Here is a 144,179-nt window from a genome sequence, read left to right as displayed (position 1 = left end):
CTGGAAACTTACAGAGTATCTTATTTTGTTGATTACAATCTGGGAAAAATCGGATTGGGTCAGAAAATGATTTTTAGATATTTATTTGGAAATAAATCTTTCATTAACATATTTCAAAGCTTTTAACAACAAACATTGATCATCAAGCATCTAAGCTTGAACAGCATCACATGCATGTTGTTTTGAAGACTATTTATTAGTTTGAAATGTTTAAAATTCGTTTTTGAAAGAAAACTTTGGATGCTTGTGGTGATTTTCCACCAAAACATGTAGAAAAGTGCATTTCCTTCATTTTGACTTAGGTTTAGGTCCTTGGATTTCACCATTTACAACATGCATGTTGTTTTTGGGTGAAATTCTACCACCATCATCATCAAAACCATGAGTAGGTGCAAATGTTCATGATTTTACAATAGAATGGGGTAGAAGATGGAGAAAATCCATGAAAAACAGGTAAAACTTGAAGGAAAAGAGAAGGAAAATGAATGATTTTCGGGTTTACCTTTAAGAACACCTCAAGATGATTAAGATTTAGAGTTCATGGTGTGTTCATTGATCCATTTTCTGGAGAATTTCGTGGTTGAGGGAGAGAGGAAGAGAGAATAGAGAGAAAATGAAGTGAGGGAGTGTGAGAGAGAAAGAGATGGAGTGGGTGAGTGAAATTGATTAATGAGTTGGGAAAATGGTGTATTGGGAAGAGGAGGAGGGTCTTGGGAGAGGGGAGGCCGAGATTTTCATGAGAGAGGCTCCCTCTCTCTTGTTTCTTTTATAAAAATTTAAATCTTTTATAAAAATATCAAACTTTTTGTAAAATATACACTAAAATCAAGTTTTTATTCATAAAACCTTTATTTTGCTTTATAAATTTAGGGTAATTGTTATTGACTTAAATTTTATTTCCCTTAAATGAATTTTCATAATTTTAATTATTATAAGATCATATTATAATTTTCATAATTATTTTTATAGAATTTTTAAGGTTAAAGTTCATAAATGTGAGTTTTTAGGGCATTTAGGGTTTTTGAGAGTTCGTAAATCTTTGGATATCAAAATAAATAGAATATTAGAGAGTTTAAATTATCTTATGGTATCATAACTCTTTTATAGTTATAATTAATGTTTGTAATTTATTTTTATCAGTTTATTGGCATTCTATGTAGTGATTCCGAGATTCAATCGAAATTGAGGAATAAAGTATACTAGTCTTAGTCTTCAACTTTGACTTAAGTTTCTATGAGACTTTGACCTAATTTCTACTTCTAGGTCTAGTGCATGATGTGTGTATATGATTCATGAAATGTTGTTCGAGTCAAAGAGTGACCCAAATGTGGATAGTCACTACAGCTTAGTAGATGTAGAATTCACATATCAATGTGAAATCTAAGTACACTATCCATTGATTCTAATTGTTTCCAAGTTTCTAGTAGGTTATAAGTTAGCTTCTAGTTACTAAATCAAGTATGTGTAGTGCCTATATGTGCAACTAAGTCTACTCAAATCCAGAACCGACTCGAATTTTGGTGGTTGTCACAGTCTCCCCCGGTTGAAAGAATTTCGTCCCGAAATTCAATTCGTGACACATTCTATTAGAACTCAGCCGATTACAGTTGTATAATTAGAGAGGTGGTGACTTGAAGAGCTCTTTGATTATTTTGGCTTTATATCCTCAAAGAAGAGCCCAACTCTTTATCTATAGTCAAATTAGTGTTTCCTTAATTCGAGTTCTTTCGTCTAGATTATGGATAATTTGGGTCATGGAAGCATGATCCAACCATAGCGACATATTCGAAAAAATCATCTAGTTAGATATTATCAGAATTAAGAGAGCGATGTAAGTTTTACTGAAGCACCAACGGCACTGAGCGTTAAAAACACATTGATGCTTAAGTCGCATTCTAAATTAGCACTAAGTGTAAATTCGCCATCTAATAAAGAAAGGATTAGGAACAATTGGGTCACTTTCGGGTTGGCTACTATATCTGGAAAGGATATATTCTAAAATAAGAAGGGGTATCACGAATGAAAGAGAAGCGATCGAGGTTAAGTTCCTAAAAAGACGTTCTAAGGGTAGGCAACGAAGTTGTGGTACATCTCCAATGGAAAGGCTATTTAAGTGTCGTCTACAAAATAAGTTACGAAATGATTGAGGATCTCCGAGGCTATAATTACTATCACGGTTACTCCTACAATAATACAACTATATTCCAAGAATATATATATATATATATATATATATATATATATATATATATATATATATTTAGAGAGTCAATGTTGCAAATGGAGGTGATTAAATCACATTGTGCAAATAACATTTTAAGTGATTTAGAGGTGATAAAAAAAAATCTCACTGTTATCAAAATATGTAATAATTGCAAGATAATGAAAATACATGTTTGGCAATCCAACGAAGTAGTAAAATAGTATAATCATTAAGTAAGGTTAAAGGCTTAAGTCGTCAATAAAGGAATTTGTATAGAAATATATGTATTAATTATTTGAGAAATTGTCTAATTGTTTAAGTTGGGACAAATTCATGCTTACGAGGAGTCAGAATACTTATGAAAACAAGTTTAGGAGCTTAGGAACTTACTGAAAATTGCAAAGTAAAATACTATTTTAAGAAATGTGTAAAAATATCGATCATTAAAAATAGTGGATTCTTAATTTAGTGTTTCTACAAAAACAATCATTTAGAACATAGATAATCGTAAGATTTAAAACTTTTTATGATTTTAGAGAAAAGATTAAACATAAGAAATGTATTCTTGACATATACTTTCCGGATATAGAAAAATTATAAGCATAAGGGTCTTCATCTTGTGTATTAATATTAAGGAAAAATATAATGAAACTTGCATTTTAAAACACGTTTCCGAATTTAGAACGAAAGAGCAAATGTAAATAAGGATTACTTGTTTATAGTAGATTTCAAAATAAAAACAAGATGTATATGATAAAAGGCGTAATTGAATATATCAAAGCTGACTAACTCAAAGTATGCCTCAAGACTATACATGTTAATCGCTCAAGACGAAAGGGTAGAATTCTAGTCTTTGTGTATACGGACATGATACTAGGAGAAGAAAAATAGACAGAAACAAGGTTAGACAATGTATTATGTTACTATCATGGGCGTGTGAGATCTAAATTCAGAAGGAGAGCGAGAAATCAAGTTCAGAGGAAAGAAAAAAAAAGGAAGATAGCGGAGATAATGATTGTTATTGTTAAAATTATAAGAACAATACATATATATGTAGATTTAAAACCAGGTTGAGATATATTTCAAACTTAAATATTTGATGGATATTAATGGTTAAATAGAAATGCAGAAGTTCTAAAGTGTTTTCTAAATTTTGCTAAAAATTCACAAGTTATCTATTAAGTTAAACGTCATTTGTGAAAAAGAAAAAACACTAAAACTTGCAATTGAAATATGACAGTTTTGACCTTTTTGACTGGTGTTCAACAATGGTTAAAACGCATAAGGTAAATACTTAACGTATTTAGATGAATAACTGTGCATTGTCAAAAGTACATCGCTGGATGTTTAATAGTGAACACTAACTTTTGGAATGCTGTAAGTTTTATAAACACTGATTATAAAACTAATATGAAATAAAATAAACAAATGATGTGTGTTGGAAATTTACTAATTAGAGATATCTTAGAAACATGTGTGAAGTAGAAATTTGTGAAAAGATCATGTTGGGGTTCAAGAAAACACATTTAAGTAAGTACAATGCTTAAATGAGAAAGTAGTCAAAAGACTTAAAACAAATTGGTTTGAAGATCCGATGAAGCTTTTACACATAATATGAAATTTAACGTCATATGTTTAAGTTTTATAGCATGAAGTTTAAACACTTTTATAAAAGAAAATGTTTCTAAGTTTTTCGAAAATGTGCCAGAATGGTAAGCAAGGTTTAAAATGGTTTATATGCCATTAAAAGCATATCTATCCATTGAAATGGATTTGAATTGAAATTGAAATAGCAATGTTAAAAACCAATATCGGTTAAATTGAGTTTTGAAGAAAAGCATTAAGTTAAAGCAAGTTGTCAAAAGAGTTTTAGCGAGAATATGGCTTAAATTGTTAGGAAATGTCTACTAAGTTGAATGAAGTGGTTATAAAGTATTTTATCAATGATAAATAAAACCGATAAAGCGAAATAATGTAGAAGCAAAATTGTAAAAGTCAAATATAGTGTTTTGTATTGTTTCGCATTTTATGTTATTTTACTAAGTCATATTTGAGCGAAGTGTAATGTTTAGACTTAGTATATTTTTTGTACACTCATGTTTCCTATAAATAGGGACTGAGGTTAGAAGTAGAGGATAACTTTTGTTAACTCAAATATCCTTTCTGCTTACTATGTAATCAGTCTTCATCAATATGAGATCTGATTAATATTTACTCTTCGTGTTCTAACTGTTAGATTACTAAAATCATACTTTGTTTTCTGAAGTCTCGATAACAATTCTCTTCAATTGGTATCAGAGCAGGATTCAAACTGCATCGATCTGATTTTCGTGTTAGAATCATTTGCTTTTTGAGTTGCAACTTTACTCAAAATTTTCCCCGCATTTTTGTTTTGAAAATCTCATTTGATCTTCAAATTTGAATTGATTATGTCTTTGAATTGTTTAGTCGAGTAATCGATCAGTGATTTGTGATCAATTTAATAGATCAAATTCTCAATTTCATCAAGTTTTTCAAGCTTTCTAAAATTTTGTGTGTTCATCAATGGCGAACTTCAACATGGGTACAATGACTTCTTTCTCTCACTTGCTTGGTTCTTCAACCAAAATTCCGATGTTAATTCTAGAATACTATGATCAGTGGGCTGATAGAATGGAAGATTACTTAAATAGAATTGATGAAGAACTTTGGAATTGTATCGATGGAACAGTGCAAGCTCCTCTTAACGTTCAACCAATTGGTCCATCTGCTACATCTACTGAAGTTGATGATCAATAAAAATGGTTGAAGAATAATGAAAAGAGGTGCATGAGGGAACTAAGAGGTGCTCTTCCTCCGGTGGTTTATAATTACATTCGTAGTTGTAAAACAGCAAAGGAAATCTGGAACACTTTAAAAGAGAAGTATCAAGGTAGTGAAAAGACGAAGATCAATTCTGTGAAGCAATGTCTAGTTCAACTGAAAGGATTAAAAAAAAAGGATGATGAAACCCTTGAAAATTACTATGATTGTCTGAATAAGCTTATATTTCGATGCAATACGTATGGAATCACTAGGTCTCTCGTGGAGTTCAATTGAACATTCATTATGGGTCTTCGCAAAGAATGGCGAAGTGTGAGCATGATGATTAAGAATCAACAGAGTTTTGATTCAACTCGTTTGAATGATCTCTACAATCAGCTGAAAACACATGAATGTGAAGTTTCATAAATGTATGAAGAATCAAAACAAAGTATTGGAGGTCCTTTAGCTCTTCTTTCAAAGGTATCAGAAGCTGATGTTAATGAAAAAGATGGTTCAGATGATGAAGGATTTTTGATGAACTCTGATGATGAGGCTGTGGCATTCTATTCGAACAACAGAATTAAGAAGTTTTTCAAAAAGCCTTTTAATCCAAAAGGAAATGCTAGTGATGCGAAGAGTGCAGTCACAAAAACTGGATGAGAGGAGAGGAAGAAATTGGAGAAAGCTGATGAGAAACAAAAAGATGCGAAAGAAGTGAAAAAGCTGAAAGGTGACTCATGGATTTACTATCACTACTACAATGGTGCGAATCATTTTGCAGCTGATTGTATGTTGCGAAAGAAAGAAGAGAAGAAGGAAAAAGTTAAAGATGAAGCATACTACTCTGAAAATCTTGAAGAGATACGTGCTAAGACCAGAGGAGTGTCTTTGGTTGCGAAAGGTGAAACTGATAATGAAGAAAGTGGTACGTATCAGATCTGGTCTTTAGGATCTGATGACGAGGAAATGAGGCATCCTACTCATGGAGCAATGTTCGCAAGTTTTGAAGATTGCGAAGAGGAAATTTCAGGAAGGTGCTTCGTATCCACAACCACAAAGAAATCACCCATGACCACCAAGGTACGTGCAATACTTGAATCGTTTAATATTCCTTTATCTGCTTATGATGCTGAAATTATTTCATTTGATGAAACTGTGGCTTATTTTGATTTTGTGATTGTGTCTGCTAGTACTGAAGCTCAAAAATTAAATATGCAACTAGGTGAGACACAGAGAGAATTAGAAATAAAGAGGAGCAGAGTAGAAAAAATTGAAATGCAGATCAAAAATGTAGATTGTGATAGGAATAATCTTACAAATGATGTTAGGTTGTTGCTAGTACAAAGGAACATATATTGTAATTCTGCCAAACGGTTATATGCAAAATTAACTGCTTTACATCATTCTTCTGACATTAGCAAAGAACAACATAGGAAACTTTTACCTTTTCTTGAATTTGAACGTGAAAAAGTTGATGTTGTTTCTTATGATTGCGAAAGTACAATTGCTCAATTTGACAAAATACCTGATGATAGATATACATATGGTATTGTTAAAATTGATGAATTTCTGAATGCTGATGAGTTGGTTAACATTGTAGATGAAAGATTGACAAAGAATGAACAAGTGAAAATATTAAAGAAAACAGAAACTTCAACTCTTGCATCTCAATTCAATTATGCTGATATTGATGAAAATTCAAATAATGTGAGTGAAATCAGTGAGATAGAAGAGGAAGAAGAGATTGATTGTTCTCAATTGTCAATCATTAATATCACATCTAAGATTAAAGGTATAAATATATTATTGTTGATTCGATAGTAGAGGATGAAATTGATAAACCTTTAACTTCGCAACATTGTGAGTTTGATAATGTGGAAGTTGAAAGCTGGAAATCTGATGAGAATGAAGAAAACATAGAAGAAATGAAAGATTCACTTGAAATGCCTCAATGAGTTGTGGTTGATCAAGTGTTTGAAAATACAAAAGAGTTTGACAAAATTTTAAATGACAAAGGCGCACATTATTTGGAAACTAACACTGTGGTATATCCAAATTTTGTATGTACTGATAAAACCATTTTTCCAAATCAAGTTTTTGTCACTACTGGAAATGTTGAGAAAGTTCATCCTAAATTCAACAAAATGATTGAAAAAGATAATCTAAAATCAACCACAGAAGGTTTTTTTGCAAATCAAAACACAGAAGAAAACAATTTAACTCAAAATTCTTATGTGTTTCAAAAACAAAAATCATTACAAAAATGCGTGGTTAAAGGTGAAAAACCAAACAAAATTTTTGAAAAAGATGAAAAATCAAAGGCTGGACTGAAATTAAATTCTCATGAATTCAAATTGATGGTTGGAAATTATTCAACAGAAAATAATGTTTCAAAAAGAAAAGCAAGAAAAGCAATTTTCTGGCAAGTTGTGTCAAATGACAAACCAAGAGATGAAAAAGAACACATTTCAAAAACAAAATCATCAGAATTTCAAAGCAAAAATAAACAAACAGATTCAAGTTTTAATAAACAAATAAATTGTGTTGATAAAATTCAATATGTTCGCAAATATGACAACAATCGAAAATTTGAGAATTCGCAAAAATTTGCAATTAATCAAAAGCTTCAAAATGTTGGCAAATTCATGAATACTTCAACAAGTTTGATAGATTCAACTCAAGCAAAAGTAAAATTTTCACCAAAACAACCAAATTTTACAAATCCTTTAGTTTCAAAACAAACCAAAGTTTCATATACAAAAGGGAAATCTAATGTAAGTACAATCAATCGTTGGTTTGAAGGGAAAGGAAGAAAATATCAAAGTGGGAAATATAGAGAACATCAAATCAAGAATGCATTTGACAAGTTTGCAAATAATTCTTCCACTGCTTGTTCATCATCTCATCATTCGCAAGTTCCAGTTCAAAAATGGAAACCAGTTATCAAAAATGCGAATGTTGTGAAGGATAAGATTTCAATCAATGGAAAACCAAAACTATTGAATGACTATATTTGAATATCTAGATCTGATGATGTTGATATAATGGATTCTATCACAAACAAAGTGAGAACATGGTTTTTAAATTCAAAGAATTTGTTTTATTCTACTAATGATGGACCCAACAAGTCTTGGGTTCCTAAATTTTTTTAATAAATGCAGGTGATGTGTGACGAGCAATATGAGACGAAATGGTATATTGATAGTGGTTGCTCTCGTCGTATGATTGGAAGAAAGGAAAACTTGTGAGATTATAGAAGATTGGAAAATGCAGGAGTAGTCAAATTTGGGAATAATCACAAGTGTCAAGAGAAAGGCTATGGGAAAGTCACAAATGGACAATTCAGTGTGAACAAAGTTGCTTATGTTGAAGGACTTCAACATAATTTGATAAGTGTGTCACAACTTGTTGTTGGTACAGGAAATCAAGATGTATTTAATGAAGAAGGAAGTATCATATCAAATGCGAAGTCAAATGAAATACTTCTCAAATCCAAAAGATATGGTGATATGTTTACACTGGACATCAAACCAATTGTGGGAAAACCTGCTGTGTGTTTACTATCAAAAGCATCCAATGATGTTAGCTGGCTTTGGCATAGAAGATTATCACACTTGAACTTTTGAAATATTAACAAACTTATCACTGAAGATTTAGTTCGAGGGTTACATGCACTAAAATTTGATAATGATTCTCTGTGTGCAGCTTGCGAACCAGGAAAACAACATAGAAAAGGTCATCCGATTGTGATAGATTCAAAAATCGTAGAACCATTGGAACTTTTTCACATTGACTTGTGTGGACCATCGACTGTTGCTACAATCAATAAAAAGCGGTACATTTTAGTTGTTGTAGATGATTTTTCTCGATTCACATGGGTGTTTTTTCTCAGGTTAAAATCTGAAGTTGCTCAGACGATGATTGATTTATCAAAAAGATTGAGCTTAGTCTGAAAAAGAATGTTCGCAAGATTAAAAGTGATAATGGTTCTGAGTTTAAAAATCATATTCTTGATTCTATTCTCACAAACAAAGGCATTTCACATAATTTCTCATCACCATATACTCCGCAACAAAATGGTGTTGTTGAAAGAAGAACAATCTCTATGCGAAGCAGCCAGAACCATGTTAACATATGCGAATCTACCTTAATATCTTTGGGCAGAAGCAGTTTCCACTGCATGTTTTACTCAAAATAGATCATTCATTCATCGAAGATTCAATGTTACTCCATATGAAATAATCAATAATAGGAAACCTAATGTAAAATTCTTTCATGTTTTTGGTTGCAGGTGTTTTATCATGAATCTCAAAGATAATTTGTCCAAGTTCCAAGCTAAAGCTGATGAAGGCATATTCTTAGGATATTCACAGAATTCAGTTGCATACAAAGTACTTAATAAAATAATTAGAAAAGTTGAAGAAACTTTCAATTTAACGTTTGATGATTACTATTTTAAACAAATGGATACTAAATTTGAAAATAAATCAATACTTGTGGATTCAAATACTCAAATTGATAATTCTGAAATAAATGATTTTGATTATGACTTAATTTTAGGAATTCCTGACATGGCAATTGAAGCGGAAAATAATGCTCCTGATAATCAAACATCAGAATCCTCAAAACATACTGATGATTCAACAATACCAACAAGGTCAATAACTTGCGAAAGTTTTCCTGATGCTCGTATGGAGGAGGAGCATACGAGTATTCATGAATATTGTCAGCCAACTTTCGAGGGGGAGAATGAAAACATGAATGATCAAGTTGAGGAGGAGCATTCGCAGAATCAACAGGAACGTCATTTTGAGGGGGAGCATCAAGATGAAGATCATGTTGAGGGGGAGCATGATGAAACAGAGACAATTAATCTTGATGAAAATGATGTGTTTCGTGAACTAAATGATAATTTTTCTGTTGCAGGATCTGAAAATGAAGATATGTATGAAGATGCACCATTAGAATTTGATCCTAATTTTCCACCACTTGCGAAATGGACAAGAAATCATCCAAAAGAATAGGTAATTGGTAATACACAAGATGGTGTGTTGACAAGAGCTCAAATTCGTGCGAAAAATGAGGTACAGAATGCGAACCAAGAACTATGTATGTTTAATGTCTTTATTTCGAAGATAGAGCCAAAGACAGTAAAGGATGTTATGGAACACTCAGATTGGGTTGTTGCTATGCCATCTGAACTGGCTGAATTTGAACGAATCAAGGTCTGGAGATTAATTTCTAAACCTTCTGATGTTTCAATTGTCAGATTAAAATGGATTTTTAAAAATAAAACCGACAAAGATGGCAATATTATTCGAAATAAAGCTAGACTAGTGGTTAAAGGTTATTCGCAACAAGAAGGAATAGACTATGAAGAAACATTTGCACCTGTTGCAAGACTTGAAATAATTCGCATATTTTTAGCTTATGCAGCTCACAAAGACTTTGATGTTTATCAAATGGATGTTAAGTGTGCATTTTTAAATAGAGAACTTGAAGAAACAGTGTATGTTGAACAACCACCAGGATTTATAAACAATGAACATCCTGATCATGTTTACATCCTGGATAAGGTTGTGTATGGATTAAAACAAGCACCAAGAGCCTGGTACGCAACACTTACAAATTTCTTGAAACAATCTAAATTTAAACAAGGACCAGTTGACCCCACATTATTTTTCAAGAAAGTTGGAAGTCATCTAATGCTTTTTCAAATTTATGTTGATGATATTATCTTTGGCTCAACTGATCCAGCAGTGTCAATTGAATTTGAAAATCTAATGAAAAGTCAGTTTGAAATGAGCATGATGGGAAAAATTAATAATTTTCTTGGTTTACATATAAGACAGAACAGGGATGGAATCTTAATCAATCAAGAAAAGTATACGAAGAACTTGCTTGAAAAGTTTGGAATGACTAATAGCACAAAACTAAGAGTACCAATGGCAGTAGGAACAAGAATAACTCCTTCGTTAGATACTCCAGCTATTGATTTAACACTTTATCGAAGCATGATAGGGTCTTTATTGTACTTCACTGCAAGTAGACCTGATATTATGTTGTTGGTTTGCAATTGTGCTAAATATCAAGCTAATCCCAGAGAACCTCATTTGACTGCAGTGAAAAATATTTTCGCTATCTTAAGGGAACAGTTTCGTTAGGACTTCGGTATCCTTCAAAAACGGGGTTTTTCATTCAAGCTTTTTTAGATTCTGATCTAGGAGGATGTACTTTGGATAGGAAAAGTACGAGTGGTGGATGTCAACTATTGGATGGGAAGTTGGTGAGTTGGCAATCAAAGAAACAAACTTGTGTGGCTATATCAACTGCTGAGGCTGAATACATTGCTGCTGCTGCTTGCACTTCGCAAATTATTTGGATTCAGAGTCAACTTCGTGACTATGCAATAAACATGAAAAAGATTCCTTTGTATTGTGATTCGCAAAGTGCAATTCGCATTTGTCATAATCCAATACAACATTCAAAGACAAAACACATTGCTCTTAGATATCATTTTATCCAAGATCATGTGGAAGATGGGAATATTGAAATTCATTTTGTTAAAACAACTGAACAACTTGCTGATATTTTTACAAAACCTCTTGATGAAAAATCATTTGTTAGAATTTTAGCAGGTTTGGGGATGATTGATGCGAATTCAATTTCAAAAACTCAAGAATGAAAGTCTGGTTCCGTAGTTATGAGTCAAACTTGTTCAGATGTTACTGTTCATCCATAGGCTTCGCATGGCTTCACATCCACATCTTTTCGCATTTGCAATCATAACAACTAAGGTTAGGTTTTTGATTCATTTTGTAGTTTTTAACTTTTGAAAAATCAAAAATCCAAAAAGATTTTATGTTTATTCATTTTTGTTTTTAAAAAATTAAAAATCCAAAAAGATTTTCTTTGGTTATGTTTTTATTTTGAAAAATTCAAAAATGACAAAAATATTTTTTTGTTTTCTTTGTTCTTTAAACATTGTGTGCTGAGAATTTTGTATAGGGCTTAATGCGAAGAAGTCATACTTAGGTGTTTCTACGGGAAGGTATTAAAATGTTTTTTTAAACCTAGTTAGGATGTCCCTAGAAGCATGTTGATATATGTAGACCAAAAGCCTCAACAATACTCTATGTGTGCAAATAAAGCCTTAATGAAATTATCACATGAAAATTTCTTCCCAAAAAGGCTTATATTCGCATAAGTCAAAAGAGCTACCTTACTCTTCTCAAATGAGTTAAGAGTTTTCTGTTTTGTCCATTATAACAGAGGTACACTTCGACTCTTATCCAATCTTTTTAAACCAAACAATTCTTTCAATCCAAATTTCTGAAGAGATTTGTCCTTGAGGTCTTTGATATAACCAATCAAAACCTAGACAAATCACAAGTCTGTGTTTATGATCTAACATCATGAGTCCGTGATGAAAGTGAAACCCAAACATCATAACCTTTAAGGAATTGACGGGGAACTTTGTTCTAGATTTTTACGAAACCTTTGTTTCAAGTATCAAATATTTTGAAACTCCAAATCATATTCAATTCGCATGCGTGGTCTTGATCAAATATTCGCAACCAACAATGTTTGTTACCCAACAAGATCCATAACAAATTTTTCTTTTGAATATGATTTCAGTGTGAGTTTTATTTGCAAATCCTTGTCGTGATAAATATTTTCAAAAGCCAACTTGTCACTGACTACACTGGTCAAACAAGTAATTTCATTTACAATTTCTCACCTTATGTTAAGGCTGATATGTAATGAAATTTAAATCCAATCCCAAATATCTTTTAAAAGAAGCCCTTCGATACTTCTCTATAAGTATTCGATTGTAATTCACGGGAAACTACACAAGCTGTTGATTATCTCTCTTGATGATTAACGAAGCAACCTTTTCCTGGGGTTTAACTTCATTTATGTCAAATTCAATTTTTGACATCACAGAATTCCAAATTTTTTTATTTTTTATTGTTTCTCATCTTATTCTGTTGACACAATGCACACACAAAATCCTTGAGGTTCTGAGTAAAACCAACTCAGACTGATGATTTTGCAAATCTGGCATATGACTTCACTTTATATCCCAAAAGTGAAAGAGCCTTGACTCCATGCGAAGGGTTTTAACGGTTCAAATTGAATAATGGGAAACTTGACAGGCTGTGTACTCAAGATGGTTGGTATTCTATCCGGTTTTCAAGGAGAAGTGACAGTTACTTTTTGAAGCGTGGTTATCTTTTGTCGTCATGATCCGGTTTTCAAGGTGCCACGTCGGATAACATTAAATGCATCCCGCTTTAATTTAAAATTAATTTGGGTAACCTATAAAAGGGGGATCAAGAACACTATATACGGTTACACAAACAGAACTCTCAGAAACCTCCAAAGTCTCAAACTTGATCAAACCTTCTCTCTTTCAAACCCTAACAATGGCAGCCACTCAATCCAACACTGATGAAGTTCTTTCTCAATCCCTGATGAAAATCCAAAGCACCAATTATCAAGTTGATCCAAATGTATCTTCTTATCCTGAAGGTTTGAAGTTGCTTATCGTTGCTCTGAAACGATCACCTCTATCAAGTGCCATGTTTAGTTCCTTCTATGTTCCGATGACATGGTTATCCTTGGCAGTTTTAACGGCATCATACAATAATAGAACTGATGTGATAACATTCAACTTGATCAATAACAAACGAGTAAAACTTTCCAAGAAGATGTTTGTTGAATTCTTGCAGATTCCAAACAATCCTCCATTTTTCAAACCTGTTAACTCTCAAGTCATTCACATATTCAATGAGATGGGTCATCAACCAGAGCTTGAGAAGATCAGTGACTTTCGAAAGTCTGGGTTTCCGTGCATGTGGAATTTCTTATTTGGAATTTTTCTCAGATGCCTAACAGGAAGAACAGTTGGACTGGATAGAGGACGAATGGAAGTATATGTTGGGTTTTGATCATTCTAACACTTCCTAAGTGTACATGCAACCCTAATAAACTTGGATCTATGTTTGTCTAATTATCATGCAAAGTTGAATTCCAAGGCTATATTCCTATCTAGCATACATGGGGAATAATTTTAACTTGAATGATAGATAGAATAATTTACCTTGTTGTTGCTTATGTTCCTTGAAACCTAATGAGCCTAGCACCCCAAGTGTGATGCCTCAAATGGTTCACACAACACCAAATGCTCTTGGAAAGACTTTTGAGAGAATGCACACTACTTGAAATCAGCCTAGCCCTCTTGTTTCACATGTGTAGCCCATTTTGGTGGAGAATATGATTCTTATATAGTGTTGACACATCTAGGGTTACACCATGTAAACCCTAATGTGTCATGACTCTTCATTTCCATGACCCATGGGTTTGTAACTCCCATGGAGCATCCATGGAGCATCCTATGGGTGGAACCCAACTTGATAATCCATGGAGCCTCTTAGCCCACTATACAAGATATGGATGATTTACATAATCAACCCATATATTTAATTAGTTATGTTTTGATAACTTAATTAATTCTAAATTAATTCTTGATCAAACTAATCAAATAATATTATTAATATATTAGAACTTATAATATATTAATAATCTCCAAGTGTTATTTCTCTCATTTAGTCTATCCAATTGCATGGTGCCATGAAACCCAAATGGTTAATGTCGGGTCGGGTCAAGTACATACCAGAAATAGTTATCGACTTAAACACCTTATCCAATAGTCTCCCACTTGGATAAGTCTAATAACTATTACTTCAAGTATGACTTCGGGAACCGATCAGCAATCGTAGCTCTTTTCAAGGTTTCTAGGAACTGAGAAGATGATGGTACGCCATTTAAGATAAGTGATCATATAATCCTCTGTTCTAGATATCAGTCGGACAAATACATGGAACAATGTCTTACTTTTTGTCCAACAGTTTGTTTCCCGATTTCCGATTTGTTTGACAAAGAACTTAATTGAACACATCAACTTAGTTCTGACCGGGCCCGTTACATAGGTCAAAACAAAATCATCGAGGGGCCCAGATATCAGCTTCTAATCTAAGAAGGAACAGATAAACATTAACTCATATGTTTGTTCTACCACTCATTGAATTACACACAAAAGCACGATTTATAACATCGAGTTACCAATGAGTTTTCGTACAATCAATGTATAACCCACTTGTAAGTAACAAATCATATCTCTAGGTTTGAAGGCTTATATGATATTACCGTCTCACGATCACTCGAGATAGAATTCCATGAAGTGATTCCAGTGAGCGTGGGTTGAGTCCAATGCTCAGAACTTATGAGCACTCATGATTGTTGTAGCCTTGTCTAACACCTTAGACCTCTGCAACCAATCATGACAGTCTTCATTCATACCTACTTCCGACATATGACCGACTATGGAGGTTTGAATAATATGTTATACCAAACAAAATTATTCTGGAAGTCAAAACATGCAAAAGAAATATAGTAAACGATTGACAAGAGATAGCAACACTTTACTCATAAATAAAACACCTTTTATTCATCATCTAATGTCAATTACACTATACAAATTTCGAGGTTATCTAACTACCAAATCTGATATCATCCTTCAGTCCTATGCCCCGAGCATGCTGGAGATGCTTAACCCGAGTTAGTCCCTTCGTGAGGGGATCTGCTGGGTTCTCATCCAATGATACCCTCTTTGCCACGAAGAGTCCTTCTTCTATTCGATGTCTAATAAAATGGTATTTTCTGTCGATGTGTTTGGATTTCCTGTGATCCCTTGGTTCCTTGGCTAAGGCAACAGCGCTTTCACTATCACAGAAAATTTCCATTGGCTCTTTAATAGCTGGTACAACTCCAAGGTCTCCGATGAAGTTCTTTAGCCATATAGCCTCCTTTTTCGCCTCGCACACTGCAATATACTCTGATTCGCAAGTTGAATCAGCCACTATCTCTTGCTTGGAACTCTTCCAAGAAATTGCTCCTTCGTTTAGGGTAAAGACCCAACCCGACTGACAGCGGAAATTATCCATATCATTCTAGAAGCTAGCATCACTATACCCTACAACTCTCAAGTCGTCACTCCCACCTAGGGTAAGGACCCAGTCCCTAGTCCTTCGTAGGTACTTGAGAATATTCTTTATCGCAGTCCAGTGTGCCTTGCCAGGGTTCCCCTGAAACCTGCTAACCATGCTCAAGGCAAAGGCTACATCAGGTCGAGTACACGTCATAGCATACATGATCAATCCTACAGCCAAAGCGTAAGGTATTCGACTCATTTCTACTATCTCAGCCTCAGTGCTAGGGCTTTGTGTCTTACTCAATTTGGCGTTACTTTGGATGGGTAACTCTCCTTTCTTGGAGTCCTGCATGCTGAATCTTTACAACACCTTATCCAAGTAGGTACTCTGACTAAGTCCAATTAGTCTTTTACTTCGATCTCTCAAGATCCTTATCCTTAAAATATAGGCAGCTTCACCAAGGTCCTTAATAGTGAAACACTTCCCAATCCAGGACTTTACTTCCTGCAGGGTTGGAACATCGTTTCCTGTGAGTAGTATGTCATCCACATACAATACCAAAAAGCTAACTATACTCCCACTAGCCTTGACATACACAAAAGATTCATCTTCACTCCTAGAAAAGCCAAATTCCTTGACCTTTTCATCAAAGCAAAGATTTCATCTACGAGGTGCTTGCTTTAATCCATAGATGGATTTCTCAACTTACACACTCTATTACGGTACTCGCTGCTGACAAACCTTCTGGATGACTCATGTAAACATCTTTAGCCAAGTTTCCATTAAGGAAAGCGGTTTTGACATCCATTTGCCAAATTTCAGAGTCATGAAATGCGGCTATGGCTAACATAACCCTAATAGACTTAATCTTGGCTACTGGAGAAAAGGTCTCATCATAATCCACTCCAGGAATTTAAGAGAAGCCCTTTGCGACCAGTCGAGCCTTATAAGTGTGTACATTACCATCCATTTCGGTCTTCTTCTTGAAGATCCATTTGCACCCTACTGTCTTACGACCTGGTACATTCTCAACCAAGTTCCAAACATGATTGTATTACATGGATTGTATCTTTTTATCCATAGCCTCTTTCCATTTAGCACACTCGGGGCCTGCCATGGCTTCCTCGTAGCTGTTAGGGTCATCTTGACTTACTAGTGTCCCATCACTAATAAGGGTCTCACCTTCTGCAGTAATATGGAATCCATAGTAATGCTCAGGTGCACTCCTAACTCTCGTGGAACGCCTCAGAGGTATAGATTCATCAATTGGCTCAACAGGAGTTTCGTCCTCAAGTTGAGGGCTAGAGTTTGAAGTTCCTTCACCGCTTGGCTCTTGAATTTCTTCAAGATCAATTTGCCTCCCACTATCTCCTTGGCTTATAAACTCTCTTTCTCCAAAGACTCCTCTTCTTGCTACAAAGACCACATTATCACTAGGTCTGTAGAAGAGGTAACCAAAGGATTGTTGTGGGTAGCCGATGAAAATACACCTCTCGCTTCGAGGTTCGAGCTTATCATGAGTCTCGCGTCTCACGAAAGCCTCCCAACCCCAAATCTTGATGTGATCTAGTTTGGGTACTTTACCAGTCCACATCTCGTGAGGAGTTTTGGCAACTTTCTTTGTAGGAACTAGATTAAGGATATGGGCAGCAGTCTCTAAGGCATACCCAAAATGAGATTGGTAGCGAAGCTCGACTTATCATGGAATGAACCATGTCTAACAAGGTTCGATTACGCCTCTCAGCCACACCACTCAGTTGCGGTGTCCTGGGAGGTGTCAATTGTGAGACAATCCCACATTCCCTTAGATAGTCGAGGAACTCTGAACTAAGATACTCACCACCTCGATCGGATCGAAGCATCTTAATGTACCTGCCTAATTGATTCTCAACTTCCTATTTAAATTCCTTAAACCTTTCCAAAGTCTCTAACTTATGCTTGATAAGTAGACATATCCATATCTACTGTAATCATCAGTAAAAGTCAAATAATAACGATTAGCATCCCTTGTGGTATGTTTCAATGGTCCACACACATCCGTGTGTATAAGGTCCAACAAACCTTCAACCCTCTCACACGAGCCTGTGAAGGGTGACTTCGTCATTTTTCCAAGTAAGCATGATTCGCAACTATCATTTGACTTTAGGTCAAACGACTCTAAGACTCCATCCTTTTGGAGTTGGCCTATGCGTTTCTTGCTTCTATGTCCAAGACGATAATGCCATAATGATGCTTTATCCAAGTTATTATTGTTAAAAGAATCAATACACAAAACAATATTTCCTAAGTTATCACAACAGATACAACTTCATACACACCATCCCAAGGTAATGCTTTAAAATAAAGAACATTATTAAAGAAAGCATTAATCGAACCAACTTCATTATCAAATGAAAAGGTGAAACCTTGTTTATACAATGCATGAAAGGAAATAATATTTCTTGCCATTTCTGGAGAATAACAACATTTATTCAAATCTAAATTTAACCCACTACTTAGCGATAAAGTATAAACTCCAATCTTGGTGACAGGTGTAACTTTCCTATTCCCCATGATTAAGTTTATTCTTCCTTGCTCCACATTCTCACTTCTTCTTAGTCCCTGCAAGTCACAACAAATGTGAATACCACAACCGGTATCAAGGACCCAAGATTTAGAATGGGGTGAGTTATTAGAAATGATAGTGTAAATACCTGCATGGTTGGGTTCAACTTTCCCATCCTTCACATCTTGCTGGTATTTTGGGCAGTTCCGCTTCCAATGTGATTTTTCATGGAAATAGAAGCATTCAGCCACTTTTGGGTCGGAAGAAGGAGTGATGAAACCTTTCTTGATTCCACTTGAAGAAGAGCCATCAAGGGTCCTAACCTTGGTACCCTTCGAAGAACTCTTTCTCTTCTTCCCTCGACTTTTCCCGATTGCCAAAACCGGATTGGAGTTTGGAGTTGGAGTGTTAACAACCGACTTCCCCTTAAGACCTAATTCTGCGGTCTTGAGAAGTCCCTGAAGTTTGCTGAGTGTGACATGTTCCTTATTCATGTGATATGTCATGCGGAATTGATCATAGCACGATGGTAAGGAGCGCAAAATTATATCTATTGAAAGCTCCTCAGTGAAGTTCACATTAAGCTTCAGCAATCGATCTACATACCTTTGCATTTTCTACATGTGGCTCATGACGGAATCCCCGTCCTTCATCATGGTTGTTATCATGGAGCAAATGATTTTGTACCTCTCTTGTCGTGCACTTTAATGGTATCTTTCCATCAAATCTTGGTGCATTTCATAAGGGTAGAAATCCTCATAGGACTTTTGGATTTCCGCTGTCATCGTGGCCATCATGATGCATGCTACTTTCGTAGCATCCCTTTTATGTGCCTGAAAGTCAGCGATCTCCTGAGGAGTTACAGTGGTCTCATCAATCTCCTTAAGCTCCTTGTCAAGGACATATTCTTTGTCCTCGTAGCGGGTAATCATCTTGATGTTTCTGATCCACTCATTGAAGTTGCATCCATCAAAAGTGATTTTCCCACACAAGTTCATAAGGGTAAAGGAGCCATTAGGATTAGAGCCAGAAGCAGCATTGTTTGAAGACATCTGAAGGAAGAGGACAAGATTAGTTTAGATATTAAGAGAGTCCTTAATAAAACACCCAAATGTAATATTAAGGCTAGGATCCAATCACAATATATTATAACGTAAAAGAGGTATGCCGTAATCCAAGCTATAACATATTTGAAAGGTAGGTGAATGACGATTCACCAATTTCCACCACGAAAACCGAAATATTAGATATTAGGTTTTTGATTGGTTCTTAGAAATTCCTAGATTCTTTGAGATTGAATGAACTTTTCAAAGGCATGTTTCAATCTCGAGTGTGCCCTCCAAGTTTTGTGACTGGGATACCGAGGATCACAAAACGAGGTGTGAAGTAACCATGCAAATCACTTGGTACCCTTAAAGTTTATCACTCAATCGATGTGCCGGTAAACCACACACGCTCCACCGATACTATAATAAACCTTAAGTCACCCTTTACCTACCTCGTTAAGTCCAAGTTAGTGTGCCGGTTAACCACACATGCTCCACCAACGGCTTAGACAAAGTGTAAAGTGTAATCTCATGGATTAGCACCTTATTCACATTTTCCTAAAGTAACTAAGATTGGGAATTTAATAAAACATATACTTACTTTATAATATTTATCATACTTTTAATGAGAATTTATAAGTCTTTGTCCTACCCGTTCGGCGAACGACCCTCCACCAGTCAAGCGAGCGGTGGGTGAGAATGGACACCCATTAAGTTGCCATTTTATAGGCAACAACCTTATAGCCACCTTATAGACAGGCTTCGTGAATGAGGCGTACTAGCGGTAAGACGACTTTGTTCTTATACATATATATATATATATATATATATATATATATATATATATATATATATATATATAATTATTAAATTATAATAATATAAGTATAAGGTTTGAATTTTAACTTTTAAAATTCTAAGGGTTGGAACTAAATTTTTAATAAGACTTTACTTGTTCCAAAACTTGAGGGAATGTTTTGTAACTTTCAAAACTTTTCATTTCTTGTAACTTCTGAGTTTAATAGAGTAATAAAAGGAAGACTCTTCATTTTTCTAACTTTTGTGTTCTTTTAATGGTTTTAATTCAAGTGTGACTCTTGGTTTTCCGTAACTTGAGGACAAGTTATGGACTCCATTAAAACACATTATGATCAAGAATTAATCTACCACATAGGTTACAAATAATTCCTATGATCATCTAAAACATCATAAGAACAAGAACATGAATATGAACACATTCATAAATCAAAATTACACTTAAACATTGTAATTTTGATAACTAGTTGTTGTAAATGAATTAGCAAAGACATTACACCATCTAAAATAAGTTTTCAAGTACCAAAACAGTTTAGGGTAATGTTTCTAATCCATTTCCAGCAACTAAAGTCGAAAATCAGCACTCTGTCGACCCTACTCGCCGAGTGCATTAACCTACTCGACGAGTAGGTTGAAGACACAAGTGAACTCGACGAGTCCCCCCATGGACTCGATGAGTCCAACAATCAAACAGAAAGTTTTTCGACTTTCTTCAACTTTTTAGCACAAATAACAAACAAACAAGCCTAGGCTCTGATACCACTGTTGGGTTTTGAGCATTCTAACACTTCCTAAGTGTACATGCAACCCTAATAACCTTGGATCTATGTTTGTCTAATTATCATGCAAAGTTGAATTCCAAGGCTATATTCCTATCTAGCATAAATGGGGAACAATTTTAACTTGAATGATAGATAGAATAACTTACCTTGTTGTTGCTTATGTTCCTTGAAACCTTATGAGCCTAGCACCCCAAGTTTGATGCCTCAAATGGTTCACACAACACCAAATGCTCTTGGAAAGACTTTTGAGAGAATGCACACTACTTGAAATCGGCCTAGCCCTCTTGTTTCACATGTGTAGCCCATTTTGGTGGAGAATATGATTCTTATATAGTGCTAACACATCTAGGGTTACACCATGTAAACCCTAATGTGTCATGACTCTTCATTTCCATGACCCATGGGTTTGTAACTCCCATGGAGCATCCATGGAGCATCCTATGGGTGGAACCCAACTTGATAATCCATGGAGCCTCTTAGCCCACTATACAAGATATGGATGATTTACATAATCAACCCATATATTTAATTAATTATCTTTTGATCACTTAATTAACTCTAAATGAATTCTTGATCAAACTAATCAAATAATATTATTAATATATTAGAACTGATAATATATTAATAATCTCCAAGTGTTATTTCTCTCATTTAGTCTATCCAATTGCATGGTGCCATGCAACCCAAATGGACCATGCCGGGTCGGGTCAAGTACATACCAGAAATAGTTATGGACTTAGACACCTTATCCAACAGTATATGCCATGGTTATGGGCATATACTATGACATAAATGTTGATTATGCAACTCAGTTGTGGAAGGAATTTGTTCAGAGTCTCAAAAACACAAATTCTGAAAAAGGGATTTCGTGTGCAAGATATTGGAGCTTAATTCTGTAGAAAGTCTATGAAAAGAATGGATTCAAGTAACAGAGGATGTTGAAGCTGCTGAATTTTCATTATATCAGTTTCCAAAGGTTGTAGAAGATGATGAGGTTATTTTTACTCACGTGGCTCGCATTCCAGATGTGATGCTTCGCAAAGTATCTCAAACTCACAAGGTCTTGGTGAGATATTTGCGAACAGTTGATCAATCTGTGCAGACTGGAGTATTATTAGAAGTTGCTACTCCATCAAAGAAGAAGAAGTCCACAAAGAAGAATGTGAAAGGTTCATCTTCACAACAAGCTCAAAATGAAGATGTTCAGATTGAAGAAACCTCCTCTAAATCAAAGCAAGAAATAATACCTTCCAAGTCTGGGGTATTGAATAAAATTCGCAAGGCTGAGGTGAGTAGTAAAGGAGTTACTATTCACAGTATTCCAGCACTGGTTTCTCCAGGAAAGAAAAGGCATAGAGCTGAACATGTTGCGAAAAACATGCAACATACTCTCACAAAAAGACAGAAATTGGTGATTCGAAATGAATCATCTGATGAAGAAATAGTTCCAGAAACTCCACTAGTGTCGTCTACGGTAAATGTTTCATTACCCATTATCCCAATTTCGCAAATTTCTACCACAATACCACTCACTGAATCACTCGAAATAGTCACTACCAAATCAGTTTCTGAGGAGGTACCTATTTCTGATATGGTTGTCAACGTATCTGATACGGGGGCACCTATCTCGAGTGTTGAAACCACAATTCCAATCATCTTACCCATTTCTTTACCAATTGTTTCAATTCCATCCACAATTCTTTCCACTACCTCATCAATTTTTGAACATCCTCTTCAAAATCCATTTACAACACTTTTTCCATCACAATCACCAGAAAATCCTCAACCTTCGCAACGTTTATCTGATAATGAAGCTGAAGGAGGAGCCTTTGGAGGGGTTTTTGAAGATATTCATTTTGATTCAGAGGAGGAGGATATTCCTGATCATATGCTTATGACAGGAAAACAATTTAAAATCCTGAATCAGAAGTTGAATGCTATTATTCAGTCGCAAGCTGATTCTGGCACGATGTCTTCTATCTCAGCCATGGAAGTTGATGTAATGATCAAGGGTGCTGAGAAATGTATAATGGAGAAAGTTGATCAAACAGATAAGAAGAGTGAGCTTTGCATTCTAGCTCAAGGGAATAGCTTTTCTTCAGTGGTCTAGGATTTTAAAACAGTTACAAAAGAACGTCATGTTCTTTTTGTACAAGATGTGAAGAAAGTTCGGGAGGATTTTAACTATCAAATTCTAGATTTGAAATCTGAACTTGCGAAGGAGCTCCAGGATATTTATACTCAAAAAGTTGATGTTCAAAAGCAGATTGAGGAGCTTAAGAAAAACAAACAAACAACGGAGCGGTTTGATCAGCTAATCCAGTTGGTGACAGAGCTTAAAACGGTGGTTTCGCAATCTTCGTCAACACAAATTCTTACTCCTCAGTTCTTGCCTCTAAATATTAATACTTTAGAACAAGCAATTCAGAAAGCTCTTGCTCCACTTGCCAAATTTACCTCTTTGCTTCCAAGGGGTGCCTCACCTGCTTTCACAGAGGTGTAAGGGGGAGAGAAAAGTTCATGTAAAGAGGAGGATGCAAAGACAGTGGGAAAAGTTATATCTACCCAGCTGAAAACTACTCTACCCATGCTTACGAAGCTAATTTTCTCAACTACAATAACCACAAGACCTATTGCCAAAGGAATTGTTATTGGAGAAAAAGCAGGAGGTTCGAGTTCAAAATCTCAAATAGATATGGAGGGAAAAGGAAAGGGAATATTATATGAAAAATCAAAGGAGGAGAAGAAAGCTGAGGCTGAAGCAGAAATGGAAAGAATGAGGCAGATACAAAGCATCATGAGACAAAGGGCAAGTGATCCTCCCACAATGAACAAAGGAGATCCAACGAAGCTTTACTCTTACGAAACTATAGAGTCAAAAGTTGTGGGGAGGGAAATGTATGAATTCGAGAAGAAGCCAAAGAAAAGCTATGATATTGCGAATTCAGACAATTGCCAGCTAGATTTTCCAATCAATGAAATGCTCTTCATCAATGCTCAGTACAAAATCAGTGAGAAATTTGATAATCCTAATGATTTTACAAATATGAAAAATCAGATTTCATGCTGTTTTGGGGAAGAATCTAGATGCAATTTGGTCTTTATTAAAGATCAAAAAGGTTCTAACAATCAAGAAAGATGTATTGTTTGAAGACATGCATCAAAATTTTCGTTATTTTGTTATCAGAGCAGACAACAAGCAGTATGACTTCACTGTAGCAGATTTTCCTCTGATGAACTACAATGATTTGATTCAAGTGGCTCTGATTTTGAAGCATATGGAAGAGAATAAGCTTAAAGGCTCTGAGACTGAAGTATTCAAGACAGGCTTCACACATGTTAAGAAATTCATCGACAACTATTTCTATTGTTTGGCTCTTACAGATGATGAATTGGCGAATGTTTTGGGAAGAGGAGTGGAAGTTCCTTGGGAAGATACTTTATCCCAGTCAGCATTGTCGAAATATGTTGTTGGTGAAATATGTCTGAAACCTTTTGGTATGGTGTTTTCAGGGAGAGATACAAAAGGGAATCCTAAGAAATTTTTGTTTAAAGTCTCAGAGATAGAAAGATATAATTCTTCGCAATATACGCACTTTATGGTTTGTATGAACATTGCAAGAAGAACAATGAAGGAGACAAGAAGGATCTCATGAAGGTGATCTCCTGGTATGGAGAAGTGCGAAATACAATTCACTCAGTTCTTCAAAAGCTTATAAACTGAATAGCTTCGACTGTTTACAAAGGGGAAGATTATAGAAGCAAAATTGTAAAAGTCGAATATAGTGTTTTGTATTGTTTCGCATTTTATGTTATTTTACTAAGTCATATTTGTGCGAAGTGTAATGTTTAGACTTAGTATATTTTTTGTACACTTATGTTCCCTATAAATAGGGACTGAGGTTAGAAGTAGAGGATAACTTTTGTTAACTCAAATATCCTTTCTGCTTACTCTGTAATCAGTCTTCATCAATATGAGATCTGATTAATATTTACTCTTCGTGTTCTAACTCTTAGATTACTAAAATCATACTTTGTTTTCTTAAATCTCGATAACAATTCTCTTCAAATAAGTTTTCGATGGAAGATTAAGAAGTAAGGAATAAGTATGTTAGTGTAGCTGATTGTACCTAAATACTAATGTGAGTCTTAGGCGAGTGCCGATATCTTTTCCCCGAGATAAAGGACAAGAAAAATTGTTAGTAAAATGTTTTATGGTGTCAATGCAGTTTATGACCTTTTATAGAGGTCAAAGGGATATCCTTTGTTAAGTTTTAAGCTCAAGGTGGAAACAACGTAAAGTTAAATCGTAGCATAGTAATAAGGTCTCACGTATGAGTTAAACCTCTGTGTCTCCTCGTGGGTCGAATCTTGAATGCCCGCCATTGGTATCCAAGTGATTACATAGTGGCGACTCATCTACCTCCTTACGCGATGCTCTAATTATCATTTGTGTCGATATCGAAATGCTTTTTCCTAGTTGTAACTCTAGTACGAAGACGATGAAGAGGTATTGAGGAATAATTGGTATACGTTTTGACTTATGATTATTACTAGTGTATATCTACCTACTAACCTTACATCTAAAGTCAATAGCTACCAAGGAATACCCATTCTCAACACTAAGTGCATTGCTCCTAGAGTGGCTAGTGATATAACCTAAGTGGTTAACCTAGCACTTGATAAGGGATAGGAATATTTGAAAATAAAGGCATTATGGTAAATGTGCACTTAGTTTCTAAGTGTATCCAGATGAATGCCTATAATATGCAATGCCCGTACGCACACCGAATTTTTTTATTTTCAAAGTTCAAGCTGAAAATCATTTTGAACATAATTCTGTTGGGTTTTGAGCAATCTAACACTTCCTAAGTGTGCATGCAACCCTAATAAACCTTGGATCTATGTTTGTCTAAATACATGCAAAATAATAATTTTTCCAAGGTTCATAACCTATCTAACATGGCATGGGATACTTTTAAACATAAAAGAATTAGATGAGATTACATACCTTTTGATGATGAGTTTAATTCCGAAGGAGTTTGAGGGTCAAGCACCTAATAGTGTGAATACGTCAAATGGAATCACAAATCATCACAAACTCTTGGAAAACTTTGAGAGAGTGTATACACACTATAAAATCGGTCACACACAAACACACATACTAGTTACACTAGTTTCACTAGTTGCTATTTCATGCAACATAAGCATGCTTATATAGTGTACATGATTAGGGTGAAACCCTAATAACCCATGACCTTTCCTTTTCCAAGGATCCATGGGTTAAAAGCTCCATGGATCATCCATGGACTTCCATACAAGCCTAACCCATTAACAAATGAGTGTTAGCCCACACTATACAAAACCAATAGCCCACAATCTAATTAGTCTTCCTTTTAATCTCTAAAATAATTCATAATTAATTTAAGACTAAGACTAATTAAATAACATGACTTCATATTAATATATTATAACTTATAATATATTAATAATCATATGTGTACAACTCTCATAAAATTATCCATAAACAGTTTGGATGAAATGCAACCCAAATGGAAAATGCCGGGTCGGGTCAAGTATGTACCAAATAAGTTATGGACTTAGACACCTTATCCAACAAACTCCTACTTGGATAAGTCTAATAACTATATTTGCGTATGTTTCTTCAAGAACCAACCAGCAATCGTAGCTCTCGAAAACTCTGTTGAACTATGAAGTGCCATTTTAGATAAGTGATCATATAATCCTCTGTTCTCATGATATCAGCCAGACAAATACATGGAACAACGTTGTACTTATTGCCCAACATTTTGTTTCCAGATTTTGGATTTGTTTGACAAAGAACTTAATCGAACACATCAATTTAGTTCTGACCGGCCGGTACATAGGTCATAACAAAATCATCGAGGGGCCCAGATATCGCTTCTATTTCTAGAAGGAACAGATAAACTTCGACCCATATACTTGTTCTACTACTTGTTGAATTGTACACAAAGGCACGTTTTATAACATCAAGTTACTGATGCGTTTACGTGCAATCAATGCACAACCAACTCACAGGTAACAACTCATATCTCTAGGTTTGAAGATTTATATGATATTACCGTCTCACGATCACTGGAGATAAATTCCATGAAGTGATACAAGTAAGCGTGGGTTTATTCCAATACTCATAACTTATAAGCACTCATGAATGTGGTAGCAACCATTGCTATGACTAAACCCATTTAGCCATCTACAAACTCGATTCATGACAGTCTTGATTCATACCTACTTCCAACATATGAACGACTGTGGAGTGTTTAAATAACTTAGTCATTCGGAAAGAATAACCAAGCTATTTTGGAAGTCAAAACATGCAAAGTGAAACACAATAATAATCGAATCCAATATGGTCTCAGAACCCTTTTGAATATAAATAGAACCACCTTTTATTTATCACCATATTGATTACACATTATTCATTGTATAATGTTTCAAACAATCAACTTAAGACTTGAATAAAAACAACAGTCGTCCCATGCTCCTAGCATGTACACTTTGTTTTCTAAACAATAGTTATGCCATACTCCAAGTATGCACACTAAGTTTGTGTATGATCCTTACATTGTGATGTAGATCAATTGAACATGATTCCAATGATACTCATTTCACAATCCCAAATCCATATTGTAAATGTGAGAATCCCCGATTCCTATCATTTACCAAAAATCTATTAGATTTTAAACTTTTATGCAATGTTCCTCTTGTAATGATTATTCACAAAGTCACCAAAATCTTGTCACCAGTCATTACAGAGTATTCCAAAGAAGGTAAACTTCTATGGAACGGAAGGCTCATATTCAAAGTACATTTCTTTGAACATCCTTCTTGCATTAAGGTTTTCTAATCTTACATAGATTGAATAACTTCCACCTATGGAGACATTTCCATAGTCCCATTTTGACTATCACTTCCGAACAAGAGTTACTTCTTTTCAGAACATGTCAATACGGTCCTTTCCAAAATTAACACTATACTTCCAAATGTCCTTGAGCAACCAATCTTTGGCAAACCTCAGCTTGTCCTCGACAATTGCTTAATCACTTTAGTCATATCGAGTTCTAGACTTTTCCCTTCTCAATGCCTTAAGCATTTGGAAAATTTAGAAAAGATGAATATTATAGCACATGAAATCGATCGTATATCCGAACCATATGGAACACGATTCATGATGTCTCACATAAAGACATGATACTAGATCAGTCTTTTGCTACAATATTTTTTATTTGCCATGTTTTCAAAATTTAACTATGTAGAGGGATGCCGTAGTCGTAATTGAATTTTGAGAATGCAATATATATAGAATTTCCTTAAGTCGAACCATTCAGACATAAAACTCATATATATGTCCTTGACTAAAGATGATTAAAATCTCAATCTAAGCTTCTAGAATTAAAATGAAGTTTTCAACCCCTGCAACTTCACGAATTGAAACTTTGTTTTCTATAATTAACATTGCTAACTTGCAACACTAAACATAATTATCATGCTCCCACTAACATGATGATTATTAGCATAACACTTATGCTCCCACTAACTCTGACATATTTCCATAAATCTGTTGGACTTCTGAAATTTAGATTCATACACCCTTTCTTAGATAGCTCACATATGTGTCTAAACAATTTTCAGAACTATGAAAAGGGATGCCGTAATCATAGTCTTAATTTCTTAGACCTTTTCCATTTCTCAAAAGTCCATGTTAGTGTGCCGGTTAACCACACGCGCTCCACTAAAGACTTTTGAAAATGCAAATAACACAATTGATATCTACGTAAAATCTACTTAGTGAAAGCGTTTCCTCACCATCATTTTCATGAATAGGAGAGAAACCTTATGACACTTAGATTTTATAGTGTATGAGTTCCTATCCATGTGAATTCGTCAAAACCATAATCACAAGATAAGGTTAGTGACAAATTCAGACTTACATGGATTAAACTTGGTCAATCTTAGTTTCTTGCCACCTTGGTAGCACAAGGCCCACCAATGCTTCCAAGTTGAACTCTGATAACTCACATGCAAATTCAACTTATTTGAAGTAGATACAGAAATAAGAATTATGTCAACACGATAGGTTGCAAACCTTAAGTTGTGTGCTAGTGATAAATTACAGGTTTTACTCTTGATTAAATCTTGAAACTCTTTCAGGATCTTTGAGGCTCCCACTGTCCCCTTGACATATAAGTTTCCCCAGTCAAGAACCATTCCTTGACAAAACAAATATTCAAAGGATAGTGCGGATTCTTATCAAGACTAACACTTCACACAATTGGTCTTAGTTGGTCTTTGTCTCATCCAAGACATCACAACTTACCAATCTCAAATGTACAAGAGTAGAAACATTTTACTCTTACATTTGACTAGTGTTAATAAATCTTCCTTTATGTCACTCAAGGTTACAATCTTGGAGTATGACTCTAAGAATTGTTTTGAAACGAAGTATGATTCGTCTTCTTGATTTTAACCAATCCAACAATTCATGACCTCACTTCTTAGCCATAACAATGCATTGAGACATCCTTAGAGTATGAATTTGTGATATGGTTTCATAATCATTAAGATGATCATGAAATATGATACTAATGTACTCTGCCATGCTTTCAGATTTGAGAAACTTTTATCTTTCTGCCTGATTTGATTATTCTCATTTGTTTTGTCATACATTGTAACCTTTCCAATGTTACAGAATTATACTTAACCTTATAAGTATAATCATATTTACTAATCTTTAGTAAATGATGACAAATCAATCTTTGTGGTGGACCTTGACCAGCGCACACCCAGTGTACCTAATTCCTTAGTCCTTCAATTGACTCACATATACATGTGATCAAAGAATTAGTCTTAATTTTCAAAGATGAAAATTCTCATTCATCATACAATACAACTTGTATGATTCCAAGTTTCTGTCCAATTGAGACTTGGGTGATGAAAAATTTTCTTCATTTGGTAAATTCAGACACTACCACAAATGAAAGAATCAAATCCACTTTACAATATTGCTATTACTGGAAACATATAAGCAACAATTTTCCATAGATGCCATTGTAAGGATATTTTTAAAATAAATAAAATTAAAACCCTTTTTTTTCTTTTATTTTAAAACTTTGCGGAAAAACTTATCCTTACAATCCACATGAAAACTTTGTTGTTATCTATACCTAAGCAATATATTATAACTCTTAAGCAACAACTCAGAATTCTGATTACCGAACCATGCGATTGAAACCCACCTTCGCAATCAGAATCAACATATGCTTACTTTAAGCTTCCTATCTTTTCTTTGATTCTTAAAACATCAGCATGTGACCCATTCACATTATGTAATAAGAATCTCCAAATAGGAACTTAATAGAGTTAGTCAGTGGACTTTAACTGAAGTAGAGTCAAACTTTTTGACTTGATCAATCTTATGATCTTTCAGGTAAATATTGCAGCTTCGCAACCAATGTCCCTCCCTTTGGCAATAAAACATATAGACCCTTTGGTAATGGAACATGAGACTATCTCAGACTTAGCCTTTCTCTTTACCATTTGGTCAATCGAGTTGACTATGTCCGATCCCTTTCCATTGGGAAGAGAAATCTTTTTCTAGATATCCAATGCTACCATTGTCAATGTCCATTTAAGGTTTGGGAAGTTGATCTTCTAATCAAATTTGCTTTACTGGTGTTCCAGATCATTGTTGATTCCACAACACCAAGCAAATAGATAAGATCATTAAGGCTCGTGTCATAGTCTGTCTCATAGTAGTCCCAAAGAGACTCACTATGTTACTAAGAAAGTGATTGAACATCCAACTTTCACGAGACTTTGACACCCAACTCTCCCGGCTTGTCAATATGTGACTTTATCTCCAAGATGTGAGCACACATAGACTATGCTGTCCAATAGGGATTGAGTGACTTTAAATTTTCAAGAACTTGTGGGTGAGGGAGAATAATTGGAGGAGGTGGAGGAAGTGAAGCATGATATTGAGGGACACCATCTTCAAGAGATTTGGGAAGATCATAGTTGTCTGAACCAGACATCTATAATGGGAGAAAATCAAGTTAGTTGATTCAAAGTCCTTAATATAACACCCAATATGAAATATTAAGGCTAGGACCCAACACAATATTTTATAACTTGGAAGAGGGATGCCGTAATCCAAGCTATAAAATATTTGAAGGTAGGCGAATGACGATTCACCAATTTCCACCATGAAAAACGAAATAATTTATTAGGTTTTAATTGGATTTGGAATTCCTAGATCTTTTGAGATTCATTGAACTTTTCAATGGCATGTTTCAATCTCGAGTGTGCCCTCTCAAATTTTGTGACTGGGATGCCGAGGATCACAAAACATGGTGTGAATAACCATACCAATTCACTTGGTACCCTTAATATTATCACCTAATCAATGTGCCGGTTAACCACACACGCTCCATTGATCTATGACAAACATTAAGTCACCCTTCGTGGTCCTTACTAGTCCAGGTTAGTGTGCCGGTTAACCACACACGCTCCACCAACGACTTGGTAAGGTACAAAGTGTGAATTCCATGGGCTAGCACCAAATTCACATTTTTCCTAAAGTAACTAAGATTGGGAATTAAATAAAAATATTTAGTTGCTTTATAATAATCATTATACTTTTAATGAGAATTTAAAGTCATTGTCCTACCCGTTCGGCTAAAGACCCTCCACCGATCAAGCAAGCGGTGGGTGAGAGTGGACAATCATTAAGTTGCCATTTTATAGGCAACAACCTTATACCCACCTTATAGACCGGCTTCGTGAATGAGGCCTACTAACGGTAAAACGACTTGTTCTTATACATATATATATATATATATATATATATATATATATATATAATTAACCATTAATTTTATAAATAGTATAAGTGTTGAATTTTAACTTTGAAAATTCTAAGTGTTGGTATTAAAGTTTATTAAAGTGTGTGAAACTTTTCCAAATTCCAAAACTTGAGGGCAAGTTTTGAACAATTCATAAACTTTTGGATATTCATAACTTATGAGTTTTAATTAAGTGTTTAATACTTTTAATGAAGAGTCTCTTGGAAATCCATAACTTGAGGACAAGTTATGAAGTCCATAAAAGCATTTATTAGAAAAACTCTTCAAATGTGTAACTTATGATTTCTTAAAAAAAACATTTAAAAGAAAAGCTTTTGGAATTCCATAACTTGAGGACAAATTATGAATTCCATTAAAACACATTAAGATCAAGAGTTAACTAACAAACAATTTGCAAATAATTCCTTTGATCTAACAAAACTCATAAGAACATGAACATCCACATCAACAGTTTCAAGAATCATATGAACACATATAAACTTGAAATTTTGATTATAACTTTGAAATTGGTCCACCATCATCATTACCACATCAAAAACAGGTTTTATATGATCAAAAAACTTTAAGGTAATGATTCTAGACCAATTCCAGCACCAAAACTCGAAGATATGGTGTCTGGGGGTCCAACTCGCCGAGTGCATGAACCAACTCGCCGAGTTGGATGAAAGTTGTCTTGGACTCGTCGAGTCCCTTCATGGACTCGGTGAGTCTGCTGTGCAGACAGCACATAAACTTCGATTTTCAACAATTTCCATCAAGTATTCAAGAAAACAAGCCTAGGCTCTGATACCACTGTTGGGTTTTGAGCAATCTAACACTTCCTAAGTGTGCATGCAACCCTAATAAACCTTGGATCTATGTTTGTCTAAATACATGCAAAATAATAATTTTTCCAAGGTTCATAACCTATCTAACATGGCATGGGGTACTTTTAAACATAAAAGAATTAGATGAGATTACATACCTTTTGATAATGAGTTTAATTCCTAAGGAGTTTGAGGGCCAAGCATCAATAGTGTGAATGCCTCAAATGGAATCATAAATCATCACAAAGTCTTGGAAAAATTAGAGAGAGTGTATACACACTATAAAATCGGTCACACACAAACACACATACTAGTTACACTAGTTTCCCTAGTGGCTCTTTCATGCAACATAAGCATGCTTATATAGTGTACATGATTAGGGTGAAACCCTAATAACCCATGACCTTTCCTTTTCCAAGGATCCATGGGTTAAAAGCTCCATGGATCATCCATGGACTTCCATACAAGCCTAACCCATTAACAAATGAGTGTTAGCCCACACTATATAAAACTAATAGCCCACAATCTAATTAGTCTTCCTTTTAATCTCTAAATTAATTCATAATTAATTTAAGACTAAGACTAATTAAATAACATGACTTCATATTAATATATTATAACTTATAATATATTAATAATTATATGTGTACAACTCTCATAAAATTATCCATAAACAGTTTGGATGAAATGCAACCCAAATGGACCATGCCGGGTCGGGTCAAGTATGTACCAAATAAGTTATGGACTTAGACACCTTATCCAACAAATTCTACTATAACCGTTTCAAGCCTCGCATTAAGTTTCCTTAATTAAGCATAGTTGGCCAGGCTATACTTAATTAAAGTCCAATAATGCGTACTTGAATTAGCTATACTAGTAGTATGTTCAGTATTTTAAAAACGTTTCAAAATTTTTTGGCTGTAGTTGTGGTTCTCCAAAGGAAAACTGGTATTCTCTATAACCTTCGGCTCTGATACCATTTCCTATCACACCCTGCTAAAGTGGAAACACAGGGAGTGGCAGTACAAAGGGTTTCATAGAAAAAGTTAAAAGACAACACCAACCATAGTATTAAAAATCATTACAATTTTACAATGGGTTTGAATAAATTTTAAAAGAAATTACAATGTAAATTGAAATACAACACATGCGAATGCTCCTAAAAGTGAAGTGTCCCTGAGTGTCACTTACTCGATGATTCCTGAAAAAGCATGTAGAACGAGCGTCAACTATAAAATAGTTGGTGAGTACTCACAAGTTTAACAAAATAATATTGGTTCAAGAATCGAAATCAATGTTTTGATAAAAGTTTCCAATAATAAAAGTATATTGTTAAAAGGAGTAAAAAAGTTTGTAAGAAAACAAAGTTCTTTGTCATCATGAGAGATAAAGTATGTTGCCCAAATGAGATGCAATGTTCATATTCTCATGGAAGATAAAGTTCGCTACTCAAACGAGTAAACAAGTTTCATTGCTAAAATGAGCTGTCAATTTCGTTGCTACATGGAGCAAAAAATTTCATTGCTAAAACATGTATATAAGTCTCCAGTAGTAAAAGTTCATTGTTGTAATGAGAAATAGAGTTCATTGATATAATGAGAAATAAATTTGATTGCTATATTTGATAAACGAGTTTATTGCCATAATAAATAACAAGTTTATTACTATAATGGGTAACAAGTTTCGTTGCTAAAATAAGTATTCATGTTTCATTGCTAAAATAAGTATACAAGTGTCGTTACTAACATGGGAATACAAGTTTCGTATGTGCATAAAGAATAGTATGTGCATCAAGTTTCCATTCATGAGTTCACAACCCAAGACTAATGACCGAATCGTGCCTATATGTGCAACTAAGTCTAGTCAAATCTAGAACCGACTCGAATTTTGACGGTTGTCACACCATACCGAGTAGCACCGGCAGAAATGCTGGAGTTATCCAGTCAGCTCAATGAGCTGCTCAGCAAAGGATTCATCAGACCGCATTCCTCACCCTGTGGAGCCCCAATCCTATTTGTGAAAAAGAAGGATCGATCCTTTCAGATGTGCATTGATTATCGCGAATTGAACAAGCTGACTGTCAAAAACCGTTACCCTCTTCCTCGAATCTACGACCTCTTTGATCAACTTCAGGGAGCTAGTTACTTCTCCAAAATAGACCTCAGATCAGGGTACCATCAGCTGCGAGTCCATGAGAGTGATGTTCCTAAGACAACATTTCTGACTCGGTATGGTCACTACGAATTTGTAGTGATGCCCTTCGGTCTAACCAACGCACCGGGGGTATTCATGGACCTGATGAATCGGGTGTGCCGTTCCTTCCTAGACAAGTTCATAGTTTCATTCATCGACGATATACTTGTCTATTCCAGAAGTGAATAAGATCATCGACAGCACCTGAGATCGGTGTTGGAAACCTTAAGGACGGAGAAGATGTACGCGAAATTCTCCGAGTGCGAATTATGGATTCGAAAAGTAACCTTCCTAGGTCATGTGGTAAGCGAGGAAGGCATACATGTAGAACCCTCCAAAATCAAAGCGATTGAGAACTGACCAGCACCGAAGACGCCCACATAAATCTGTCAATTCTTGGGTCTTACTAGCTACTATCGCAGATTTATCCAGAATTTCTCGAGAATTACCAAACCCGTAACCACTCTTAATCAGAAAGGTGTACTTTTCTGTTGGAGTGAAAAGCAAGACACTGAGTTCCGAACGTTGAAGCGGGCCCTATGTAGCGCACCTATCTTGTCTCTACCGAAGGGGCGAAAGACTTCGTTGTCTACTGTGATGCATCCAATCAGGGCCTAGGCTGTGTGCTCATGCAACGGGGAAAATTTATTGCTTATGCCTCGAGACTGTTGATAGGACACGAGGTTAACTACACAATGCACGACTTGGAATTAGGAGCAGTGCTCTTCGTATTGAAGATATGGAGACATTATCTCTACGGAACCAAGTGCACTATCTTCACTAATCATAAAAGTTTGCAGCATATCTTCGACCCGAAGGAGCTGAACATGAGACAACGGCGATGGGTTGAGCTACTCAGCGATTACGAGTGCGAAATCTGGTACCCTCCCAGCAAGGCCAATGTGGTGGTAGATGTTGTGACAACTGTCAATTCAGGTCATTCTCGGACTCATGCATCCTTATAAAAACCATTCATGCACAACATGCCATGGCCTAGTAGTATAGATTAGGTCAGAATCTTGCATAAACTAGGATCCAACTAAGATCTAGGACTAATATACTTGACACTTACGATTCTAGTAAGTTGCTTAACTACAATAGGAAATGCCAATACTATAATTAGAATGAAACTTCAAACTTTGTTACAATTGAAAAAGGGTGTAAAACCCTAAAAATAAATTAAAATATTATAATCACATTTCAATATGATGGTGAGTATCAAACAATGTTCCAAAAACCCTAAAGAGCCAAAAATCCAAATTTATAAATCTTAAAGCTTAAAAACTTTATAAAATTTGGCTATAAACTTCCTAATATCAAATTTTTATTAATCAAATTATGGATTATATCAATGAAATAGAAATTTAAATTATTATACATTCATCATAATTTATTAGATAAAAACAAGATCTTTAAATAAATAGAGAATAACATAAAGAATCATTTTTATAAAAATTATGGTTTTATAAAAATTGAAGAGGGAAATTACTTAATTTGAATTAGGAGAGAGAGTGCACTTTAGTACCCTCAAAAATCCAGCACCCCCTCACCCCCATGCTTTCATCTTCCCAAAAATTCAATCATTAAACTCAAACCCTCACTGTTCCACTTCTCTCTTCACTTTCTCTCACACTCCACCCATCTAACACTCAAGCTATCTTCCTCTCTCTCTAACTCATGAAAATCCTCCATTCTCTGCCATAATTTCGAAATTGAGAAGTCCTTGAAGTGTTCTTGCTTCTCTCAAGATCAAAACCAAGGTAAACAACAGAATCCTCCCTCATAGTTTCATGATTTTACTTCCTCTTCTTCATGGTTCTTCTCTACTCTTCGGATTCTATGCTCTTCTATGGCTAGAAATCATTACTTTTTCCCGTGTGGTTTGTAGATTTTCACCATAACACGATGCATGTGTTTGAGATGGTGAAAATCCGGGATCAAATCCATACAAGGAGTGAAAAAGATGCACATGTGTTCATGTGACTTCAAAACCGAGTATTACATCTTCTTCTCCATTTCTTTTGTGTTCTTGCATGACCAAAAGCATTTAAACCATTTCTTGTACATCTGGGATGCTCATTCACTCCATGCATGTGCTAGAAATCGGACCTTAACAGAAGCATGTTGGGTTTTGAGAATTCTAACACTCCTAAGTGTACATGCAACCCTAAATACCTTGGATCTATGTTTTCTCTATTATACATGCAAATAAGAACATCCAAGGTATTATCCTAATCTAGCATACAAAACAATGAGTGTAACAAGATAGAATACATACCTCTTTGATGTAGAAAGTCTTCATGAAACTTGAGTGCCTAGCCCTAATAGTGTGGAAGCCTCAAACGGAATCACAATCATCAAAACACTTAGAATAACTTGAGAGAGTTCTACACTTCATGAAATCGGCTAGCCCTCTTCTTCACTTTCTAGTGTGATTCAAGTGGCCGATTTTTGTCAAGAATAAGATCTTAATATAGTGTTACAATTAGGGTAAATCCTTAATTGTCATGGCTTTCCATTTTCTTGGATCCATGGGTTCAAATACACCATGGAGCATCCATGGACCATCCTATGGGTTTTAGCCCAACTTGATTATCCATGGAGCATTAGCCCACTATATAAGTATGGATGATTTACACAATCAACCCATATATTTAATTAGTCTTCTTTTGATCACTTAATTAATCCTAGATTAATTCTTCATCAATACTAATTAAATAATCTTATTATTCTTATTATTAATATACTAGAACTTATAATATATTAGTAACCATAAGTGTCTTATTTCTCTCATTATTGTCTATCCAAGTGCATGATGGTATGCAACCCAAATGGACCATGCCGGGTCGGGTCAAGTCTTACCAATTATAGTTATGGACTTAGACATTAATCCAACAAAGCATGCATGTTGTTCTTATCAAAATGCCCTAAGAATGCACTCAATGCAAACTGGGAAGACATGTAATCTGCCAGACTACTTTGTTCAGCTTTGAACGCCCATAACTCGGTCATTACTTAACCAAATCCTGATATTCTTTTTGTATTTGGTAGTTCCACGAGTTAAATTTCAAACGCAACTGGTCTCACTATAAAATATTAAATATCGGATTTTTGGCAATTTTTACAAAATGGTTGCGCAAACAACTCTTTTTCTGTGATCACCATTTTTGCCTTGCGTGATCAGTGGCCTTAAACCCAACCATAAATCTGGGGAAAAATAATTTAGAAACTTAACATATCCAGTGAATGATGGCTGAAATTTCGTGGCTTAAAACCCCACAGAATGTGATACTCAAATTCAGGAACTTCAGCCACATTTACATCTCATGCACTATAATGTGCAACATTTCTTAACTTGTTTGGGTTCAATACCCCTATTTTCCCTCCTGAATAAATTTTGAACATTTTTCCTTGTGAAAGCCCTCACATGCATATGATAATCCGTAAAATACCAAGAGCTTTTATCATTTCTTTGATTTATTAAAATTATTGCAAGAAAACAAGGGCATAAATCACATAAAATACTTCCAGAGGTCTATAAATTCAGAATAAATTCGTGGATGACCCGTATGGTTAATAATGACCCCTCATTAAATTTCTTCGATTTTTATTGCTGTTTGGTATGATTTCCGATTTTCTTTTTGTTTGGGTATAATAAATCACAAAACCACTTTAGAGAGTGTGATAATTTTATTTAACAATTTTTGCAGCCCTTACCTGTGGTGGGTGACTCAGAAAATAATTTCAAAATGTTTCATCATGCCTTACTATTTTTCCCAATTTTTGGTAATTTTAATGGCCTAAAAATAGGAAAAATAGTTCTGATTATCCAAAATTCATGAAAATTACCAGAACATCATGTTGTACAGTAGGAGGTTACATACACCTAAATACACATAAATACACATAAATACACTTAAATACACCTAAATACACAAATTTTTGATGATTTTTCTCTACTATAAACTATTTTTTTCTCCTATTTTCTAAAGTTAAATACACTTAAATACACCTAAATACACATAAATACCCAAAACCGGATTATACAATATGAAAACCACTTTTGGTATTTTTTTCCAGACTAATTACACTGTAAATGATTTTACAAAAATTTTTGGTAATTTATTTTAACTGTTTAATATTTATTCTTCAATTAATGATTATTTAAAGGAATAAAACAAGGAAAAATATAAATACCCACTGAAAAAGATCTTTTATATTTTTCCCAGCCTATTTATGTATAATAACAGTTAAATAAAAAGTTTGGGTAATTTTGGAAACTGTTTTCTATTTATTTCAATTTTTATTGGAATAAATGCTCAAAAATCATAAAATATAATTAAACAGCTTGGAAATCCATTTTTATATTTTTCCCGGCTTAGTATTGTGTAATAACAGTTAAATAAAAAGTTTGAGAATTTTTATCCTTTGAATGCCATTTTTCGTGAATTTATGTTGTTATAAAGACTTAAAAGTTTGAAAAAGTGTAACCAATTAATATAAAATCCAATACTAAAACATAAATTGGCATTTCACTATATGTAGAGTTTAGTATATTAGCATTAGATTTCGACATGGAAACTCACTAGTGTGTGTTTGATGTCGTAGGATCCCGGTAGTAAGACGTTGGTACATCCCGAGGCACTACTTGTACCTATTTTCAGTTTTTATGTTTTGGGGTGGAAAAGCATGTCCAAAAAAACTATTATTTGCATGTTGTATTTAAATTGATTTGTATCAAATATGATTACTATTGTATTGTGTCACACCCCGAAAATCAAAGGCGGAAACATTTTCGGGGTGGACTTCCACGTTGTGTATCAAATCCAATGTACATACTAATCATAGTAAACAACCATTACATTACATATATATGAAAGTTTTCATTTGTTTCAAAAGTAAAGTTATACAAAATATACATATGCATCATATTAACAAAAGTTGAGACGAGTCTTCTGAGCACTCCGTCTTCACCAAAAGATATCACCGGGTACCTGTCTAACTTGGACCTGAGAATACAAGCGGTTTGAAAATCAGCATAAAGCTGGTGAGTTCATAAGCAGTTTTGTTTTGTGAAAATGTATCAGTTTCCTTTAGTTTTCCTAAAAGGTTTGTTATCCAAGAAAATCCCATATTTTCTTATGTAAAGTTAGTTTACTTATCATTTGTTACCAATTCGATTACGTGTTGTATTTTACCCCAGGAAAATCCCATATTTTCCTAATTGTAAGACCAGTTGTATTTCACAAAGTATAACTTAATACACAAAACTATATATTGAAAATCTTGGGATCACTATCCCGAAAGAGATATAAGATAGTTTGACACATATGAAAATACAGATTAAAGATCATGGGACTACCTTCCTGGACTAGACACAAGATAATTTGATATATATGAAAATATAGATTGGGAAGCATGGGATTACTATCCCGGACAATATATAGATTTAGACCATGGGATTATCATCCCATACTTGATATAGATTGAAATCATGGGATTACTATCCCCTAATAGATATAGATTAAAAACCATGGGATCACTATCCCGGACAAAATATAGGTGTAAACCATGGGATCACTATCCCGTAATAATTATAGATTCAAAACCATGGGATTACTATCCCGTATAAGATATAGTTAAAAACCATGGGGCAAACATCCCGTACAAGTTATAGATACAAAACCATGGGATTACTATCTCGTATAAGATATAAGATATATACATACTGAAAACCATGGGTATAACATCCCGTACCAGATGCAAGTTCAATAGACTGAAAACCATGGGACTACTATCCCGGACTAGATACAAAATAGTTTGACAAAACCACGGGATCACAATCCCGAACAAGATATAAGATTTTAAAACCCAAGCATGTGAATAAACTTATATTAATACATGTTGTGAGTCGGGTAACCATGCTAATACGACAACGAGACCTCCTTGACGTTTGTCAGACGTTGAAACGATATCCAGAAATTTGTCACCCCAGGCGTGCCCGCCTAACTATAGCTAGCATTTAAGGTGTGGGATTGTCAGTCCCGAATAGATCTATTCACAAATTCCACGCTCTCCCTCCAGGAGACTCTGGTTACACTTCCGGGGAGGATTTACTGATCATCCATAAAGGGTAGTGACTATCTCACAAACTAGTACTAAACTATTCACAGGGTTCTCATACGATATCAACATACAGAAGATTATGAAACGCAATACAGCGAATATAGATACATACAATGAAACTGTCTGACAATACATTCAAATGATACAGAGATAAACTGAATCAAACATAGTTTATCTAATAACTTTATATAGATATCAGTACATGATAAAACGAACAGTAAAGAACCCCAAATTATTCCCATAATGATTTGATTAGTTTGGTTATTTTCTTAACTAAAATACATTTAGTTGTAATTGATAAATCGTTCCTTATGCTCAATATAATACATAAGGAGTAAAAGAGTTTATAAGTTTGTCAGATATATTTGAAACATATCAATATTATGATTTGAAAACAGTTATAGTTTGCTTGTATCCCCCCCCCCCCCCCCCCGAAAACATTGAAAAACACGGAAAAGGGCGTAGGGGTATGAACTCACCGGACGAGGAATGTGATGATTTCGGATGCTAAACGTTTGTACGGGGCTTGCAAACGCACGAGTTTCCTAAGTATAATGTAAAGATACACATTTGTATCTGATTAGGACTTATATTGATTATTTGATAAGGACAATTACTTCTAGTCGCGAAAACACTCCGATACAAGTGTTTGGAGGGACCCGGGTGGCGTTTAAGGACATGTAATGATGCGAGGGACTTAGGAAATGAGTTTACTCCCCAAGAGTAAACTTCTAAATGGTGTTTACGGACTAAACACCCATTCCCCATGAGTTTACGGCCGTAAACTCATGGTGGGTGGTTTGTGGTGCAATTTGGACTTCAAACACTTAGGGGACAATTTCTAGTTTTGGTTTAAGGGTTTGGAATAAATTTTAAACGTTAAAATGACACATTTTAGGGAGTTTACGGCCTAGCATGGTCTCATGGCCGTAAAATCCTATAAATCCATGAAAAATTGTGTTTTTGGATTCCAAACTAATCACATGTGAATGCTAAAATTGTTTCAAGGCCTTACATCCATTTGCTTGATGTTTTGAAGGGGTTTTTGGAGTTTACGGCCATGGGGCACCTTCTATGGTCGTAAACTCTTAAAATGAAGGGTTTTGATGTGTTTAAGGGCCTTAAACTATTTTTGGTTGGTCCTATAATTTATTCCAAGGCTTTTGGTGGTGTTGGATGGCTTTCTAACACCTTAGAAATGAATTTGCACCATGTTTCATGGAGTTTACGGCCCAAGCACAAGCCTTGGCCGTAAACTCATATAAGTCCCCCAAAAATCATGTTTAAAGTGTTTCCAAGGCTAAAACCAATATTCTAAAATTCATATCTAAGCCTCATTAGTGTTTTGGAAAGGTTTAAGGTCATAAAAACCCCATATATATGAGTTTACGGCCCAAGCATGTGCCTTGGCCGTAAAATCCTTCAAATGTCTCAAAATCCATGTTTTAAATGTTATAAGTCCATTCCATGAAGTCATTAAGCCATATCTAAGTCCCAAAATTGTTTAGGAGGGGTTTAAAGGCATAAAAACCCACTTATTATGAGTTTACGGCCTAATCTCCTTCCAGGGCCGTAAAATCATATACAAGGTCTTAAATCATGATTAAATCTCGAATTTGAAGGTCAAAGATGCTATACATTAAGGTTAGGAAGGTACCTTAGGGGTTTGAGGCCTTAAAATTGAGTTTTGGACCCTTAAACATTGGATTTAGGAGAGAGGTTAGAGAGAGAGTAGATAGAGGAAGAAAAAGCTTCAAATGGGTGCTTAAACACGTTTATATAGGTCCTAAAACTTGGACACAGTGGAATTCTACCTGATATTGGCATTAAACGAGGCTTTAAGTCGCACCCGATTAAGTTTCCGTCACCCGGCGGGGACGTTTCTAAAACTTATGAAATAAATATTTTGGGCTAATTACATGAGTTCCTAAGTGGTTTAGACACTCATTAAATTATAATAGACATATAAGTTTAAATAATTTAACCCAAAGTGAAAACGGAACGAATTTGATAACGGCGAATTTTTTCGGGTAGAACGGGTTTTGGCGATGAACAACTTCGGGTTGTTACATTATCCCCCCGTTAGAGGGAATTTTGTCCCGAAATTCAAAGAATAAGATATAGATCATGAGTTTGAAATGAGACACGAATGGATTTGTTGCCTCAGATCTTCACTTTCTCAAGTGGAATCGGGCCTCTGCTAGGCGTTCTAGCGAATTCTCATTATTGGAACGTGTCTTTGTCTCGTACCTTGACTCTCTCTCAATCTATGATATCAATCAGTTTTCTCATGGAAGTTCCAACTCTGGACGACTTCGGTTACCTCAAGAAATCACTAGGGTTTCGTTGGGTAGATGGTTCTAAGGATTCGAGACATGATGTACTTGATAGATGTTACTGGTTCTGAAAGCATCCAAAATCTGAAGATTGCAGAATCGATTTCTACAAAGATCTCGAAAGGTATGAGGTGGGACTAAAATTTAGATGTTCGAATAAAATTCTCGGGAATCCTTCGGGATAGATATTTAGAAGTAAGAGCTGCTACCTTCCCGTTTCTCAATGATCACGGAAACAAGGGATGTGTGGTAATTCGTATCAGGAAAACTTTTGAGTTTTAAAGCATGAAACAATACGACTCAAAGCCTCACGAGATAGAAAAAAGAGCTACGCCCGTAAACGACGAAAACCCTTGGAGTTCCAGGTTGGAGAGGATGTCCTACTAAAAGTCTCACCCTTGAAAGGCATGATACACTTCAGAAAGCGTGGAAAGCTAAATCCAAGATACATAGGACCCTTCAAGATCCTCGCTAGGATCGGTCCAATAGCCTACAAACTTCGTTTACCGCAAGAACTTAGCAACATTCATCCTATCTTCCATGTTTCGAATCTTAAGAAATGCGTATCCGAAGAAACCCATACAATTCGTCTCGATGAGATTGAAATCAACGAGAACCTGAGATTCGTGGAAGAACCAGTCGAAATCATGGATAGAGAGATCAAACAAACGAAACAATGTCACATCCCGATAGTGAAGGTTCATTGGAATGCCCAGCGTGGACCTGAATTCACTTGGGAGCGCGAAGACCAGATGAAACAGAAGTATCCACATCTCTTTCCTAATCCATGATTTGTATTCTATGTTCGAAGTTCGGGACGAAATTCCCTCTAACGGGGGAATGATGTGACAACCCGAAACTTTTTCTGTTATCCTTACCTAGTTTTCGTTTATAAAATTTGGATTTTTAGTTAATTCCGTCAAATTTCTTAGTTTGGGAAGGACCTTACGTTTTAAATAAATCCGAATTGATTTTCTCTCTCAACAAGAACACCAAGAACACACACTAGTTTGGATTTTTAGTTAATTCCGTCAAATTTCTTAGTTTGTTACAAATCCATTTCTAGTGATGAATCCATGTCTCATCTCCAAAATCTCATCTTTTTCTAGATTTTCTCTCTCAACAAGAACACCAAGAACACACACTAGTGTTTTTTGGATTCTAACCACCCTTTCAAGCTTCCACTACGTAAGTACACTACCCTTAGCTTGTTGGATACAAGAATCACTTGTTAAACATCTAGAAATCGTGACCAGAAGGGTGTTTATGGTCAAGGCAATCTCCCTTGACCGTAAACTCTATTTAAGTGCTGCAAAGTTGCCACAATACCCTCCTAAGCCTAGAAATGAGGTTTAGAACACTTCTAGAAGGCTAGAAAGGACCTTGAAACACCGAAAATCACATCTTTCACCAAGTGTTTACGACCGAAAACACATGGGCCGTAATCCCATGGACCGTAAACACATGGTCCATAAACCCATGGTCCGTAAACCCATGGACCGTAAGCGCATGGACCGTAAATTCCTTTTACGACCCCAAACTCCCATTTTCAAATCACATGCGATTCTAACAGTTAGTTGTAAGTGTTTCCTAGTCCCTAAGGTGGTTTCCTTCTATAACGAATAGAGTTATGCCCTCACCTAATGTATATATGTACTTTTACATGCTAAATAGGATCCGTTTGTGTCCGAGGCTTTATTTGACACTCATCAATTCCTAGCAACTTACACTCGAATCCCACGTCAAATAGTGAGTTCATACCCCTACGCTTTTTACTATTTTTTCATGTTTTCAAGGGGGGGGGGGGGAATGCAAGACAAAGTACAAGGAAACTTGTGCTCAAAGTATATTATTTTGTTTAAAATAATTATAGTTTCAGTATGCTTTTAACACAGAAAACAGTTTTACCAAACGATTAAGAAATCAACTCGTAGAAACATTTTTCAAAACTAAAGCAAGGAACTTGTGAATCTTGTCATAAAATGTGATATTATAGAAAGGATTCATACAAAACATAAACAGGATATTCGGTATTATTACATGCAAATTGGTAGTCTAAAGTTGGAGACACGTCCTTGGTAACACTCCACCGAATACGAGAGTGTAGGACTAACCCTTGTAACCAGAACCTGTTGGAGGGAGAGCGTGACTACTGTGTATAGATCTATACGGGACTGACTATCCCACACCTTCGTTGCTAGCTACAGCGGGACTGTTAGGTTCAGAGGTGACAAATTCATAAAAAGATACTGGCCTCGTTACGTGCCATATCAAGTCTAAGTACGGTTATGACACTCGCAACCTAGATAATGAAATTTACTGTTGTAATAATGAATCAAGTGAAATAACTTCAAAGTAATAACCTATTTGATTACTAGAGGGCATTAGTATTGCCCTTAGGATCTAGCTCACTACTTATTTATTAGTTTTATTTATGTAATAAGGCTAATACACCTCATAGAGAGCAAACAGTGTTTTTCAAGGAAACTACATCTAACGATACAAGTGTGGTAGATACTTGTACACCTCATTCAAAACAGTTAATGAACTATCAACTTTTAAGGAAAATATAGGATTTGCCTGGGATAAGTCAACCTTACAAAAACAGGTTTTTAAACGAATAATGATTGGATAATCAAACATCTTTTATAAGAAAATATAGGATTTTCTTGGGAAACACTTTTCAAAGGATCAAAGAAACATTTCTTTCACCAGAACTAAAAGCTTATGAACTCACCAGCTTTATGCTGATATTTTAAAACTACTTGTATTCTTAGGGCAACAATAGATAGGTACTCTTGCTAACTTTTGGAGAAGACGGAGCATTTTGGAGTCACGTGTTTTACTTTTGTTATATACGGTTATGTATAAACCATGTTTTCAAAAAATGTAAATATTCTTATTATAATGTAATAGTTGTTTTTACTTCGCTTACTATGATACAACTTTTATGATACTACGCATGACATTCTCTGCCATCGGTTTCGGGGTATGACAACATGTGTATTGGATTATGGTGGGAGTTGGTATACGTACCTTCTGTTAGTGGAATTTTCATATAACAACAGTTATCATGCTAGCATAGATTGACCTCCCTTCGAGATGCTCTTTAGGAGGAAGTGCAGGACCCTGATATGTTGGGGTGAGGTTAGTCAGAGGGTTATGGGGAGTACCAAAGTGGTATTCAAGATGACAAAGATGATCCAGGAGTCCCAGAGTAGGCTCCAGATGGCTCAGAGTCGGCAGAAGAGCTACGCTGACAAGCACCAATCAGACTTAGAGTTTTACATAGGAGAAATGGTTCTCCTAAATGTGTCACCTTGGAAAGGTGTCATCCGGCTCAGGAAGCGGGGCAAGCTGGGCCCCAGGTACATTGGTCCATTCAGGGTTTTGGCTTGGGTGGACCGGGTTGCGAATCGATTGGATCTGCTAGCCGAGCTTAGTTAGATCCACAGTACTTTTCATGTTTCCCAGCTACGGAAGTGCTTAGTGGATGATTCCGCAGTTGTGCCTTTAGAGGATATTCAGGTGGATGACCGCCTGAACTACTCGTAGAGGCTAGTGGCGATTTTGTATCGAAAGATGAAAACCTTGAGGAACAAGGTTGTGTATTTAGTGAAAGTGCAGTGGCTGCACCGCAAGGGGCCAGAGTGGACTTGGGAGCCTGAAGAGGAGATGATGGAGCATTATCCAGGATTATTTGAGACAACGGACTTTAAGGATGAAGTCTGAGACAAGTCGGGGAGAATTGTAACGCATGGTTCCTGGTATGTATTTAATTTATAAATTTCTCATTTTTATAGAGCAAATCGACGAGTTGGAAGCCCCAAACTCGTCGAGTAGAGATGTTTTGGACAGTGCGTTTTGGTGACCAAATCGACGAGTTGGGATGTCTCAACTCGATGAGTTGGCTAGCTAAAATGAAACCCTAATTCCAGGGTTTTGCACCCTATTTAAACACCTTAACCCGAAGGTGTTGGCCTCATTTCCAGCCTCCACTATCCTAACCCTAAATCTCAAAACCCTAAAGCTACTTTGAGTGATTGTGAGCCATTTTGGGTGTTTTTGGTGTGTATTGAATCCATTGGAAGAAGGAAAATCTTGAAGACACAAGAAGGAGCTTATAAATCTACAATCCTTGCCTCATCCACGTCACTCTTTTGGTATAAAGCTTGAACCTTTCCTTGTAGTTGATTAGATATTCTTTTAGGGTTATTTTGCTTGGTTCTTGTCCAAATGATATGAATCTTGGGATTTGGACGTCCCAACTGGAGAATACTTAAGATCTAGGGTCTTAAGGGGTTTTCATGGCATAACAGTGCCAACTTTATGGCAATGGAAGTCCCATGCAACCATTGGACCATCATTTCGTGTCTTTCGGAGCTTCTAAGGGCCATGCATGTAGAAAAAGTTGGGACTTTACATGATCTTTTAGTCCCTAGAGTCCAGATCTATGACCTCATGGTCTATCTCGTAGTTTTGGTGGCTTTTGGATTAAGACTTTGGCCTTCTGGGTTAGGGTTTGAGCTTAATCTCTTTTGGAAGGATATTAGTGGGTAAAGTTGAAAACTTTACCCTTCTAGAGGCATTTCTAGTTTAGATCTGAAGTACAGGTTTTAGATCTGAAGTATAGGGTTTAGATCTAAAGAATAATGGATTAATGAGTAAGAAGGGGTTAATAGACTAAGGAACTCGACGAGTTGAAGTAAAGTGTCCCGATTCTATTGATAAGGAAGAAATCGATCAGTTGGATCGGGAAATCATGATTTTGTGATTTATGGAAACTCGGCGAGTTGGAGGGTAACTTGACGAGTTGAGTCAAATCGGAGCGTTGACTTTGACTTCGACTTTGGCTTCGACCAAAGTTGACCCTTAAAGGGTTATTAGTATGAAGGGGCACTTAAGGAAATCTTTTATGTTTAGGGGATTGAGTTGGGTTGATATTCGGAGTCGGGGACTGTTCAGCTACCTTCCATTATTCGAGGTGAGTTACCTTCCCGGTATCAGTGGGTCAAAGGCACCAATGTCAGCCCACTTATTATTGTTTTACAGTGAGATGATTGTCTTTGTGATAATTATATGGTATTTCCAACCTCCACTGTCCTAACCCTAAATCTCGAAACCCTAAAGCTACTTTGAGTGATTATGAGCCATTTTGGGTGTTTTTAGTGTGTGTTGAAGCCTTTGGAAGAAGGAAAAGCTTGAAGACACAAGAAGGAGCTTATAGATCCAGAATCCTTGCCTCATCTACGACATGTTTCTGGTATAAAGCTTGAACCTTGCCTTTTAGTTGATTAGATCTTCTTTTAAGGTTATTTTGCTTGGTGCTTGTCCAAATGATATGATTCTTGGGATCTGGACGTCCCAACTAGAGAATACTTCAGATCTAGGGTCTTGAGGGGTTTTCACGGCATAAAGGTGTCAAATTTATCGCCATCAAAGTCCCATGCAACCTTTAGACCATCATTTTGTCGTTTTGGAGCTTCTAAGGGCCATGCATGTAGAAAAAGTTGGGGCTTTACGTGATCTTTTAGTCCCTAGAGTCCAGATATATGACCTCATGGTCTATCTTGTAGTTTTGGTGGCTTTTGGATTAAGACTTTGGCCTTTTGTGGTTAGGGTTTGAGCTTAATCTCCTTAGGAAGGATATTTGTGGGTGAAGTTCAAAACTCTATCCTTCTAGAGCCATTTGAAGTTTAGATCTAAAGTATAGGGTTTAGATCTAAAGAATAAACGCTTAATGAGTAAGAAGGGGTTAATAGACTAAGCAACTCGATGAGTTCATGGAGGAACTTGACTAGTTGAAGTAAAGTGTCCCGATTATGTTGATAAGGAAGAACTCGACAAGTTCATGGAGTAACTCAACGAGTTGGATCGCGAAATCACGATTTTGGGATTTATGGAAACTCGGTGAGTTGGAGGGTAACTTGACGAGCTGAGTCAACTCGGAGCATTGACTTTGACTTTAACTTTGACTTTGACTTCGACCAAGGTTGACCCTTATGGGGTTATGAGTATGAAGGGTACTTAAGGAAATATTTTATGTTTAGGGGATTGAGTCGGGTTGATATTTGGAGTCAGGGACTGTTCAGCTACTTCCAGTATTCGAGGTGAGTTACCTTCCCGGTATTAGTGAGTCGAAGGCATCAATGTCGGCCCACTTATTGTTGTTTATAGGGAGATGAATGTATTTGTGATAATTATCTAGTAAGCCACTATATGTTGCGGCTTATATGCTTGCATGCTATGATATTATGTCGTAGTGGTAGGGACGGGTGAAATAGACCCTGTAATCGGTGAAAAGAGACTGAAGGGGTAGGCAAGCACCCAAATATGCTAGGTAGTATGTGATTTATGTGCTAGGCTAATATGTGGTAGTAGTAGGGGTGAAATAGACCACGTAACAAGTTGAAAGAGACCGAAGGGGTAGGCCAGCACCCAGATATGCTCGGTAGTATCGGTTGAAAGAGACCGAAGGGGTTCAGACATACCCAATACCGATTGAAAGAGATTGAAGGGTTTGAAACATAACCAGTACCTGTTGAAAGAGACTGGAGGGGTTGAAACATACCAAGTACCAGTTGAAAGAGATCGATGGGATTGAAATATACCTACACCGGTTAAAAGAGACCGAAGGGGTTGCAAGCACCCATATTTGCTTGATGGTTATGTATGTATGGTGTGTGTTATGATGTGGGAACTCACTAAGCCTCGTGCTTATGGTTTTTAGTTTTGGTTTCAGGTACTTCTTCTTCGAAAGGAAAGGAGCTGGCATGATCGTAGCGCATCACACTATGGTTTTCCGCATTATGGGATCTTTGGGAGTTGTACTCTGATATTGTTTTCTAATGACATGTTTTGGTTATTGACGTATTGGTTTTGATTATGATATGGGATGACACTATCGATGTTTTCAGACTACTGGTTGTTATAATTACTTATTTAAAAACGAAATTTTCAGTTCTAAACTTTGGGATGTTCCAGAATTTTTAATATGTTTAATTACTTTTCCTTTATTTAATTCCTCAAATAACCAAAAATTCATGAAAAATAGTAAACAATTAATAAAATTCTCTGAACTTTTTGTATCAATGATTTGCAAGGTATATAAGTTGGGAAAAATATCAAAATTTGTTGTCATATAGTAGAGTCTGGTTTTAATGATTTATGTGTATCAAATGTAAGAAAAATAGCATAAATATGACATCGATAAACACAATCATCAACTTGTCCAAGTAAGGATTGAAGACACGGTACATAAGGGCCATAAAGACTGGTGGGGCATTAATTAACCTAAAAGGCATAAGCCGGAACTCGTAACGTCCTTAGTGTGTCCTAAATGCTTTTTTTTGGAACATCTTCTTCCAGTAATTGAAGTTGATGGTATCATGACCTTAGTTTAATCTCCGAGTAGAATCTGGAACCTTGTAATTGGTTAAATAGTTCGCCAACTCTAAGAAGCGGGTATTTATTCTTTATCGTTAGTTTTTTCATTCAATGATAGTTGATGCACATCCGAAAGGATCTGTCCTTATTCTTGACAAATATCACTAGGGATCCTCATGGTGACAAACTTGGTCTAATGAAGCCTTTGTCAAGAAGCTCTTGCAGATGTCCTGATAACTCTTGCATTTCCGAGGAAGCTAATCTGTAAGGAGATTTTGCCACCAGGGCTGCCTCTAGGACTAGATCGAATCGGAATTTGACTTCTCAAACTAGTGGCAATGTTGATAAATCCTCCGGAAATAGGTCAAGGAAATCATATACCTGAGGTATGTCTTTGATTTGTTTCTTCTCGATCCTCTTATCTACGACATGGGCTAAGAAAGAATAGTACTTCTGGTGAAGGTACTTTGGTGATTTCATACAAGAGATGACTTGAAGGTTTTTTCTAGGTTTATCCCCATAGATAATTAGGGATTCTCCATTGGGTAAGGAAAGTCATTCAACTTTTTCGTAGCACAATATTTCAGCTTGGTGAATGGATAATGAATCCATGCCAATTATAACTACGCAGCTTTTCATAGTCATGGGAATGAGATTGACATGAAAAGTATGATTATTTAGAGTTAGAAGATAGTTTTCTAAGGTTTATTGGATATTTTCGGATTCCCCGTACGTATTTCTACCATGTAAGTCCATCTAGTTTTCTAGATGTATAGCTTAATATTGTCCAAACTTAGGTGTAATAAAACTTTTCTCAGCTCCCGAATCGAAAAGTATAGTTGCATATAAACTGTTAACAAGAAACATACCAATAACCACAGATGGGATAGAATCTCTCGTGCCAATCACGAATACCCTACCCCTAGCATTCCTTCTTGGATTCTTCAACTTCCGAAAATCCCTCTTAAAATTCCCAGTCTCCCCACACTCGTAGCTTGATCGGTTTCTAGTAGTAGCAAACCATGTTTTTGACTTGGCTGCTGCCGCAGCTGCCAGTTATCTGCAGTATCTGGAAATGTGACCTACCATGCCACACCCGCTGTAGGCCATGTAATTTCCATTATGATGGAAATTACACTGATTTCACTTTCGGAGCTTTCCCACATACTGTCCTTGGGTGGTGGTGGTCGCTACCGTGGTTGGATCGTGGGTTGTAACTGCATAGGCCCTAACCGTCTCCTGCTTCTTCCCTATGGTTCATCTCGAATGTCCCTTGTACCCATTCCCAAACTTGTGCTTACTTTCTCCAAAATTTTGGAAGGTTGTCCTTCTAGACCATTGTGCCCCTTTGGATGTCTTGATTGGTTAGATCGAAGGCTAAACACTTAGCACTACCATAGGTCGATGGTCGAGAGGCGGTAACCATTCCTCTAATGGGTTGAACCAAATCCCAAATGTATCTTTCTAGTGTCTTATACTTTGGAGATATAAAGTTGGGACATAGGGTTGCAAGATCGTTGAATCAATTTGTATAATTCGCGATGTTTGTGTCTTTCATGGTTAGGTTCCATAACTCCTACTCAATATTCTGCATTTCTACCAAGGGTAGTATTCTTCGATCAGGGTTTGCTTCAGCTCTTCCCAAGACAAGGTATTCTCATTAGTGATACCCAATGTTTTGGTGTGACTGTTCCACCAAGACAGAGCAATATCTGCAAAGGTGCATGCATCGATCCTCACTTTGCTATCCTCGGTGCAAAATTTGTTCTCGAAAATGACTCTATTTTCTTGATCCACGATGTAAATACTACAACTCCCACATTACTGTAAAATGTCTTGGGTTTGCAATTCATGAAACCCTTGTATGCACAGACCATGGGAGGGCCTCTGTGTCGCACCCCGCTAAAGCGGAAACACGAGGCATGACAACGATAACGGTTTCATAGAAAAAGTTAAAGATATATAACCATAATAAAAACATTTATAGTTTACAATACATGTTTAAAACACATAAATACAAGTCTCAATTAAACATCATTGTTCAAAAGATAAAAACACAATAACATTTTCCACTAGATGCAACATACTTATGATGATGAATCATTTGACCACTTACTAATTATTCCATAAAAAATAAAGTAAAATGAGCGTCAACTATAGGAAATAGTTGGTGAGTTCACAAGTTTACAAAAAAATGTGGTTTCATGTGTCATAATCAAAATTTTGATAAAAGCTTCCATAGCTGAAAAAGCAAAGCTAACATGAAAAATAAAGTTTGTTGCTAAAACGAGATACAAAGTTTGTATGTGCATAATGATTAAACCATGAGTTCATAAACCAAGTTAAACGACCATGAGGCTAGAGATCTACGTGTATTGCTCACATAGATAGAAATGGTAAAATGCACTCCACGAACTAGGCGAGTGAGGAGTTGTATACCTCCTAATAGTGTTATCCATAATGAATATGGGCTTAAAAGACTTAATGGGTTGTGTGGAATGATTCCAGGGACTTGAACGCGATAAGGCCTCATTAATTAGCATTAGTATACACGTACATAGGAAATCATATTCGATACAATTTAAAAATACGTACAATGAACATAATTGAATAACCGACATGCTTTTCCACCCCAAAATATTAAAAACTGAAAATAGGGCCGTGAATACTCATAATGCTTCAAAAGTTACAAGTGATGCCTCAAGATACACCAACACGTCTTACTACCTAGATCATATGATAACAACACACCTTAATGAGTTTATATGTCAAAAATCTAACACTAGTATACTAAATTCTACATATAGAGAAATGTGGTTTATAACTCATTTTTTCTAAAATTACTTGGTAACAACTGTTTCTAAAATTTTAGAATTTTATAACTCATGTGGTTCAGAGACAATTTTAGGTGGTATTTTCCCAATTATTGTATTATTAATTGTAGAACATTTTAATATTTTCAAATGTGTTTTAACTAAGTAAAATCCAAAATATTATCAAACAGTTTCCAAAAATCTTTAAACTTTATATTTTCATTTCAACTACAGTGCAGGTGTTCCAAAAAAATATTCTTGAATTTTTGATATGTTTAATTATTTTCCTTTCTTTAATTGCTCAAATCAACACAAATTCATGAAAATAGTAAAAAGTTAAGAAAATGATCTAAACTTTTTTCAATCACTGATTTACAATGTATATAAAGTGGGTAAAATATCAAAAGTAGTTTTCATATAATAGAGTCCGGTTTTAATGATTTATGTGTATTAAATTTAAGAAAAATAGCATAAATAGTAAATAGGTTAGATAATTCTTCAAAAAACAATTTACAATTGTTATTTTATGTGTACAAACTCAGAAAAATATTGAAATTGGTTTTTAAATAGTTTAACCTGATTTTATGATTTTTGTGTATTTATTCTAGCGAAAATAAAAATAACTATTAAACAGTTTTGAAAATTTTAAAAACTTTTTATTTGTGGTTAAACTGTATTACACGATGTTATGATAATTTATTGTGATTTTTAGAACAATCTAACTATTTTTACTTGATTTATTCTCATAAATAAGCATTAATTCATGAAAATTTACTAAATACTAAAGAAAATTAACTAAGCTTTTTATTTATGATTAAAATGTAATATACGAAATTATGATGAACTTTTATAAGTTTCAGATAAGTGTGGCTTTTTTTTTTGTTCAATTTAACCTCTTAAACATTCATTAAATATGGGAAAAATTAGAAATGGTCATGGAAAAATCTGTAGATTTTTAGTGAAGTTTTTATGATGTTCAGAAGGTGTGAAAGTTATCAAATATGGTTTTGACATTCATAACTATATATTACTTGTTATTTTTCTTCAACAAAAGTAAAATCAAAGTAAATAAAAACCAGCCATAAAAATGCATGCAACTTCATAAAATGTCTTTAATCCATATACGGATTGTCCCAAAATTTTCTCAGAATTTATTGGAATTTAAAAGTCTTTTATGTGAGTTATTTCTCTATTTTCTTGCAATAATTATAATAATTCGAAAAAAGTAAGTTATTCTCTTACAATTTCCAGAACTTCTCATTGTGTTGGTGGGCTTCTAGGAAAATCAAATTCGGGTTAAAATAGGTTTTAGATAGTTTGGTGGATTTAAATTACTTCATGAATGAGTTTGAACCTTTTAACAACATACTTTTATCATCAAGCATCTTAGGCTTGATGATCAACACATGCATGTTGGTTTAAGTCCATTCATGAGTTTGAAAAGTTTAAAAATAGTTTTTGAAAGAAAACCTTGGTTCATGTTAGGATTCTTCCATCAAACTAGTGTAAAAAAGATTTACTTTGACTTTGAAATAGGTTTAGATCATGTGATCTCACAATTTGGAACATGCATGTTGTTTTTAGGTGAAATCCTACCACCATCATCATCAAAATAGTGGTTATGGACATCTGATTCATAATCTATTCATAGAATGAAGTAGAAGTAGAAAGATATGCATACAATGGTGTATGTTTGAAAGATAAAAATGGGTTTTCGATTTTAACCTTAAGAATACACTTGAGGTAGTTGATTTTTAGTGTTGAAAGAGTGTTCTTGGCTGAAATATTATGATGGTGGCTGGTGAATCTGAAAATGAGAGGTTTAGAGAGAGTTTGAGTGGAGAGAAAAATAAGAAAGAGAGAGAAAGATGAAGAGGGAAGAGTATGGAGGAGGGTAATATGATTAGGTGTTTTTGGGAATTTGAAAGAGTATCTTCGGAGAGGGGGCCAAGATTTAGGGGTATGATACCCTCTCTCTCGCTTTTATTTTTATTAATGTTTTTTATTTTTATCGATTTTGCTTCCACATTTTTATAAAATCTCTCCATTTGAATTTTAATGGGTTAAAATTTTCCTACAATTTAAGGATTATGCCAGGGTTTTTAAAATTTTAAAATATTCCTTATTTGTAACCTACTTTTAATCAACTTGAATAGATTTTATAAGTTCATAATAAATTTTATGGAGTTTTAAATAATAAAGTTTATAAATTTTTGGTTTTAGGGTTTTTTAAGGTTTTGTGACTGTGTATCATATTTAACAACATATTGAAGTGAAATTAAAAGATTTTAAATTTATTATAGGGTTTCATACCCTTTTTTTCAATTATAACAATGTTTGGAGTTGGTTATATTTCAGGTATTGGCATTTCCTATAGTAGTTGAACAATTTACTTGAATTGTAAGAGTCAAGTATATTAGCCTAAGATTTATATTAGATCCACGTTTCTACAAGATTTTGACCTAATTTCTACTGCTAGGTCAAATGTATGAGGTATGTATATGGTTTTCCGCATTATGGGATCTTTGGGAGTTGTACTCTGATATTTTTTCTAATGACATGTTTTGGTTATTGACGTATTGGTTTTGATTATGATATGGGATGACACTATCGATGTTTTCAGACTACTAGTTGTTATAATTACTTATTTAAAAACAAAATTTTCAGTTCTAAATTTTGGGATGTTCCAGAATTTTTAATATGTTTAATTACTTTTCCTTTATTTAATTCCTCAAATAACCAAAAATTCATGAAAAATAGTAAACAATTAATAAATTTCTCCGAACTTTTTGTATCAATGATTTGAAAGGTATATAAGTTGGGAAAAATATCAAAATTTGTTGTCATATAGTAGAGTCTGGTTTTAATGATTCATATACATGACATACATCACCGACTCGGCTGCCATGATCATGTGCTCCATCATCTCAACATGGCTCACCATATCCTCCATCACTATCTGCTGAACCTGAACCAGCATAATCCTCATCACAGTAACATCCCGCTCCTCGTCCAGATACTAAAATCACTCAGATGGATGCCTAATCTCCCTCATCATTATAAGCTCTAACTCCACATAGCCCATCATGTTTGAGTGTCGTGTTGTACGAGGAAATGATACGAATATGGCTTGCTCGATAAGATTCTTAGAGATTGGGGCTGGTGATGGGGCTCTAGAAGACTCTCCTACCTCGTAATGGAGCCCAATGTTGGCTTCCTCTTTCCAGAGATAATCACGAAATAACTTCTTGGATGATAGGGGTGACGCGGGCCTCTTCCTCGAAGGGATAGGATTCGATTTCCTTGGGGTGTTTTTAGTTCGAAGTCATGTGATGTGTAGCCTGTACGACATGTGGGAGGGTGGTGGTAGTGGTGGAAATGATGGGTTTTGAGCATAACAAACAATCTTTATGTGTGCATGCGACCCTAATGTTCCCGATCTATGTTTTGGTTAATTGAACATGAAATATTTGATCAACTATTAGGAAATCCTAGAAAGCGTATGCTAATTAGAAAATCACATACAAGATAGTAAACTAAACTTTGAATGTTATATAGCAATAACAAACAATTCCTTGTAGGTGTAGAAGCTTGAGAACAAGTGTCACAAGTGTAACACCTCTAATGGCTCAGAAACACACTTAGCAAGAGGATGATATATGATATAGGAGGAGGAAGCTTCAAATTTCGGCTATTCTTTTTAGGGTTGGAGTGGCCGAAATCAATAGGGGGATAGCCCTTTATATAGGTGTGTTAGGTTAGAGCCAAAGCAATGGTTTTAAGGAGGAAATCCTAATTCCTTATCTAAAGGCTTAAGAAACCTAAGAACTCCATCCAAGAGGCCCTTGGACGAAATTTCTAGGGTATTCCTAGAAGATTTCTTCCAACCCATCTAGGAGGATTCTAAAGCACAATTCCATAACTATCAATAAATTGCCAAATAGCCCTACACTTTTAATTAATTCCTTTAATCCCAAAATCAATTCCAAATTAATTTCTGATTAAATATTAATTAAACAATATGATTTCTAATTAATATATTATTTTCATAATACAGTAATAAATCATTGATTTCAATTTAATAATAAAATAATAAATTCTTCCTCTTTCTCAATTTGATTTCTAGTTGCTAGTATGAAGGTAACCCAAAAGGGTTGTGCTACTATCAATTGAAGTACATACCCAATATATTTATAGGCTTAGCCACCCAATCCAACAGTCTCCCACTTGGATAAGTCTAATAACTATAATTTCCAGTATGATTTAAAAAATTGATCAACAAATTGTAGCTCTCAAAGCCGCTGTCGAACTCTGACCTAGTCAGTTACGTGTCCAAAGATAAGTGATCATATAAACCTCTATTCTGCAAGATATCACGTGGACAAATGACATGGAAAATAGTCAATCTCATTGTCCAATAGTTTGTTTCCCGATTTCCTCTTTGTAATGGCAAAGAACTACTAATGGAACACATCAATTTAGTCTTGGCATGGCACGACACTATAAGTTAACACCAAATCATCGAGGGGACCAAGATATCGCTTTACCCATTGGTGAAAAACGAACATATAAACTTTGACTTATATGCTTACACTATTTGCTCAACAAATCAAACACAACAATATGTTTTATAATATCAAGTTAATGACGCGTTTACGTATTATCAATGCACAACTGATTTGTAAAGAACAACTCATATATCTCCGTTTAAAGATTCTAAGATATTATTGTCTCAGAATTACTCGTGATTAATTCCATGAAGTAATTCACTGAGCGTGGGTAAATCCAATACTTTAAATCCCTATTTTCAAGTACTCATGAATTTTGCAGCAAACAATTGATATGTCTAAACCCTTAGACAATCTACAACCCAATTCATGACAGCCTTAATTCACTACTTATTTCCAAAAGTATGAACGACTGTGGATGTTTGAATAATCTAATTATTTGGGAAGTAAAACGTGCAAAATGACACACAATAATAAACAATTGACAATTGATAGTAAACAATACTCATAAATAATTCTCTATTATTTAATCATCAAAAGTCAATTACATTTACTTTGTTACAAGTTTCTAAATGTCTATCTAACTACTAAAACTAATATCATCCTTCAGACCAATGCTTCTTGCATGCTGAACGTGCTTGATCCTACTCAGACCCTTTGTGAAGGGATCTGCAAGATTCTCTTCTGATGATACCCTCTTCATGACGAGGTGTCCTTCTTCTACTCTATGTGTGAGAAAATGATATTTTATGTCGATATGTCTAGATCTGCCACGCTCTCTTGGTTCCTTAGTTAAGGTAACTGCTCTTTCATTTTCGCAGAAAATTTCCATTGGATCTTTTATAGCTGACACAACTCCAAGGTCTCCAATGAAGTTCTTCAACCATATCACCTCCTTCGATGCTTCACTTGCTGCAATGTACTCTAATTCACAAGTTGAATCATCCATTGTTTCCTATTTGGAACTTTTCCAAGTTATGGCTCCTCCATTAAGGGTAAACACCCAGCCAGACTGAGAACGGAAGTTTTCTCTATCTGTCTGAAAGTTGGCATCACTGTACCCAATTACTCTGCCACCAAGCACAATGACTCAGTCCTTATTTCTTCGCAGATACTTAAGTATATTCATGACCACTATCCAATTAGCTCTACCCGGATTTCCCTGATATCGACTAACCATGCTCAAAGCAAAAGCCACATATGGGTGGGTACATGTCATAATATACATGATTGATCCAACATCGGAAGCATAAGGAACTCAAATCATTTCTGATATCTCTACATTAGTACTCGGACTGTAGTCTTACTCAGCTTGGTATTACTCTGGATAGGTAAGTATCCTTTATTGGAATTCTCCATGCTAAAATGTTTTAGCACTTTATCCAAATACGTACTTTGACTAAGTCCAATTAGTCTTTTAATCCTGTTTCTCAAAATCCTTATTCCCAAAATATAAGCAGCCTCTCCTAGATCCTTCATAGCAAAAAACTTTCCAAGCCAAGACTTAACTTCCTGCATGGTTGGAATGTCGTTTCCTATCTGTATTTTATCATCGACATAAAAAACTAGGAAGGTCACTATACTCCCACTTACTTTGACATATAGACAAGATTCATCTTCACTTCTAGAGAAGCCAAACTTTTTAACTTTCTATTCAAACAAAAGATTCCATCTGCGACAAGCTTGTTTCAATCCATATGTTGATATCTCAAGCTTACACACTCTATTGGATACTTAGCATCCATAAAACCTTCTGGCTGACTCATGTAAACATATTCAGCCAACTTCCCATTAAGGAACGTGGTTTTGACATCCATCTGCTAAATTTCAAAGTCATGAAACGCAGCTATGGCTAGCATAACCCTAATAGATTTAATCTTAGCCACTGGTGAGATGGTCTCATCATAGTTAATCCCTGGAGTTTGAGTAAATACCTTCCAACCAGTCGAGCCTTGAAGGTGTACACCTTTCCATCCATGTCGGTCTTCTTCTTGAAGATCCATTTGCACCCAACATTCTTACGACCTAGTACATTTTCAACCAAATTCCAAACTTGGTTGTCATATACGGACTTGATCTCGCTGTCCATTGCCTCTTTCCACTTGGCAGACTCAGGGCCCACCATATCTTTCTTATAGTTAGAAGGCTCATCCAAATTTATCAGCGTATTATCACTGATAAACGTATCACCATCCGAAGTAATATGGAAACCATAAAACTCTGGTGCTATTCTAGCTCTGTTGGAACGTCTAAGAGGTAACGACTCGTCAATAGGTTTAACCAGAATTTCTTCCTCAGGTTGAGTGCCACTGTTAGAGGTTCCTTTATTGGATGACCCTTGAATTTATTTAAGATCAACTGTACCCCCTATCCTCTTTGCATATGAGCTCTCTCTCACGAAAGACTTCCCTTCATGCTATGAAGACCACGTTTTCACTAGATCTTTAGAACAAATATCCAAAAGACTTTAGTGGGTAGCCGATGAAAATACATGTCTCAGTTCGAGGTTCAAGCTTGTTGTGAGTCTCTAGTGTAACGAAAGCTTCACAACCCCAAACCTTGATATGTGCCAATGAGGGAACCTTCCTTGTCCACATCTCATGAGGTGTTTTAGAAACCCTTTTTTTGGGACAAGACTAAGAATGTGGGTGGCAGTCTAAGGCATACCCCCAAAATGAGATTGGTAGTGAAGCTCGACTCATCATGGAACGAACCATGTCCAACAAGGTTCGATTATGCCTCTCAACGACACCATTAAGTTGTGGTGTCCTAGGAGGTGTTAATTTTGAAACAATTCCACATTCCTTGAGGTAGTTAAGGAACTCGACATTAAGATACTCACCACCTCTATCAGATCTGAGCATCTTGATCTTCCTGCCCAATTGATTCTTGACTTCATGCTTGAAATCTTTGAACTTTTTAAAGGTTTCTGACTTATGCATGATTAAGTAGATATAGCAATATCTCCTATAATCATCAGTAAAAGTTCATAGAATCAATTTGTATCCCTTGTGGTGGATCTGAAGGGCTCACACAAATCTATGTATGAGATCCAACAATCCTTCACCTCTCTCACAAGAACGTGTCAAAGGTGATTTCGTCATCTTTCCAAGTAAACAAGACTCACATGTATCATCTGATCTTATGTCAATGATTCCAACACTCCATCCTTTTGGAGTTGGGCAATGTGTTGCTTGTTGAAATCTCTAAGACGACAATGCCACAAGCATGCTTTATCCAAACCATTAGACGAATCAATTTACAAACCACTATTACCTAAATTGTCTACAACCATCACAGTTCCATACACCCCATCGCAAGGTAATGCTTCAAAATAAAATACACCATTTTATAAGCATAGATAGAACCATTCTCATTATTAAAAGAATATCAAACCTTGTCTATATAAACCATGAAATGAAATGATGTTTCTCGTCATTTCTGACGAGTAGCAACAATTTTTCAAATCCAAATATAACCCACAAGTAAGCACTAAATTATAAACACCGATCTTGGTAACAGATGAGGATCCCCTATTACCCATGATCAAGTTCATTCTCCCATGCTCCACATCCTCACTTCTTCTTAGCCCCTGCAAGTCAGAAAAATTGTGAAAACCACATCTTGTATCAAGGACCCAAGAATGAGAATATGTTGAGTTTTTGGATAAGATAGTGTAAATACCTGTCGAGGTTGGCTTCAACTTTCCATCCTTTATGTCTAGGAAGTATTTGGGATAGCTTCGTTTGCAATGCCCATTATCATGGGAGTAGAAGCAAGTAGCCTCCTTAGGATCAGAGGCAGGAGGAGCATCAAAACTGGCCTTTCCTTTAGGTCCATTGCTTGAGGATCCTGCTGGGGACTTTCCATTCCAATTCTGTTTATGAGGAGCTTTCCTCTTCTTCCCCTTTCCTTGCCCAATAGCCAAGATAGGAGAAGCACCAGTAGGAGTGGATGCAACACTTTTTCCCTTCATTCTACTTTCAGCAGTTCTCAGCAAGCTCTGAAGTTAAGCCAATTCGGTGTCTTGGTTGTTCAAATGATAAATCATGATAAGCTGATCATAACAACTGGGAAATGAGTGCAACAGTAGGTCAATAGCTAATTCCTCGTTGAAGTTCACATTAAGCTTTAGCAAGCATTCCACATATCGTTGCATAAGTTAGAAGTTGCTCGTAATAGACTCTCCATCCTTCATCTTGCTGGTAATGAGGGACTTTACTACCTCGTATTTCTCTTGAAGAGCTCGTTGATGGTACTTTTCCATCAATTCTTTGTTCATCACATACGACCAGTAATCCTTAGATAACCTTTGCAACTTAGGAGTCATAGTAGCCACCATGATGCATGCCACTTTGGTAACATCATTGCAATGTCTCATATACTCAACTGGTTGTTCACGAGTAGCCTTTGTTTCATCAATCTCGACGAGTTTTTTTCGAGCACATACTCTTTGTCCTTGAAGCGTAGATCCATCTTGATGTTTCTCATCCAATCATTATAATTGGTGCCATAAAAGGTGACTTTTGAGCAGATGCTCAAGAGCGAGAAGTTGTTGGAGGAGTTGTTGTTGGAGGAGGAACCAAAAGCATTGTTGGAAGTTGACATCTAAAAAAAAGAAGAACAAGTTTTGATTAGATAAGAATAATCCTTAATATAACACCCAAATAAAATATTAAGGCTAGGATCCAACTAAATAGTTCATAATACAGAAAAGGGATGTCGTAATCTAATGGTAAATTATTTAAAGGTAGGTAAATGACGATTGACCAATTTCACTACAAAAAATGAAATTTAAACGAATTAGGTTTTAAATAAAATTTCTAGATCTTTTAAGATTCATTGAACTATTCAATGACATGTTTAATCTCAATTATGCTCTTCTATTTGTTACTCGGATACCAAGGATCACAAACAAGATGTGAATAACCACACAAATTAGCTTGGTACTCCCGATGAAATTTATCATCTAATCAATGTGTCAGTAAACCACACACACTCCATTAATAGATGATAAGTTACAAGACACCCATTGCCACCATTTATTAGTCCATATTAGTGTGCCAGTTAACCAGACACACTCTACTAACGAGTTATATAAAGTGCAATGTGTAAATTCATGGATTAGCATCAAATTCAGATTTTTCCTAAAGTAAGTAAGATTAGGAGTTTAATAAAAGCATTTAGTGACTTTATAATTTTATGATACTTATTAATGATAATTATTTTTTCCTATCAAACCCGTTCGGCTAACGACCCTCCACCAATCAAGGAAGCGGTGGGTGAGAGTGGACACGCATTCAACTACCATTTTATAGGCGATTTCCTTATACCCCTTTATAGATTGGCTTCGTGAATGTGGTGTACTACTGGTTCAACTGACTTGTCTTATACATATAGTAAATATTAAGCTTTTAATTTTACATATACTATAAGGTGTATTTTAAACATTTCAAAATACTAGGGTTATTATTTATTTAAATTCCGAAATTAAAATAATTTAATTTAATTTCAAAAATTTAACCCCTACAAATATTTGACATTAACTATTAATTACAATTAACATTCAAATCAATAATTTTAAAATTTTAAAAATTAATTATTAATCAAAAAATAATTAATTTAGTCAAATATTCATGTCCTAGTTTTTAGGCATTCTATATATCACCAGATATTTATCAAAATCAGATTTGGAAAATAAACATAAAAAAAAATTATCTCTTTTGACAAATTTAGGCAGATTTGATACAAAATTTTGGATCTGTAACGAGCTCATGTCGTGAGCCATACTGCTCACGTCGTGTGGAGCATATTTTTGAAAAACAAAATTTCGCTTGATCAAATAACCAATTTGCAATCAATTCAATTAGAAAACAAAACCTAAGGCTCTGATACCACAGATGAGTTTGACCATAACAAACAATCTATATGTGTGCATGAAACCCTTATATTCTCAATCTATATTTTTCTAATTGAACATGAAATACTTGATCAACTATTGGAAACCCTAGAAACCCTATGCTAATTTGAAAATCACATACAAGATAGTAAACTAACCTTTGAATGTTATATAGCAATAATAAACAATTCCTTGTAGTTATAGAAGCTTTAGATTTCGGCTATTCGTCTTAGGGTTGGAGTGGCTAAAATCAAGAGGGGTATAGCCCTTTATATAGTTGTGTTAGCTTAGAGCCAAAGCTAGGGTTTTAAGGAGGAAAACCTAATTCCTTAGCTTAAGGCCTAAGCAGCCCAAGAAATCCATCCAAGAGGCCCTTGTACGAAATTTTTAGGGTATTCCTAGAAGATTTCTTCCAACCCATCTAGGAGGGTTCTAGAGCCCAATTCCACAACTATCAATAATTTGCCAAACGGCCCCTACACATTTAACTAATTCCTTTAATCCCAAAATTAATTCCAAATTAATTTTTGATTAAATATTAATTAAACAATATGATTTCTAATTAAGATATTATTTTCATAATTAATTAATAAGTCATTAATTTCAATTTATTAATCAAATAATAAATTCTTCCTCTTTCTCAATAGGTCATCCTATCTAGCTGCCGGTATCAATGCAATCCAAAAGGACTGTGCAACTATCAATTCAGGTACATACCAATTATGGTTATGGGCTTACACACCTAATCCAACAGGAAATACCTCTAAGGAAGATGTATAAATGTACCCAACCTCCTCTAGCTATGAATCAGAACTCACATGCTTATAATCCTTGATGTTAGTATCGTCTTTAGAGGGCTCCAAGCTATCTTAATATGCGGCTTTGTCGACATCCTCATCCTCCTCTATTGTCTCCTCCCCCGAAACCAAGGGTGCGATTAGTGCTAGGAGTGTTGGATAGGGCACTACCTAATCCTCCTCCGGAGGGGGAGCCATCATCCAAATCCCCATATCAGCCATGGTGCTCTGACAAACCTTCATAAGACATCAAACATGGTAGATGTTTATGAAAGATAGCGTGAGAATGAAAAATATACAAATAATTTCCAATTAAATGTATGTAATAGATAATACGAGTATTTTATGCGACTCCCTACTAGACTGCCATTCCTGAACCCCAAGCAACCCAATGCTAAGTCCTTAATCTATAAAATCCTCGAGTATGACATTCTCTACGATAGAAGTCCTCAAGTATAGCAACCTCTAAGCCATTAATCCTCAAGTATAGCATTCTCCAAGCCAGAAGTCCTCAAGGATAGAAATAATTAAAACCCAGAAGTCCTCAAGTATAGTAATCCTTATAATTAAGTATAAAATATAGAAGTCCTCAAGTATTCAATTTGCTAACTACTGTATTTGAGTTCAGTCGTGCATCGATCAGAACATTATAAAACTTAGTTGCAAATTCTAGATATAGTTGTGGTACGGACATTGTACTATAGTAACTCTAGATACCGTTTTTGAAATAAAACCTTGAGTTTATGATTTTCTGGAACCTTGTTGTAATAAGTAGGTATGTTTATAAGATTATATATAAAATTCTATATCTGAAATTTTGTTTTGTTGAGTGTATTTTATTAATTCTTGTTTTGTACGTCAATACTATCAAGTAAGGATTAGCCAGGTTTGAAGTATTGGAGGGCAGGACCATTTTAGCATATAGCCATTGTGAAATCTAGCAACCCAAGCGACAAGTTCGATATATTCACCTCTCTTGTAAGTAGTCAATGAGTAGGGTAATTAATAATAATACTTTTATTTATTAGGCTTAAGAGTTAAACCTAATTAGAGTGTAAGTCATAGGGTATAATTGTAGTTTCTAAGGAATTACTAGTTCGCTATAACTTGTAGCTCTAATTCAAATCTGTCACACCCCGACCGATGACAGAAACAACAGGCTATGTGACGTTAAAATGTTGGATCACAGACAACAGATAAATACAACAATACACTGAAGTTATCACATAAACATTACCTTTTAATTGTTATATAATTAGGGTTTCATCCAGACTAGTAGACTCACCAAATCGGGAATCGACTCGTCGAATCGCCCCACTAAGTCCACGTGCATTCCCGCTTCTACTCGACGAGTCAGGGCTACTGACTCACCGAGTAACCCTAAGAAAGGAAATTCAAAATTTATATTACATACTGTGACAACCCGATATTTCAACTCTTTGTAATGGCCTAATAGGTCAAGTATTGTAAACATTTTTGAGTTAATAAAATTAACTTCGATAATAAAATGTCCAAAAAGTTTCTATTTAAATTCTTCTATGTTTAAATCTCATTAAACTATGATCGTACGTAAAAAGAACGCCCAAATCCGACTTCGTATATTGAAGTTATGATTTTTCCAAGTTCAGCTTAGCAACAGACAGCTAAAAACTCGAAACGGATATCGAGCGACATTTGGCCGGAATGACCTAAACAAGAATCGAAGGTCTCGATAATGGTATTTCAACGGTAAAAAGTCAGGCAAAAACCGACGTCAGATAAAGAAGTTATGAATTTTTAAAGAGATTCCTTAATCACGTCATTTTAATAAATAAATAATAAAAATAATTTCGGAATTTGCCAACGGAATCTAAACGAAAATTTTAGATCGTAGTCTCACCTTCGCGGGGATATAAAGAACGTCGAAAACGGAGTTCGTATGAAGGAGATATGAATTTTTGAAGTTTGATAAATAATTTATATATAATTTTTATTAAAAATTCGGTATTATCCGAAGAAGAGTCAGCCTAGGGCCGAGGTACGCGCCGCATACCCTCGTACGCCCCGCGTACTCAAGGGCACGACCTCGGATCGTCCACGTCGCCCTATGCGAAGCTACCCGACCCGCCGTCCCATCCTACCCGCTCCATCCGAAATACGTAAGCGATGACGTACGGGTACGCGCTGCGTACGCCCCGCGTTCGGAGGCGGTTCAGCACCCCTATAAAAGGGATGCGAGCCTTTCCGAAAAATTTGTTCATTTTCTCTCTTTCTCTCACGATCTTGCCTCGATTTCCGTGACCGTTCAAACCCGAAGCTCTGTTCTTTTTGCTCAAGTCCCGAGGGTCGATTTTACTCCCGATATTCCTGAGAATCCCGAGAAAAATCCGTTTCCCGAGACGAAACTCTGCCCGGTTTTCGATCTCGCTATCTTCAAACTTCCAAGTGAGTTCATACCCCTTTATTCAACCTTTGAAATGCTTTTAAATGTTTAAATACATTATGGGGGGGGGGAATACACGTTAAACACTTATAGTTATTGCTTCGATCACATGTGATTGCATTAATCACATGTGATTAATAACTAGGAAACCAACGATTTTATCACTGTTCAAACTGTTTTACTTCAAAATGTTTTACAAACTCTTTTACTTATCAAATGCTTTATTGTAAACTTTGTTTTACTACCTATAAATTTGCATGCCCATCTATGTATAGCTGTATAAATAATGTTTAAAGGGCTTAGGAAAGCCACCTGTCCTATTTCCTTTTCCTCGATTTGGATGTGGTCTGGTGGAATTTCGGGTGACCATCCGAGGGTCGTTTAAATATTAGTTATATATCACATATACATTTATTGACATAAAAGTACTTCCATATTCATACTTATCAACACCTCGTTAGTAAGTTACCATCGGGGTAACACGGGATCATACTACTACAATTTCTAGATCAACGAGTCAGTTCATTTAGGAGTCAATACTTATTACTAAGACAACATATACAATGATACTAGAACAAGTAACATTATATTGCATATACACGAATACGTTAACAATTATGATCCACTGTATGGGTGCATGTCTTAATTGACATGACCCGAGTTGTACCAGAGTCTCTTGGAGGGAGAGCGTGAGTTTGCGTATAGATCTGTTGGGTTTTGAGCATTCTGACACTCCTAAGTGTACATGCAACCCTAAATACCTTGGATCTATGTTTTCTCTATTATACATGCAAATAAGAATATCCAAGGTATTATCCTAATCTAGCATACAAAACAATGAGTGTAACAAGATAGAATACATACCTCTTTGATGTAGAAAGTCTTCATGAAGCTTGAGTGCCTAGCCCCAATAGTGTGGAAGCCTCAAATGGAATCACAATCATCAAAACACTTAGAATAACTTGAGAGAGTTCTACACTTCATGAAATCGGCTAGCCCTTTTGTTACTCTCACTAGTGGCCGATTTTTGTCAAGAATAAGATCTTTATATAGTGTTACAATTAGGGTAAATCCTTAATTGTCATGGCTTTCCATTTCCTTGGATCCATGGGTTCAAATACACCATGGAGCATCCATGAACCATCCTATGGGTTTTAGCCCAACTTGATTATCCATGGAGCATTAGCCCACTATATAAGTATGGATGAATTACACAATCAACCCATATATTTAATTAGTCTTCTTTTGATCACTTAATTAATTCTAGATTAATTCTTGATCAATACTAATTAAATAATCTAATTATTCTTATTATTAATATACTAGAACTTATAATATATTAATAACCATAAGTGTCTTATTTCTCTCATTATAGTCTATCCAAGTGCATGATGGTATGCAACCCAAAAGGACCATGCCGGGTCGGGTCAAGTCTTACCAATTATAGTTATGGACTTAGACATTAATCCAACAGTCTCCCACTTGGATAAGTCTAAAACTATTATTGCGTATGACTTCAGGAACCAACTGGCAATCGTAGCTCTCAAAAGCTTATGTCGAACTCTGACCTTGTAGATGAACTCTGATCTTGTCAATGACTTGTCCATTAGATAAGGGATCATATAATCCTCTGTTCTCATGATATCAGCCAGACAAATACATGGAACAACGTTGTACTTATTGTCCAGCAGTTTGTTTCCCAATTTTCAATTTGTTTGACAAAGAACTTAATCGAACACATCAATTCAGTTCTGACCGGCCGGTACATAGGTCACAACAAAATCATCGAGGGGCCCAGATATTGCTTCTATTTCTAGAAGGAACAGATAAACTTCGACTCATATGCTTGATCTACTACTTGTTGAATTGTATACAAAGGCGTGTTTTATAACATCAAGTTACTGATGCGTTTACGTGCAATCAATGCACAACCAACTCATAGGTAACAACTCATATCTCTAGGTTTGAAGATTTATATGATATTACCGTCTCACGATCACTCGAGATAAATTCCATGAAGTGATACAAGTGAGCGTGGGTTTATTCCAATACTCATAACTTATGAGCACTCATGAATGTTGTAGCAACCATTGCCATGACTAAACCCATTTAGCCATCTACAAACCCGATTCATGATAGTCTTGATTCATACCTACTTCCAACATATGAACGACTGTGGAGTGTTTAAAGAACTTAGCCATTCGAAAAGAATAACCTAGCTATTTTGGAAGTCAAAACATGCAAAGTGAAACACAATAATAATCGAATCTAATATGGTCTCAGAACCCTTTTGAATATAAATAAAACCACCTTTTATTTATCACCATATTGATTACACATTATTCAATGTTTCAAATAATCAACTTAAGACTTGAATAAAAACAACAGTCGTCCCATGCTCCTAGCATGTACACTTTGTTTTTCTAAACAATAGTTATGCCATACCTCAAGTATGCACACTATGTTTGTCTATGATCCTTACATTGTGATGTAGATCAATTGAACATAATTCCAATGATACTCATTTCACAATCCCAAATCCTTATTGTAAATGCAAGAATTCCAAATTCATGTCATTTACTGAAATCTGTTAGATTCTAAACTTATATGCATTGATCCTCTTGTAATGATTATGCACGAAGTCAGAAAGACTTGACAACAACCATTACAGAGCATTCCAAAGGAGATCAGCTCCTTGGGAACATCCTTCTTGTATTAAGTTTCCTAATCTTACATAGATTGAATAATTTCTAACTTTGAAACATTTCCAGATCCCATTTTGACTATCACTTCTGAACAAGAGTTGCCTCCTTACAAATTACGTCAATATGGTCCTTCCAGAATTATCACTATACTTCCAATTGTCCTTGAGAAACCAATCTTTGGTAAACCTTAGATTGTCCTCGACAATTGTTTAATCACTTTAGTCATATCCAGTTCTAGACTTTTCCCTTCTAAATGCCTTAAGCATTTGGAAAATTTAGAAAGGATGAATATTATAGCACGTGAAATCGATCCTATATCTAAAGCATATGGGACATGATTCATGATGTCTCACATAAAGACATGATACTAGAACAGTCTTTTCCTACAATATTTTTTATTTGCCATGTTTTCAAAATTTAACTATGAAGAGGGATGCCGTAATCATAATCGAATTCCGAAAACGCAATATATATAGAATTTCCTTAAGTCGAACCATTCAGACATAAAATTCATATATATATATTCTTGACTAAAGATGATTAAAATCTCAATCTAAGCTTTAGAATTGAAATGAAGTATAATTTCCTCTCCCTTAATTATAGCAAAACAACCTTTCAACCCCTGCAACTTCACGAATTGAAACTTTGTTTTCTATAATTAACGTTGCTAACTTGCAACACTAAATGTAATAATCATGCTCCCACTAACATGATGATTATCAGCATAACACTTATGCTCCCACTAGCTCTGACATATTTCCAGAAATCTGTTGGACTTCTGAAATTTAGATTCATACACCCTTTCTTAGATAGCTCACATGTGTGTCTAAACAATTTTCAGAACTATGAAAAGGGATGTCGTAATCGTAGTCTCAATTGCTTAGGCATTTGCCATTTCTCACAAGTCCATGTTAGTGTGCCGGTTAACCACACGCGCTCCACTAATGACTTTTGAAAATGCAAATGACACAATTGATATCTACTTAAAATCTATTTAGTGAAAGCGTTTCCTCACCATCATTTTCATGAATCGGAGAGAAACCTTATGACACTTAGATTTTATAGTGTATGAGTTCCTATCCATGCGAATTTGTCAAAACCATAATCACAAGATAAGGTTAGTGACAAATTCAGCCCTACATGGATTAAACTTATTCAATCTTAGTTTCTTGTCACCTTGGTAACACAAGGCCCACCAATGCTTCCAAGTTGAACTCTAATAACTCACATGTAAATTCAACTTATTTGAAGTAGGTACAGAAATAAGAATTATGTCAACACGATAGGTTGCAAACCTTAAGTCGTGTGCTAGTGATAAATTACAGGTTTCACTCTTGATTAAATCTTAAAACTCTTTCAGGATCTTTAAGGCTCCCACTGTCCCCTTGACATATAAGTTTTTCCTAGTCAAGAACCATTCCTTGACAAAACAAATATTCAAGGGATAGTGCGGATTCTTATCAAGACTAACACTTCACACAATTGGTCTTAGTTGGTCTTTGTCTCATCCAAGACATCACAACTTACCAATCTCAAATGTACAAGAGTAGAAAACATTTTACACTACATTTGATAAGTGTTTTAAACCTTACTTTATGTCACTCAATGTTACAATCTTGGAGTATGACTCTAAGAATTGTTTTTGAACGAAGTATGACTCATCTTCTTGATTTTAACCAATCCAACAATTCATGACCTCTCTTCTTAGCCATAACAATGCACTAAGACGTCCTTAGAGTATGAATTTGTGATATGGTTTCTAAATCATTAAGATGATCATAAAAATGATACTAAAGTACTCTCCCATCTTTTCAGATTTGAGAAACTTTTATCTTTCTACCTAATTTAATTCTTCTCATTTGTTTTGTCATACATTGGAACCTTTTCAATGTTACAGAATTATACTTAACCTTATAAGTGTAATCATATTTACTAATCTTTAGTAAATCACGACAAATCAATCTTTGTGGTGGACCTTGACCAGTGCACACCCAGTGTACCTAATTCCTTAGTCCTTCAATTGACTCACATATACATGTGATCAAAGAATTAGTCTTAATTTTTCAAAGATGAAAATTCTCATTCATCATACAATACAACTTGTATGATTCCAAGTTTATGTCCAATTGAAACTTGGGTGATGAAAAACTTTCTTCATTTGGTAAATTCAGACACTACCACAAATGAAGAATCAAATCCACTTTCCAATATTGCTATTACTGGAAACATATAAGCAGCAATTTTCCACAGATGCCATTGTAAGGATATTTTAAAAATAAATAAAATTAAAACCCTTTTTTTTCTTTTATTTTAAAACTTTGCGGAAAAACTTATCCTTACAATCCACATGAAAAACTTGTTGTTATCTATTCACAAGCAATATATTATAACTCCTAAGAAGTAGCTCAAGAATCCGATCTTCAAACTACGCGATAGAAATCCATCTACGCGATCAAATTCAGCATATTCTTTCTTTAAGTTTCTTTACCTTTTATTTGATTCTTAAAACATCACCATGTGACCCAGTCACATCATGTATCAAGGATCTCAGAATAGAAACTTAATAGAGTTAGATAGAGGACTTTACCTGAAGTAGAGTCAAACTTATCGACTTTAACATCCTTAGGTAAATTGTGGCAGCTTTGCAACCAATGCCCCTTTCTTTGGCAATATAAACATATGGACCCTTTGATAATGGTACACGGGACTATCACAGACTTAGTTTTTCTCTTTACCATTTGGTCAACCGAGTTGACTATGGCCGATCCCTTTCCATTGGGAAGAGAATGCTTTTCTGGATTTCCTGTGTCACTATTGTCAATGTCCATCAAGTTTTGAGGAAGTTGATCTTAACAAATAGATAAAATCATTAAGGGTCTTGTCATAGTCTTTTTCATAGGTGTTCCAAAAGAACTCACTATGTGAGTTAGAAAGTGATTGAACCACCAACTTTCTCAAGACTTTGACACCCAACTCTCCCGGCTTGTCAATATGTGACTACATCTCCATGATGTGACCACACCAAGACCTTTACTTGCCAATAGGGCTCGAGTGACCTTAAACTTTTTCAAGAACTTGTGGGGTAGGGAGAATAATTGGAGGAGATAGAGGAAGTGAAGCATGATGTCGAGGAACATCATCTTCAAGAGATTTGGGAAGATCATAAATGTCTAAACCAGACATGTTTTGGGAGATATTCAAGATAGTTGATTTAAAGTCGTTAATATTACACCCAATATGAAATATTAAGGCTAGGACCCAACACAATATTTTATAATTTGGAAGAGGGATGCCGTAATCCAAGCTATAAAATATTTGAAGGTAGGCGAATGACGATTCACCAATTTCCACCATGAAAAACGAAATAATTTATTAGGTTTTAATTGGATTTGAAATTCCTAGATCTTTTGAGATTCATTGAACTTTTCAATGGCATGTTTCAATCTCGAGTGTGCACTCTCAAATTTTGTGACTGGGATGCCGAGGATCACAAAACAAGGTCTGAATAACCATACCAATTCACTTGGTACCCTTAATATTATCACCTAATCAATGTGTCGGTTAACCACACACGCTCCATTGATCTATGAAAAACATTAAGTCACCCTTCGTGGTCCTTACTAGTCCAAGTTAGTGTGCCGGTTAACCACACACGCTCCATCAACGACTTGGTAAGGTACAAAGTGTGAATTCCATGGGCTAGTACCAAATTCACATTTTTCCTAAAGTAACTAAGATTGGGAATTATTAAGATTTTAGTTACTTTAGTATTTATCATTAATACTTTTAATGAAGGGAGAATTTAAAGTCATTGTCCTACCCGTTCGGCTAACGACCCTCCACCGATCAAGCAAGCGGTGGGTGAGAGTGGACACCCATTAAGTCACCATTTTATAGGCAACCACCTTATACCCACCTTATAGACCGGTTTCGTGAATGAGGCCTACTAACGGTAAAACGACTTGTTCTTATACATATATATATAATAATTAACCATTAATGTTATAAATAGTATAAGTGTTGAATTTTAACTCTTTTAAAATTCTAAGGGCTAACTTGGAATTAAAGTATTCATAAGAGAAAACTTTTCAAATTCCAAAACTTGAGGGCAAGTTTTGAAACTATTCAAAACTAATTAATTCCATAACTTATGTGTTTAAAGTAGTTTTAATCCAAAAAACTCTTCAAGTTCCATAACTTATGGAAGACTTTAAACTAATAAAAGAATTAACTTTTCTTTATTTTTATAACTTATGGAATTAATTAAGGTTACACTTTACTTATTTATTTACTTATTAATGAAGTGACTCTTGAATTTCCATAACTTGAGGACAAGTTATGGAGTCATAAAAAAAAATCAATGACACAAGACTCTTCATTTTGTAACCATTACCAATTTTTATGAGTTTTATGAGTCTTTAATGTGACTCTTCATGTAACTTGAGGACAAGTTACACAAACACATTTTATTAATCTTTAATGTGACTCTTCATGTAACTTGAGGACAAGTTACACAAACACATTCAATGACACAAAATGGATTGAAAACAACTATTTCAATTAACTTTTCTATTAATCTAAGCAACTCATAAGAAGAAGATAATTCATATCAAACTTCTTCATGTAATTAGTCTAAACCTTAAACTAATACAAAACATGAATCTATTGACAATTATCTTTAAAAATGGATTAGCATGAACATTACCACATTAAAAAACAAGTTTATAAGTTCAAAAACAACGTAGGGTATTGTTCCTAGTCCATTTCTAGCCAAAAACCTCGAAAATATGCTGTCTGGGGTCCAACTCGTCGAGTGCATGAACAAAACTCGGCGAGTTGGATGCATTTTGCCTTGGACTCGTCGAGTCCCTTCATGGACTCGGCGAGTCTGCTGGGCTGACAGCATCAAAACTCGATTTTTCAGCTCCATTTGCAAGTATAACAAGAAAACAAGCCTAGGCTCTGATACCACTGTTGGGTTTTGAGCATTCTAACACTCCTAAGTGTACATGCAACCCTAAATACCTTGGATCTATGTTTTCTCTATTATACATGAAAATAAGAATATCCAAGGTATTATCCTAATCTAGCATACAAAACAATGAGTGTAACAAGATATAATACATACCTCTTTGATGTAGAAAGTCTTCATGAAGCTTGAGTGCCTAGCCCCAATAGTGTGGAAGCCTCAAATGGAATCACAATCATCAAAACACTTAGAATAACTTGAGAGAGTTCTACACTTCATGAAATCGGCTAGCCCTTTTGTTACTCTCACTAGTGTCCGATTTTTGTCAAGAATAAGATCTTTATATAGTGTTACAATTAGGGTAAATCCTTAATTGTCATGGCTTTCCATTTCCTTGGATCCATGGGTTTAAATACACCATGGAGCATCCATGGACCATCCTATGGGTTTTAGCCCAACTTGATTATCCATGCAGCATTATCCCACTATATAAGTATGGATGATTTACACAATCAACCCATATATTTAATTAGTCTTCTTTTGATCACTTAATTAATCATAGATTAATTCTTGATCAATACTAATTAAATAATCTGATTATTCTAATTATTAATATACTAGAACTTATAATATATTAATAACCATAAGTGTCTTATTTCTCTCATTATAGTCTATCCAAGTGCATGATGGTATGCAACCCAAATGGACCATGTCAGGTCGGGTCAAGTCTTACCAATTATAGTTATGGACTTAGAAATTAATCCAACAAGATCTATACTGGATTGACTATCCTACACCTCGCTGGTAGCTACAGTGGGACCGATAGGTCTACGGGTGCCAAACGTCATAGCTTATTTTTCGACTATACGTTGTCGATGTTACTAGTCGATAGTATGGTGCAATTTATCACACGATACCTTAATATAAACCCGGTTTAAGGTAGTTAGTACAGCAGTAGTTCATATAAAACAAAACTACCGTACTACAATAATTTACCCATTACATTTTGGTGATAACCTCACTTAAACTTTAATGTACAAACTATATTTTGTTAAATGATACTTACACTTGGGAAATTACACACTTTTACGTCAAACGAGTATACAAAACAGTTAAGCCTTGGTAGAGGGCTACTTTAACAGAAAATATAGGTTTTTCTGAGAGATTCAAACTTTTACAAACACTTACATACATTTACAACTCATACTTGCAACAGGTTCAAACGTTTTGATAATAAACCTCGACACTAAAATACTTATGAATTCACCAGCTTAATGCTGATAAACTCTTTCAAAATAACTTGTATTCTCAGGTAATCAGTAGACAGGTACCGATGCTAGCTTTTGAGAAGATGGAGCGCATTCAAGACTCATCAGACTAATTTGATTTACATTATATTTTTGGTGTCTAGAACTATACGGAACACGCTTGTATTAAAATTTTATATTTAATGCAATGGATGATGTTGTTTGCTTATTTACATTTACTATGTTGTGATACTTTACATGACGTCCTCCGCCCCGGAACATTTCCGCCATTCTTGGTTTTGGGGTGTGACAGATTGGTATCAGAGCATTGTTTATATTGAAGCAAGTATATCAACCCATAAAAGATATACTAAACTATAAACCCATTTGGGATTAAAACACTTTGACCAAGAGTCTATACTTTAAATACTAAAATAGTTAATTAAGTATACTAGTCTGCATTCATACTAAAACCAGTGTCACAACGACAAGAACAAGAGTATTACGATTGTTAAATATCACAGGTAAGCTAGGGGATGTATGGTCAGTCCTGGGAATGGCATAGCCTGATCAACTATGCTGGTCCGAGGAGTGATTAGCATATGCCCTAGAATAGTTGTGATGTGTTAACAAGTCAAAAAAAAAAAAAACTTACCAACAATGCCACAAAAAGATCAGTGGAACTTAAACTTAAAATACTATAGGTGTATTTTGTGCTATTAACTACATACATATCTTTATACCTCTCTTCTCGCGTAGATTTAAATGGCTGGATTCCATCACGACGACCCATACTTTCAAAATGAAGGCAACATAGGAATGCTCGAAGCAGAGTCTGACAATGAACACCAAATTCCGTTGGATGATCATCAAGCTGAAGGCTTCTCAGATGGATCAGACTTTGAGCTTGAAGTCAACAACCTACCACTCGTAGGTCAACCCCCGAACAACAACCCTCGACCATCTTTTCCAGGTCCTACTCCCTTATGGGAAAACAACTTGAATCGTTGGAGTGATGAACAGGGTCAACCCTTACCATACTTTAGGGACCGAAGCTTTTACAACGTCAGCAATGGTGGCTCTGCTGACCGAGCCCTGCCTGTCATTATCCGCAGAATAGCTCGTAATGTCGAGCAAGGTAGAGCAGCCATCGACCGGGTCATGGAGATTGATGCCAACTCAGGTGTCAACACAGTTCGCATCCGCTGTCTTGACGAAGACATGGAACGGACCCGGAGAACTAATGAAACCCTACAACAACATCTGGTTGCCTCTCAAGCTGAAGTCATGGAACTCCGAGCTCGTCAAAGTGCTCATGAGCAACACCTTCAAGAGGTGGTCCGTCAAATGAGAGACCTTAGGGTTCTCCCGAGGAATATTCATCGTTGTTAAATGATGTCTAGTACATCATTATCTTTAGGGTTAAGGATTAGCCTTTAACATCTGTGCTCTAAGTAGCAGTTGTCTGTAAAATATTCCTAACTTTCAGTACTCTAATTAGGAATCTAAGAACTGTCAAACTTTTCTATATGGTATGATGTAAGACCTACTGTTAGGTCGATTTTTGTTGAACTTATTACATCAGTAATACCAGTATTATTGAAATCTATCTAAATTGTGGGAAAAATCTATACACTTGTGTTTTCCTACTAATATTTCTTGTTGTGATTTCAAACACTCATTCAACTGTTGGGCTATGGTTAGTTAGTCCATATATCACTCTCACGTTGCTTACAAAATGATTCTTACCGTTTTTCTTACCTTTATAAACTTATAGCTGAAAGATGCCTCCTTGCAAATCTCCCAGGAATAATCCTGCACCACCACCTCCTCCGCCTCCGGTCATCGATACTGCAGCCCTAAATGCTACCGTAGCTGCAGCAGTGGCAATTGCCATGGCTCAGTATCACTCTTCTGATGCCAGCAGAGGTGGAACCCCTGTGGAATCAATCCCGGTTGAAACCCCTGTGCGCTCGAGAGAATGCTCTTACAAGGATTTCACCAACTGCAAGCCGAAGTCCTTTCATGGGACCGGCGGAGTCATTGCTCTCTCGCAATGGTTCGAGAAGACTGAAGCGGTCTTCGAAATTTGTTCATGCCCTGCTGCGAGCAAACTGAAATACGCCGCATGCACCTTTGAAGGAAAGGCCCTAACGTGGTGGAACGGCCACGTTAAATCTCTAACTCTCGTCGTAGCCAACGACATAGGCTGGGAAACGATGAAAGACCTCATGATTGAGTAATACTGCCCGAGGGGCGAGATCCAGAAACTAGAGCAGGAGCTTTGGAGCCTGACCATGAAGGGCATCAACATTGTCGCTTACACCACCAGATTCAGCGAACTGGTGGCCCTCTGCCCTAATATGATTCCCACTGAAGGGAAAAAGATCGAAAGGTACATATGGGGGCTTGTGCCTCCGTATCAGGGGAATGTTCTAGCATCAAACCCCGCTACCTTCGACAGTGCCAAACGGTTGGCACAACGACTCATTGACCATGGAGTCAAAACCCCTGCAACCACAACCACCTTAGCCATCCCGGAACTCTCCAAACCCACTGATACTAAGCGGAAATTCTGGGATGAAAAGAAGAGGCAACAGGCTGCCAAAAAGCAGCAAATTGTGACAATACATGCCACAATAACCCCTGCTGCTGCTACTACTAATCCGGTGGGTGGGTATGCTGGAAGTTCGCCCAAGTGCAACAAATGCAACTATCACCACAATGGCCCCTGCCATGAAATGCAGTGCTCTAACTGCCACAGGAGAGGACACACAGTCCGTTTCTGTAAATCTCCGGCGAGACCGATCGCCCAAGTCCCCGACTCTGGCACGAGCCCGACCTGCTATGGATGTGGCGAAGCAGGCCACTATAAGAGGGACTGCCCCAAGGCGAAAAATGCTGGCGGAGCAGGGAGGGTACTAGTGATAGGCCACGGGAAGGCAGTTGCTGACCCGACAGTGGTGACTGGTACGTTCCTCCTCGATGACTCCTATGCATGCATTCTATTCGATAGTGGAGCGGAGCGAAGCTTCATAAACCATAAATTTACTTGCATGCTTAATCAACCACCACACGCACTCAAAGAACTATTCACAGTAGAAATGGCTAATGGAAAAACTGAAAGTACGAGTAGCATATATTTAGGTTGTACCCTAACTCTAGATAACCATTCATTCCCAGTCGACCTCATGCCAGTCTCAATAAAGAGTTTCGACGTTATCGTTGGCATGGATTGGTTAAGCCTTCACCGCACCGACATCATGTGCTACGAGAAAGCAGTCCGTTTAAACCTTCCGTCTAACGAAACTCTTATAATCTACGGCGACAAACCCGGTGCAAGTCTTCGCATCATATCAAGTATTCAAGCATAGAAGTATCTGCGTAAGGAATACCATGCATTCCTTGCTCACATCGTTGACACGAGCCTCGAAACGAAAGGACTAAAGAACATCCCTGTAGTGAGCGACTTCCCCGACATCTTCCCAGAAGAACTACCCGGGTTACCTCCGCAACGACAGGTCGAGTTCAGAATCGACTTAGTCCCAGGAGCTACCCTAGTAGCCAAGTCGCCCTACCGCTTAGCACCAGCTGAGATGCAGGAACTCTCTGGTCAACTTAACGAACTGCTCAGCAAGGGCTTTATAAGACCAAGTTTCTCACCTTGGGGAGCACCGGTCTTGTTCGTTAAGAAGAAAGACGGATCATTCCGTATGTGTATTGACTACAGAGAACTCAACAAACTGACGGTCAAGAATCGTTACCCTCTACCTCGCATAGATGATCTATTCGACCAACTGCAAGGGGCGAACTATTTTTCTAAGATTGATCTGAGATCCGGATATCACCAGTTATGAGTGCTAGATGAAGATGTGCCGAAGACAGCCTTCTGAACTCGTTACGGACATTACGAGTTCGTGGTGATGCCATTCGAATTGACCAATGCGCCCGCAGTCTTCATGGATCTGATGAATAGAGTATGCCGACCTTATTTGGATCAGTTCGTCATCGTTTTCATTGAGGACATCCTGATCTACTCCCGAAGTAAGAAAGAGCATGGCGATCACCTGCGACAAGTTCTAGAGACATTACGAAAAGAGAAGCTTTATGCGAAGTTCAACAAATGTGAATTTTGGATCCGGAGAGTCGAATTCTTAGGACAAGTGGTAAGCGAAGAGGGAATCCACGTGGACCCATCCAAAATTAAAGCCATTGAGAACTGGTCAGCACCTAAGACGCCGACAGAAATTTGTTAATTTCTAGGTCTTGCTGGCTACTACCGCAGATTCATTTAGAACTTCTCCCGAATAGCGAAACCTCTTATGACCCTAACCCAGAAAGGTGTGGCCTTTGACTGGGAAGAGAAACAAGAAAGAGCGTTCCAAACGCTCAAATGAGCCTTGTGCACCGCACCAATACTATCCCTTCCCGAAGGAATAGAAGACTTTATAGTCTATTGCGATGCATCGAATAAAGGGCTCGGATGTGTCCTAATGCAGCGAGGTAAGGTCATCGCCTACGCCTCGAGGCAGTTGAAAACACACGAGGTTAACTACACGACCCACGATCTTGAACTAGGAGCAGTGGTGTTTGCTCTGAAGATCTGGAGACATTACTTGTATGGAACGAAGAGCACTATATTTACCGACCAGAAGAGTTTACAACACATTTTTGATCAAAAGGAGCTCAATATGAGACAATGATGGTGGGTCGAGCTACTCAGTGATTACGAATGCGATATTCGTTATCATCCGGGTAAAGCCAACGTAGTAGCAGACGCCCTAAGTCGGAAGGAATATTCTGGTCGAAAAATCAAGTCATTGTCAATAACCATCCATTCACACTTGTCTAATCAAATTCAGACGGCCCAACTTGAAGCCATGAAACCTGAAAATGTGACGAGTGAATCCCTCAGAGGAATGGACAAGAATTTAGAAGCCAAGGGTGACGGAGCCTTATATTTCATGGATCGGATCTGGACACCGAAACACGGTGGTTTCCGAGACTTGGTCATGACCGAGGCGCACAACACTCGGTATTCCGTTCACCCAGGTTCAAGTAAGATGTATCTGGATCTTAAAAAGCTATACTGGTGGCCTAATATGAAAGCAGAGATTGCTACCTTCGTGAGTAAATGCCTTACTTGCGCAAAGGTTAAGGTCGAGTACCAGAAGCCCTCTGGTTTATTGTAACAACCAGAGATCCCAGAATGGAAGTGGGAGCGGATCACTATGGATTTCATAACCAAGTTGCCCAAGACAACGGGAGGACTTGATACCATATGGGTCATCGTCGATAGATTGACCAAGTCTGCACACTTCCTACCTATCAAAGAAACCGACAAGATGGAGAAACTTACGAGAACATACATTAGGGAAATCGTACGGCTACATGGTGTACCTATGTCCATTATCTCCGATAGAGATAGTAGGTTTACCTCAAGATTTTGGCAATCACTACAACATTCCCTAGGAACAAGGCTAGACATGAGCACAGCCTACCATCCTCAGACTGACGGACAGAGTGAGAGGACCATCCAAACACTGGAAGATATGATGCGAGCCTACGTGATTGACATTGGGAAGTCATGGGATACTCATTTACCCCTTGTCGAGTTTTCCTATAATAACAGTTATCACACGAGCATCAAGGCTGCTCCATTTGAAGCCCTCGACGGCCAAAAGTGCAGATCCCCTCTGTGCTGGGCTGAGGTGGGTGATACCCAACTAGTAAGGGGGCAAGCTTCCGACATTACTCTTACCGGTCCGGAAATCATCCGGGAAACGACCAAGTAGATCGTTCAGATCCGTGAACGATTGAAAGCCTCTAGAGATCCACAGAAGAGCTACGCAGATAAACGAAGGAAACCTTTGGAATTTCAGGTAGGAGACCGAGTCCTTCTCAAAGTCTCACCCTGGAAGGGCTTGATACGCTTCGGCAAGCATGGGAAGCTTAATCCGAGGTACATAGGGCCTTTCGAAATTCTTGCAAGAGTCGGCCCCGTAGCTTACAAACTCGATCTACCAGGCGCACTTCGTAACGTACATTCTACATTCCACGTATCTAACTTGAAAAAGTGTCTATCCAACGAGACTCTCGTAATCCCACTCGACGAGATCGAGATCAACGAGAGCCTCAATTTTGTGGAAGAACCAGTAGAAATCATGGACCGAGAGGTCAAGCAAACAAAACAAAGTCGCATACCCATCGTGAAGGTTCGCTGGAACGCTAAGCGGGGACCTGAATTCACATGGGAACGCGAAGATCAGATGCAACACAAGTACCCACATCTATTTCCGTAATCAACGAGTGTTCTCTTACTTTGAATTTCGCGACGAAATTCCCTCTAACGGGGGGATGATGTGACAACCCGATATTTCAACTCTTTGTAATGGCCTAATAGGTCAAGTATTGTAAACATTTTTGAGTTAATAAAATTAACTTCGATAATAAAATGTCCAAAAAGTTTCTATTTAAATTCTTCTATGTTTAAATCTCATTAAACCATGATCGTACGTAAAAAGAACGCCCAAATCTGACTTCGTATATTGAAGTTATGATTTTTCCAAGTTCAGCTTAGCAACAGACAGCTAAAAACTCGAAACGGAGATCGAGCGACATTTGGCCGGAATGACCTAAACGAGAATCGAAGGTCTCGACAATGGTATTTCAACAGTAAAAAGTCTGGCAAAAACCGACGTCAGATAAAGAAGTTATGAATTTTTAAAGAGATTCCTTAATCACGTCATTTTAATAAATAAATAATAAAAATAATTTCGGAATTTGCCAACGGAATCTAAACGAAAATTGTAGATCATAGTCTCACCTTCGCGGGGATATAAAGAACGTCGAAAACGGAGTTCGTATGAAGGAGATATGAATTTTTGAAGTTTGATAAATAATTTATATATAATTTTTATTAAAAATTCGGTATTATCCGCCGTCCCATCCGACCCGCTCCATTCGAAATACCTAAGCGATGACGTACGGGTACGCGCTGCGTACGCTCGTACGCCCCGCGTTCGGAGGCGGTTCAGCACCGCTATTAAAGTGATGCGAGCCTTTCTGAAAAATTTGTTCATTTTCTCTCTTTCTCTCATGATCTTGCCTCGATTTCTGTGCCCGTTCAAACCCGAAGCTCTGGTCTTTTTGCTCAAGTCCCGAGGGTCGATTTTACTCCCGAGATTCCCGAGAATCCCGAGAAAAATCCGTTTCCCGAGATGAAACTCTGCCCGGTTTTCGATCTCGCTATCTTCAAACTTCCAAGTGAGTTCATACCCCTTTATTCAACCTTTGAAATGCTTTTAAATGTTTAAATACTTTATGGGGGGGGGGGGGAATACACGTTAAACACTTATAGTTATTGCTTCGATCACATGTGATTGCATTAATCACATGTGATTAATAACTAGGAAACCAATGATTTTATCACTGTTCAAACTGTTTTACTTCAAAATGTTTTACAAACTCTTTTACTTATCAAATGCTTTATTGTAAACTTTGTTTTACTACCTATAAATTTGCATGCCCATATATGTATAGCTGTATAAATAATGTTTAAAGGGCTTAGGAAAGCCACCTGTCCTATTTCCTTTTCCTCGATTTGGATGTGGTCTGGTGGAATTTCGGGTGACCATCCGAGGGTTGTTTAAATATTAGTTATATATCATATATACATGTATTGACATAAAAGTACTTCCATATTCATACTTATCAGCACCTCGTTAGTAAGTTACCATCGGGGTAACACGGGATCATACTACTAGAATTTCTAGATCAACGAGTCAGTTCATTCAGGAGTCAATACTTATTACTAAGAGAACATATACAACGATACTAGAACAAGTAACATTATATTGCATATACACGAATACGTTAACAATTGTGATCCACTGTATGGGAGCATGTCTTAATTGACATGACCCGAGTTGTAGCCAGAGTCTCTTGGAGGGAGAGCGTGAGTTTGCGTATAGATCTATACTGGATTGACTATCCTACACCTCGCTGCTAGCTACAGTGGGACCGATAGGTCTACGGGTGCCAAACGTCATACCTTATTTTTCGACTATACGTTGTCGATGTTACCAGTCGATAGTATGGTGCAATTTATCACACGATACCTTAATATAAACCCGGTTTAAGGTAGTTAGTACAACAGTAGTTCATATAAAACAAAACTACCGTACTACAATAATTTACCCATTACATTTTGGTGATAACCTCACTTAAACTTTAATGTACAAACTATATTTTGTTAAATGATAGTTACACTTGGGAAATTACACACTTTTACATCAAACAAGTATACAAAACAGTTAAGCCTTGGTAGAGGGCTACTTTAACATAAAATATAGGTTTTTCTGAGAGATTCAAACTTTTACAAACACTTACATACATTTACAACTCATACTTGCGATAGGTTCAAACGTTTTGATAATAAACCTCGACACTAAGATACTTATGAATTCACCAGCTTAATGCTGATAAGCTCTTTCAAAATAACTTGTATTCTCAGGTCATCAGTAGACAGGTACCGATGCTAGCTTTTGAGAAGATGGAGCGCATTCAAGACTCATCGTACTATTTTGATTTACATTATATTTTTGGTGTCTAGAACTGTACGGAACACGCTTGTATTAAAATTTTATATTTAATGCAATGGATGATGTTGTTTGCTTATTTACATTTACTGTGTTGTGATACTTTACATGACGTCCTCCGCCCCGGAACATTTCCGCCATTCTTGGTTTTGGGGTGTGACACATACCAAGAATGGGGAATTACAATTCTCCCCTACTTATTTTAGAATTCGTCCTCGAATTCTGCTGTCTCTGGAAACAACTTTGGGTAGTGCTCCCTCATCTCTTCCTCGGGCTCCCATGTCAACTCCGAACCCTTGCGGTGCTGCCACTTCACCTTCAATAGCTGAACCACCTTGTTCCAAGATCTCAACTAGTCTCTCGATGTAATCCAGGTTGCTGTCAACCTAAATATCCTCCAACGGTACAAGTGCTGACTCATCCACCAAACACTTCCACAACTGAGAAACATGGAACGTGTTGTGGATATGGCTGAGCTCTGCTGGAAGGTGTAACTGATAAGTAAGCCGACCCACCCGGGCCAAAACCCTAAATGCATCAATGAATCTAGGGCCCAGCTTGCCCATCTTCGAAATCTGATAACACCCTTCTAGGGTGACACTTTCAGGAGGACCATATCGCGCACCTGAAACTCCAATTCTGAACGCCGCTTGTCGGCATAACTCTGTTGCTGGCTCTGAGTAGTTTGGAGTCTGCTCCAGACATGTTGAATCTGCTCCGTAGTCTTGAGTACCACCTCTATACTCCCCATGATTCGCTGACCAACCTCACCCCAACAGATTGGGGTCCTACATTTCCTCCCGTAGAGCATCTCGAAGGGAGGCCAGTCTATACTGGAGTGATAGCTGTTGTTATATGAAAATTCTACTAACAGAAGATATGTATCCCAACTGCCACCGAAATCTAACACACATGCCCGAAGCATGTCCTCGAGAGTCTGGATCGTCCTCTCGCTCTGTCCGTCCGTCTGAGGGTGGAAAGTGGTGCTGAAATGGAGACAAGTATCCATCTCATCGTGAAACCGCTTCCAAAACCTGGAAGTAAAAGGGACGTCTCTATCTAATACCACTGAGACAGGCACTCCATAACGTGCCACCACCTCTCGCACATAAATCTCAACCGGTTTTTTCGGCTGAGATGTTCTCCTAGATCTGTATGAAATTCACACTCTTGGTCAACTGATCCACTATGACCCAAATCAAATCTACCCCATGTGCGGTCCTGGGAAGCTTAGTAATGAAATCCATGGTGATATCCTCCCATTTCCACATGGGAATGTCCAGCAGTTGCATCTTTCCGTGGGGCCTCTGGTGCTCTGCCTTGACCTTCTTGTAAGTCAGGCATCTCTCAACATACCAAGCTACGTCCTGCTTAATGTAGGGACATCAATAATCGGGTTGAAGATCTCTGTACATCTTTGTCGCCCCTGGGTGGATGGAGAACCGAGACTTGTGGGCCTCATCCATCAACATCTGTCGTACTCCTCACCAGTATGGCACCCAAACTCTCACATGAAGGGTCAACAAGCCTCGACTGTCATAATCGAAAGAAGCTACTTGACCCACGATCCTCTCGCACTTCTGTCTTTCCTCTTTTAGGCCCTTGACCTGTGCTTCTCAAATCTGCTCCAATACTGGAGTAATCACTGTCATCCTCAGACATATATCTCTGATCGGGGCCGTCATCGCCTTACAGCTCAGGGCGTCGTCCAGTACGTTGGCCTTGCCCGGATGATAAAGGATCTCAAAATCATAGTCCTTTACCACATCTAACCACCGACGCTGCCTCATATTTAGATTCGGCTTATCCATAAAGTACCTCAGACTCTTGTGATCTGTGTAAATGTTACAACTGACCCCATAGAGGTAATGTCTCCAAATCTTGAGGGTGAACACGACTTCCCCTAGTTGTAAATCTTGTGTCGGATAGTTAGCCTCGTGAGGCTTCAACTGTCTAGAGGCATACACTATCACATGCCCTCGCTACATCAATATTGCTCCCATACTTGTGATCGAAGCATTACAGTAGACTACGAAGTCATCCACTCCCTATGGCAGGGTAAGAATCGGTGCCTCGCACAATCTCTGCCTGAGGACCAATGCTGCCTGCTGCTTAGGCCCCCAGCAAAATATCACCGACTTCCTATTCAGTCGAGTGAGCGAAACTGCTATCTTGGAGAAATCCTGGATGAATCTCCTGTAGTACCCTGCCAAATCTAGGAAGCTCTGAATCTCAGATGGAGACCTCAGGACCTCTCACTGCATCACAGCCTCTATCTTGGTCGGATCTACCAGTATACCCTTCTGGTTAACGAGGTGTCCAAGGAACTGCACCTCGCGCAACCAAAACTCACACTAGGAGAACTTTACGAAAAGTCCCTCCCTCCTCAGTGTCTCTAGCACCTTCCTCAGGTGATCCTTGTGCTACTCCTGAGTCTTGGAGTAAACCATGATGTCGTCAATAAACACTATCACAGACCGATCTAACATCAGTCTGCATACGTGATTAATGAGATCCATGAACGCGGTTGGTGCGTTGGTGAGCCCAAATGGCATCACCACGAACTCATAATGACCATAGCGGGTCCTAAAAGTGGTCTTCTGCATGTCCTCACCTCTGACCCGCATCTGATGATAACCGGAACACAAATCAATCTTGGCGAACCAACATGTTCCCTGGAGCTGATTAAAGAAGTCATTTATCCTTGGGAGTAGGTAACGGTTCTTAACTATAACATTATTCAACTCTCGGTAATCAATACACATACGGTGCGACCCATCCATCTTCTTCACAAACAGGATCGGGGCTCCCTATGGCAGACTGTTCGGTCTGATAAAACTCTTTTCTAGTAGCTCCTTCAGCTGCGTAGACAACTCCTGCATCTCGAGAGGAGCCAATCGATATGGTGCCTTGGCTATTGGAGCTGCACCAGGAACCAAGTCAATCCTGAACTCAACCTGTCTCTCATGAAGTATCCCAGGAAAATCCTCTGGGAATACGTCTGGGTACTCGCGTACTACCGGTACATCATCAACTGTCGCCTTGGCCTTCCCCTGGGCATCTAAAACATAGGCGACATACCCCACGCAACCTTTCTGAAAGTAGCGCCTCGCTCACGCTGCTGATGTAACATCCCAAAAATGCAAGCCGAAAATTTCATTTTTAAAACATGTACTTAGCAAAACATTTAGGAATAACGCATTCAACAATCATTTCATTTCACCAAAAGATGTTGTATGTCAGAAAACATTGTCAAATCATAAAAATGTCAGAGTACAATTTCCCAGGAAGATATCATAATGCAGAATACGAGCAGGTGTGTGTGTGATGTACCGCTACCGCGCCAGCTCCTTCCCCTTCGAAGAAGAGGTACCTGAAACCAAAACTGAAAAGTGTAAGCACAAAGCTTAGTGAGTTCCCCAATAATACCTCATACCAGGCAAGCATACAATGTACAACTAGGAGATACGGGCCTTGCCCACACTCATGAAGATACGGGCATTGCCCACACTCCGCTAGCCAGGAGATATGGGCCTCGCCCACTCTCCACTATCTGGGTGATACGGGCCTCACCCACACTCCACTCTCAGATAGATACGGGCCTAGCCCACACTCAGCTGCTAACCCATAACATACAAGTATCACACAGACAACAAGTATAGACAACTCTATCATACTGGCATATATCATAATCAACTCAACCAAGAGATGCGGGCTCAGCCCACACTCTAATACTAACATCTCGTCTATACGGGCCGGCCTTGGTGCCATAGACCCGTTACTACTGAAAGGAAACTCACCTCAACGTAACTGTCGATCTATGTGGGAACTGACTGACTGCTGCCACTGCCGCTCTAGAGATCCTCCGGCTATAATTCCCACAAAACCCTTAGTCAAATAATACTTACCGACTTCAGGGTAAAATGACCATTTACCCTTAACAAATCTAGAGTCCAATCACAGTCAACTGCCAGTTGACCAGACTCGCCGAGTTGGCTTGCCAACTCGCCGAGTCCCTTTCCCTTAGTCTGACCATAAATCCGTCTCTACTCATCGAGTTAGACGTTGAATAGACGAGCTTTCCTTTGTATACCCAAGGCCAATAGTCCTTCATCCTACTCGCCGAGTTGTATGAACAGCTCACCGAGTTCATCTTCATCCATTGAACACTTTATGCTGTGACTCGCCGAGTTGCATGAACAACTTTTCGAGTATGTTCTTGATCTAAGAAGGTTGCCTTGAACTCACCGAATCAGGGCATTGACTTGCCGAGTTCCTTCCCGGATGAGTTCAGCTTCCAACTCACCGAGTCCACCCAGGACTCACTACACTACTCGACAAAAACGAAAAGGGGAAAACTCGGGGACTCGCGACCCGAATCGCCGAGTTCGATGAGCAACTCGTCGAGTCTGCCACATGCAAATACTATACACTTGATTTTGTTCGAATCCAGTCCATGCCATCTACAGATCTGAATTCTTAGGGCAGTATTTTCACGTAAAGTTTCCAACTTTACCTGTAGAAATGCATAGAATGGGGATTAAAGGAGAAATAGGGGCTAAGAAGGTAGATCTAGGACATTCAATCAATTTACTCCCATAAGGGTTATAGATCTGAGCTTCTGGAGCTCAAACATGACTAGATCTAGTGGATAATTAACCTATAATGGATTCTACTTCATGCACAAGCTTGGAAAAAGGTTCAAGAAGCGCTCAAAAGGTGCTCTAATGGGGGTTTAAGCATACAAACAGAATGGAGCAGAGATATACCTCAGAGAACTTTGAAATACCACCAAGATATCTGGTCTCCTTTTCCTCTTCTTGATTCACTCTCCTTCTTCTCCCAAAACTTCAAGGAAGCAATCTAAACACTTCAATCTCACAAGAAACGAGTTAGGGTTTGATGTAAGGCGCTCTGAGGGTGAAAGGGGGCGAGCTTGGGTCGCACAAGCTAGCTTAAATAGGGGGCAAACCCTTGGAATTAGGGTTTGATCAGACAGTGGGGAATCGCCGAGTTCGGAATATGGAGTCACCGAGTTGCCAACTTAAACATGCTCTGGGTCCCGTCTCTACTCGGAAAGTCGGACCTATAACTCGCCGAGTCCAAGGCTAAAAATGAAAAAAACACAAAGATAAATATTACGTAGCAGGAACTAGGTGCTACAAATCTCCCCTACTTATTTTAGACTTCGTCCTCGAAGTCTGTTGCCCGATCCTGAAACAGTTCGGGGTAATGCTCTATCATTTCTTCCACCGGCTCCCAAGTCTACTCGGACCCCCTTCGGTGCTGCCACTGCACCTTCACTAACTCCACCCTCTTGTTCCTTAGATCCTTCGACTTCCGGTAGAGGATTGCGACTGGGCGCTCAATGTAATTCAGGCTGTCATCAACCTGTATATCCTCTAATGGTACAACTGCGGAATCATCCACAAGACACTTCTGCAGCTTGGAGACATGGAAGGTGTTGTGGATCTAGCTGAGCTTGGCTGGCAGATCCAGCCTATATGCCACCTTGCCCACCTGGGCTACAACCCTGAACGGACCAATATATATCGGGCCCAACTTGCCTCGCTTCCTGAATCGATTGACACCTTTCCAAGGCGACATTTTCAGGAAAACCATATCCCCGACCTGGAACTCCAGGTCTGATCGACGCTTGTCGGCATAACTTTTCTGTCGACTCTGCACAGTCTGAAGCCTGCTCCGAACCTGCTGGATTTTGTCGGTCGTTTTGAGCACCACCTCGGTGCTCCCCGTGACCCTCTGGCTAACTTCACCCCAACATATCGGGGCCCTGCACCTCCGACTGGTACAACATCTCGAATGGAGGACGGTCAATACTCGTGTGGTAGCTATTGTTGTACGAGATCTCGGCCAAGGGAAGATAGGTATCCCAAATACCACCGAAGTCTAGCACGCATGCCTGCAACATATCATCCAAGGTCTGGATGGTCCGCTCACTCTGACCATCCATCTGCAGGTGAAAGGTGGTGCTAAAGTGCAGACGAGTGCCCAACTCATCATGAAACTTCTTCCAAAACCTAGAAGTGAACCGCCCATCTCGATCCGATATCACTAACATTGGCACCCCGTGCCACGCCACTATCTCCCTGATGTAAATATCGGCCAACTTTTCGGCCGAGATGCTTTCCTGAATCAGAATAAAATGGGCGCTCTTGGTCAATCGATCCACGATGACCCAAATCGAATCTACTCCCCGCGCCGTCCGGGGAAGCTTTATGATAAAATCCATCGTAATATCCTCCCATTTCCACAACGGGATATCCAACGGATGCATCTTGTTGTGCGGTCTCTTATGCTCGACCGTGACCCTCCTGCAGGTCAAACACCGCTCGACATACCATGCCACATCCCGCTTCATGCACGGCCACCAATAGGCTAGGCGAAGATCCCTATACATCTTCATCGCCATTGGATGAATAAAGAATCGGGATTTGTGCGCTTCGTCCATCAAGATATGGGGCACGCCTCCATGATATGACGCCCACACCCTACGGTGTAGTGTCAGTAACCCTCGTATATCATAATCGAAGGAGGTGATTTGGCCCACTATCCGCTCACTCTTCCGATGTTCCTCCTTCATAGCCTCCTGTTGAGCCTCCCGAATCTGCTCCAATAGGGGAGTCACCACAGTCATCGTCATGAAAATATCCCTGATCGGCACCGCCTTGCGGCTAAGCGCATCGGCCACCACATTGGCCTTCCCAGGGTGGTAAAGGATCTCGCCATCATAATCCTTCAACACGTCCAACCACCAACGCTGCCTCATGTTCAGATTCAGCTGATCCATGAGGTACCTCAAGCTCTTGTGGTCCGTGTAAATGGTACATCAAACCCTGTAGAGGTAATGCCGCCAAATCTTGAGGGTGAAAACCACCGCCCCCAACTCTAAATCACGCGTCGAGTAGTTCGCCTTGTGAGGCTTTAGCTGCCTCGAGGAATAAGCAATGACATGCCCCCTCTGCATCAACACTGTGTCTAAGCCTGAGATTGACGCATCGCAATATACCACAACACCCTCCACGCCCTCGGGTAGGGCTAAGATGGGCGCCTCGCACAATCTCTGCCTCAAAGTCTCGAACGCTGCCTGCTGCTCAGGCCCCCATCGAAAGACCATGACTTTCCTAGTCAACCGTGTCAGGGGTACGACTATCTTGGAGAAATCCTGAATGAATCTCTGATAGTAGCCTACCAATCCTAGGAAACTCCGAATCTCGGATGGAAACTTCGGAACCTCCCACCTCATCACGGCCTCCACCTTGGCCGGGTCTACTGAAATCCCGTTCTGGTTGACGAGGTGCCCTAGAAACTGCACCTCACGCAACCAAAACTCACATTTAGAGACCTTGGCATACAAGCTCTCCCTCCTCAGGGTCTCCAAAACCTCTCTCAGATGCTCCTCATGCTCCTCCTGCGTTTTGGAATAAACCAAGATGTCATCGATGAAAACTATCACAGACCGATCCAGCATCGGCCTGCACACACAGTTCATGAGGTCCATGAACGCGGCAAGAGCATTGGTGAGCCCAAACGGCATCACCACAAACTCATAATGGCCATAACGCGTCCAAAAAGCAGTCTTCTATACATCCTCCTCCCTGACCCTCATCTGGTGATAACCGGAACGCAAATCAATCTTGGAGTACCAAGATGCTCCCTGCAACTGATCAAAGAGGTCATCAATCCTCGGGAGTGGGTAACGGTTCTTCACCGTTACCTTATTCTGATCCCGATAATCTATACACATCCGGTGTGACCCGTCCTTCTTCTTTACAAACAGGATCGGGGCTCCCCAGGGTGAACTGCTCGGTCGAATAAACCCCTTGTCTAGCAGCTCCTGCAGCTGCGTAAACAACTCTTGCATCTCTGGAGGAGCCAACCGATAGGGTGCCTTGGCTATTGGAGCCGCACCGGGAACTAGATCAATCCTGAACTCCACCTGACGCTCCATAGGAATCCCAGGAAGCTCCTCCGGGAACACATGCGCATAGTCTCGCACCACTGGTACCTCGCTCACTATCACCTTACCCGTCTCCCGTGTATCCATAACATACGCGACATACCCCACGCATCCCTGCTGAAGGTACCGCCTAGCTCTCGCTGCTGAACACACTATAGGTCCACGTTGTGGCCTCTCGCCGTGGATCACCAACTCTCCCCCACTCGGGGTCCTGATCCGCACTAGCTGTTGTGCGTAATCTATCACCGCCCCATTAGGGCTCAACCAATCCATGCCTATAATTACCTTGTTCCCCCGCAACGGGATGGGAACTAAATCCACTAAATAGCGCTCCTCGAAAAGCCTCAGGACACAATTCCTTAATACTGATGATGCTCGCACCGATCGATCATCGGTAATCTCTACCTCTAAAGGGCAATCCAACATGCCCAAAGACTCAGTAAACCTCTTGCTAAGCGCAAGGGAAACAAATTATCGGGTGGCACCCGAGTCAAACAACACCTGGACAGGAATACCGTTCACATGGAACGATCCCGTCTCTGTTTTAATTTTCACAGTTACTGTCCGTTGAACACTTTCTGTCTTTACAACCACTTTCGGTTGATTAACACGAACACCTTCCCCCCTGTTTCGGAGGTACGAACCTCTCAGAAACACCCTTCATTTCATGGAGCATGGCAAGGGCAGAAATCAGTTTGGTGGTAAGATGATTTCTGATGGTGAGTGTCAGGATGGGATCATGAGCACCAAGGAGATTGAGCAACATATCCTTCACATCACCTGCACGACTATGAAATACAACCCTCTCTGTCTTCAACAAAGAAATTTATTTCTCTGCTTGGGATAACTGCACCTTGTGGACTGTGATGGTAGAGGCTTGTTTAGCAAGATCTTCCTTTAGTGCACTTTCAGTTGCTAGGTTAGCTTGAAGAGAGGCAAACCAAGAATTCACTAAACTTAAAAATGAATTGTTCTCGGTTTGAAAAGACAATCTTGTAGCTTCAAACTTGGTGCTTTCTTCTTGAAGAGACTTCAAAAAAAATCCACAGAGGCTTGTATCTTCGCTACACTTGTACCAGCATCATTTTTCAAGGAGTCTAGAAAAATCTGAGTTGTATGAACAACCTCAGTAACATCAGTAAGTGCCTTTTTATAGGAGGAAGTAGACGCATGAATAGCAGAAGTGGATTTTTCAATGGAAGAGGTATATTGTTCAATAGAAGTCTCTAGAAAATCCTTAAGAACCACACCACTATAGGCCTTGCTGTCTTCAAGCAAACGATCCAACTTCTCATGAATGCCCTGTAGATGGTGATTGCTGACAGGAGCATCAGTATCTTCATCAGAAGGAAGGCGATATGGACTGAAGTATGTAGAGTCATACTCATCATTCTCTCATCCTAGAGTGGAACCATAATCGGTTGATTTAGTAGGTGAAAGAGGCTTAGTGAAGACTGTAGTTTCGGTTGCACTAGTGGTGGTCCCCATATCAGATACGTTGACTCTCACTGTTGGGTCAGGAATTATAGTGGTGGTCGATTGACAAATTATAGGAGGTGGTAATGGTGAAGTGGAAATGGGAATGGTAGTAACTGATGGATATTGTGGTAAAGACATCGTTGGTTGTGAAGTAGTGGGTGGAGGATCAATGGGAACCGAAACTACAATTGAATGTTTTGGGGATGGATGTGGTGTTGGAATTTTGGTATGGATGGTTTCGGTTGGAGTTGGGGATCTGGGAGGGGTATTACCTCTCGGTGATTCATGAGGAGCCTCTTCTTCGTCATCTTCTTTGTCGTTATCTGAACCAGAAGGAGTGGGACTCTTGGACCTTCTCTCCATTTTCTTAAGCTTCTTGGACTTAGAAGATTCTCCTTATGAGATTTACGTTTTCGAGACTTGGAGGCTTGAGTCTTATCCTCTTCTATGGACTCCTTCTTAGTAGTACGTTTGCCTTGGTTTCTAGGCTTGTCTACTGCATCCAGGGCAGCCTGTTGTTCTGGAGTAAGGACTCACGGTTCTTTTGGAGGAAGTTTTCTTTATTCTGCCATTACCTTACTTTCAGCTGAGACACAACGAAACATGGATTCAGGAATGGATCCCTTGTGATGAAAATTTGTGGGATCAGAGATGGTGATCTTCTTTATGTGAAACGTTGCAATAGAAGCAACAAGGGCATCCTTCATCATAGGAATGTCCAACGTATTGATTGCCCTCCTTGTTATAAGCATCCAGAAGCACCCACATGATACTTCTGAATGCCTTGTGGAAGTGTTGAGACTTTGCACCACTTGAGACCAGATGACCGTCCCATAGTCTAGGTTAAGAACATTGTAAAGACCATATAAGAGGATAAGAAAACCCTTTCTGGTGCCATCTGATCCACCACTCCTTTCTGCCAAACTCTTGATGAGAAGAGTAACAATCCATTCCACTGAGATGGTAAGCATGACTTCTTAAATTTCGTGACCATGGTGAGAACATCTGTATATCCCATCCCGTATAGCTGGGAGAACAGCTATGTAGTTGTGATAAAATCTGGTGAAATGACTGAAGAATCAACAACAATATTCATCAATGAGCAAAACCTCCCTTTTGAAATCAAAGCCTTCTTGTTATGAATCTGAAAGAAAATGCATTCTTTATTCTTGTTATATGAGGCCGTGGAGTAGACATGTGATAGGAGTGACACTAGAATAGCTTCAACTTGAGTTAGGGCAACCACCAGTAGGGAATATTTAGGCACTCGACAACTTAAATCATATATGAATCATACAAGAACGGGTTAAGTTTAATGATCATATTCTGATTAGGCTTTATCGTAAGCAATGTGGAAGATGCAGTCTGTTCTTGAACTGAGGAAGAAGTCGCCATTGTTGATCGAAGAATGAAGATGAACAGTTGATGCTTGCTTTGTAATCTTGAGAGAATTTGTTGGTGGTAAAAGACAAATAAATAAAAATCTCTTTATATACCGTTACCAGGAGAGAGAATGTAGACGATGATAATGACGTGATCACTAAAACGTCGCTTGCAAAAGCGCGATGTGACAGGTTGGTTACTCCCAGGGAAGCATCAACACGTGTGGGTATAGGGACCATTCAAATTCACGCGCCCAAATCCTTATCCTCAAATGTCGTTTGAAATTCAGTGCGACTTCTAGAAGCATACATGTCCCTGGTTAAACAAAACTTTGAACGAACAGCTACAAGAGTTGTCAAAATAAAATTTCCATGCAATAGAGTGACAATGGATAAAGAAACAAAACAAGTGTATATGGGATGTGAGTGATGTCTCATTATAAGACCGAAAGTAGATGATCCCAGGCAAGAATCGCTTCCTTCAGAGTCAAGAGAGATTTGAAGTGTTTATGTGGTTTCTCGAAAAATACGATCAAGTGTTTGTTGAGAAACAATGAAAGCCTTCTTTTGATTGTTAGGCTCTGGGTGGCTTATCTTCAACCAAACTTTGAGTCTTAACATAAGACTAAATGTTGGTGGAAGTACTTGTGAGACCAATGTATTCTATTGAACAAGTAGGTGAGGTGTAAGTTGGAGTGACAAGTGAACGAATAGAAATCAAAAAAAAAATAAACTGGATCTTTTGGGAAGAAATGCCTTGGTTGTAGACAATTTCATAAAGACCACGCAAAAATCAGAAAAAGGATTTCATTGGGTAACCAGTAAGTTATTGAATTTAATAATTCACCATCAATTCATTATTGGAGTTGGATTATGGGTTTATCTCAGCATGTGGTATATGTATCCAAGATCACAAACACAGACTTTGTGCAACCATAAACCTCAGTGGTAAGAATCGAGAGTCTCAAGGGTTACAATGGTGAGATGAAAGTCGATGGAGAATAAGAAGGTGGTTTAAGAACCAAAATTTCCTTCTGCTGTAAAAATATGACCAAGTAGATAAACTCTTGACTCATATGAGAAGCGTAAGGTAGCTCTAGACCAACTTGATGTAGACGGACTTATTAGAAAGAAACGATAGGTATAGATGCTTTGGTCAACATGCAGCAGCATGCTTCTAGGGACCCTTAACTAGTTCGTATAGAAATAATTGTACCTGTCGTAACTCCAAATTCTGTGGTTCTTGTACCCTTGTGACCTAATTGAAGGAAGAACAAACAAACACACCACACAAATAGAACAAGAAGAACGAAAAATATTTTGAAGGATTGAGTTTTCTAAAAAAAAATAAAATAAAATAAAATCGGAAATAGAAAATATTTTTGGATTTTTGAAGTTTTCTAAAATAAAAACAGAAATATAAATTATTTTTGGGTTTTTGAAGTTTTCTTAAAGAAAAAATAAATAAATAAAAACACAAAGCAGATAAATTAAATAAGCATAGACCATATTAAGAGTAGAGAAGTAATTTACACAGTTACAACTGAAACCTTATCTCAATGGAGTGAAGCAAAATAGACCGAGCGTTCGGTTCATTTCGGTTCTTAAAAACTTCAAAGCCGAAATAGACCGAGCATTTGGTTCATTTGGGTTCCCAAAAATTTTAGAGCAGAAATAAATCGAGTGTTCAGTTCATTTCGGTTCCCAAAAATTAAGGAGCCGAAATAGACCGAGCGTTCACTCCATTTCGCTTGTCTAATTTTAGTGAGAGATTTGAGTGTTCGGTACCGTCTCTACTTCCATCATACCCAACCCTTGTAAGATTTTATTAAAGAGTGCTTCAGGTAATGCTTTAGTGAATATGTTGGCCAGTTGATTAGTAGATCGAACAAAATGTACTTCCACGTTTCCATCTTCTACATGATCCTTGATGAAATGATATCTAAGTGCAATGTGCTTAGTTTTTGAGTGTTGCACTGGATTGTGACAGATCCTTATTTCACTTTTCTGAGTCGCAATATAGAAGAATCTTCTTCATACTTAGCCCGTAATCTCTTAGTTGACTTTGAATCCATATCACTTGGGAAGTGCAAGATGCTACAGCTATATACTTAGCTTCGGCTAGGGGTGTTCGTTTGGGTGGATCGATTTGATCCGATCCAATTAAGTAAATCCAAATTGATTTCGGTTTTCAAAACATGGATCTGAATTGTCCAAACTAAATTCAATTCCGATCCGATCCGATCCAATTACAATTCGGTTGGATTGGTTTTTATAATTCGGTTTTTAAAAACCAAAACATTATAAAACGGTATATAATTATAATATTACCCATCTTTACACAAGAAGCAAAAACAAATAAATTAGTTGTGATTTGATATTTATAAACAACTAATAAGAAGATATATTATAGTTAACTATTTTATAGATACAAAACTTTCGAGAGAAAATGCAAATTAATGTTTTTTTATAGTGTGAAACATTTTGATTCTATTTGAAAAAATAAATTACAAAATTAACAAATAACTATAGATATATATTATAAATAAATAAATAATAAATGCTTATTTGGTTTTTTGGACTATTCAGTTCTTATTTTATAAACCAAAACCAATCCGAAATCCAAAATAATAATTCGGTTTTGTTGAAAACCAATCCAAAAATCCGAATATCTTAACTAAATTGTCCAATTGGATAATTCGGTTTTATCCGAATAGTGAACAACCCTAGCTTTGGTTCTGGATAGTGATATGTAGGTTTGCTTTTCGAACTGCCAACTAACAAGCTTTCCATCAAGAAATTAACATCCACCGGTAGTGCTTTTTCTATCGAGTCCACATCCTCCTAAATTAGCATCACAAACGGATTGAATGAAGAATCCAGATCTTGCAGGCTACTAGAGACGAAGAGAAGAGGTTCACTTCAGGTAACGAAATATATTCTTCACTACCACCATGTGACATTCTCTTGGATTAGCTTGAAACCTAGCACAACAACAAACAGAAAACACAATATCCGGTCTACTAGTTGTTAGATACATAAGGGACCCTATCATTTGACGATATAGTTGATGGGTTTTGTACATAAGAACATTCCTAAGTGCGCATACAAACCCTAATGCTCGGATCTAGGTTTCTCTATTAAACATGCTTTGAATCCAAGACTTCTAATGGCTAATTAGGTATAAAACAATACAAAAAACAGATCTAGAAACATACCTTTGATTCCCTTGTTTGATCTTGTTGTCTTGGAGCTCTTAGAGTCACAATTATCACTCCTCTAATGGCTTACAAACACAACTAGCAAAGAGGATGATTTGAGAGAGAGGAGAGAGGTGAAATTTGGCTAGGGGTTCTCTACCTTAAATTATGTACCGAATTCTCTCAGCCATAGGGTATATTTATACTTGAAGACTCCTTAAGGGTTACAGCTTAAACCCTAGTTGGATAACTATTACTCAAAGCAATCCAAATCCTTCCAAGATAATGCCTTGGATGAATTTAAGGCTTATCCTAGCCTAGAAATCGTCCAACCCTTTATCCAATAAGGATTTACAGTCTAAAGTTTAACTATCAAACAATTGACAGTTTATACCCTCTTATTTAATTAATCTCTTTAAGTCACCAAATTAATACTAATTAATCTATGACTTATATTAATCAAATAACTATATTATTATTCCATATATTACTCTCATAATATATTAATAATATCTATTCTCTCATAATAAATCATCCTACCAAGTTGCTATGGTGAAGGCAACCCAAAAGGACCATGCACAATCGGGTCAAATACTTGCCTAATATAGTTGCAGCCTTAGAAACTATTCCAACAGTCTCCCACTTGGATAAGTCTAGTAACTATATGCGCAGGTACATTCCGATTTGTAAGCGTAGCTCTCAAAGACGCTATCAAACTCTGATCTAATCAATCTTGTCCTTCAGATAAGGGATCGTACAGTCCTCTGTTAGATATCATGCTGACAATACTATGGAATAGTTAGTCTAGCATTTGGTTTCTTGATTTTTGATTTATTTGACATACAACTTAATTGAACACATCAACTCAGTTCTGACCAGGCCCGGCACATAAGTCAAATCAAATCATCGAGCAGCCGAGATATCACCTTTTCCTTCAAAGGATAAAAGTTATAGATAAACTTCGACTTATATGCATTTACTTATTCATTAACCAACTACACACAACAATGCGTTTTATAACATCGTGTTACCAATGCGTTTTCACATTATTAATGTACAATCAATTAACCAATAACAAACCATATATCTAGGTTTTAAGACTATATGATATTATCATCTTGCGGTCACCCATTTACTATCACATTCCATAAGGTGATTCCAGCAAGTGCGGGTTTGTTCCAATGCTCAAATCTAGTTCATAAGCACTCATGAACGTTGCAACAATCTTTTGCTATGTCTAACACCATTTAGACACTCTACACACCTATTCATAACAATCTTCATACATATCTACTTCCGACATATGAACGATTGTGGACTATTTGAAGAATTCGATTATTCTTAATAAACTCAATTATTCTGGAAGTCAAAACATGCAAAGTGAGACAATAGTTAAACAATTAACATAAGATAGTAACATTACTTATAAATAAAACTCCTTTATTTAATCATCAAATGTTAATTACATTTATCTATTACATGTTTCTAATACTATCTAATCTACGCTAATATCATCCTTCAGCCCAATACTCCTAGCATGCTGCAACTGCTTAACCCTACTCAGTCCCTTCGTAAGCGGATCTGTTGGGTTATCTTCTGATGATATCCTCTTCACTAGGAGTTGTCCTTCTTCTACACGATGTCTAATAAAGTGATATTTTCTGTCGATATGTCGTGATCTACCATGATCTCTTGGTTCCCTGGTCAAGGCAACCGCTCCTTCATTATCACAGAAAATCTCCATGGGCTCCTTTATGGCAGCTACAACTCCAAGATCACCAATGAAGTTCTTTAGCCATATTGCCTCCTTCGACACTTCGCTCGCTGCAATGTACTCTGATTCGCACGTTGAATCAGCTACGGTTTCCTGCTTGGAGCTTTTCCAAGTTACTGCTCCTCCATTCAGGGTAAAGACCCAACCCGACTGCGAACGGTAGTTGTCCCTGTCGGTCTGAAAGCTGGTGTCACTATACCCTCGCACCTTCAAGTCATCACTCCCTCCAAGGACTAAGAACCATTCCTTCATCCTCCGAAGGTACTTAAGGATATTCTTCACTGCAATCCAATGAGCTCTGCCAGGGTTCCCTTGATATCTACTAACCATGCTCAAAGCAAAGGCTACATCAAGGAAAGTACAAGTCATAGCATTCATGATTGAGCCTACTGCGGAAGCGTATGGAACTCGGCTCATATCAGCTATCTCGGCTTCGGTACTCGAACTTTGAGTCTTACTCAACTTGGCATTGCTTTGTATAGGTAATTCTCCCTTCTTCGAGTTTTGCATACTAAAACGTTTTAGTACCTTCTCTAAGTAAGTGTTCTGACTAAGTCCTATTAGTCTCTTACTTCTTTCTCTTACTATCCTTATTCCTAAAATATAGGAAGCCTCTCCGAGGTCCTTCATAGTAAAGCACTTCCCGAGCCAGGACTTAACTTCTTGCAGAGTCTGGATGTCGTTTCCTATGAGTAATATGTCATCGACATATAGAACGAGAAAGCTTACTACACTCCCACTGACTTTGACATATACACACGATTCATCATCGCTTCGTACAAATCCAAACTCTTTGACTTTCTTATCGAAGCAAAGATTCCCTCTGCGAGACGCTTGCTTTAGTCCATAAATGGACTTCTCAAGCTTACACACTCTATTCGGATGCTTCGGATCCACAAACCCCTCTGGCTGAGCCATGTAAACATCCTCAGCCAACTTTCCGTTAAGGAAAGCGGTCTTGACATCCATTTGCCAAATCTCATAATCATGAAATGCGGCAATAGCTAGCATCACTCTAATAGATTTTATCTTCGCAACTGGTGAGAAGGTCTCTTCATAGTCAACTCCGGGAGTTTGAGTAAAGCCCTTCGCAACTAATCGCACTTTACACATGTGTACTTTTCCATCCACGTCGGTCTTCTTCTTGAAGATCCATTTGCACCCAACGGTCTTACGTCCAGCCACATTATCAACCAAATTCCAAACTTGGTTATCATACAGGGATTAGATCTCGCTATCCATTGCCTCTTTCCATTTCGCAGACTCCGGGCCTACCATGGCTTCCTTATAGCTATTAGGTTCATCAAGGTTTATTAGTGTACTATCACTAATATACGTGTCCCCTTTGGTAGTAATATGAAAACATACAACTGGGGTTGAAACCTAACTCTCTCGGAACGTCTAAGAGGTAATGATATGTCAATTGGTTCAACCGGAGTTTCCTCCTCGGGTTGAGTGCTAGCGGTTGAGGTTCCATCATCTATCGACTCTTGAATCTCTTCAAGATCGATTTTCCGCCCACTGTCTTCTTGGCCTATGAGTTCTCGCTCTCGGAAAACTCCTCTCCTCGGAACAAAGACAACATTGTCCTTCGGTCTATAGAAGAGATATCCAAAGGATTTCTGCAGGTAGCCGATGAAAATACATCGCTCACTACGAGGTTCGAGCTTGTCGTGAGTATCTCGTCTTACGAAATCCTCGCAACCCCAAACCTTGATATGTGACAACGAAGGAGCTTTCCCTGTCCACATATCGTGAGGTGTTTTGGGAACCTTCTTGGTAGGGACTCGGTTAAGGATATGGGCGGCAGTCTCTAAGGCATACCCCCAAAAATAGATAGATAGAGAAGCACGACTCATCATAGAGCGAACCATGTCCAACAAGGTTCGATTATGCCTTTCTGCCACACCATTAAATTGTGGTGTCCTAGGTGGCGCCAATTGTGAAACTATTCCACACTCCTTGAGATAATTGTGGAATTCAAGACTTAGGTACTCTCCTCCTCGATCGGATCGAATCATCTTAATCTTCCTACCCAATTGATTCTCCACTTCATTCTTAAACTCTTTGAACTTTTCAAAAGTTTCTGACTTTTGCTTGATTATGTAGATATACCCATATCTACTATAGTCATTGGTAAAAGTCACGTAGAAGTGGTTACCATCCTTCGTGGTAGATCTAAACAGTCCACACACATCGGTATGTATGAGGTCCAATAGACCCTTACTCCTTTCGCACGTACCAGCAAAGGGTGACTTAGTCATATTTCCATGTAAGCAAGACTCGCATTTGTCATCTTCCCTAAGGTCGAATGAATCCAACACTCCATCCTTTTGGAGTTGGGCTATGCGTTTCTTGTTGACATGTCGAAGACGACAATGCCATAAGGATGCGTTATCCATACTATTGGAACAATCCAAGTACAAAACATCATTTCCTATGTTATCAACAATCATAAAAATTTCATAAATTCCATTACATGGTATAGCTTCAAAATAAAAGACACCATTTAGATAAGCTAAAATAGAACCATTCTCATTATTAAAAGAAAATCTAAAACCTTGTCTAAACAAACCATGAAAAGAAATGATGTTTCTAGCCATTTCTGGCGAATAGCAACAATTGTTCAAATCTAAAGATAAACTATTCCTAACCACTAAAGAATACACTCCAATCTTGGTCACAAGCGACGATCTTCTGTTCCCCATGATTAGATTTATTCTTCCATGCTCCACGTCTCTACTTCTTCTTAGTCCTTGCACATTGGAACAAATGTGGTAACAACAACCGGTATCAAGAACCCGAGAAGTATTGTGAGATGAATCAATAGATTTAATTGTATATATACCTGCGAAAGATGGCTTGATCTTTCCTTCCTTGATGGCTTGCAGGTATTCCGGGCAGCTTCTCTTCCAATTTCCTATCTTGTGGTAGTGGTGGCACTATGCTTCCTTCGGGTTAGGATAGGGATTAGCGGGATCAACTTTGGTCCCCCTAGAAGAGGCACCATCTCGGGCTTTCACCTTCCGATAGTTCTTTGACAAATCCTTCCTCTTCTTTCCCTTTCCTTGTCCAATTGCCAAGACAGGAGCAGCGAGCGGATTGGGAGTTGGTGCAACAGACTTGTCCTCGAAGTTGCTCTCAGCGACCCTCAAGAGACCTTGGAGTTTGCTTAGGGTGACCTCTTCTTTGTTCATGTGATAGGTCATCCTAAATTGATTGAAGCTTGGAGGCAAAGTGTGAAGCACCATGTCGATTGCCAAGTCTTCCCCCAAGTCAACATTTAACTTGCGAAGGCGGTCGACATACCTTTGCATCTTTTGCAAGTGCACGGTAAGAGACTCTCCATGACCCATCTTAGTGGAGATCATGTTTGTGAAAATCTCATAATGCTCTTGTCTCGTGTTTTGATGGTATCTCTCCAATAAGTCTTGGTGCATTTCGTACGGATACATGTCCTCGTAGGACTTTTGGAATTCGGAGTTCATTGTCGCGATCATGATGTAATGAACTTTCGTTGCATCACGCTCGTGAGTTTCAAAAGCGGTGATTTTGGCGGGAGTAGCAATTTCGGGGTTGATTTTCTCCAGCTTCTCATCGAAGTCATACTCCTTATCCTCATAGCGCGCAATCGTGTGAATGTATCTTATCCATTCGCGAAAGTTCGTTCCATAAAAGGTGACCTTTTGACAAAGGCTCATGAAAGTGATAGAACTCGCAGCAGCATTGTTGGCGTTCGACATCTATAAATAGAAAGGACAAAGATAGATTAGAATATGAATCCCTAATATTCACCCAATAAGAAAATTACGGCTAGGATCCAACAACAATATTTACACATTAGAAAAGGGATGCCGTAATCTAATATGCAAACAATTTGAAGGTAAGTGAATAACGATTCACTAATTCTCCACCATGAAAAACATAACTTTAAGTCCTAAATGTATTGAGAATTCCTAGGTTCGGATGAGATTCATTGAAACTTTTCAATGGCATGTTTAAATCTCGATATGCCCCTCTTGTTTGTGACTGGGATACCGAGGATCACAAAGCGGGTGTGAATTACCATGCAAATTAACATGATGCCTTCATTGTAACGATCACCTATTCAATGTGCCAGTAAACCACACACGCTCCATCAAACTATGATAAACGATGAATCACCCTTTGCCACCTTCGCTTAGAACCAATTAGTGTGCCGGTAAACCACACACGCTCCACTAACTTCTTAGCGAGGTGCAAAGTGTAATTTCATGGGATTGCGTCAATTCACTTTTCCTAAAGTAACTAAGATTGGGAAATTTTAAGAAAACATGTAGTTACTTCGCATTTCTTATTATACTTTTAATGAGAGGATATGGTTGCCCTATCCTACACGTTCGGCTAACAACCCTCCACCAATCAAGGGAGTGGTGGGTGTGAGTGTACACCCATTAAGCGTCATTTTATAGGCCGCAACCTTATACTCACCTTATAAACCGGCTTCGTGAATGAGGCCTACTAACGGTAAGACTAGCATTTAAGTTATACATATATAGATATTAATCTTGTATTATTATATTAGTATAGGGGTGTATTTTAACCTTGTAAAATTCTAGGGTTTGAAATTTAAATTGTCTAAATTAAACTTTTAATCACAAAACATAAATTTCAAAACTTGAGGACAATTTTTAAACATTTAAAACATAAAGGATCAAATAACAAATAATTTTAAATTAACAATTAATCACATAATTATCCATATTTGATTAATAATTATCATATAAGGAAATTAAATATTTTATTAATTGATAATTATCTTCAATTAGATCAAAAATATAGTCATATATATCACAAAATTGGATTATGGTTGATCTAATATGATTAAGGTAAGTTTCCATAAGATAAATATGAAAAAATCCCGTTTTTGGCTAATCCTGACGCTCGGACTCGCCGAGTCAGGCCAACTCGCCGAGTCCATGACTCAGAAACATAAAAATCGAATTTTTCAGTTAAGATTCAGACATTCAAGCATCAATTTAATAGAAACCAATCAAGGCTCTGATACCACTGATGGGTTTTGTACATAAGAACATTCCTTACTGTGCATACAAACCCTAATGCTCAGATCTAGGTTTCTCTATTAAACATGCATTGAATCCAAGACTTCTAATGGCTAATTAGGTATAAAACAATACAAAAAACAGATCTAGAAACATAGCTTTGATTCCCTTGTTTAATCTTGTTGTCTTGGAGCTCTTAGAGTCACAATTGTCACTCCTCTAATGGCTTACAAACACCAACTACCAAAGAGGATGATTTGAGAGGGAGGAGAGAGGTGAAATTCGGCCAGGGGTTCTCTACCTTAGATGATGTACCGAATTCTCTCAGCCATAGGGTCTATTTATACTTGTAGACTCCTTAAGGGTTACAACTTAAACCCTAGTTGGATAACTATTACTCAAAGCAATCCACATCCTTCCAAGATAATGCCTTGGACGAATTTAAGGCTTATCCTAGCCTAGAAATCGTCCAACCCTTTATCCAATAAGGATTTACAGTTTAAAGTTTAACTATCAAACAATTGACAGTTTATACCCTCTTATTTAATTAATATCTTTAGGTCACCAAATTAATACTGATTAATCTATGACTTATATTAATCAAATAACTATATTATTATTCCATATATTAATCTCGTAATATATTAATAATATGTGTTCTCTCATAATAAATCATCCTACCTAGTTGCTATGGTGAAGGCAACCCAAAAGGACCATGCACAATCGGGTCAAATACTTGCCTAATATAGTTGCAGCCTTAGACATTATTCCAACAATAGTGTTATGTCGACAACAGGTTTTTCCAGAGATGGTGTTAACTTAGTGCCAAATGCCATTGGAACCTTCACTTTTGAGTTGTCCGTCATACCGAATCTCGTCAGTAAGTTCTTTGTATAGGCCTCCTAGTTGATGAATATACCTTCTGTTCCCTGTCTAATATTTAAACCAAGGAAAAAGTTAATTAGACCCATTGCACTCATTTCAAATTTAGTCTCCATCAACTTTATGAATTCAGGTGTTAGGCTAGGATTCGTAGACCCAAAGATGATATCATCAACATAAATCTGAACAATCATAAGATGTTCGCCTTCTTTCTTTCGGAAGAAGGTTGGGTCAACCGAACCTTGTTTAAAGTATGACAATTTTAAGAAGAGAGTTAAAGTTTCATATTAGCCTCTCGGTGCTTGCTTTAATCCATAAACTTCTTTGTCCAATACAAAGCAATGATCAGGGAATTTCTCATTCACAAACCCTGGTGGTTGCTCGACATAGACAGTTTCTTCTAATTCTCCATTGAAAAAGGCACATTTGACGTCCATTTGGAAAACTTCGAAGTTTTTATGAGCAACATACGTCAAGAAGATTTTTACTGATTCAAACCTAGCTATTGGAGCGAAGGTTTCATCATAATCTATACCTTCCTCTTGACAATATCCTTTCACCACTAACCGAGCCTAGTTGCGAATGACATTCCCCTCTTTATCTACCTAGTTTCTAAAGACCCATTTCAAGTCTACCAAAGACGCATCCTTTGGTGTAGGTATCAGCCTCCAAACTCGGTTACGTTCAAACTCATGAAGCTTATCTTGCATTGCTTGGACCCAATTAGAATGATCAAGTGCGGCAATTATAGTTTTTGGTTCAATCTTGGAAACAAACGAATTAAACATACAAAATTCAACTTTAGATAATAATGCAGTTTGTTTCGCTTTTAATTGAGAACGAGTAAGACCTTTTTCTAAAGTTTCACCAATAATTTGTGCTTTGGGATGGGCTTTGGTCTATTTCACTATGGAGGATAACTTGGGTCATATGCTGGATCCAATTCAACATTCACTTCTATTTCAACTTCTGATAGATCACCTTCGCCTTCATCAGTTGTACTTTCACTCTCTTTCTCCCCCTTGACTGGTGAAGTGGAATCTGTAGCATCATCAGAGTTTTCACCCTCTATGGGAGGTGTTTTCTCCCCCTCGATCGAACTATTACTTGGTGGTTTTGGATTAGTGCATTCTCCTTCTCCTGAGCCTTTATAAGATGAAGACGGAATGGGATTCTCCCCCTCGAAAGATGATTTGTTTGATGTTGATGTCGTTGAACTTTCCCCTTGAAACGGTGGAGTACTCTTAGTGGTAGGAGGTTCATTTTCCATCTCTTTGGCAGCTTCATCTATAATTTTATTGAGATTATCAATTGTATTATATACGTCTTTTGCTTCTGAGTGTGCTTCTTTCTCTGGATCATCAAACAGATGCATGTATTCTTCAAACAAGTTGGCTATTGGAACCAAGACTTGTCCAGATTCCGGAAAAATTTCTCCTAAGTCACCTTCACTTCTTTGTACTTTTTTCATCTAATTATCGTCGAAGGTTACATAATAGGTTTCTTCAATTTGTTTAGAGCGTTTGTTCAACACTTTGTATGCCTTTTTCGTTAGTGAATAACCTAGAAAAATTCTTTCATCGGCTTTGACATCAAACTTATTACGGTTCTCTTTAGAATTGAAAATAAAACACCTCGAACCGAATATGTGAAAAAATTTGACATTTGGCTTTCGGTTGTTTAAGATCTCATATGGAGTTATAGAGAATCTCTTATTTAGTAAGGACCGATTTTGAATGTAGCAAGCTATTGCAACAACATCATCCCAAAAGTATAACAGAAGTGAAGTGAAACTGCGCATCGTTCTGGCGGCCTCACATAAAGAACGGTTTTGTCTTTCAACAATCCCATTATGTTTGTGGTGTGTAAGGGGCCGAAAAATTATGAGTTATCCCCTTTTCAGTCAGAAAGATCTCAAAATCATTATTCTTGAATTCCAGACCATTGTCACTTCTGATATTCCTCACTGTTTTCCTCAGTTGTACTTCCACTTGCTTGATGAATGTCTTCAACTTGGGAGTTGCATCTGATTTTCGTTTAAGAAAGAAAACACAGGTGAAGCGTGAAAATTCATCTACAATTACAAGAATATACTTACTACCACCGAATCTTTCAATAGCAGAAGGTCCACATAAGTCGATGTGTAAGAGTTCAAGAGCTTCAACTATCTTTGTATTGATTCTTGTAGGGTGGCTTTTTCTGCTTTGTTTGCCCATCTCACATGCTGCACACAGATGTTCCTTCTCGAACTTGAGAAGAGGAAGTCCTCGAAAATGATCACCAAGCACCAACTTATTGATGCCTTTGAAGTTCAGGTGCGATAGTCGTCGATGCCACAACCATCTTTCATCTGTATTTGCCTTTGATAGCAAACATATCGCTTGTTTTCCTCGTATAGGGTTGAGATTTAAAGGGTACATCTCTCCCTTTCGTTCAGATTTTAACAGAACCTTCTTGGATTGTTTATCAATTATTTCAGAACCTTAATCGTCAAATGATACTTTTAGACCAGTGCCCACAACTAATTGTGACACACTAATGAGGTTATGCTGCAATCCTTCCACATATGCCACTTTTTGAATTGAGAAATCTCCATTTGTTATCATACTGTAGCCTTTGATTGTGCCATAGGAATTATTTCCATATTTCACATACCCACCATCTTTCAGGGACCGTAACTCCCTTAGCTCTTCCTTCCTTCCTGTCATGTGACGCGAGCAGCCACTATCTATATACCATTCCTCACTGAACTGCTCGTCATTGATTACCTGCAAATTCAAGCAGATTTAGGAACCCAAAGTCGCTTGGGTCCTTGTGAGTTTTTCACAAAAAACGGAATTGCAGTGGAAATATCAACCAAATATGTTCTTTTCACCAGAGTTGTTTGATCTTTTATTTTAATTGTATACACTTTGATTTTAGTTTTATCTTTTTTAAACTTAATTGCATTGGTTGGTTTGTTAGATGGTATTGGCATTTGATTTTTCTTTTGAGATCTAGGGTTAGCTGATTGTTTCTTATTGTGGAACTTAGAATCAGAAGTTAGTTTTCCATTTCATTTGATGTCCTTCAAAGTATCTGCCTTGCATTGGGACATGGATGGACCGAAACTGGGTTTAGTACCGAAACTGGGTTTGGGACCGAAACTGGGTTTGGGACCGAAACTTGGTTGTGGACTGAATGTTGACTTTCGGTTTTGAGACTTGGAATAGTAGGAACTTGGACTGAAGTTTTCCTTTCCTTTATTCGATGATGCTCTCTTAGAAGAAACATGATTTCGATTTTGATTTTGCAAATAACTTTTCCGCTCATTCAGATTCTTTGCATATCTTTGATTTCTTAGGTGTTTCTGTTCAGCTAGCTCCTTCTGTGATTTGTGTATGTTGAAGCTGACCTTTGGCTTCACCTTTTTAATTTTGCTTGTTTTGACCGAAACTCTCTGTTCTTCCTTTGGTTCTTCAGGGATATCTTTGGTTCCACTTGTGCTTGGTTTGTCAAAACCTGAGGGTTTATTTATGGGTTCAGCTACGTATATTCCTTTGACCCTCCAAGAAGTCTGCTTAGACAAACTTACAGTTTCATTATCAATAGGAGCTGACCAGAAGTAGTTATCACATCCTTCAGCATTATCATTTTTGACCATGATTCTTAATTCTGATGTCTGCTTAGGAGTGACCCCTGTAACTGCGTAAACTTGATTTGGCACAGTCTGAACTTTTTGATAAACCATAACCTTTTCTTTGAATTTCTTTTCCTTATCTTTTGCCAGTTGAGCAAAGTCAACTGAATTTTCTGAGATTAATGGTTTCTCATTCTCAGTTTCGCTCTTCATAAACTCAGAGCAATCAACTACATCTTCTACAGATATTTCACTCATCTCACTTTCTTCATCAAATTCAGACATATTTTCTAAGTCTATTATATTATCAGAAGCTAATTTGGCATTGGATTGGTCAAATGAGTGAATGATGTCTGACTTAATTTTCAACCTATCATTCTCATGTAAGATATCTTTTAGCAAACATTTGTGTTCTTTTGAATCAATGAAGGTTTCAATTTTATCCAGTCCAATTTTGTAGGTCATGGATGTCTCTTCTGATGATACTTCTGATTCACATTCAGCTATGACCTCGTCTTCTTTAAATTCAAGAAATGGCAAGATCATTTTATGAATTTTCTTTCCTATCTCACAACTTAAATGCAATTGAGCTATATTGGTGTATAAACATTTAGCAATTAAACAAAAAACATTCCTTTGTTTCAAAAACTTTAGATTGTCTCTTTGCAAATAAATGCTTTCATCCGTAGCCGTAACTAAATCCTGCTCCTTCAACTCCATCCACAGTCTTCTCTCCTCACTCTTCATTGTCACCCTCCTAATTTGATCAGTTAGGTTGGAATTTGTTAACCTAGTTTGCATGAGACTACCACTTAGATTGGAAAATTTAAGTTTTAATTCATTTAATTCTTCTTCATATTCTGTTATTCGAACATTAAGAGAACCTAGGATAGATTGTACCTTTTTGATCAAACGATCGCAGTCGTTGATCTGCTCACTAACTGGCTTTGCTGCAAAACATTTGTTTTCAATCAGGTTCGGTTCCTCACTTGCACTTGCAGTTGATGAACTAGCTGTGACAATCAAGCACTTTCCAGCCAAACCTACTTCCTTTGCCACACAAGCCTTTCCATGAGTAGGCTTTCTCACCTCTTCGTCTTCAGAATTGGTTGACCAAACTTCGACGCCACCGAACGCATCTTCATATGCATTCTCCATCACAATCAAAGCATTCATAGAACTGTTAGTTGCTTTCTTTTTCTTGATCTCCTCCAACTTGTGCGTATAGTATGCTTGATCATCTTCTCCGTCTCTTTTCTCAGCCAATTTCGTTAGCATGCAATCTTTGGCAAAGTGGTTCTTGCCGTGGTAGTAATTGTAGTCGTATCCCGAGTCTCCTACAAGCTTTTTCTCCTTCTTTTCTTCATCCTTTTGAGAGGTGATCTTTGCTTCATCCTTCACTTTCTCAGAGCTGTAACTTCCCTGCCAGTTTCGGTTCTTGTTGATAGGAAATTTTCTCCTTGCGAACTTCTTTGGATTGGTGACCATCATAGCATACTCCTCGCTTGTGAGGTCACACTCCAACATATCAGCTTCTTCATCTTGTTCTGCAATACCTTTTCCTTTAGAGACAAGAGCCAGCGATCCTACACCAGAAACCTGTGACAGCCCTATATTTTCCAAAAGCAGTGTAACACTCAAAAGATGAATACAATGAAAACTATATAGAATCAACGAAATTAACCTAAAAATAAAGTGTTCAAATATCTAAATTGGGATGCATCAAATGTTAGATATCGTGCCAAGGTTTCCAAAAACATAAAGAACGTTCAAAACCGGGTTATATTGAAGAAATTATAACCACTCGTATATTTACGACACACCATTAAAACATTATTTAAACGTAAAAAGTGAAATTACAATAAAATCCATTTTAGCCTTAAGTATCTAAACAAATGTTGTAGAGTTCGTTAAGCTGTAAACATACTTAAAAAGATCGCCCAAATTGGACCTTGTATGGACAAGTTACAAATTTTCTAAGTTTCGTAACAGTAGTAGAGGGCTAAAAACTCGAATTGAAGATTGAGCGTTATTTAGCTATCACAACCTAAACGAAAGTTGAAGGCCTACACATTAGGAGTAAAATGATAAAAAGACAAACGAAAACCGACATCGAATAAAGAAGCTATGAATTTTTAATGAACTCTAGCAGTCCCGGCCTATTAAAAACATATCATTAAAAATAAATTCTAAACTAGCCGACAGAGTCTAAATGAAAGTTGTAGAGCATAATCTCACCTACGCGTGGATATAAAGAACCCGAAAAACGGAGCCCGTACGCGAAAGTTACGAAATTTAGAAGACGGAAGCTGGGATTACGTCCAATGTAATGTAGAGGTACGCCCAGCGTACTCAGGGGCAGGGTCGAGTCCTATCGGTTGCAGCTCTACGCCTAGCTGGACTCGAGTCGTAAGCCGTGACGCAATGTTACGCCCAACGTAACCAAAGTACGCCCAGCGTAACGCGTACGCCCAACGTACTCCGGCGGTACGCCCACCGTACGCGACCCTCCAGCCCTATAAATAGAAGGTTTGAACTATGGATTTTGGCACACCTTCTCAAAACTCCCAATCACTCTCACATACTTTCAAGCACCATAAGCTATCCCGACGCCCTTGGTTTCCGGACCCGAGCCCCCGATGAAGGTTCTACACTACCAAAATCCCCAAAGAGCTCGAAGACGCATCTTTCCGTGGTTGAAGTTCTGCTCGACTTTAGCCTCACTCTCTTCAAACCAAACTAGTGAGTTCATACCCCTACCTTTCAAATCTTTTCATGTTTTAGGGGGGGGGGAGGGGGAATACAAGTACAACACAAGTAAAAGTATCGTTTTATAAACATAAATGTAACATCTATCTTATTGATTATCGATACCACAAGTTACTTTACGTATAATAGGCTAGTATATCATCAAGTTATTTTCACCATATGGAACATACTTTCTGAAAAAAATATAATGGGTATAGTTAGCAAGTTATTCATACATTCTTACGTACACATCTGGAAAAATGAAATACTTTCAAACAAAATGAAGTAAAGTCTTTCTTATCGTAAATCTATTTATACTAAGTGATGTGAGATATTCAAACTTCAACGTACTCTTATGTATGCATTTCAAGAACTGTATTTTACCATAATCTCTTGGAGGGAGAGCATGATACTTGTGTATAGATCTATACGGGATTGACAACCCACACCTAAATTGTTAGCTACAGTTAACCTGGTAGGTCTGAGGTGACAAATGTCATAACACTACAACACCTAAAGAATGTTGTTACAGGTAGTCAGTGTCAATAGTATGGTTATAAAACTCACATAAAAGTATAAAAACAAGTTTGATTTACGAGATTCATATATCCATTCAGTTTTCTACATTAATTTGAGCACAAAGTTTATCTTTATCATTCAAGTACGAAAAATACTAACGCACTTCAACTCTGGGATCTTTTCAAACTATTTATAGAAAATATTGGATTTTCTTAAAAACCTCGTTCATCGATTTGCTACCAAAGGGACATACTTTTCAATACAAAACACTTATGAACTCACTAACCTAATTGTTGACACTTTTTCGAAACCACTTGTATTTCTCATGGAATCAGTAATACAAGTAAACACCAACTTTTGAAGAAGGAACGCTAAGGATGTTTATTGTTAATCATTTACATCATCATATTGTAATATTCTTTTGCAAATATGTATCAGGCAACAATATACGTTTTTATTATATATATGATGGTTGTGTTACTTTCTTTACAATATTCAATTGTTATAATACTACGTGAAGTCATCCACCCCTGAATGTTTCCGCCATTCTAGTTTGGGGGTGTGACAGATTGGTATCAGAGCATTGTTTATAGTGAACTAAGTATATCAAACCATATAAGATATACAAACTATAAATGCAACGGGAACCAAAAACCCTCTGACAAAACGTTTTCATAAAAATATTTTCTTTTAAATATATACATTCTTACTCGCATGTATCAGTCTCGTATCCTGACAAGTTTTCTAAAAAGTATTAAGACAAGTTGCGACACTACGATTGGGCCTCGGGGTATGTAATCAAATCAAGAATACATATAGCCTGATCAACTATATTTATCCTAGACATGACCAATGTACGTCGAGGAATGGTCGTAGTCAACAACAAGCCAAAAACTTACCAAATACAAATTATTTTAGATTCGCCAATTCAAAATACTATAGGAGTATTGTTATAAATAATAGTACAATGAAAAACTTGCGCTCCGTAAGATAAAGTTAAACTTAGGATGCCATTAAATAGAAATTTATTTTCTTATAAAATTCTCATACTTCTATCCTAGTACAGACAAATGGTCGGATTCCATTTACCGGGAGACCCCTACTACCCAAACCAAGGCAACGGCGGTTGGATAGAAGAAGACCCAGAGGAAGACCCGGAGGAATTCGAAGAGGAAGTCGAAGAAGAATTCGAAGTGGAAGTCGATGAGGAGTTCGAAGTCGAAGAGGAGGTCGAGGAAATTATTAGTGGAACAGACTTCGAGCCGGAAATGCTCGACCCTCCCACTCCTCATCCTCCCGAAGTCAGACCATAACAACCAGGACCCATCCCCATCTGGGGAAGCCATCTCTACTACTGGAGCCACCAACTAGGTGTACGCCCTCCTTTCGGCATGTGTCGAGATTTTTACAATGTCAGTGGGGGTGGCTCAGCTAATCGAGCACTTCCTGTTATTGTGGGCACTATAGCTACCTAGAACTACCATGCACACAAGCAAGCAGCCAGATTTCGTGAGATCAATGCTGCTACTCAGGGTAATGCCGTAGACATCCGTCGTCTGGAAGGACTACACAAAAATACCCAAATCTACACAGGGACGCTTCAGAATCAAATGGTGAGAGCACTAGCAGAAATAAGAGAGATGAAGGAACAACAAGCAGATCTTGAAAGGCGCCTGATGGGAGTCAAGCAGTCGGATGCCGAATCTAGCTCCAAACGTACAACACGCCGCAAGTAGAACTTGCCCAACTCCAACAATTTTGATATAGAATAGGACCTCGGATAAAGTTTTTCCCTTATTTCCTTTGTATCTGAAATCGGAGACCTCTAGATAGGTCGAATTTTCCTAATCGTGAATCATAATGTAACACACCTTAGGTGTGACATATATATATATATATATATATATATATATATATATATATATATATATATATATAACTATGAAGTACTTCTTTATATACCTCTCGAAACTTATGGGATTAACTAAATTGTTGTACCTACTTTGAAACCATAAACTAAGGTCAAAACAAATTACAAGATACAACTAACCCTCTAGTACACGATTGTCAAAACATTAGAAACTTGTAGTATTCATTCTTATTTTCTCTACCAGAACATGCCTCCTCGTAGATCAGCACGCAGAAACTCAACTCCAGCACCACCTCCACCGCCCCCTCCAACTATGGATGCAGCTATGTTCCAAACTGCTGTAACAGCCGCTGTAACGGCAGCAATGGCTCAAATAAGCAATAACGGGTCAGGAGGAGGAATAAACAACTTTACAAATGGCCAAAACCAAGGCCGTTCTGGAGTATTGACTTACAAGGACTTCACCAACGGAATACCTATTCCCTTTTATGGGGTTGGGTGAGTATTGGCTATATCCCAATGGATAGAGAAAACGGAAGTTGTATTCGAAATTTGCGCATGCCCTGAAGAAAGAAAAGTAAAATTTGCTGCTTTTACTTTCTCTGAACGCGCCCTGACATGGTGGAACGACCACGTCAAGACACTCAACCTAGTGGTGGCGAACTCCATGGGTTGGGGAAACCTGAAATGAATGCTCCTACGAGAGTATTGTTGGCTTTTGAGCATTCTAACACTCCTAAGTGTACATGCAACCCTAAATACCTTGGATCTATGTTTTCTCTATTATACATGCAAATAAGAACATCCAAGGTATTATCCTAATCTAGCATACAAAACAATGAGTGTAACAAGATAGAATACATACCTCTTTGATGTAGAAAGTCTTCATGAAGCTTGAGTGCCTAGCCCCAATAGTGTGGAAGCCTCAAATGGAATCACAATCATCAAAACACTTAGAATAACTTGAGAGAGTTCTACACTTCATGAAATCGGCTAGCCCTCTTCTAGAATAATACTAGTGGCCAATTTTGTCAAGAATAAGATCTTTATATAGTGTTACAATTAGGGTAAATCCTTAATTGTCATGGCTTTCCATTTCCTTGGATCCATGGGTTCAAATACACCATGGAGCATCCATGGACCATCCTATGGGTTTTAGCCCAACTTGATTATCCATGGAGCATTAGCCCACTATATAAGTATAGATGATTTACACAATCAACCCATATATTTAATTACTCTTCTTTTGATCACTTAATTAATCCTAGATTAACTCTTGATCAATACTAATTAAATAATCTTATTATTCTTATTATTAATATACTAGAACTTATAATATATTAATTACCATAAGTGTCTTATTTCTCTCATCATAGTCTATCCAAGTGCATGATGGTATGCAACCCAAATGGACCATGTCGGGTCGGGTCAAGTCTTACCAATTATAGTTATTGACTTAGACATTAATCCAATAGTCTCCCACTTGGATAAGTCTAAAACTATTATTACGTATGACTTCAGGAACCAACTGGCAACCGTAGCTCTCAAAAGCTTCTGTCGAACTCTGACCTTGTAGATGAACTCTGACCTTGTCAATGACTTGTCCATTAGATAAGGGATCATATAATCCTTTGTTCTCATGATATCAGCCAGACAAATACATGGAACAACATCGTACTTATTTTCCAGCAGTTTGTTTCTCGATTTTCGATTTGTTTGACAAAGAACTTAATCGAACACATCAATTCAGTTCTGACCGGCCGATACATAGGTCACAACAAAATCATCGAGGGGCCCAAATATCGCTTCTATTTCTAGAAGGAACAGATAAACTTCGACTCATATACTTGTTCTACTACTTGTTGAATTGTACACAAAGGCATGTTTTATAACATCAAGTTACTAATGCGTTTACGTGCAATCAATGCACAACCAACTCATAGGTAACAACTCATATGTCTAGGTTTGAAGATTTATATGATATTACCGTCTCACGATCACTCGAGATAAATTCCATGAAGTGATACAAGTGAGCGTGGGTTTATTCCAATACTCATAACTTATGAGCACTCATGAATGTTGTAGCAACCATTGCTATGACTAAACCCATTTAGCCATCTACAAACCCGATTCATGACAGTCTTGATTCATACCTACTTCCAATATATGAACGACTGTGGAGTGTTTAAATAACTTAGTCATTCGAAAGAATAACCTAGCTATTTTGGAAGTCAAAACATGCAAAGTTAAACACAACAATAATCAAATCCAATATGGTCTCAGAACCCTTTTGAATATAAATAAAACCACCTTTTATTTATCACCATATTGATTACACATTATTCAATGTTTCAAATAATCAACTTAAGACTTGATAAAAACAACAGTCGTCCCATGCTCCTAGCATGTACACTTTGTTTTTCTAAACAATAGTTATGCCATACTTCAAGCATGCACACTATGTTTGTCTATGATCCCTACATTGTGATGTAGATCAATTGAACATGATTCCATTGATACTCATTTCACAATCCCAAATCCTTATTGTAAATGTGAGAATCCCCGATTCCTATTAGTTACCAAAAAATAAAACAAAAAAAAAACTGTTAGAATTTAAACTTTTATGCAATGTTCCTCTTGTAATGATTATTCACGAAGTCACCAAAACCTGGTCACTAGTCATTACAGAGTATTCCAAAGGAGATCAGCTCCTTGGGAACATCCTTCTTGCATTAAGTTTCCTAATCTTACATAGATTGAATAATTTCTAACTTTGAAACATTTCCAGATCCCATTTTGACTATCACTTATGAACAAGAGTTGCCTCCTTACAGATTATGTCAATATGGTCCTTCGAGAATTATCACAATAATTCCAATTGTCCTTGAGAAACCAATCTTTGGTAAACCTTAGATTGTCCTCGACAATTGTTTAATCACTTTAGTCATATCCAGTTCTAGACTTTTCCCTTCTAAATGCCTTAAGCATTTGGAAAATTTAGAAAGGATGAATATTATAGCACGTGAAATCGATCCTATATCCGAAGCATATGGGACACGATTCATGATGTTTGACATAAAGACATGATACTAGACCAGTCTTTTGCTACAATATTTTTATTTGCCATGTTCTCAAAATTTAACTATGAAGAGGGATGCCGTAGTCATAATTGAATTTTGAGAACGCAATATATATAGAATTTCCTCAAGTTTGAACCATTCCAACACAAAATTCATATATATTATTGACCAAAAATGCTTAAAATCTCAATCTAAGCTTTAGAATTGAAATGAATTTCCTCAAGTTTGAACCATTCCAACACAAAATTCATATATATTATTGACTAAAAATGCTTAAAATCTCAATCTAAGCTTTAGAATTGAAATGAAGTATAATTTCCTCTCCCTTAATTATAGCAAAACAACTTTTCAACCCTTGCAACTTCACGGATTGAAACTTTGTTTTCTATAATTAACATTGCTAGCTTACAATACTAATCATAATAATCATGCTCCCACTAACATGATGATTATCAGCATAACACTTATGCTCCCACTAGCTCTGACATATTTTCAGAAATCTGCTGGACTTCTGAAATTTAGATTCATACATCATTTCTTAGATAGCTCACATGTGTGTCTAAACAATTTTCAGAACTATGAAAAGGGATGTCGTAATCATAGTCTCAATTGCTTAGGCATTTGCCATTTCTCACAAGTCCATGTTAGCGTGCCGGTTAACCACACGCGCTCCACTAACAACTTTTGAAAATGCAAATAACACAATTGCTATCTACGTAAAATCTACTTAGTGAAAGCCTTAAAGAATTATGTCAACACGATAGGTTGCAAACCTTAAGTCGTGTGCTAGTGATAAATTACTGGTTTCACTCTTGATTAAATCTTGAAACTCTTTCAGGATCTTTAAGGCTCCTACTGTCCCCTTAACATATAAGTTTCCCTAGTCAAGAACCATTCCATGACAAAACAAATATTCAAGGGATAGTGCGGATTCTTATCAAGACTAACACTTCACACAATTGGTCTTAGTTGGTCTTTGTCTCATCCAAGACATCACAACTTAACAATCTCAAATGTACAAGAGTAGAAACATTTCACACTACTTTTGATAAGTGTTTTAAACCTTACTTTATGTCACTCAATGTTACAATCTTGGAGTATGACTCTAAGAATTGTTTTGGAACGAAGTATGACTCATCTCCTTGATCTTAACCAATCCAACAATTCATGACCTCTCTTCTTAGCCATAACAATGCACTAAGACGTCCTTAGAGTATGAATTTGTGATATGGTTTCTAAATCATTAAGATGATCATAAAACTGATACTAAAGTACTCTCCCATCTTTTCAGATTTAAGAAACTTTTATCCTTCTGCCTAATTTGATTCTTCTTATTCGCTCTGCCATACATTGGAACCTTTTTCAATGTTACAGAATTATACTTAACCTTATAAGTATGATCATATTTACTAATCTTTAGTAAATCATGACAAATCAATCTTTGTGGTGGACCTTGACCAGTGCACACCCAATGTACCTAATTCATTAGTCCTTCAATTGACTCACATATACATGTGATCAAGGAATTAGTCTTAATTTTCAAAGATGAAAATTCTCATTCATCATACAATACAACTTGTATGATTCCAAGTTTCTGTCCAATTGAAACTTGGGTGATGAAAAACATTCATCATTCGGTAAATTCAGACACTACCACAAATGAAAGAATCAAATCCACTTTCCAATATTGCTATTACTGGAAACATATAAGCAACAATTTTCCACAGATGCCATTGTAAGGATATTTTTAAAATAAATAAAATTAAAACCCTTTTTTTTCCTTTTATTTTAAAACTTTGCAGAAAAACTTATCCTTACAATCCACATGAAAACCTTGTTGTTATCTATTCACAAGCAATATATTATAACTCTTAAGCAACAGCTCAAAATTCTGATTACCGAACCATGCGATCGAAACCCATCTTCGCAATCAAAATCAGCATATACTTCTTTAAGCTTCCTATCTTTTCTTTGATTCTTAAAAGAAATCAACATGTGACCCATTCACATTATGTAATAAGAATCTCCAAAAAGAAACTTAATAGAGTTAGACAGTGGATTTTACCCGAAGTAGACTCAAACCTCTTGACTTGATCAACCTTATGACCTTTCAGGTGAATAGGGCAGCTTCACAACCAATGCCCCTTCCTTTGGCAACAAAACACATAGACCCTTTGGTAATGGTACACAGGACTATCACAGACTTAGTTTTTCTCTTTACCATTTGGTTAACCGAGTTGACTATGGCCGGTCCCTTTCCATTGGGAAGAGAATGCTTTTCTGGATTTCCTGTGTCACTATTGTCAATGTCCATCAAGTTTTGAGGAAGTTGATCTTAACAAATAGATAAAATCATTAAGGGTCTTTTCATAGTCTTTTTCATAGGTGTTCCAAAAGAACTCACTATGTGACTTAGAAAGTGATTGAACCACCAACTTTCTCAAGACTTTAACACCCAACTCTCCCGGCTGTGACTACATCTCCAAGATGTGACCACACCAAGACCTTTACTTGCCAATAGAGCTCGAGTGACCTTAAACTTTTCAAGAACTTGTGGGTGAGGGAGAATAATTGGAGGAGGTGAAAGAAGTATGATTTCCATTGGAACATCATCTTCATTTAGGAATGCTAGTTTCAAGAGATTTGGGAAGATCATAAATGTCTAAACCAGACATGTTTTGGGAGATATTCAAGAAAGTTGATTTAAAGTCCTTAATATGACACCCAATATGAAATATTAATGCTAGGACCCAACACAATATTTTATAATTTGGAAGAGGGATGCCGTAATCCAAGCTATAAAATATTTGAAGGTAGGTGAATGACGATTCACCAATTTCCACCAAGATAAACGAAATCATTTATTAGGTTTTAATTGGATTTGAAATTCCTAGATCTTTTGAGATTCATTGAACTTTTCAATGGCATGTTTCAATCTCGAGTATGCCCTCTCAAATTTTGTGACTGGGATGCCGAGGATCACAAAACAAGGTGTGAATAACCATACCAATTCACTTGGTACCCTTAATATTATCACCTAATCAATGTGCCGGTTAATCACACACGCTCCATTGATCTATGACAAACATTAAGTCACTCTTCGTGATCCTTACTAGTCCAAGTTAGTGTGCCGGTTACCCACACACGCTCCACCAACGACTTGGTAAGGTACAAAGTGTGAATTCCATGGGCTAGCACCAAATTCACATTTTTCCTAAAGTAACTATGATTGGGAATTATTAAGATTTTAGTTACTTAGTATTTATCATTAATACTTTTAATGAAGGGAGAATTTAAAGTCATTGTCCTACCCGTTCGGCTAACGACCCTCCACCAGTCAAGCAAGCGGTGGGTGAGAGTAGACACCCATTAAGTCACCATTTTATAGGCAACAACCTTATACCCACCATATAGACCGGTTTCGTGAATGAGGCCTACTAACTTGGAATTAAAGTATTCATAAGAGAAAACTTTTCAAATTCCAAAACTTGAGGGCAAGTTTTGAAACTATTCAAAACTAATTAATTCCATAACTTATGTGTTTAAAGTAGTTTTAATCCAAAAAAAAAAAAAAAAAAAAAAAAAAAAAAAAAACTCTTCAAGTTCCATAACTTATGGAAGACTTTAAACTAATAAGAGAATTAACTTTTCTTTATTTTTTATAACTTATATAATTAATTAAGGTTACACTTTATTTATTTATTTATTAATGAAGTGACTCTTGAACTTCCATAACTTGAGGACAAGTTATGGAGTCATAAAAAAAAAATCAATGACACAAGACTCTTCATTTTGTAACCATTACCAACTTTTATGAGTTTTATGAGTCTTTAATGTGACTCTTCATGTAACTTGAGGACAAGTTACACAAACACATTTTATACTCAACTCTTAGATTAAAATGGATTGAAAACAACTATTTCAATTAACTTTTTGTATTAATCTAAGCAACTCATAAGAACAAGATAATTCAAATCAAACTTTCTCATGTAATTAGTCTAAACCTTAAACTAATACAAAACATGAATCTATTGACAATTATCTTTGAAAATGGATTAGCATGAACATTACCACATTAAAAACAAGTTTATAAGTTCAAAAACAACTTAGGGTAATGTTCCTAGTCCATTTCTAGCCAAAAACCTCGAAAATATGCGGTCTGGGGGTCCAACTCGTCGAGTGCATGAACCGACTCGGCGAGTTGGATCGATTTGATCACTTTTTAGGCATGGACTCGCCGAGTCCCTTTATGGCCTCACCGAGTGTCACACCCCGCTAAAGCGGAAACGCAAGGTATGACAGCGATAACGGTTTCAATGCAAAAGATAAAGATACATCACCATAGTAGTATTTAAAAGTTTACAACCCATAGCTTCAAAAGAAACAAAATACAAGTTTTTCAAAATAACATTGTTCAAAATATAGCTTCATAATAGCTTCAACACGATGCAGCATGCTCTATGATGATGAATCTTTACATCCACTTACTAATTACTTCCTGAAAAAAGCATGTAAAACGAGCGTCAACTATGAAAATAGTTGGTGAGTATCACAAGTTTATAAAAATCGAGCGTACAATAAGGCTTTTCGTAAATACAAGTACATTGCTTCAATGATAAACAAGTTGATTGCTATTAATGAATACAAGTTTATTGCTATAACGAGAAACGCGTTTGTATGTGTATGAGCAAACAATGAGTCTCAACCAAACCTATGACTGAAGCCCTATCGAGATCTATGCTTATCGTTCCATAGATGAATATGGTATCATGCACTCCAACGATTCGGGCGAGTGAGGAGTTGTCAATTCCTAATAGCGCTATCCATAACGACCATTGGCTCAAAGAGTTAATGGTTAGAGATAAGGGAAGGGCCTTAGTACGATAAGTTCTCATGTTCCGTGTTGCATAGACATACATAAAGAAACATAGCAATACAATAGCAATCATGTTTGATACAATTCAATTTAAATACAACATGCAAACAGTAGTTTTTCTGGACATGCTTTTCCACCCCAAAACATAAAAACCGAAAATTGGGGAGTGCGTGAATACTCACGATGTTTTGTGTAGACATAAGCGGTACTTCGGGATGCACCAACGTCTTACTACCGGGATCCTACGACATCAAACACACGCATTAGTGAGTTTCTATGTCGATATCTAATGCTAATATACTAAACTCTACATATAGGGAAATGCCAATTTATGTTTTAGTATTGGATTTTATATCAATTAGTTACACTTTTTCTGAAGTAATGAAATTCTATATATCGGGTGATTAATTACAACCTTGGAATATAAACTTTCCAAATTTTTAAGTCCTTATTACAACATAAATTCACGAAAATAGCATTCGAGGGATAAAAATTCTCAAACTTTTTATTTAACTGTTATTACACAATACTAATCTGGGAAAATTATAAAAATGGATTTTCAAGCTGTTTCATTATATTTTATGATTTTTGAGCATTTATTTCAATATAAATTGAAATAAATAGAAAACGGTTTCCAAAATTACCCAAACTTTTTATTTAATTGTTATTATACATAAATAGGCTGGGAAAAATATAAAAGATATTTTTCAGTGGGTATTTCTATTTTTCCTTGCTTTATTCCTTTAAATAGTCATTAATTAATGAAATAATATTAAACAGTTAAAATAAATCACCATAAAATTTTGTAACATCATTTACAGTATAAATATCCTGGGAAAAATATCAAAAGTGGTTTTCATAATGTATAAACTGGTTTTGGGTATTTATGTATATTTAAGTGTATTTTAGTGCAATTAACTTTAGAATATAAGAGAAAAATAGTTTACAATAGAGAAAAATATTCAAAATTTTTATGTAACCTCCTACTCTATAATATTATATCCTAGTAAATTTTCATGAATTTTGGATAATCAGAACTATTTCTCCCATTTTTAGACCATTATAATTACCAAAAATTGGGAAAAATAGTAAAACATGATGGAAAATCTTGAAATTATTTTCTGGAGTCACCCATCATAGGTAAGGTATGCGAAAATTGTTAGATACAATTTTCAAATCCTATAAAGTGGTTTTGTAATTTATCATGTCCTAAATAAAAGAAAATTAGAAATCATATGAAACAGTAACAAAAATTGATGAAATTTGGTGAGGGCTCATTATTCCCCATAAGGATCATCCATGAATTTATTTAGGATTTATTGACCTCTGGAAGTATTTTATATGATTTATGCCCTTGGTTTTAGCAATAATTCTAATAAATCAAAGAAACAACAAAAGCTCTTGAAATTTTCCAGATTATCTCATGCATGCAAGGGCTTTCAAAAGGAAAAATGTAAAAAAAATGTATTCAGAAGAGAAATGAGGGTAATGATTTCAAACAATTTAAGAAAAGTTGCATGCAATAATGCATGAAGTGTAAATGTGGCTGAAGTTCATGAATTTGTGTAGCCCATTCAGTGAGGTTTTTGTTGGATTAATGTCTAAGTCCATAACTATAATTGGTAAGACTTGACCCGACCCGGCATGGTCCATTTGGGTTGCATGACATCATGCACTTGGATAGACTATAATGAGAGAAATAAGACACTTACGGTTATTAATATATTATAAGTTCTAGTATAATAATAATAATAATGAGATTATTTAATTAGTATTGATCAAGAATTAATCTAGAATTAATTAAGTGATCAAAAGAAGACTAATTAAATATATGGGTTGATTGTGTAAATCATTCATTCTTATATATGTGGGCTTGTGATCCAAGATTCCTTATGTTGGACTAAGTCCATGGGGTGACCCATGGATACTCCATAGAGGTTAAAATCCATGGAGCATAAGGAATGGGTAAAGTCATGAGTTACATGGTGTAACCCTAATAGCCACCATATAAAAGAAACCCATGGCTCAAGAAATCGTGACACAACTAACACTATGTGTGTGTATGAGGGCTACACGATTTCATGAAGTGTTCTATTTTCTCTATAAGTTATTCCAAGTGCTTATGGTGTTGTGTGAACAATTTGAGGTGTCACACTTGGGGCACTAAGCACTCAAGCTTCATGAAGACAAGCACCATTAAAGAGGTATGTATTCTATCTTGATATATTGATAGTTTTGTATGCTAGATTAGGATAATACCTTGGATGTTCATATTTGCATGTAAAATAGAGAAAACATAGATCCAAGGTATTTAGGGTTGCATGTACACTTAGGAGTGTTAGAATGCTCAAAACCCAACAGTGGTATCAGAGCCTAGGCTTGTTTTCTTGTTATACCTGCAATAGAAGCTGAAAAATCGAGTTTTGATGCTGTCAGCCCAGCTGACTCGCCGAGTCCATGAAGGGAATCGACGAGTCCAAGGCAAAATGCATCCAACTCGCCGAGTTGAGTTCATGCACTCGACGAGTTGGACCCCAGACAGCATATCTTCGAGGTTTTTGGCTAGAAATGGACTAGGAACATTACCCTAAGTTGTTTTTGAACTTATAAACTTGTTTTTTGATGTGGTAATGTTCATGCTAATCCATTTTCAAAGATAATTGTCAATAGATTCATGTTTTGTATTAGTTTAAAGGTTAGACTAATTACATGAAAAAGTTTGATTTGAATTATCTTGTTCTTATGAGTTTCTTAGATTAATAGAAAAGTTGAATGAAATAGTTGGTTTCAATCCATTTTAATCTAAGAGTTGAGTATAAAATGTGTTTGTGTAACTTATCTTCAAGTTACATGAAGAGTCACATTAAAGACTCATAAAACTCATAAAGTTGGCAAAGGTTACAAAAATGAAGAGTCTAGTTCCAATTAATTGGAGTTATGACTCCATAATTTGTCCTCAAGTTATGGAGGACCAAGAGTCTCTTCATTAAATAAATATAAAAAAAAAATAATGTAACCTTAATTAATTTCATAAGTTATAAAATAAAGAAAAAGTTAATTCTTTATTAGTTTAAAGTCTTCCATAATTTGTCCTCAAGTTATGGAACTTGAAGAGTTTTTGGATTAAAACTACTTTAAACACATAAGTTATGGAATTAATTAGTTTTGAATAGTTTCAAAACTTGCCCTCAAGTTTTGGAATTTGTAAAGTTTTCTCTTATGAATACTTTAATTCCAAGTTAGCCCTTAGAATTTTAAAAGTTAAAATTCAACCCTTATACTTTATAATATTATAAGTTAATAATATATATGTGTATAAGAGTAAAGTCGGTCTTACCGCTAGTACGCCTCATTCACGAAGCCGGTCTATAAGGTGGGTATAAGGTTGTTGCCTATAAAATGGCAACTTAATGGGTGTCCACTCTCACCCACCGCTTGCTTGACTGGTGGAGGGTCGTTAGCCGAACGGGTTTGACATGACTATAATTCTCCCTTCATTAAAAGTATTAATGATAAATACTAAGTAACTAAACTCTTATAAATACCCAATCTTAGTTACTTAGGAAAATGTGAATAAGGTGCTAATCCATGAAATTAAACTTTGCACTTTGTTTGAGTCGGTTAGTGGAGCGCGTGTGGTTAACCGGCACACTAACTCATATTTAACAAGGTAGGCAAAGGGTGACTTAATGTTTATCATAGTATCGGTGGAGCGTGTGTGGTTAACCGGCACATCGATTGAGGGGTAAACACTTAAGGGTACCAAGTAATTTGCATGGTTACTTCACACCTTGTTTTGTGATCCTCGGCATCCCAGTCACAAAACCTGAAGGGCACACTCGAGATTGAAACATGCCATTGAACAGTTCAATGAATCTCAAAAGATCTAGGAGTTTCAAAACCAATTAAAACCTAATAATACATTTCGTTTATCTTGGTGGAAATTGGTGAATCGTCATTCACCTACCTTCAAATTGTTTTATAGCTTGGATTACGGCATACCTCTTCTAAGTTATAAAATAGTTTGTTGGGTCCTAGCCTTAATATTTCATATTGGGTGTCATATTAAGGACTTTAAAATCAACTATCTTGAATATCTCCCAAAAGATGTCTGGTTTAGACATTTATGATCTTCCCAAATATCTTGAAACAAGCTTTCCTAATGAAGATGATGTCCCATGGATATCATACTCCAATTATTCTCCCTAACCCACAAGTTCTTTAAAAGTTTAAACTCACTCGAGCCCTATTGGCAAGTAAAGGTCTAGGTGTGATCACATCTTGGAGATGTAGTCACATATTGACAAGCCGGGAGAGTTGGGTGTCAAAGTCTTGAGAAAGTTGGTGGTTCAATCACTTTCTAAGTCACATAGTGAGTTCCTTTGGGACACCTATGAAATAGACTATGACAAGACCCTTAATGATCTTATCTATTGTTAAGATCAACTTCCTGAAACTTTATGGACATTGACAATGGTGACACTGGAAATACAGAAAAAGCATTCTCTTCCCAATGGAAAGGGATCGGCCATAGTCAACTCGGTTGACCAAATGGTAAAGAGAAAAGTCTAAGTCTGTGATAGTCTCGTGTACCATTATCAAAGGGTCCATATGTTTATATTGCCAAAGGAAGGGTCATTAGTTGCGAAGCTGCCTGATTCACCTAAGGATGTTAAAGTAAATTAGATTGACTCTACTTCAGGTAAAGTCCACTACTCTAACTCTGTTAAGTTTCTATTCTGAGATTCTTGATGCATGATGTGACTGGGTCACATGGTAATGTTTTAAGAATCAAAGAAAAGTAAAGGAACTTAAAGAAAGAATATGCTGAATCTGATCGCGTAGATGGATTTCTATCGCGTAGTTTGAAGATTGGATTCTTGAGCTACTTCTTAGGAGTTATGAGATATTGCTAAGGAATAGATAACAACAAATTTTCATATGGATTGTAAGGATAAGTTTTTCCGCATAGTTTAAAAATAAAAGAAAATTTTTTGATTTTATTTATTTTAAAATATCCTTACAATGGCATTTGAGGAAAAATTGTTGCTTATATGATTCCATTAATAGCAAGAGTGGAAGTATGAAATTGATTCTTTCATTTGTGGTAATGTCTAAATTTATCAAATAAAGGAAACATTCTCATCACCCAAGTCTCAATTGGACCGGGACTTGGAATCATGCAAGTTGTATAGCATGATGAATGAGAACTTTCAAGTATTGGAAAAATTAAGACTAATTACTTGTTCACATGGATGTGTGAGTCAAGTAATGGACTAAGGGATCGAGTACATAGTCATGTGCACTGATTAAGTCCACCACAAAAGATGTAAGGCTATTCGTCATAGTTTACTAAAGCTCAGTAAATATGATTATACTTACAAGCTTAAGTGTAACTCTGAGACATTGGAAAAGGTTCCAATGCATGGCAGAGCGGATAAGAAGAATCAAATTAGGCAGAAGGATAAAAGTTTCTCAAATCTGAAAAGATGGGAGAGTACTTTAGTATCAGTTTTGTGATCATGTTAATGATTAAGAAACCATATCAAAATTAGTTCTCTAAGGAAGTCTTAGTTCATTCTTGTGACTAAGAAGAAGGGATCTTGAATTGTTGAAATGGTTAAATCAAGAAGATGAGTCATACTTCGTTCCAATACAAGTCTTAGAGTCATACTCCAAGATTGTAATTTGAGTGACATGTCTTAGAGAAGGTTTAAAACACTTATCAAATGTAAGAGTAAAAGTTTTCTACTCTTGTACATTTGAAATTGGTAAGTTGTGATGTTTTGGATAAAACAAAGACCAACTAAGGCCAATTGTGTGAAGTGTTTGTCTTGATTAGAATCCGCACTATCTCTTGGATGTTTGACAAGGAAGTCTTATAGGTCAAGAGGACAGTGGGAGTCTTAAAGGTCTTGAAATTCTCAAGAACTAATCAAGAATAAAACCTAAAGTTCTTCACTAGCACACGACTTGAGGTTTATAACCTATCGTGTTGACATATTCTGTGCCCATTCCAGTTAAAGTTGACTTTGCATATGAGTTCTTAGAGTTCTCAATGTGTTGCACAACAACTTGGAAGCCATGGTAGGCCCTTGAGCTACCAGGTGGCAAGAAATTAAGATTGAGTTCAGTCCATATGAGTTTGGATTTGTCATTATCCTTGTCTTGTGACTATGATTTTGACAATTCACATGGATAAGAACACATACACCATTAAATCTAAGTGTCATAAGGTTTCTCTCCGATTCATGAAAATGATGGTGAGGAAACAATTTCACTAAGTAGATTTTAGTTAGATAGCAATTGTGATATTTGCATTCTCAAAGTCGTTAGTGGAGCGTGTGTGGTTTACCGGCACACTAACTTGGACTTGTGAGAAGTGGCAAAAAGGTCTAACCATTATGATTACGGCATCCCTCTTCATAATTGTTTAGACACACAAATGTGCTACCTAAGGGAAGGTGTATGTTTTTTGATAAAGTCTTATCAAAACAATCTAGTATCAGAAATCTGAACTTTGGTCAGAAAATCAATAAAGTATTGATTTCTAGAAGTCGAGCTTTCTGAGTACATGTCAAAGCTAGTGGGAGCATAAGTGTTATGCTAATAATCATCATGTTAGTGGGAGCATGATAATTACGATAAGTATTGCAAGCTAGCAATGTTAATTATAGAAAACAAAAGGTTTCAATTGGGAAAAAGTTGTTTTGCTATAATTAAGGGAGAGGAAATTATACTTCATCTCAAATCTATAAGCTTAGATCGTGAGGTTTTAATCATTTAGTCAAGAATATATATGAATTTCATGTTGGAATGGCTCAACATGAGGAAATTCTGTATATGGGTCCATTATTTGCGTTCTTAAATTCGATTATGATTACGACATCCCTTTTCATAATCTGAATTATGAGAACTTGGCAAATAGAAATGGAAATGTTATAGCAAAAGACTGGTTTAGTCTTTATGTGAGACATCATGAATCGTGTCCCATATGCTTCGGATATAGGATCGATTACATGTGCTATATTCATCCTTTCTAAAATTTTCAAAATGCCTGAGGCGTTAAGAATGGAAAAGGTTTAGAACTGGATATGACTAAAAAGGATTAAACAATTGTCGAGGACAATCTAAGGTTTACCAAATATTGGTTGCTCAAGGACAGTTGGAAGTATAGTAATAATTCTGGAAGAACCATATTGACATAATCTGTAAGGAGGCAACTCTTGTTCAGAAGTGATAGTCAAAATGGAATCTGGAAATGTTTCAAAGTTAGAATTTTCAATCTGTGTAAGATTAAGGAAACTTAATGCAAGAAGGATGGTTCCAAGGACTTGATCTCCTTTGGAATGCTCTGTAATGATTGTTGTTAAGTCTTTCTGACTTTGTGCATAATCATTACAAAAGGATCGATGCATATAAGTTTAGAATCTAACAGATTTCAGTAAATGACATGAATTTGGAATTCTTGCATTTGCAGTAAGGATTTGGGAGTGTGAAAAAGAGAATCATTGAAGTTATGTTCATTTGATCTAGTTCACAAAATAAAGATCATAGACAAACATATTATGCATACTTGGTGTATGGCATGACTAGTGTTTAGAAAACATAGTGTACATGCTTGGAGCATGGGACAACTATTGTTTTAAATTCAAGCATAATGTTGATAGCTGAAACAATATACAATAAATAATGTGTAATCATATGGTGATAAATAAAAGGTGTTTTATTTATATTCATAAGTTCTGAGACCATATTGGATTCAATTATTATTGTGTTTCACTTTGCATGTTTTGACTTCCCAAATAAACTAGGTTATTCTTCCGGAATGACTAAGTTATTCAAACCATCCACAGTCGGTCATATGTTGGAAGTAGATATGAATTAAGACTGTCATGGGTTGGCTTGTAGAGGTCTAAGATGTTGGAAAAAGGGCTACAACACTCATGAGTGCTCATAAGTTCTGAGTATTGGATTCAACCCGCGCTCATTGGAATCACTTCATGGATTTTATCACGAGTGATCATGAGACGATAATATCTTATATTCTTCAAACCTAGAGATATGAGTTGTTACTATGAGTTGATAGTACATTGATGACACGAAACGCATTGGTAACTCGATGTTATAAAACGTGTCTTTGTGTATGATTCAACAAGTAGTAGAACAAGCCATATGAGTCGAAGTTTATCCATTCCTTTTACCTTCGGGATAAAAGCGATATCTGTGGGCCCGTCGATGATTTGATGATGACAAATGGAAGTGCTCGGCCGGGCCAGGACTGATTTGATTTGTTCAATTAGTCAGTCGTCATAAATCGGAATTCGGGAAACAACAAATGGACAGAGAGAATGATTATAATCCATGTCTCAGTCCATATGATATCTAGAATGGAGGAATATATGATCCCTTATCTAATGGACAAGTCATTGACAAAGATCAGAGTTCATCTACAAGGTCAGAGTTCGACAAAAGCTTTTGAGAGCTACGATTGCCAGTTGGTTCCTGAAGTCATACGCAAAATAGTTTTAGACTTATCCAAGTGGGAGACTGTTGGATTAATGTCTAAGTCCATAACTATAATTGGTAAGACTTGACCCGACCCGGCATGGTCCATTTGGGTTGCATGGCATCATGCACTTGGATAGACTATAATGAGAGAAATAAGACACTTACGGTTATTAATATATTATAAGTTCTAGTATATTAATAATAAGAATAATGAGATTATTTAATTAATATTGATCAAGAATTAATCTAGAATTAATTAAGTGATCAAAAGAAGACTAATTAAATATATGGGTTGATTGTGTAAATCATTCATTCTTATATATGTGGGCTTGTGATCCAAGATTCCTTATGTTGGACTAAGTCCATGGGGTGACCCATGGATACTCCATGGAGGTTAAAATCCATGGAGCATAAGGAATGGGTAAAGTCATGAGTTACATGGTGTAACCCTAATAGACACCATATAAAAGAAACCCATGGCTCAAGAAATCGTGACACAACTAACACTATGTGTGTGTATGAGGGCTACACGATTTCATGAAGTGTTCTATTTTCTCTCTAAGTTATTCCAAGTGCTTATGGTGTTGTGTGAACCATTTGAGGTGTCACACTTGGGGCACTAAGCACTCAAGCTTCATGAAGACAAGCACCATTAAAGAGGTATGTATTCTATCTTGATATATTGATAGTTTTGTATGCTAGATTAGGATAATACCTTGGATGTTCATATTTGCATGTAAAATAGAGAAAACACAGATCCAAGGTATTTAGGGTTGCATGTACACTTAGGAGTGTTAGAATGCTCAAAACCCAACAGTTTTAAGCCACGAAATTTCAACCATAATTCACTAGATATGTTAAGTTTCTAAGGTATTTTTCCTCAGATTTATGGTTGGGTTTAAGGCCATTGTTTAAGCAAGATATAAATAGTGATCACAAAAAAAGAGCTGTATGCGCAACCTTTTTGTAAAATCTGCTAAAAATCGGATATTTAATATTTTATAGTGAGACCAGTTGGGTTTGAAAGTTAACTCGTGGAACTAACCAATACAAAAAGAATATCATTATTTGGTTAAGAAATGACTGAGTTATCACTGTTCAAAGTCGAACAAAGTAATCTGGCAGATTGCATGTTTGCTTGTGTGCATTATTAGGGTATTTCAACAAGAACATCATGCATGTCTTTGGTAAGGCCCGATTTCTAACACATGCATGGAATGAATGAGCATCCAAGATGTACTAGAAATGGTTTAAATGCTTTTGTTCATGCATGAACACAAAAGAAATGGAGAAGAACATGAAATATTAGGTTTTGATGTCACATGATCATATGTGCATCTTTTCCACTCCTTGCATGGGTTTGATCCCGGATTTTCACCATCTCTAACACATACATTGTGTTATGGTGAGAATCTACAAACCACAAGGGGAGAATAAAGATTTCTAGCCATGGAAAGGCATAGAATCCGAAAAGTAGAGAAGACTAAGAAGAAAAAGAGGTTTAACCATGAAACTATGGAAGAAGATGTTGTTGTTTACCTTGGTTTTGACCTTGAGAGAAGTAAGAACACTTCAAGGGCTTCACAATCTCGAAATTTTGCAGAGAAATGAGAGGATTTTCGTGAGTTTAGAGAGAGGGAAGAAGAGAGTGAAGTGTGTGAAGAGAGTGAAGTGAGAGAGTGAAGAGGGAAGAGGTGGAGTAAGGGTTTAAGCTTAATGATTGTGTTTTCGGGAAGAGAGAGGGCATGGGGAAAGGTGATGGCCGGTTTTTGCATGAATTTTGGCCTCCTCTCTCCTAAATTTTAAACTTTATAAACTTCCCTCCTATATTTTATATAAAAACATTCATTTTTATAAAATGTTTATTAAGCAATTTGATTTATTTAAAAATCTTGTTTTCAACAAATAATTTATGATTAATACTTGTAATTTATATTTATAGTCCATTGGTATAATCCATAATTTGATTAATAAAATTTGATATTAGGAAGTTTATAGCCAAATTTTATAAAGTTTTTAAGCTTTATAATTTATAACTTTGGATTTTTGGCTCTTTAGGGTTTTTGGAATATTGTTTGATTTTCAACAACATGTTGAAGTATAATTAGAATGTTTTAATTTATTTTTAGAGTTTTATACCCTATTTCAATTATAACAAAGCTTGAAGCTTTATTCTAATTATAGTATTGGCATTTCCTATTGTAGCTAAGCAACTTACTAGAATTGTAAGTATCAAGTATATTAGTCCTAGACCTTAGTTGGATCCTAGTTTATGCATGATTTTTGACCTAATTTATACTACTAGGTCATGGCATGTTGTGCATGAATGGTTATTATAAAGATGCATGAGTCCAAGAATGACCTGAATTGGCAGTTGTCACAGTATCCCCCACTTAAAAAGAATTTCGTCCCGAAATTCATTCTATGTCATCGCTTGTCATCGCAAGGGAAAAGTTGCAGATACTTTTCCTTTATGAAGTCCTCGCGCTCCCAGGTGTACTCCGGCCCGCGTTTTGAGTTCCATCGAACTTTCATAATCAGGATCTTACTCTGCTTAAGTTGTTTTACCTCCCTGTCAAGGATTTCTATCGGTTCCTCAACGAAGCTCAGCTTATCATTGATCTTAATTTCCTCCAGGGGTACTATCAATGTTTCGTCGGCTAGACATTTCTTAAGGTTGGAGACGTGGAATGTGTCGTGAATGGCGCTTAACTCTTGGGGCAATTGGAGTTTATACGCTACTGGACCAATCCTTTCAAGGATTTCAAAGGGTCCAACATAACTCGGGCTTAGTTTTCCTTTCTTACCAAAACGCACAAGCCCTTTCCAAGGCGACACTTTTAAAAGTACCTTGTCTCCTACTTGGAATTCTAATGGTTTTCGACGATTATCCGCATAACTTTTCTGACGATCTCTAGCAGCTTTAAGCTTATCCTTGACGATAGCAATCTTGTCGGATGTTTCCTGGATAAGTTCGACTCTAGTCAACTGTCTGTCTCCGATTTCTGTCCAGCATAAGGGCGAACGACACTTGCGTCCATACAATGCTTCATATGGAGCACATTGGATACTCGTGTGGTAACTGTTATTGTAGGAAAACTCAATTAGGGGTAAATGAGTATCCCAATTTCCTTTGAACTCAATGACACACGCTCGTAGCATGTCTTCCAATGTTTGTATTGTTCTCTCTGTTTGCCCATCTGTCTGAGGGTGGTAAGTTGTGCTCAAATCTATCTTGGTTCCTAGTGCCCTCTGTAACATCCACCAAAATCGAGATGTAAAACGACTATCTCTATCAGAAATGATAGATAAGGGTACACCATGCGGAGAAACAATTTTGTCGATGTAGATTTGGGCCAATTTTTCCATCTTGAAATCTTCTCGAATGGGGAGAAAGTGTGCAGATTTCGTCAGTCGATCCACTATGACCCAAATTGAGTCATGACCTTTAGCAGTTCTAGGAAGTTTTGTAACAAAGTCCATAGATATTTGCTCCCATTTCCATTGGGGAATTTGAGGTTGTTGCAACAACCCGGATGGTTTCTGATGTTCAGCTTTGACTATTGAGCATGTCAAACACTTCCCAACGTACAAGGCAATATCCTTTTTCATTCCAGGCCACCAATAGTACTCTTTAAGATCCTTGTACATCTTATCTGCTCCAGGGTGGATGGAGTATTTAGATCGATGAGACTCCTCTAGTACCATGTCTCTCAGGTTGTTAACCCTTGGAATCCAGACCCTGTCTTTAAAATAACGAACTCCATCAGGTTTGGTTTCAAATCTTTCTTCCAAACCATGTAAAGTTTCGCCTGGAAGATTTTCCTTGCATAACGCTTTCTCCTGGGCATTAATGATTTGAGATTTCAAGCTTGTCTGAATTACCATTCCCAAAGCTCTCACATGGGAAGGTTTCACTCTTTCTTTCCTACTAAGAGTGTCGGCTACTACGTTAGCCTTCCCTGGGTGATATCGTATCTCACAATCATAATCACTAAACAACTCTACCCATCTTCTCTGCCGCATGTTTAACATTTTCTGATCCAGGATATGCTGAAGGCTTTTGTGATCGGTATAAATGGTGCACTTGGTTCCGTACAAATAATTCCTCCATATCTTAAGGGCGAAAACTATTGCTCCTAGTTCTAGATCATGGGTGGTATAATTCTTCTCGTGCGGTTTGAGTTGTCTGGAAGCATATGCAATGACCTTATCTTTTTGCATTAGCACACATCCTAATCCTTGATGAGACGCATCACAATACACCACAAAGTTCTCTAATCCTTCTGGTAAAGCCAGAATTGGTGCATTGCACAGCTTGTTTTTCAGGATTTGAAACGCCTCTTCGTGTTTCTCTTCCCAGAGAAATTTTCTATCCTTTTGGGTCAAAGATGTTAATGGTTGAGCAATCCTAGAGAAATTCTCAATGAAGCGTCTGTAGTACCCAACTAATCCTAGGAATTGTCGTATTTCTGTCGGGGTTTTGGGGGCCTCCCATTTCTTGATTGCCTCTATCTTAGCTGGATCTACATGGATTCCTCTTTCACCGATCACATGACCAAGAAAATGTACTTCCCGAATCCAAAATTCACACTTAGTGAACTTGGCATACAATTTCTGTTCCTTCAACAGCTCCAACACTAGCTTTAGATGTCTATTGTGATCTTCTTTGGTCCGCGAGTAAACAAGTATGTCATCAATAAATACAATTACAAACCTGTCTAGGTATGGTCTACAGACCCTATTCATCAAATCCATGAATACAGCGGGTGCGTTCGTTAGTCCAAAAGGCATGACTAAGAACTCATAATGTCCATAACGGGTTCTAAATGTTGTTTTGTGAATGTCCTCTTCGTGAATTCTTAGCTGATGATAGCCTGACCGAAGGTCAATTTTTGAGAAGTAGGAAGCGCCCTGCAACTGATCGAACAAGTCATCTATTCTAGGGAGGGGATATCGATTCTTGATTGTCAACTTGTTCAATTCTCTGTAATCAATGTACATTCGGAACGAACCATCTTTCTTTTTGACGAATAACACTGGGGCTCCCCAAGGTGAAGAACTTGGTCGAATAAACCCTTTGTCTAGAAGTTCTTGAAGTTGTCCGGATAGTTCTTGCATCTCGGATGGTGCAAGGCGATATGGTGCTTTTGCTACCGGTGCCGCTCCGGGAATTAAGTCTATCCGAAATTCGACCTGTCTATAAGGGGGTAGACCGGGCAATTCCTCCAGAAATACTTCGGGATAGTTTTGAACCACTGGAATCTCCTTGAGTTGCTTAGCTTCAGGTTCTCTTTCTAGCACGTGGGCCATGAATGCAATACAATTCTTCTTCAGGTACTTGTGAACCTTCACGCTTGATACTATGTTTAAACTTCTTCCTGGCTTCTCACCGTGTATGATAAGGGTTTCTCCATTAGGGAGAGGCACTCTGATGACTTTCTCATAACAACCAATGTCCGCTCTATTTTTGGATAACCAATCCATCCCTACTATCACATCAAAACTACCTAGCTCTATAGGAATTAGGTCAATGCTAAAGAGTTTATCAACTAAATTCAAAGTACAACCAGGAATTATATCACTAGCCCTAATTTCATACCCATCAGCAAGTTCAATAGCATAAGCATTCCTCATCTTTACCGGTTTCAAGCCAATTAACGGTCTAAATGCTAAAGAAACAAAACTCCTATCTGCTCCCGCATCGAATATTACTGATGCAAAATGGTTGTTCAGGAGGAACGTACCTGTTATCACTTCAGGGTTCTGACGAGCTTCGTCTGCACCAATCACAAAGGCTACACCTCTTGGCTGTCCAACTTGATTTCCTTGAAAGTTTTGCCTAGCTTGGCCTTGTCCATTGTTACCAGGTCCATTGTTCAGTTTAGGACATGCTCTACGGAGATGATCATTACTCCCGCACTCGTAACATGTCCTTTTTCCCTCCTTATTCACCTTACAATACTTCGAGTAATGGCCTGTTTGCTTACAGTTTTGGCACACCGGGCAAGCTCCCTTGTGATGGAAGTTACACTTATTGCACTTCGGAAGCGGCCCTGAGTACTGCTTTCGCTCCTACACTTCTTGTCCTTGAGTTTTCACTGGTTCTTGCTCCTGGGCTCTTACAATAAAGTTTCTTGAGACTTTCTGCTTCCTCCCTGACTTGCCTCCATACTTCATCTCTCTCTGATTTGTTGGCTTCTTCTTGCTACTAGAGCTTTCCTTTGCTGATGCTCCCATCCTTATCACATCATTGGTTAGTCGATTTGCTAGGCTTACTGCACTTTGAATGGTAGTTGGGTTTGCTGAGGTAACCATTCCCCGAATCTTTGGTGCCAGACCCCAGATGTAACGATCTATCTGTTTCTCCTCAGGAGTAACCATGTGAGGTACTAGTTTTGCTAGTTCATGAAATCGGACTGTGTACTTCTCTATTTGTGTTCCAACCATAGAATGGTTCCAGAATTCATATTCAAGTTTCTGAAGTTCATCCTTGGGAAAATACTCCTCTATCAGCAGCTTCTTTAGGTCTTCCCAAGTTAGCTGATATGCTGCTGTACGGCCTCGGGTTTGCACTAGAGTATTCCACCAGGTTAATGCCCTATCTTGGAATAGGCAAGATGCATACTCAACTTTGTTGCGCTCGAGGCATTTGCTAATATGAAGGACCGAATCCATGCTGTCAATCCATTTCAGTAACCCGACCGCACCTTCCTTTCCATGGAACTCCTTAGGTTTACAGGCCATAAAGGACTTGTAGTTGCATTCTCTTTCATTGTTTCCCCGGTTTCCTCCACTACTTCCTTGGTTAGCATTAAGTCCTGCAGTTACTTGAGTAACAATGTTTGGGATTGCTTGCATGAGTTGTTGTGCTACCATTTGAGCAACATCGGGCGTTTCGTTCTGTGGGCGCCCGCGATTAGGCCTTCCTGACATGGTTCTATGACACAGGAGAAGAAATACGTATAAATACATAAAATAATGTATAATATGTATTTCACTACCATTTTGAAAACCGTAAGTGTTGTCAAATTAATGGGTTGCATTAATACTATGCATATAGATTTGAGAAAGGAAAGAAAAGAAAAAATCTCTTTTATTCAACCATTTACCAAATAAATTTTAGGGTTTGACCTCATAGTAAAAGTTTTCAAACATAAAATAAAATTTTTCATTACCATTTGAAATAATCTTAAAACCAAACCAATACGTCAATCCCAAAATAAAGTTTTAAATATTTTTCCCAAAAGACACCCAACATGGGTTTTCATTTCAAAACAAAATAAAACAAAATACTTAAATCAGAACCAAAAGCCAATCGTTATCCCAACAAGAAGCATCAACACCACAATCAGGAACAGCCCACCAAACACATAATATGCTGTCATCGCATGACCTGCCTCTCGTCTAGCAGCACTAGCAGTGTCAGCAGTCTCCATCGAATGCTGATACAGGATTTCCATTCCTGCCAAGACTTCATCCAAAACTTCTCGATGCCCAGCTATCACAGCGAGACTGTGACGTAGGCCCGCTACTATCGACTGCAATCTCCAGGACTCCTCCGGGGTCATACCTGGCTGTCTGACAGGTATCCCTATGACTTGCTGAGGTGAGGGTGCTCTCGGTCCTGCATCGCTGGGTTCTGCTCCGCTAGGTCCTGTCGTGCCATGTCCTGCTGTGCTGGCGGGTATCCTTCTTGAAATTGGAACACTCTTCCTCGCTGTCCTCCGAATGCGAAGTCCATAGAGCGGTGGCTGTGGCAACACCGATGTCGGTGATGCCTCGCGTCGTTGACTCGGGGCGTTGTCATTGTTGATCTCCACCGAGGTCCCAATATCTTCCGTATCCTCTGATGGGTCTTCTTCTACCGAGGCAGGGGGATTACGTCGAGGGATAACAGTGACGTAGCCGGATTCATCGGCTGAGGCGGTAGCGCGGGAAGATGACGATGTTGACATAGTGGACTGTGACATAGTTTCAATGAGATATGAAATAAATGACAATGCATGCCTATAATATGCAATGCTTACACACACCAAAATTAACCTTTTGAAATTTTGAAATAAAGTTTTCTCAAATATTTTTGTTGAACATATTCCCATTATAATTAGCTCAATCTTTGTATAAATCTTTTCTTAATTAAACATAGGTGATCAGGCTATGTTTAATCAAGGTCCAATAATACAACTCCCGACCTAATTATACTAGTAATATGTTTGATGTAAAAAGAATTTCTTTGTAAGTTTTAGTTATAGGTTGTGTTTTCTTAAAGAAAAACCGATGTTCTCTATAACCTGGCTCTGATACCACTTCTGTCACACCCCGCTAAAGCGGAAACGCAAGCTATGATAGCGATAATGGTTTCAATGCAAAAGATAAAGATACATCACCATAGCAGTATTTAAAAGTTTACAACCCATAGCTTCAAAAGAAACAAAATACAAGTTTTTCAAAATAACATTGTTCAAAATATAGCTTCATAATAGCTTCAACACGATGCAGCATGCTCTATGATGATGAATCTTTACATCCACTTACTAATTACTTCCTGAAAAAAGCATGTAAAACGAGCGTCAACTATGAAAATAGTTGGTGAGTATCACAAGTTTATAAAAATCGAGCGTACAATAAGGCTTTTCGTAAATACAAGTACATTGCTTCAATGATAAACAAGTTGATTGCTATTAATGAATACAAGTTTATTGCTATAACGAGAAACGATTTTGTATGTGTATGAGCGAACAATGAGTCTCAACCAAACCTATGACTGAAGCCCTATCGAGATCTATGCTTATCGTTCCATAGATGAATATGGTATCATGCACTCCAGCGATTCGGGCGAGTGAGGAGTTGTCAATTCCTAATAGCGCTATCCATAACGACCATTGGCTCAAAGAGTTAATGGTTAGAGATAAGGGAAGGGCCTTAGTACGATAAGTTCTCATGTTCCGTGTTGCATAGACATACATAAAGAAACATAGCAATACAATAGCAATCATGTTTGATACAATTCAATTTAAATACAACATGCAAACAGTAGTTTTTCTGGACATGCTTTTCCACCCCAAAACATAAAAACCGAAAATAGGGGAGTGCGTGAATACTCACGATGTTTTGTGTAGACACAAGCGGTACTTCGAGATGCACCAACGTCTTAGTACCGGGATCCTACGACATCAAACACACGCACTAGTGAGTTTCCATGTCGATATCTAATGCTAATATACTAAACTCTACATATAGGGAAATGCCAATTTATGTTTTAGTATTGGATTTTATATCAATTAGTTACACTTTTTCTGAAGTAATGAAATTCTATATATCGGACGATTAATTACAACCTTGGAATATAAACTTCCCAAATTTTTAAGTCTTTATTACAACATAAATTCACGAAAATAGCATTCGAGGGATAAAAATTCTCAAACTTTTTATCTAACTGTTATTACACAATACTAAGCTGGGAAAATTATAAAAATGGATTTCCAAGCTGTTTAATTATATTTTATGATTTTTGAGCATTTATTTCAATAAAAATTGAAATAAATAGAAAACGGTTTCCAAAATTACCCAAACTTTTTATTTAATTGTTATTATACATAAATAGGCTGGGAAAAATATAAAAGATATTTTTCAGTGGGTATTTCTATTTTTCCTTGCTTTATTCCTTTAAATAGTCATTAATTAATGAAATAATATTAAACAGTTAAAATAAATCACCATAAATTTTTGTAACATCATTTACAGTATAAATATTCTGGGAAAAATATCAAAAGTGGTTTTCATAATGTATAAACTGGTTTTGGGTATTTATGTATATTTAAGTGTATTATAGTGCAATTAACTTTAGAAAATAAGAGAAAAATAGTTTACAGTAGAGACAAATATTCAATATTTTTATGTAACCTCCTACTCTATAATATTATATCCTGGTAAATTTTTATGAATTTTGGATAATCATAACTATTTCTCCCATTTTTAGACCATTATAATTACCAAAAATTGGGAAAAATAGTAAAACATGATGGAAAATCTTGAAATTATTTTCTGGAGTCACCCATCATAGGTAAGGTATGCGAAAATTGTTAGATACAATTTTCACATCCTATAAAGTAATTTTGTAATTTATCATGTCCTAAATAAAAGAAAATTAGAAATCATATGAAACAGTAACAAAAATTGCTGAAATTTGGTGAGGGGTCATTATTCCCCATAAGGATCATCCATGAATTTATTTAGGATTTATTGACCTCTGGAAGTATTTTATATGATTTATGCCCTTGGTTTTAGCAATAATTCTAATAAATCAAAGAAATAACAAAAGCTCTTGAAATTTTCCAGATTATCTCATGCATGCAAGGGCTTTCAAAAGGAAAAATGTAAAAAAAAAATGTATTCAGAAGAGAAATGAGGGTAATGATTTCAAACAATTTAAGAAAAGTTGCATGCAATAATGCATGAAGTGTAAATGTGGCTGAAGTTCATGAATTTGTGTAGCCCATTCAGTGAGGTTTTAAGCCACGAAATTTCAACCATAATTCACTAGATATGTTAAGTTTCTAAGGTATTTTTCCTCAGATTTATGGTTGGGTTTAAGGCCATTGTTTAAGCAAGATATAAATAGTGATCACAGAAAAAGAGCTGTATGCGCAACCTTTTTGTAAAATCTGCTAAACATCGGACATTTAATATTTTACAGTGAGACCAGTTGGGTTTGAAGGTTAACTCGTGAAACTCACCAATACAAAAAGAATATCATAATTTGGTTAAGAAATGACTGAGTTATGACTGTTCAAAGTCGAACAAAGTAATCTGGCAGATTGCATGTTTGCTTGTGTGCATTAGTAGGGTATTTCAACAAGAACATCATGCATGTCTTTGGTAAGGCCCGATTTCTAACACATGCATGGAATGAATGAGCATCCAAGATGTACTAGAAATGGTTTAAATGCTTTTGTTCATGCATGAACACAAAAGAAATGGAGAAGAACATGAAATATTAGGTTTTGATGTCACATGATCATATGTGCATCTTTTCCACTCCTTGCATGGGTTTGATCCCGGATTTTCACCATCTCTAACACATGCATTGTGTTATGGTGAGAATCTACAAACCACAAGGGGAGAATAAAGATTTCTAGCCATGGAAAGGCATAGAATCCGAAAAGTAGAGAAGACTAAGAAGAAAAAGAGGTTTAACCATGAAACTATGGAAGAAGATGTTGTTGTTTACCTTGGTTTTGACCTTGAGAGAAGTAAGAACACTTCAAGGGCTTCACAATCTCGAAATTTTGCAGAGAAATGAGAGGATTTTCGTGAGTTTAGAGAGAGGGAAGAAGAGAGTGAAGTGAGAGAGTGAAGAGGGAAGAGGTGGAGTAAGGGTTTAAGCTTAATGATTGTGTTTTGGGGAAGAGAGAGGGCATGGGGAGAGGTGATGGCTGGTTTTTGCATGAATTTTGGCCTCCTCTCTCCTAAATTTTAAATTTATAAACTTCCCTCCTATATTTTATATAAAAACATTCATTTTTATAAAATGTTTATTAAGCAATTTGATTTATTTAAAAATCTTGTTTTCAACAAATAATTTATGATTAATACTTGTAATTTATATTTCTAGTTCATTGGTATAATCCATAATTTGATTAATAAAATTTGATATTAGGAAGTTTATAGCCAAATTTTATAATGTTTTTAAGCTTTATAATTTATAACTTTGGATTTTTGGCTCTTTAGGGTTTTTGGAATATAGTTTGATTTTCAACAACATGTTGAAGTATAATTAGAATGTTTTAATTTATTTTTAGTTTTATACCCTATTTCAATTATAACAAAGCTTGAAGCTTTATTCTAATTATAGTATTGGCATTTCCTATTGTAGCTAAGCAACTTACTAGAATTGTAAGTATCAAGTATATTAGTCCTAGACCTTAGTTGGATCCTAGTTTATGCAAGATTTTTGACCTAATTTATACTACTAGGTAATGGCATGTTGTGCATGAATGGTTATTATAAAGATGCATGAGTCCAAGAATGACCTGAATTGGCAGTTGTCACACCGAGTCTGATGATCAGACAACAACAAATTCGTTTTTTCAGCTTCTATTGCAGGTATAACAAGAAAACAAGCCTAGGCTCTGATACCACTGTTGGGTTTTGAGCATTCTAACACTCCTAAGTGTACATGCAATCCTAAATACCTTGGATCTATGTTTTCTCTATTATACATGCAAATAAGAACATCCAAGGTATTATCCTAATCTAGCATACAAAACAATGAGTGTAACAAGATAGAATACATACCTCTTTGATGTAGAAAGTCTTCATGAAGC

This window comes from Lactuca saligna, chromosome 1, assembly GCF_052625555.1.
Source record: "Lactuca saligna cultivar CGN05327 chromosome 1, ASM5262555v1, whole genome shotgun sequence".
Classification (NCBI taxonomy): domain Eukaryota; kingdom Viridiplantae; phylum Streptophyta; class Magnoliopsida; order Asterales; family Asteraceae; genus Lactuca; species Lactuca saligna.
Note: the sequence above shows the minus strand (reverse complement) of the source record.